Source organism: Sminthopsis crassicaudata, chromosome 2 (genome assembly GCF_048593235.1).
Source record: "Sminthopsis crassicaudata isolate SCR6 chromosome 2, ASM4859323v1, whole genome shotgun sequence".
Classification (NCBI taxonomy): Eukaryota; Metazoa; Chordata; class Mammalia; order Dasyuromorphia; family Dasyuridae; genus Sminthopsis; species Sminthopsis crassicaudata.
In genome coordinates, this window is record NC_133618.1 from 328,415,958 (window position 1) to 328,560,136 (window position 144,179).

Here is a 144,179-nt window from a genome sequence, read left to right on the forward strand (position 1 = left end):
CCTTGGTATTTAAATTGTTTTTTTCTAGCTGCTTGCAGGATTTTCTCCTTTGTGTGGTAATTCTGCAGCTTAGCCACAATATTCCGTGGTGTTCTTTTTTTAGGGTCTATTTCAGAAGGAGTTCGATGAATTCTTTCCACATCTACTTTCCCTTCTGTTTCTATTATCTCTGGACAGTTCTCTTTGATAATTTCCTGTAAAATAGAATCTAGGCTCTTTTTTTGGTCATAGTTTTCTGGAAGTCCAATAATCCGCAGATTATCTCTCCTAGATCTATTTTCCAGGTCTATAGATTTTCCCAGTAAGTATTTGACGTTGTTCTCCAGCTTCTCATTTTTTTTGTTTTGTATGACTGATTCTTGGGTTCTCTGTGAATCATTCATTTCTATTTATTCCATCCTGACTTTTAAGGAGTTATTTTCTTCTTTCACAGTTTTTAGTTCTTTTTGTAAATGCCCAATTTCGTTTTTAAATGAATTATATTGCTCTATTGAATTTTTTTCCATTTCCCTAATTTTTTTTTTGAGAATTATTTTCTTTTTCCAATTCAGAAATTCTATTTTCTTGAGACTTTTTTATCTTTTCCAATTCAGAAATCCTACTTTCCTGTGTTTTTTTAACCTTTTCTAATTCATAAATTTTGTTTCCCTGCATCTCATGTGAATTCTTTATTTTTTCCAACTCCAATTTCAGGACGTTGTTATTTTCTATCATAGCTTCCCTTTCCTTTCCCCATTTTTCTTCAATCTCCCTTAATTTTTTAAGAGTTTCTTCTAGGAGAGAGTTATGTGATGGGGGGCAGGAATCGTTCCCCTTTAGGTTGTTATCTGCTGACTCTCTGCTGTTAACTTCCTCGGGGTTGGATACCCGCTCTTTCTCTGTGTAGAAGGAATCTATAGTTTTTCTGGCTTTTTTGTTCATATTTTAAAAATCTTTTGGGGTCTGTCCCTGGGGTAGGAAATTATTTATTTACTTCTTTACCAGCTTCCTCCCAGACTGGATGGATGCAGCGGCCCCTGCGCCTGAGCTAAGATAGAGCTCTGGGAGAGAGTTCCCCACCCCCTCCCTGGAAGTGCCTCAGAGGTGATTAGCACTGCTGTGCCCCAAGGGCACTGTGTTTTAGAGGCTTCCCTGAGATTTGAGACTGAACAGTAATGGCAGCACAAAGCCTAGTCTATGTGTCCGGGTGGGGCGTGGATGTCTGCAGCAGGTGACGTGAAAACCCCTGTGCTCAAACTGGAAGTGTCTGCCAGAAACCGTGGTCCCTAGTTCAAAGGTTCATCTTCTCTGGGACTTCCTGGAGCTGAGTTCCACTCCCTCCAGCTAAGCTAGGCAGTGTGTGTTGCCTTGGGCCGTATCCACCCACTTGTCAATCTCTTAACTATTCTCAGGTAGTAGCTGAGGCCACGCCCCCTGGTGCCGAGATCTGCTGAGTCACCTCCAGGGTCAGGGGAAAATCTAATCTGAGTTTTAAAATATTTTGGCTTTCTCTTCTGAACTGCTAAATAATTAGCAGAGAAGAGCTAATGGCCTGTGCCAGATTCCTTTACCTCAGTGGCTTCTCTGATCCCAGAGCCCTCCCCAGCGCAATGGGCGCAGTGTGCCACTACCCCACCGTCTGTGCTGGTCTCTCTTCTTCCTCTTCTGGGAACTGACCTTCTCTGTTGAAACTCCAGATTCTCTTCAGCTGGTAAATCGTGCTTCCAGTCCTTGTGGTATCTATCAGTCCTGGGCTAATTCTGAGACTTAATTTATCTAATTGGTTGCGAGGGAGTGAGGACGTTCACTGAGTCGTGTGTTTCTTCTCCGCCATCTTGGCTCCGCCCTTTATCAAAAGTTTAAAAGAAGACAGAAAATTATATTCTTCACCTGGCAATCTGATAATACAGCCAAATTTCCTAGTTTTGTGATTTTTTTTCTAATTTACTCTGAATTGACTAGAACCTAAAAATGCCTCTGTAATACCCCAACAAGATTATTTCCTATCAATTAATGTGCACTTCATCCTTGTAGTTGTCATATCTGGAATTCAGTACCTGATTTCAGTCTTTTTCAACCCAAATTCTACCCCTTCCCATCTCTACTCTCAATTACCTCAATTCCCATGAATGTTTTTCTACTATTTTGACTATGCATGGGCATAGTCATAACTTAAACACGCGTGCACACACACACACACACACACACACACACACACACACACACATATACACATTTTCTCCAGATATTAGAATTCTATTACAGCTTTAAAAATAGCTTTTGTTTCTCTTTCAAGCCTGGAAAAAAAAAAAAAAAAAAAAAAAAAAACTAAGGACACTCCTCCCCTTTTCTATGAATAAACTAAAATTTACTTTTACATAACCTGTCCCATTTACTACCTCATGGAAGACAGGAACAATCGTTAAACTGCATTAGCTTAGTTTTAAGGAATTGTCATGACATAGCTGAAGTGTTTCTATTCAAAAGGCTGCCCTTACCACTGCAGAGACTACTTTTCAATGGAAGGCTTATTTTTAGAAAAGGGCTTTTCTATAAATAAATCCTTACATTTCCTATCACCATTAAGCACTGTAATATGCACATCATATATTTATAAAGCCTGACTCAATCATTTTTACTCTAGTATGAAGCTAAATGAGGCTGCTTGGAATTTATTTTGAATTGTATGGAACTAAAATGCTAATCAAGGCACAATATAATACCATCAAACAAATAAAAAACTTGGACAACATATTTTAACTGCTCACTTAGAAAAGATGAAATGATCTTTTTATCATTTTATTTTTTAAAATGTACTTTAATAAAAAATAAAAATAAATAAAAATATATCATAACATTGGTAATAATAACAATAGTAATAATAATACTAATAATTATATAGAACTTTAAACTTTGCAAAGTACTTTATAAATAATACTATATTTTTTTATACTCACAACAACCCTGACAGGTTATTATTTCCATTTTATAGTTGGGGAACCTGAGATAAATGATTTATCCATAGACATGTAATGTTTCAGGCCAGGTTTGAATGTAGGTCTTCCCAACTATAGACAAGTCCAGCATTCCACGTTTTGTATAGCTACACATGGCCAATGAGATACTCGTTTTCCAGAGGATTAACAAGGCCTTTGGTTTATTTTTTAAAATGCTACAAATGCCCTTTTATTCAGTTCATACCTCCATTTAGGGAAAGATAATATAGGAGAGAGAGATTTTGTCATCATGGGGAGCTGCTTAAATGAGCATCCCCTCTAATAAAGCACATTACATCTGCTGTATGATTTAATATGGTTATCTGTAATACAGAGAGATAAAGTGACTTGGTCACAGTCACACATACCAAGTAATAGTGTCAAATAGTCTCAGAAAAAGGATTTAAATCCAGATCTTCTTGACTCCAAGCCCAATATTTTATATACTAAACCACACTTCCTCCATAAGGCTTGATAATAGAGAGGGAAAAGTCAACCTAACTATGTATTATTATTAATAGTAATAAAAATAATAGGGGTGTTAATATGGGGAATTGAAGAGTGATACTAGTAGAGTTTGAAACTATTGATTAAATTGGTATTTGGAGATTCTAATTATCTTCTTAATCATTGTCTCCTTTTATTACAAAGTACAAAGTAAAATCTTGTAATCAAACAACCATAGAATCATGGAAAACCAAAGCTGAAAGAGAACTTACAAATCATCAAGTTAAATCCCAAAGCATGAATTCCCATATCCCCTTTCATACAGCATAACTAAGTAGCCTTTCAAGATTTTTTAAATAATGACAAGGATCTTATGATTTCAGAAGACAGGCTATCACATTTTCAGTTCTCTTATTAACTGTGCGACTTCAGCTAAGTCACTTTGCTCTAACTCAATGTTTCTTGATGGTAAAAGAGTGAAAATAATAACAACTCTAGTACCTTATTTACAGTAGGAATATGAGGTTCAAATGAGATGATATATGAAAACTATGAAGTTACATAAAGTTCAGTTATTGTGTCAAAATTCCTTTATTTTACATGATCTGTCTATATATATTTTCACAATTTTATACTTGTTACTGATTTTTGAACCTAAAATTTTAATAGTAATTTATTGTCTTCATCACAGGTAATTGAGACTATGAGATTCCTCATAGGTATAAAAAAAAGCCTGGTAACTAGAACTGATAGCAGGAGAGAAGCAGGAGCTGATGCCAACATTTAGATCTGAAGGACACATGGGGAATAAAATGAACACATCAAAAGAAAACATCTTCAGAACTCTCAAAGGATATTAGCCTTCAGAGTCTACTCTAACTTTACTTAAGGGGAATTTATGAAGAATCCTCCAATAGAGAAAAGAATTTGCAGTATTTCCCTTTGAATAAGTATCTTCCTGTATGCCTGTGTATATTTGTAAAAGAATATGCCTTAAATGTTTTGGAGGGGACATGTTATACCAAATTTTTTAGTTATATTACCTTAGTAAATACTTTTGCTACATATAAATTTATATAAGCTATCTGAGATTATTTGATGATAATCAATGGAAAATATACTATAGAAATTTTTGAGAAATGGTCATAGAAAACTAATATCTGATAATCTAATCCAATAATGTGAGTGGGAGTTGTGGGAGTGGATCCAGAGAGAGTACAATATATATTACACCACATTGAGAATATATGTCACATATTATTTGATTATATGAAAAGGTCCCAAGCATGGAACACTATCAATGAAGGAAGATTTTGGGAGGCAGGTAGAGCTGGATCTTGGATGAGTCAAATTAGGAAAACTTCATCAGGGAGAGGAAGAAGGATGTATCTTGAAATGCTAAGAGATAGCATGATGCAAATTTCTCCAACCCTGAGTAAATAAAAAATGTCTGTCTATGGTTTCCTTTTAGAATTTTTTAAAAGCAAAATGCTATATTTCTGGATATGCCCCTCACAGACTAGATGAGAGGAATGTTTAAACAGTTTCACACTAAAACAGCATTCAAATTCAAGAATTACTTACTGGAAAAGAAGATTTTCTCTAGTTAATCTCTAAAGTCAAATCCACAAGACTTTTAATCTTTCTGAGCTAGAGGATGAGATGACACAGCTGTAGATATCTTCCGAAATGCCTCACCATTTCTAACCCTCCACACACAAGTTCCCAAAGATCCTGAACACATTCTTCCTAGGGGTAGAATGCTAGGAAGGTCTGAAGAAAACAGGTCACTAAACGCTTTTATTTTTAAGGGGTTTTTTATTCTCTTGGGAACTGTTTCTCAAACTGGTGTTGAAAGGAAGGGGGCATAGAATCGGATAACCATAACAATATCTATGAACACTCATATTTAGAAGCATTAATGTAGTCAGTCCCAATATCTTCCCTTGTTTAACTTCTCAACATTTATCCATTGATAAATCATAAAACCTCAGTATTAGAAGAGATTTTTAAAAACTAGCTGGTCCAGCATCTACTAAATGAAATTCTATCTATAACTTTGCAGACAAATGATTACCAAGTCTCTGTTTGAGATTCTCCAATGAAAGGAAATCTATTACTTTGGAAAAAAGCCTATTCTATTTAGGACAGTTCTGTTTATTCAGAAGGGCATTCTTTCTAAATCTCTCTTGCACACAGTGTGTTTGTGAGAAAAAAGGGGTTAGGAAGGAAAAGAGAACAAACAGACAAAGATTCAGATCAAGTGCAAATTCAAGTTTTGTTTTGGGTATCACTGGAACAAAAACTAAGAGTAACACATGCTTTGTACTGTCATAAACTCATATTCAAATTCTATTTGACTGCAACATCATATTTGAATTAAGAAAAAAAGCACTTCAATTCTTTTTTTTTTATGTACAATCTGCTATTCCTTTTTTATTTTATTTTTTTTTCATTCATTTTTCCAAATTATCCCCTCCCTCCCTCCACTCCCTCCCCCCGATGACAGGTAATCCCATACATTTTACATGTGTTACAATATATGTGTGTAAATACCATTTTCTTGTTGCACATTAATTATTAGCTTCCGAAGGTATAAGTAACCTGGGTAGATAGATAGTAGTGCTAACAATTTACATTCACTTCCCAGTGTTCCTTCTCTGGGTGTAGTTATTTCTGTCCATCATTGATCAACTGGAAGAAAGCACTTCAATTCTAATACATTTAATAGCTTGACAGCTCTAAGAATATTCTGCTTTATAAACCTCACAGGGACCATACAGTTAAAGCAATTTCCAAAATTTCCAGCATACCATATCCTACTTCTATACAAAACATTTCCCCAATGTTAGGAAGTAAATCCTAATTTTTGCCTTTGAAAGTTATAATCATATTATGATTTATTATCATAGATGCTTAGATATTATGCTTTACTACCTTAATGAGAAAGTAGGGATACATTTGTTGAGAGTATAATAGTTTTGTTTTAAGCCTTCATTTTTTCTTTTTTTTTTTTATTATAGCTTTTTATTTACCAGTAATTTTTCAGCATTGACAACTGCAAAACCTTTTGTTCCAATTTTTCCCCTCCTTTCCCCCACCCCCTCCCCCAGATGGCAGGTTGACCAATACATGTCAAATATGTTAAAGTATAAATTAAATACAATATATGTATACATGTCCAGACAATTATTTTGCTGTACAAAAAAAAATGGACTTTGAAATAGTGTACAATTAGCCTGTGAAGGAAATAAAAAATGCAGGTGGACAAAAATAGAGGGATTGAGAATTCTATGTAGTGCTTCATAGTCATCTCCCAGAGTTCTTTCACTGGGTATAATTGGTTCGATTCATTACTGCTCCATTGGAACTGATTTGGTTCATCTCATTGTTGAAGAGGGCCACATCCATCAGAATTGATCATCATATAGTATTGTTGTTGAAGTATATAATAATCTCTTGGTCCTGCTCATTTCACTCAGCATCAGTTCATGTAAATCTCTCCAGGCCTTTCTGAAATCATCCTGTTGGTCATTTCTTACAGAACAATAATATTCCATAATATTCATATACCACAATTTATTCAGCCATTCTCCAATTGATGAGCATCCACTCAGTGTCCAGTTTCTGGCCATTACAAAGAGGGCTGCCACAAACATTCTTGCATATACAGGTCTCTTTACCTTCTTTAAAATCTCTTTGGGATATAAGCCCAGTAGTAACACTGCTAGATCAAAGGATATGCACAGTTTGATAATTTTTTGAGCGTAGTTCTAAATTGCTCTCCAGAATGGCTGAAGCCTTCATTTTTTTCTTACTGAGTTATTTTGGATAAGCTATTTTTCTCTAAGCTTTTAAGATAAAATAAGCACTTGTACGTTATAATGTGGCAAAAAAAATACATTTGTTCTTAAAAACTGGTAAACATATACAGACCCTCTGATAAGACATCACCAATGAAAATATATTGCACACAATTTTACCATGTAATGATGAAATTTGTGTAATCAATTACTGTCAATATGAAATAAAGAGTACTACCAGCATAGCAAAAAATTAAGGTCTTTAATTACTGCAAAGAAATTGAAATTTAGAGTACCAAGAAGCAGTAAAGTACTGCAGGACCCAAAGGCAGAGGGAGCAGAGTTTAAAGAGAAACAGAGAGGGGTCTCACGCCAGGGATAACTTTGGGAATCTGCTGTATAAGTTGTTTTGCAAAACAACTAAAAGTCTAAAGAGAAGGCTAGAGGAGGCTAGGGAAGAGATGTTATCAAATCAGAAAAGCAGATTCCAGATGAAGCAATGGAAAACTGGTATGGACCTGCCCCAACCATGGGGACACAGGGATGTGTCCAAATAAACTGAAATACTGGAAATTTTAATTATGTAAATTATGTGGATAAATTGGGAAATATTACTACTCCCAAAGGGTAGTATTTTTGTTATCTTTTTGGTTTAGGAACAAGCACAACACAGACAAGTCAAAAGAGAAAATCCCCCATCACTTTTCACCTCACCACTTTTGACGTTGTTTGGAAAATAACCAATATTCTCCAAGGTATCCTTTGGAAATGAATAAAATTTGATATTTATACTGTCATAAATGAAATTAAAACAACTTTGATATATCATATCACATCTCTCATATTAGCTAAGATGACAGGAAAAGATAATAATAAATTTTGGTGGGCATGTAGGAAAACTACTAGAATTGTGAAAATCCCAACATTCTAGAGAGCAATCTGGAATTATCCCCAAAGGGAAATAAAAGTGCATATCCTTTGACTCAACAGTGCCACTACTGGGTCGTATCCCAAAGTAATCAAAAATGAGGGGAAAGGACTCACATGTGCAAAAAGGTTTGCAGCAGCTCTTCTTGTGGTAGCAAAGAAAATTAATAGATGCCCATCAACTGGGGAATAGTTGAATAAGTTGTGGTATATGAAGGTAATGGATTATTATTATTCTATAAAAATTATGAATAAGATGATGTTAGAAACCCTGAAAAGATTTACATGAACTGATGCTGAGCAAAACAAGCAGAGTAGCAATACATTTTATAAAATAACAGCAAGAATGTGTTATGGTCTACTATAAAAGATGTGGTTCTTCTCTGTGGTTCAGTGATCCAAGACAATCCCAATAAACTTTGGATAGAAAATTCCATCTTCACCCAGAAAAAGAACTATGGATATTGAATGCAAATCAACTTGTGCTATGTTCACTTAGTTTTTCTCTCTCTCATAGTTTTTCCCTTTGTTCTGATTTTTCTCTCCCAACATAATTTATAAAGAAATGTGTAATTAAAAAGTTAATATAATGTATAATCAGAAAAAATTTTAAAAAATAGGATCAACTATGATAAACATAGTTCTTCTCAGCAATATAATGATCCAAACAAGTCTAATCTCCCACAGAACAAAGTATGATTGTTGAACTGTATGTCTCAGACTGTAGAGGATTTTTTTTTTTAATGTCAACCTATCAACTCTTATTATAGAACCTAAGCAAATAATTATTTTCTGAAGCTAATTAAATTTTGACTAACCAGTAGGTACTCATGAGACATAGTATTAGAAATTCCAGCCACTTAAAGTTAAATTCAGTCATCTTTGGGGATCCAGACTATTAATTTGAGTGGGAGTCAAGGAAAATAATCCAGAAGCAGAAGTTGAAAGTGGGTTACTCAAGGAAGAAAAAAAAATTACAAACTAGGCTGTGTGTAAAGGTCTAAATAAGTAAACAAAGATGTGGCAAGCTATCTTAAAACTTTTTTCAGTTGTGAGAATACCGTAGAAGTATCAGTTTCTTGGGAGGCTGATGATAACTAAGCATCCAATTCTTCATTCTCCTCTATCTCACTCTCTAATAAAGGTAACACTCTGTAGCAGAGAGAAGCTAGCACTGGAATCAGGAGAGAATTCTTCGCATGGAGCTTGCCAGGGCTGTGTAATAGCCCAGGAGCAAGGGGGACAGGGGCTGGATATAGTTAGAATATTATTCATAAGAAATAGCATGCCTCTGTGGTGAGTAAATAAACCAGAGTTAATTTACAATAAGGAAAGATAGAATAGAGCAATATTGTGAAAGGCTTTCAATGCCAAGTGAAGAGATTATACATAATTCTAGACATGGTATGGAATCATTGAAGTTTACTGAGCTTCAGGATTATCACTTCAGCACCCAATGAAGACTTCCTCAGGTTTTTTTCAGTCCATATAATCTCTCCCTATTCTGATCTGTTATTGCACTAATTCTCTAATCAAACCATGAAGGAATGTCTGTATGGTCTTCTTTACTTGTTTTATAATGTGATTCTTTTCCTCTCCAGTAAGATTATCTCTTCAATATGGGCTCTTTTTAATTTGGGGATATATTCTTTGGGCTCTTTTTAATTTGGGGATATATTCTTCCCCCTTCAACCCAATCTTTTTTTTAGCACAATACTAGTCATACGGGAAAAATTCACCAAATATTTGTGTCATATAGACTCAAAAAACTAAGGATCTGTCTTTGGAAGTTTTTTCAGAAGACAATATAATTCAGTGTGACATGAGGTGGAGAACAATAATGCCTTTAGAAAGCATACAACTAAATGGTGGGCATGAAGCAAAAAGTTAATTTGCCCATTGTTAAACCTGGATAACCTTTCTGGCTATATAAAAGGATTATGAAATTGATGGGGAAGAATCATTAGTAACTATGCCTTAACTAAAAATGAGTCAAACAGTAGCAGGAGAATCAGCTTACTCAATGGGCTAAGGAGAAGGCTGGGTCATGAGATGCTTGGACTCTAAGCTATGTTTGGAAGTCTTGGCCATTTGGAACTCATGCCAGCATCCCAATTGAGTTGATTTATATTGAGACCATTTCCTTAGATCTACTAATGATTAGATCACATGCACCAAAGATAGCATGACAAGAACCTTTAATATCTTACGCTATCTACAAGAGGATGTCACTGGCTTCTTTTTCCACAAATTCCAAAACATTGACTATAAAAATACTAACAGACACATTATAGAGAAATTGTCTTTCTCACAGTAGCCTCAAACTGTAGCCTAAAAGTCTCAAAAATTTAAAAAGAGAGGAAAAGCATCAATTGTGAGTAACCACTGCTGAATTAACAAGAAGATAGAAATACTGTGTGAGCTAAAAAGTCTCATGAAAAATGTATCAAACAAGTAAAATGCTTATAAATCCAACTCAGCATCTGTAACCACAATCCATGGTGTGCCTTCATGGATTCATGCTTTGGGCTATAGTTGTAGAAGTACTTACATAGTTCCCTTATGGCAGTAATAAAATCATAATATTGATTCACCACCTGTTTTGGGCTGGGCCCTTACTCAGAATGCTCTCCTAGTAGTTGAGATTTAATGTTGAAATGAAATGAGACATTTACATATCTTTCAACATTTCACAAATGTAGATTTACTCAGCCATTACAGGAGTGGGGGAGATGCCTTATATAAGCAACTGCCATTTCTAGAAGCATTACTGAGAGTCCTACCAGAAACATGGGAGACAATCTGGGTTCACCTTCTATACTGCCCATCCTCCACTTCAATGATTTCCTTATATTCCAATTTTTCTGTCAATTGTTCTGGTTTTCATTTGACTCAGCACAGTTTTCTGGTAATTTATTCTCAATAATGGTACAAAATAAGACATTTATAGGTCACCCAACAGTTAAGAAAAGATAATTTATTTAGCTGAAGCAGAGGATATTCAATAATAGGCATTAAGAGCCACATAGTTGATTTAATGAGTCACCTATTATAATCAACCAGCTAAGAAACCACAAGAACTCCTCTAGCTCCTCATGTCTGCTTTGTACTCAGGTGATTCCTGAACCAAATAAATCCTAAAGAATGCTTCAATGTCTTTTATAGAAAAACTAGTCCAATATGCATCATCAGAGGGGTTGAAAGATTCCTCCTGCTATATTCCCTAAGGAAATAAAAGGCATTGATTCTACTCAGTCATATGAGGAAAAAAACAACACAACTCAAGAGAAGAGAAGCAAAAGATAGTTCAGAATAAAGAAGAGAAGCCTAAGAGACTTTGAAGTCCAAGGGGAAAAGGCATGGAATTATAAGTAGATTTCAGAGAAGTTGATCTGAAGAGAGTAAATCAGGACCCCAACCCAATTCATACAAATTTGCACATATTTCTGCAATGGGAAATTGTATTGGTCTTTGAGTGGGTGATTTCTGTTTTTCCCCCACAACAATCAGCATTGCTACTCATCCAGTAGGAGACATTCCATCCATCAGTTCCAGTGGAATCAATTTGAGAGCATTTAAAGTTCACTTGAGAGGACAGAAAAAAATACTTTCTAGTCAAACACATAGAGAGGAAACAATTTCATGGAATGTGGGAGTAGAGAAAAGATTGAATATGGACTCAAGAGAGAAATATTCCTAACAGATAGGACTTAATTGGTAGATGGGAGCCAAGTTGGGAGTCAAACTAAAAGGCCTACCCAAACTCCAAAGGGACCTTTGTCACGTATATTTCCTACCTTTGTATCTACTTCACTTGGACACTTGTATGAATTTTTAGATCATTCCAGGTTTATGTGAAGAATTTTTTTGTACTTACTATTCTTAGTATAATATTTCGATAAATATGTTTTTCTTTGAACTAATTGTGTCAATTGATTAAACTATTAAAGAGAAATTTAGCAGTTAGAGTATGTGAACTATAGTTTTAGGAATACAGACCACAAAGTTCTCTGGAATTTGTGAGAGCACCATTACTCTCCTTGAAGATAGTCAAGAGAGGAAGATAAAAATTATGAGAGGCATTAGCAAAAGAACTCTGGGAGATAACTATAAACCACTACATAGAATTCCCAATACCCTATTTTTGTCTGCCTGCATCTTTAATTTCCTTCACAGGCTAATTGTACACTATTTCAAAGTCCAATTCTTTTTGTACAGCAAAATAACTGTTTGGACATGTATACATATATTGTATTTAATTTATACTTTAACATATGTAACATATATTGGTCAGCCTGCCATCTGGGGGAGGGGGCTGGGAGGAAGGAGGGGAAAAATTGAAACAAAAGACTTGGCAATGTAAAATTACCCATGCATATATCTTGTAAATAAAAAGCTATAATTAAAAAAAAAAAAAAAATGTGCAATGATCAACTAGGAAAGACTTGGTTCTTTTTAGTGGTTCAGTGATCCAAAGCAATCCCCGTAGACTGGACAGAAAATGCTATCTGTATCCAGAAAAAGAACTATGTAGACTGAATGTAAATCAACACATGCTATGTTCACTTCCTTTTTTGTGTTTTTAAAAAAAATCTTTCCCGTGGCTTTTCTTTTTTGCTCTTATTTTCCTCTTTCAACTTGATCCATAAAGTAATATGTATTCAAAATAAATAAATTTACTTGTAAAAAGGATTGCTATCTAAATTGTCTAATAAATACATCAAAAAATTAAAAATGCAAGATTAATAAAACTGAAATCTTTTAAAAAAGAAAAAAAAATTGAGAGACTATCACTGTATTAATATTCTTTGCTTAATTATTTCTTTGTTGCAAAAGAAGGCAGAGGGAAAGAATCAGCATTTGCAACAAAAGTAGTAACAAAAATCTAAATCTTCTAAAGAAAAGAAAGCAAGCAAACTTTTAGAAAATAGATTTTCTAATTACCCAAAAGAAACAAGCTTCAAGCTCTCATGAGGGGGCTACAGTGTACACTAATGAAGAGAGTACACACTTGGATAAAATCATAATTTTTTTGAAATATTAATAAAGAAAACTGAAATCCAAGTACTGACATTTTGCTGCTTTATGATATTTGCTGTGCAAATGGAGAATGACATAGGATGTTATCTCCTATCAACCCTTTTTTAATAATTCCCTTAAACGCACTCTGAAACAGGGGTGGAAGAATTACTGATCACACATTCTAATCTCAGCAAGAGTTTAAAATGGAGGTGAATTTAAAATTTACAAACTTCTTCACTGATTGAAAAAGTATTTGTTTTTCCCTTTTTCCCCCCTTTTAATAAAAGATAAACTAATAGCTGTAATGTGTTGAGAGGCTCAGGAGTTAGCTGAGCTATGGAGGCAAACAGCCATATGAAAATGGAAAAATGACAAGCTTGTCACAGTGTTCATCAACTTTAAGCTTAGTAATTGCTTTATATCTGGATCTAGATGACACAGGAGGTTAACAGTGTATTCCTTGCTTCCTAGAGGAGTTCAAATTATATTTCCATTGGGATACAATGGAAATGAAACTGGAAAATGTCATCTCCACACTGAATTTCCCCAGCTATAGGATTGTTATGGTGGATAAACTTTAATTAAGGAAAATTAATTAATTCTAATGAAAACCCCTCCTCGCTGGCTCCTCTTGATAATTCCAGAATTGCTGCTTACGTAAAATTCAATTTTTCTTGTTATTAATTGGCAAAGCTGCTGATAAGTCAATTCATTAAAAGTTTTTTTTGTTTGTTTTTTTTTGTTTTTTTTAAATAAAGGTTTTTATTTCAGGCTTTAATTGACTGTTATTCCAAAGAAGTCCCTGCATAAATCTGGAGGAGTCACCAATTTCAAAGTACAATGAGAGTAAGAAAATAATGAAAAGAAAAATATTAAAGAATTTTGAAAAGGTTGCAAGGAGCCTGGGATTTTCTTACACTTCTTGAAATGAGTTTGTTGTGATTAGATATTCATAGTCAAGCTTATTGGGGAAACCCATACAAATATTGGCTGTATCTTCTGTCCAAAGTATCTCAAATATCTTTGTCCAGATTTTCCATGTGAAGCATATTCAGTCTGTACTTTCTTCAGATTAGGTGCCTAAATCAAACTATGTCATTCATTTCCTTTTTCAGAATTGCTTCATATCTCTTCCCTTTTATGTAAATAATCAACCAGTTTACTCTGACTATTAGCAGGGATTATTTTTAATTTTAGCTTCTTCTTTTTTTTTTTTTTTTTTTTCCTTTTTCTGAGCCTGGGGTTAAGTGACTTGCCCAGGGTCACACAGCTAGGAAGTGTAAAGTGTTAAGTGTTAAGACCAGATTTGAACTCGGGTCCTCCTGAATTCAGGGCAGGTACTCTACCCACTGCACCACCTAGCTGCCCCCATTAATTTTAGCTTCACTCAGTTAATAAACCAATATTTTGTCTATCACACTATAACCCTTCTAGTTCATAAATCATGTGACAAAGGGGATAGCCTTTATTTTTTCCCAGTGTATGTCTTTTGCTTCCCATCATAGTTATCTTTGATTGCAACTGTCATCACTCTCATATTCCATAAACATTCATTTATAACAAATGCCAAGTGGGGGAAATAGGAGGGAAGAACTTCAACAAAACTAGTCTTTACATTAAGCTCATTTAAAAGTATATTCAACATTGCACAGAGTCTTCTCAGCCTCTACAATGAAGAAAGGAGATACACTTTCTCTATTCTTTTCCTAGGTCAAAATCTTATCAGATATCCCTAGATTTTCTTTCCATTGTAAAGTCATAATTAATAGTTGGTAGCTTCTGGCTATTTGAATGAGCACAAGGGCAGTAAAATTGTCTTCTTATCCCCACTTAGTTTGTGCAGCATAGGAATGTTTCCTTGTGGGTCCTGGATATAGAGGGACATTTTATATCATAAATGTCAGGCATAAGCAATCCCCTTGAATCATGCTATGGAATCTGAGAAGATACATATATCTATATATTCATTTAATGTGAACCAGACTTTCTTCCAAAATGACTTCTCCTGGCAGAACTTCCCATTGTGGATTGGTATTATATGCAATATTGATAAGTATTGCATTAGTTCTTGTTAGGATTACTAAGTGAGAACTCGGGTTGTCTGGATAGAGGGGGCAAGCTCATTGGCTGGGGTGGTTCTTCCCAGAAGCCCTGGCATTTGGTCCCTTCGCATTTGAGGGGACTCACTGGCTAGAATTCAAACAGGCCTTGCACAGTTCAGTCAAAAAGCATTTCTTAAGACAGACATTGGCCATGCAACTAACAGAGGAAGAGAGAGTTCCCATGCCCAAGGAGCTGATAATCCATATACCCAAATTGATACAGGACAAACATAAAGAGAGTGTGTTATCAATCCATACCAAGGAAGGAGGTGAGGAAAATCAGGAGCAATGATAATAGTAATAGCCTTGTAATTGTCCAACCTGAATTCTCACCTTGTCACTATCCAGACAACCTCAGTTCTCACTTAGTAATCCTAACAAGTTCTAATGATGAAGATCTGAGAAGGGATCTGTGATTGAGCAGGAGACCTTATTTGACTTTGAAATAGAGGTGTAGGTAGGACTGCAGTTTCTGGAGATTGAGATCTTGACCTTTTTTCCTCTCTTTCTCTCATCTTATCTCCAGGAAAAATGAAAGAATCTGCAGGAATTATTCCTACTCTCTACACTTATCAGTGATTTTAAGAGTGAACAAGAGATTAGAGATTATACTTGTACCTTTGGGTGTGTGTGTGTGTGTGTGTGTGTAGGTTTGACTTTGGGGATTCTGGGGGATCCAGTCTGGTGACACAAACTCTTGAGTCTTCTGTGACTGAAAACGAGTCAATTAGCATAAGTTTGATATGACTTTCTCCATATCTAAGTCTCTCTCCTTCTTGTGTTAGTACAGCGAACTAAATTATTATGATCACATGTTCCTTTTCTTTTTTTTTCCTTATTTATATTTTTAATAAAACATTTTATTGATGTTTCATGTTTTATGAATTTATGAAGTGAAATAAATGCTATTCCATACCAAATCATACTGTTTATTGAGTGGGAATGCGGGAACACAGGAATCAGGAATCCTTGTGACCATCTGTCAAATGAACTAAACACAATCTATATTAAGCTTTATTTTAGAGATTTCCCTGAATAAATATAAGTAGGAGAAGCTAATTTTAAAAAGAAAGAGAATGTTGCATTCCCTCTATACTACTCCCTAAACTTACTTTTTCACTCATGAAGCCATTGTAGTCTTCAGATCAAACACTGTAACTCATAAACCCCAACAAGTGAGCTTTCCATTAACAAATTTCCAACAGACACAATTTGATCTCAGTGAAGATATTTAATAAGATGGTATAAGGAGAACAGTAGTGGGGGGGGGGGGGAATTCCTTTCCTAAATCTGGAACACACTCCACCACTAACATATATAGTTAGGGGGGAGGAGGGAGAGAAAGAACATAGAATGGTGTTGAATCAAGGTCAAGATCAGTATTGTAGGACCTTCAAGTCTTTTTACTTTTACTAAAATTCTGACAATGCTTCCCCATCCCCTGCCCTGGGGAGCAAGAACTCTGTTAAGTCGTCTGCTTTAGGTGCTTAGTGCCATTGCAAAAAATTGTGGGAACCCCTGCTGGTTAGTGTAAGTTCAACATGAAAGAATTCATGAACCTGAATTGTGGCCAAAAAAAAGAGTTTATTGTTGGCACTCCAGGAGTCAGCTTTTGCTAGGAGGCCGACTTCCTCAGGAAGTGGCAAGGTCCTGACAGACAAGTAAAGGTCTAGAAGAGAAATTCTGGCAGAGAGATAAGGAGGGATTAAAACTGAAAAGAGAGGTCCTCACAGGCAGCTATGCCAAGGAGAGGTTCCTTGGCATGGCATGGTTCTGCTTTTAGGCTCCTGCCAAGAAATAAGCCCAAAGTTGTCCTTTAAAAGAGATCTGAGACTGAAATTTCAATTGAATGAAATTACTACCCCCAGGCCTAGATTTCCAGTAGAATGAGACTACTTACTGGGAGTGGTCTTGAGCCAATTTGCAGTTCAACAGAGGTCTATAGAAATATCAAATCAAGATCTCCAGCTAAATGAGACCACTTAAGTTCAAGCTAAGTAGGAATGGTCCTGGACTCAACTCAATAGAAGGTCTAGCTAGTCCCACAAAGATAACAGAATGAAACCACTTTATCTTGATTTCCTTAGGCAGGTCTCTCCAAGAGGAGAGTTTCTCAGAGTTCAAGGAGAGTTTCTCCCCACCAAAGTCAGAACAGTTTTAAGGAGGACACTTTCAGGGTTTCCCCATAATGTTGAAGTGAACTTTTGTGTTCTGCTCCTCTTTGAACCTTAACTCATTTTCCAAAACTAGCTCTGGGTTGGATAGTTATGTGGCACAGTGCCTTCAAATCAGATCCGGATACTTACTAGCTGTGTGAACTCCATCAAGTTACTTAATCCTTTTTGCCTCAGCTCTCATCTATGGTTCAATAGAAAAACCCTTCTAGTGAAGGAAATGGCAAACCACTTCAGTATTTTTGCTCACCCCAAATGGTTTACTCCCCCTTTCATGTAAAGTCTTACAAACACATTACTCTGTCCCTGAAATTCGTTTCTCAGGTGAAAATCACAAAGTGACTGCTACAGTCTCTGAGTTCTTAGCTATCTAAATCCATCTTCCCAATGAAAGGTTATTCTGAGTAGTAACAAAAAATTAACACTCAGAAACAGAAGTGCCATTAAATGTCAGGAAAAAATAAGAGTATTCTGATTACTCTGCTGTTTCTCAAATGGATAGTTAAGCAGAACACCATTATGAGGTTAATTAATGAGGTGAAATAAAGGTTGTAAATTTGTAGGTACTCAGTACTTTTTGGATATATGGACATATTTCAATTTGTTGACAACTCATGTTACAACTCCCTTTGACAAATCAATGATCCTCTGTGCACTCTGTAACCAATCCTAATGTTATAATTTCTATACTAAAATATGTCCAAAACAGATTATTACTTTTGATCAGTTCAATCATTTCATTTTTATTACCTAACAATAATTTACTTTTCTGATTTAAACACATAAGTTGTGGGAATGGATGGAAACCAGGGCCAAGAGGTAAATGATCTGGGCTCTAGGATCTGTAGCATAAATAATTATTTTATCTTCTGGTTACTTAGCTTGTTTACACACACAAAAAGAGAGAATTGTAGCTCATCATCAGGGACTATCAAAAGAGTAAAATTTGGTAATAATAACAATTGAAACTGATATGTATATGGCACTTCAAACAACTGCAAATAAAGTATTGATATCTTTATTTTACTGATAGGGAAACTGAGACACACAAAATATTAAAAGGCCTATCCAAGTTGACAGGACTAAGAAATTGTGGGAGGTAACATTCAAATCTAGATTTTCTCAATTTGATTATAATTCTCTTTCTACTATACCACATTGGGCAGGTAGGCAAGGAAGATTTACTAAGTTGTTACTATTTGTTAATCAATAGTTAATAGTTAATCAATAGTTGATAAACATTTACTAAGTGCCTCTTATGTACTAGGCACTTTGCCAAGCCAAGGGCTAAAAAAAAGGACAGTTTTTGCTTTCAAGGAACTTACAAGGTAATGGAGAAAGAGAAAAAGAAGAGGAAGGGGATACCAGAGGATACCTAGCAAGGAGAAGATGATGTTCTTGGAGTAGAAATCAGCAGAAAAGCTGATGGGAAATGGAGTTTGCTAGCCCTACAAGGAGCTTTGTGTTCTATTTCTCCATCCTCCAATAAGAGGGCAAAAGTAATTGAGGGGGCAGACGGGGTGTTGAATTTGAAAGATGAATCAATTTCCAAGATAATGAGATTTCAAATAATAAACTTTTCCTGAGGGAAGCATGATATTTTTGGAATTAAAATTGAAAGAAGCATCTGATAGGAAATGAAGTGTTATGTGCCATGTACTTTGCTAACACTGAGGAAAGACACTTCTATAAGGAAAAAAAATAGTTCTTTCTCCTAAGTTGTTGTTAATTGTTCTTCATTCTCAAAGATGACCTTGACATCACAAAGATGTGAAGCAAATTTAAATGAGGGAAGACTGTGCAATCTTACTTTCTCCTTTAGGGCCATCTATATCTAGTGGTCAGATATAGATCAGAATGACTGAATAGCAATGGGATACTTGGGTCTTTTTCTTTTCCCTCTTTTATTTTATTTTATTTTTATGTAAAGCAGTTGCGGTTAAGTGTCTTGTCCAGAGGGTTACACAGCTAGTTCAGTTTTGAACTCAGATTCTTTTAACTCCAAGGTCAGTGCTCTATCCACTGTGCCATATCTTTGGTCTTTTTAAGATAAGCTCTTTAACAAGTGTCAGTCAGACTGAGGCAATCCTCCACTGAGTGATTAAAGTCTAGGTAAGAAAAAAATGAGGCAAAAAATGGCTTCAAAAAAACAATCAATCTGGAAGTGAAAGACCCTCAAATTTTCTGGCCAAAACAAGAAATTCTATGTTCACTCTAAGGAAAGCAGAGCTTACATTTTAATGAGAGAAGACAATATTTTAAAAATAAAGGGACATTTTCATAATCCATATCTGAAACCAAAATTCCCTGTACTAGGCTTTATGCTAGGGGCAGAAAGACAGATCTGAGAGTGTCTGTCCTTTAAGTCCTTCCATTCTCTTGTCAGGAAAGCATGTATACCAAAAAAAAAATTACAAGAGAGATAAGGAAGGAAACAAGCATTAAGTAATTGCCTATTTTTATGTGCCAGGCACTGTACTGAGCACTTTACAAATATTATCTCATTTGATAAAAACAATCCTAGGAGGTTATATATTATTATTACCTCCATTTTACAAGTGAGGAAACAATGGCTAAGTAACTTGCCCAGGATCAAACAGTTACTAAGTATCTGAGGCTAAGTTTGAACTCAGGTCTTCCTGGCACAGTTCTCAATGTACAGAGCTACTTATGAATGAAATATCTAATGAAATAAGGAGGTTATTGTCTTGGAGCAGGTGGCATAACATGAGTCTTAAAGGGAGATAGGGTATACAGGATTGGTGAGAGAAAGTATTTCAGGCACAAAGAGCATTTCTTATGTTTCAAAAAAAAGTTGGCAAGAACAACTAAAAAAAGAAAACACATTCAAAATGGCACAGAGGGTATAAAATATTTTGCACATTTATCAATATGTACTCAGGAACTTTATGAATCCAACTATAAAACTTTTTATAGAAGTAAAAACACGTAATTTTCAAGAAACATTAATTTCCTATGGATATCTATCCATATGGGAGGACATGGACAAAAAAATTACCAGAGGATGTATAAGTATGAGTTTGCCCTGAGTTATTGCAGTGTCTATCTACTGTACCACCTTTCTAATGCAATTCATTGGTTATAGACAACAGATTTTTCACATTTACTGTCTGAATGTTTTCATTCACTGCCTTTTGGGTAAAACACAACTCTTCTAATTGCTTTTAAATTGGATGTTCACAATATCTGCAATGGTAACTTTCCTCACCTTTTCCAGCTAGCTTCCTTGACTTTCATGACATAACTTAAATCCCATTCCAGAATTTCTCCACTCAGTGCTCCCTTTGAGATTACCTCAATTTATACTGAGTAGTTATTTTTTGTATTTTTTGTATTTTGTTTATATTTATATTTATATATATGTTTATATTTATATTTATATATATGTTTATATTTATATTTTGTATTTTTTGTATATTATTGTATTTGTACACCTTTAGAATTTGAGCTCCTAGAAAGAAGAAACTGTGAGGTTCTTTTTTGTTTGTTTTGTTATTATTATTATTTTTTTTTTTTTTGCTTTACTATGTAGCCCTAATGCTTAGCACATTGACTAACACTCAGTAAGCCTTTAATTAATGCTTGTTGACTGATTGACTAACTTAAATGTTTTTTCTTTAATATTTCAACCTGTGAAACAAAGAAAAATAAAAGAGAGAAAAAAATGGGAAACCATTCTCATTGCTAATAAAACATTCTCCCACTGGAATGATAATAAAGGACAAATGATTTAGTTTAAACAAAAACACCAAAAAAAATAGTCTGTTTTTGCCCTGTGAGTAATCTGGTGTACAGCATCCTGTCCCTAACACTGGCTATCCCAATAGGGAGGCTATAAAGAAAATACTTTATTTCAAATACATATCTCAATTGAAAATCTACAACTGTGCTAGAGTTGCTAATCAGTCTGAAATGCTAGAGACCATGAGACCATGCAGGTGCATCCACTGGCTCTAACTCAAGCCTCACACCATGTGCCAGCTGAAAAAGCAGGTGGTTTTCCCATAGATCTGCTAGGAAAAAAATGTTAAAAGACAACAGCTGTGAAAAAATGAAGCCATTCTCTAGAGAGTAGCTGCCTTGTGGAGTAAGGAGAATGTGTCTTGGAAATCTGCCCAGATGCAGTTCATTAGTCAGGTGTGAAAGAAAAATTAACTCCTTTGGAACACATACACCAGGGCTTTCTTTTAACCCTCAGTGGTCCTACCCAATTTCTAACGTGAAAAAATGAAGTAAAATCACAGTTCTGGCAATAACAGTGGCTTGTATTTCTATTGTGTTTTTATATTTACATAGTCCCTTCTTTATAGCCAAGCTGTGATATAAATGTTGCAAGAATTGTCCTCTTTTAGAGATGAGAAAATTGAGTCTGAGAAGGGTTGAGTGACTTTCCTATAACACCAACAATTATGGTTTTGAAACTATATTTAAACCTGGTACCAGTGATGAGATATCCAGCATGGTACTTTTTGCTCTCCACAACATTCTCTTCCACTATTGCCACAACAAACAGTAGCTCTAGAACAGGGGTTCTCAAACTACAATCCTGGGGCCAGATGAGGCCTGCTAAGGACGTTTATGCAGCCCTCCAGGTTATGGCAAATGGGTTGAGGGGTGGAGTTGTGAGTTTTTATTTTTAAATAAAATTATGCAGCCCTCCCACAGTCTGAGGGACAGTGAAATGTCTCCCTGTTTAAAAATATTTGAGGACCACTGCGTCTAGGATTTGTACTGAATTTTAAATTACTAAGATTATTCAATATTTACTATATGAAAACCCTTGTTCTTATGCATCTTAAAAGATAGTTGACATATACTGTTGATGAGGTTAGGTGCAGGGCAGAGAAGGAACCCCTTCTGCTTGGCACCAGTCCTTTGTAAAAGAATTCACACGCCAAAAAGTTAGGCTGACAAAAAGAAGTTTATTGTTGGCACTGAGATGTTAGCTTTTGCTAGGAAGACTGACTTCCAAGTAACAAGGTCTTGGCAGAGACAGATTAAGTTTCTAGCAGAGAAATCCTGGCAGAGAAATAAAAAGAGATATGTTAATGATGAAGGTTGTGGTCCCTTTAAGATTAGTCTTTTCAGATTGATTTATTCCTTTCTGATTCCCAGCCCCTCCTAGCTGATCAATTCAAGAAGCTAGGACCTTTGATTCACAAAGCCTGGTCAAAAGCACCCTTTTGAATTCCAATAGGAGATATCCAGGCTCTCACAACTTCCATAGGATCTGAGTCGATTTGGGCTGTCCCAGCCCCCATTCTAGGGCTTATTATGGGGTTTGGAAGTAGAGTCTAGTTAGTAAAGTTGAAGGGCTTGCAGGGGAGCTCTATTTGACTCCCTATACCCCAAATCTGCCACTAGACCTCAATTAAACCCTAATTTCATTTGGGTACCCCAATTCTAAACCTCATCATTAATACTGAGAGGAGGGTGTCTCTTCATAGCAGGCAGGGGCCCTCTAAAGCAGTTAGGCCAAGGAGAGAGAGAGAGAGAGAGAGGTTCCTTGGCATGGCATGGTCCTGCTTTTGGACCTCTAAAAAAAAAAAAAAAAAAAAAAAAAAAGAGCTAAAGTTGCCTTTTAAAAGAGATTTGATACTGAAGTTTCAATTGAATGAGATTGCTGCTCTCAGGCCTAGATTTCCAGTAGAATGAGACCACTTTCTGGGAGTGGTCTTGAGCCAATTTTCAGTTCAACAGAGATTTCAAGTCCAGATCTCCAACTAAATGAGACCACTTAAGTTTGGGCTAAGTAGGAGTGGTCTTAGACTCAACTCAATAAAGGGTCTAGCTAGTACCAATAAGCTAAAAGAATGAAGCCACTTTATCTTGATTCCCTGAGACAAGTCTGTCCCAGAGGAGAGTTTCTCAAGAGTTCCCCCCAAGGTCAGAGGACAGCTTCAGGGTTCCCCCCATCATTGTCCAGGAGATATTTTAACATATCCAAATCCCAATTTTGGATTGTTAGTGAAATATCTTAAAATATTTAATTTGAGTATATTCATACCTACTTCTTCAAAAGAAAACCTGAAGTATGAATTACAGAAAAGATTCTTCTCAAGGCTAATTGATGCGATCATTAGATATGAATTTACACATAGAAATCTTTATTCCTACTGTAAAAAACAAAAGATTTTACCAAGAACTTTACTAATTCACTGATGAATTCTGGAAACATTTTATTTTACATTTTTGAAAGAATAGGTGCTAAGCTAACATTTCCAACTACAAAGACTATCTTTTATTTCTTATCCTGCAACACAAATGCCTCCCCTGATTCCCCATTAATTGAATGGAAATTCAGAGTGCATATCTCCACTCCCCATTACAATCTCACAAATATCTTCTATTCTAATTCTCCATCTTTGATTACATCCTTTTATTATGTGCCAAGCATTGTATCAAATAAACCCTGGGAATGTAAATACAAGTAAAAAGAAAGCCAGTCCTTATCATCAAGGAGCTTACATTCTTATGGGGGTAGATAATCAAGAAAGAACCAGAGAAGGCCAAGAGGACCAAGGTCAGAGAGTTCCTTTTCCCCTTTTCCCCCATAAACCTCCCCCTTGACAATTAATTTGTTTGTTCTGGGTTCCAACCTCTCATTTCTTTGGTTTTACTTCTCTGATTTAAATTTCATTCTTCTATATCAATTCACTTTTCATAACTGTGGAATATTTTCAATATGTAAAATAGAATACAAAGGATAACAAAGAAAACCAAATATATTGAAATAATTACTCAATTTTGTACTTGAAAATTTTTCAATTCCAGGTTAAGAATTCTCATATTCTAGTCAAACCAAATGAGACTTGGTAAAAGTTAAATGAGATATCTGAGGTCGTATAGGTAGGAACAAACAGTTCTAGAATCTGAAATAGGACCTCCATTCTTTATTCTATGCTTTGTCTATTGCCTTAAATACTGCCTAGAAAACTTTGAATTAGAATTCCAAGGATTATTAGATTATTGTTCTAACTATATTTCTGCTTTCTGATCACTTAAATTGTCAATTCCATGTTTCCCCTACCTGCAAAACTGTAATCAGGAATGTTCATCACTGCTTATCTATCACAAAGTTAAAAGAGGCAAGACTTAGGGGACAATAAAAGGCATTAAAATCAAGAAATTTCTATACTGGAAGGAGTAAGATATGTACAAGGGCAAAAACAAAACCACATAAGTTAGATTTGGGTGTGGGAAGATTTCAAAGACATCATTGCTCAGCTAAATATGTCACTTCCTAATTTCCTAGGTCTTTTCAAAGTCAGTCTTCTGTTGAAAAGAGCTTCACACAGGTCAAAAAACAAAACAAAACAAAACTCTAATGTTCAGTGAGGAGTTACTGAAAGGAAATTGCAGTTCATCTTGTTTGTATCATTATTCCAATTGACATGTGCATTTTGGAATTTCAAGAAGCTTTTGATACATTCCTTATTATAAAAAAACATTTGAGAGATGTCGAGAAACCAGACATTTTCTCTTTGCCTAAGGACTATTTTAATTCAGAGTTTAGTGAATCCTAGAGATTCTTTTAACACTAGCAACTAAATTTTCAGAAGAGGACCATGAGAAACAATAACCTCTATGAGTAAGAGTTGCCCAACTGAGAACTGCCTACATATCTTACTTCTATCATTCCTCCCTAACTATCCTCCTTCTCCCCACTAATATTTGGAGTATATTTAGAGCTGCCCAAATGAGAATTGGCTACATATCATCCTGCTACCCTTTCTTTCTAGTTCCCTATCTTCTCCTCTCCAATATTTGATGTACAGGGACTAGATTTCTTCTTCACCATCACACTTAAATGCAAATCACTCAAATTTTCATTGAGTGGCTAACAAAAGGTTCCAGGCCAAGGCCACTTGGTCTTTCTTTCTTTTGGCCTAGATTGCTTCAAAGTAAATGTAAATACCAATTGATTCTGTTTTGGCTAGAAACCCTGAGAATCTCATCCTTCCAAATTCATTATTATTATTATTATTTTGACTAAGTAAATTGGCCATTCTTTTATTTTTTATTTTTTGTAATAGTTTTTATTTACCAGATATATGGATGGGTAATTTTACAACATTGACAATTGCCAAACCTTTTGTTTTAATTTTCCCCTCGGTGCCCCCCCCCCAAGATGGCAGTTTGACCAATACATGTTACATATGTTAAATTATAAATTAAATTATAAATTAAATACAATATATGTATACATGTCCAAACAGTTGTTTTGCTGTCCAAAAATAATTGGACTTTGAAATAGTGAACAATTAGCCTGTGAAGGAAATGTAAAATGCAGGCAGAAAAAATTAGAGGAATTGGGAATTCTATGTAGTGGTCCAGAGTTTTTTTGCTGGATGTAGCTGGTTTAGTTCATTACTGTTCTATTGGAACTGATTTGGTTCATCTCTTTGTTGAAAATGGCCACATCCATCAGAACTGATCATCATATAGTATTGTTGTTGAAGTATACAACGATCTCCTGGTCCTACTCATTTCACTCAGCATCAGTTCATGTAAGTCTCTCCAGGCCTTTCTGAAATCATCCTGTTGGTCATTTCTTATAGAACAATAATATTCCATAATATTCATATGTCACAATTTATTCAGCCAATCTCCAAATGATGGGCATCATTCAGTTTCCAGTTTCTGGCCACTACAAAGAGGGCTGCCACAAACATTCTTGCACATACAGGTCCCTTTCCCTTTAAGATCTCTTTGGGATATAAGTCCAGTAGTAACACTACTGGGTTAAAGGGTATGCACAGTTTGATAACTTTTTGAGCATAGTTCCAAATTGCTCTCAAGAATGGCTAGATGTATTCACAATTCCACCAACAATGTATCAGTGTCCCTGTTTTCCCACATCCCCTCTAACATTCTACATTATCTACATTCTAGCCACTCTGACAGGTGTGTAGTGGTATCTCAGAGTTGTCTTAATTTGCATTTCTCTGATTAATAACGACTTGGAGCATCTTCTCATATGGCTAGAAATAGTTTTAATTTCTTCATCTGAGAATTATCTGTTCATATCCTTTGACCATTTATAAATTGGAGATTGGCTTGATTTCTTATAAATTAGAGTCAATTTTCTATATATTTTGGAAATGAGGCCTTTATCAGAACCTTTGACTGTAAAAATGTTTTCCTAGTTTATTGTTTCCCTTCTAATCTTATCTGCATTAGTTTTGTTTGTACAAAAACTTTTCAACTTGATATAATCAAAGTTTTCTACTTTGTGATCAATAATGATCTCTAGTTCTTCTTTAGACATAAATTCATTTCTCTTCCACAAGTCTGAGAGGTAAACTATCCTATGCTCCTCTAATTTATTTATAATCTCTTTCTTTATGCCTAGGTCATGAATCCATTTTGACCTGACCTTGGTATACAGTGTTAAGTGTGGGTCAATGCCTAGTTTCTGCCATAGTAATTTCCAAATTTCCCAGCAATTTTTGTCAAACATTGAGTTCTTATCCCAAAGGCTAGGGTCCTTGGGTTTGTCAAACACTAGATTATTAAAGTTATTGATTATTTTGTCCTTTGGACTGATCAACTAGTCTTATTTCTTAGCCAATATCAAATGGTTTTCATAACTGCTGCTTTATAATATAATTTTAGATCTGGTACAGCTAGGCCACTTTCATTTGATTTATTTTTCATTAATTCCCTTGAAATTCTTGACTTTTTGTTTTTCCATATAAACTTTGTTGTTATTTTTTCTAGGTCATTAAAATAGTTTTTTGGGAATCTGATTGGTATAGCGCTAAATAAATAGATTAGTTTCAGTAGTATTGTCATTTTTATTATATTTGCTCACCCTATTCAAGAGCATTTAATATTTTTCCAATTGGTTAGATCTGACTTAATTTGCGTGGAAAGTGTTTTGTAATTTTGCTCATATAGTTTCTGATTTTCCCTTGGCAGATAGATTCCTAAATATTTTATACTATTGGTAGTTACTTTAAATGGAATTTCTCTTTGTAACTCTAACTGTTGGATTTTGTTAGTGACATATAAGAATGCTGATGATTTATGTGGGTTTATTTTGTATCCTGCAACTTTGCTAAAGATATGGATTATTTCTAATAGCTTTTTAGTTGAATCTTTGGGGTTCTCTAAGTATACCATCATATCATTAGCAAAGAGTGATAATTTGGTTTCCTCATTACCTGTAAAGGGCTAGAACTGAGCAATGCACTTGGATAATGAAGCACGTGAGACTAATTGCCAATTGGACGGTTCCCTATTAACTTGTTTGAAGGTTAACCCTCCCCAGCTGTTCTGTGCTGACTTGATTGGTGAGACAAAGAGGGGGAAGTGACTTGTGTGGGAGGAGAAAGAGAAACTTGGGTGGTGGAACACACACTCACTCGCACTCATGACCGGGCAGTGGAGGGGATGGTAAGGATCAAGAATAAAGACGTTTAGTGATCCTGACTCCAGCTGATTTCTGGGAAGACAGAGTTCCAGCAATTACCTACTCTAATCCCTTTAATATTTTTCTCCTCTCTTACTGCCAAAGCTAGCATTTCTGATACAATATTGAATAGTAATGGTGATAGTGGACAATCTTGTTTCACCCCTGATCCGAATGGGAATGGTTGTAATCTTTCCCCATTACATATGATGCTTATTGATGGTTTTAAATAGATGCTACTGATTATTTTAAGGAAAAGTCTATTTATTCTTATACTCTCAAGTGTTTTTAATAGAAATGGATGTTGGATTTTATCAAATGCTTTTTCTGCATCTATTGAGATGATCATATGATTTTTGTTAATTTGATTATTAATATGGCCAATTATACTGATAGTTTTCCTAATATTGAACCAGCCCTGCATTCCTGGTATAAATCCTACTTGATCATGATGTATTATCCTGGGGATAATTTTCTGTAGTCTTTTTGCTAATATCTTATTTAAGATTTTAGCATCAATATTAATTGGGGAGATTGGTATAGTTTTCTTTCTCTGTTTTCAACCTACTTGGTTTGGGTACTGATACCCATGTCTGTGTCATAAAAGGAATTTTTCTAATATTCTCTTTTACCTCTTTAATTTCTTTCTTATTTGTTTTGTGGTTTGATTTATCTAATTCTGAGAGTGCAAGGTTGAGGTCTACCACTATTATAGTTTTGTTGTCTATTTCTTCTTGCAACTCTCTCAACTTCCCCTTTAGGAAGTTTTATATATATGTATATTTAGTATTGAAATTACTTCATTTGGTAGGACTCCTTCATTCCCTATTTTTTCATATAGTTTATATAATATTGGAGCTAATTGTTCTTTGTTGGCTCCCCCTTTCTTTTGTTTTTGGAGGAGTGTCTTAATGTCTCTGTTTCTTCTCTCTATTATTGCCTGACCTTGAGGATTAAAAGGTATGCAAGTGGTATGTAAAATCTTATACTGTTCACAAAAGTGTGCAAAATGTTTAGAAGTATATATAGGTCCATTATCTGTTTTTATTTCTTGTGGCACACCCATAATTGCAAATGCTTGGATAAGGAATTCAGTGACCACTCAGGCTGTCTCTTTTGCTGTTAGCACTGCAAAAGTGAATCCTGAAAAGGTATCTACCACCACGTGGATAAAAGACCAAAAGATTTATACTGGGTCACATCCATTTGCCAGATTTCATTGGGTCTCAAACCATGAGGATTCTTCCCTGGAGGGAGTATAGGAGTGTGGAAAGGAAGGCAAACTATACAGCTTTTTACTATGTTCCTAGCTTCCTCTCTTGTTATTCCAATTTGTAAATGTAAAGCTCAAGCAGCCTGATGATATTTAGAATGAGATTCTTGGGCTTCCTGAAATAATGGAGTACTGGCTAACATAGTTAAAAAGCTATCTGCCTTTGAATTTCCATCAAAAATAGGACCTGGAAGTCCACTATGTGAGTGGACATGCAAGATATAAATCTTGCCTGGATGATTTCTAGATTGCTCTTGAAGTTCCTTAAAGAGCTGATAAATATTAGAGACTGCAAATTTTATTTGGGTTGTGGCAATTCTTTGTACCACACCTAATGAATAGGCTGAATCAGTAATTATATTTGTGTCTCCTGGGTAATAAATAAGAGCTAGCATGATTGCAAATAATTCATTCTGCTGAGGGGACTGAAAAGGAGTTCTGACTACTGTCTTTATGGTTAAATCATGAGAGTATACAGCACAAATATTTTCTTTGGAGGCATCTGTAAAGATAGTTGATCTTTAAGAGGAACCTTAGAAACCTTTTCTTCAAAATTCCATCGTGAATTGTGTAGTAGCCGGGTTATCTTTAATGGAGACCCACATGCAAAATTTGGAGCAGTGGCCAATAAAATTTGCCATTCTGGGATAGTTGGGTGCCAAAATATAATGTTCTGTTGTCTCTAGATTTGCAATCGTTCTCTGGGAGGAGATCTCTTGGGGAGCTTCTGGGGAGGCAGCCTTGGCTTTAGTTCTGTATTGTGTCTTTCAAAGTCTTGAATCTTTTCCTGTCAGAATCTCTCCAGCCAGCTTCAGTCTCTAGCTCTCTTTGAATCCAAAGCCTCCAGTAAGCATGAAAGTAGAATCTTGAATCCCTCCTTCCAGAATCCTGGCTCTCTGAATCTCCTCCAGCTTCCCTGAAGTTCTCCCTTTGACTGACTCCAGACTCATTCCTTCCAGGCTGCCCTCTTTCAGACTGTCTTCTTCCAGACTGCCTTCTTCAAGACTGCCTCCTTCCAGACTGCCTTCTTCAAGACTGACTCCTTCCAGATTGCCTTCTAGACTCAATATTGGCTCCTTTTATCCTCCCAGAGAATGGGCTTGTAGGTACTCCCATGGGCTTGTGGGAACTTCTTACAGATCAATGAGCAAGCTCCTTTTAAAGGTGTAAACTCCTTTAAAGGTTTGAACTAAAGGTGTGAGCTAGAGAACTGTTAAGTACCATGCTAAATTAGACAACCAAATTAGCACCTAGTAATCCTAACAGTCCTGGGTAATCCTGATTGTGACCCCTCAGTATTTGAAATGTTTCTTTTTGGATGCTTGCAATACTTTTTCCTTGGTGTGATAGTTCTGAAATTTAGTTTTGATATTCCTTGGGGTTTTTAATTTGGGATTTATTTCAGGAAGTGATTGGTGAATTCTTTCAATGACTATGTTGCCTTCTGATTCTAGGACATCAGGGCCGTTATCTTTTATGATTACATGAAGAATAATGTTTAGGCTCTTCTTTTTTTATCACAACATTTACTCTTGCAAAACTTTTGTTACAAATTTTTCTTCCTCCCTTACCCCTACTTTCCTCCCTAGGAAGCAAGTAATTCAATATTGGTTAAGCATCTGCAGTTCTTCCAAACTTATTTCTATATTTACCATGCTGTACAAGAACAATTAGATCAAAAAGGGGGAAAATTGAGAAAGGAAAAAAAACACACAGACAACAACAAATGAGATTCACATTCAGTCCCCATAGCCTCTTTCTGAATAGAAAAGGCTCTCTCCATCATAGGTGTATTGGAATTGATTGGCCTGAATCATTTCATTGGTGAAAAGAGAGACAAATCCATTAGAGTTGATCATTACATAATCTTTTTATTGCTGTGTACAATGTTCTCTGGGTTCTACTCACTTCACTTAGCATCAGTTCATATAAGTCTCTCTAGACTTTTTGAAATCATCCTGCTGATTGTTCCTTATAGAACAATAAAATTCCATTACAGATTTTTATTTATAAGATATGCATGGGTAATTTTTCAGCATTGACAATTGCAAAACCTTTTGTTCCAATTTTTCCCCTCCTTTCCCCACCCCCTCCCCCAGATGGCAGGTTGATCAATACATGTTAAATATTTTAAAGTATAAGTTAAATACAATATATGTATACATGTCCAAATATTAATTAACATTTTAAAAAAGATTATTAGTATACTAGAGAAGTAATTTGGAAAAGTGCAAAATCACCTATTTATCTAGTTTGTCTCTTTCTTTTTCATCATTATCAATTCTGTCATCTCAGATCTTATTCTGTGATGGTATGTGTGGCATAAAGGTAAAATGCAAGTGTGCCAATAGAGAATTCCCTGTATTATTTCAGAATCATGCTCTGTTTCATCTTGGAACATACATTTTATCACTATATCAAATTTTTCTTCAGTTGGTACTATAAAGTGGCAGGATTATTGAACATTCAAATACCAGCTCTGCAGACTTATTATGCAACTTTACTTTTGTGAGTGATTTCTCCTTTCTAGAACTAATTTTCCTCATATATAAAATGAGGGGGTTGATATGCTTTTCAATTCTAAATTCTTTAAATTTAAATAAAATTCAAAGAGATTCAAAACATCATTTAAGTCGAATTCTTAGTACTTAACATATATTTTCTATGATGTGAGTGATAGGTATCACTATATCCTGTAGAGTTAAAGAAATATAGCCCCGTCAATGGATAGATAGAAAACCCAGAAATGGCTCCTACTTATTAGTGTCTTCTTATTTCTAAGATTTAAGGCAAAGGGATTGATGTGAACTTCTGAAAATCTGCCAGTCACTTTGAAGAAATTTTTTTAGTATAGTCTTTTAAGGCTGAAGATATACATCTTCATATTCAGGAAGGCAATGAATAAGGGGGAAAAAGTGTGAAAAGCAGGTATTCACTCTTCCAGAAAGAATACCAATTTGCATTTCTAAAACATGCTGATCTGCTATTGTATAAGATAGCTATATTTTATTTTCTCTTGATAATATCATGTATATATAAACAAAACTATTCTTTCTATTTGTAGGGAAAGTAGTAGAGTATAAAAGTAGAAAAGGAGGTCTAATTTAGTAGAAAAATCACTAGTTAAGAAGATTTAGATTTGATGACTAATTGAGGATTTAATATTAAATACATACACATGTATAATGTATGTATACATACATATATGTAGGTAAATGTATTTACACATGAGTTATTGTATGAGTATATATGTATGTATGTATATATGTTATATGACCAATTATGATTGTAATGTTTCAACATTAGGAAAAATAATCAATGAATCAATCTCATTAAAAACAAAAACAACCAAAAATTAATTATTTGATCAATAAATGTAGAAATGCTCTTTGTCAAAATAAAATAGTCATTTATAATAAAATTATACCATACCATAGGAGATATTTTAACAGGATAAGAGTATATTTCTAATATCAAAATGTGACGTTGCTTGCAAAGTATATTTTAAATAAATAAAGCATAAATTAAAAGATATATGTAACATTATTTAACATAGGTTTAGATAATGTAAAATAAGACAAGAGAAGAAAATGAAATGCATATATATTGGGAAGGAGGAAGTTGCTTTGCTTTGAAAATGCTAGAAAAGATTATTTAAAATTAGGCTGACTTAGTAACTCATTGTTACCAGACTTCCTTGCCAATCAGCTATCATTAATCAGGGTGGAAGCTCAAACATAGAATTTTCCTTTTGAGGAAAATTAAGAGAAACAATAAGTTAGAAAACAATCAAATAATTCAGTGTTTACTAAACCCAAGAAAATAATTTACTTGGGGAAATAATCCCTAATTGATAAAAAATACTGGGTAACCTTGATTGCTATTCAATCCTATCCAATCAACTGGGGAACAACTAAACCAATTATATGTCGCCATTAAGGAATATTGTTGGGTCATAAGAATTCATAGAAATATGGAAAGACATGAAATAATGCAGAATGAAATCTCAGATAAAATGAACTATGAGGTCCAATGAGAGAAATAATACCTATAAAGCTTCTAACTATGGAAAGAAAAAGGATCCCCCAAGAAGCAAAGCTGAAATGACCAAGCTTGAGAAAATGTATCTCCCTATAGACTTCTTGTTATGATGGCAACATGAAAGGTTATAGAGAAGCATAGCTCTCCTGTAAAAGCCCAATTCAATTCTTGAAAACAGTCCCAGAAGCAATAATGATAAAGAAATCCTAAGAGACTCAAAAGTAAGCTCTTTCACCCAGGCCAAAAATGAAGAAAATGAAAGCTAAGGCAAGGAGTGAGTCAGGGTTATGACATGAAAACCAGTGAAAACTGATAACCCCATCACAAGGCAGCAGAAATAAGAAAAGTAGTATAATACCCAAGCAGGAACATCATAACCCAGGGTCGACTTCAATAATTAAGTTCCTGAAGCCAGGTTCTAGGTATGGAATGTCAGAACAGAAGCATACAAAATCACCTCCATTAATCTACTCTGACATAGCTGTCACCCAAATGCTGGTTTTCATCACTTCACAATTGAAGTACACACATACACACACACACAAACACAAACACATATTTCAGTTTTTAGAAGTTTTGTGTGCCTTAATTCATTTAAAATGAGACAATGTTTTAATCTTCTATTGTTTGTCAGATTGAAGAGTATTTTTTTCAATAAATCTTTAACTGCAAATTGCTGACTTCTAATTCCCTCCCCCTCTCTCCCCCCTCCCCCCTGCCAGAAAATCTAATTTGGCAGAATGACTTCAATTCCAATCCATTTCATTAAAATGAGATTTTACTGAAGCAATGATATGTTTCATCCTCAAATTAGATAGATAACATATCTATATTATATATGATGACCCATGCTCAATTATAAATTTAAATGTTCACTATATATATATATATATATATGTACATACAGAGAGAGAGAGAGAGAGAGAGAGAGAGAGAGAGAGACTACACAGAAACAATAATGTAGTTTTTAAAATAGTAGAAAACAAACACACAAATTCATGGATCTTGTTCTAAAAATCCCTGTTTTATATGAAGATTTTTATGATCCTCTAAGATGTTAGCACCTTCTCTTCCAAATTACCTTTAATTTAACTACTTTGCTTTTATTCATAATTATTTTATGTAAATGTGTAAATGTACTTATTTTTCCTCAGTGAAATTAAAGGTATTTGAGAATAAATTATTTCATTTAATATATTTGCATCTCAAACTCTTTGTACAATTATTTACATAAAGTGCCAAATGGATGCTTGTTAATTAATTGATTTTTAATTGATTAAATGTTGCAGAATTTGTTATATGTCCTTAGTTTTTTGCAACTGTAAAAAAAAAAGTGGCACAAATTGGGATTAGATAGGGTAGGTGTGGGATATATTTGTAAACTAATGTAAAGGCTTCAATAAACTTTTTTTAAAGTCAGCTATATATTTTTTCATTGTTTCTTAAAATGAATTAGATAGCATTCTGTTAATTGGCCTGTATGATTTTAGAGGAAATTGTTTCAAGTTCCAAACAAATTTTAAATGGGGAAGAAAGCAACTCATATACTTCATTTTAAGCAAATCTCTTACTATAAGCATTTACATTTAATATAAATTATAGGTCAGATGGGCTGATTTCTTCTCCTATTTGAAACAATTTCCTCTTACATTATATAGTAATCATGAAATAAAAGTTAAAATACCATTGCAAAGTAAAACAAAGATACATGGGTTTGGAGGGGGTTTTTTTGTTTTGTTTTGTTTTGTTTTTTTCAGCAGAATAATATGAACTCTTAGATAAATAGTATTTTCACCTTTTTTATTATTTGTTTTTTTCTCAAGTTTTTTTTCTTTTTTGATTTGATTTTTCTTATGCACCATGATGAATATGGAAATATGTTTAGAAGAAATGCACATGTTTAACCTATCCCATATTGTTTGCTATCTTGGGGGGAGGGGAGAGAGAGGGAGAAAAATTTGGAACATAAGGTTTTGTAAAGGTGAATATTGTGTATTGTGGAAAATAAATTACTATTAAAAACAAAATCTTCATTCTACCTTGAATAAAATTCTTACTTTAGATCACAAATTTAGAACTAGAGAAAAAAAAAACATTTAACACAATTCATTGGCTTTATAGATGAGAAAAGTAAAGTAGAAATAAGAACACTGAGGCTGAGTCACTTAAGTCATTTGAGTCCAATAGCTTAGAAATTTTAGAGGGCAAATATAAGAAATCCCATCTTTGAGATTCCAAGGTCAATGTTCTATCTACTCATTGTACTACTGAGTTACTTTACCAAAGAAATGGAAATAGTGTCTTATACTGAAGTCCTTGGTGGGATCTAAATCAAAGGCCTTTCTGGATGCAGGTGGCTTTCTCAGTTACAAGTCTATTGGAATTGACCTGAATCACATCATTGTTGAAAAGAGCCAAATTCAACTCTTATGGAGTAATCTTGTTGTTACTCTGCACAGTGTTCCCTTACTTCTGTTAACTTCACTTAGCATCAGTTCATTTAAGTCTTTCCAGACTTCTTTGAAAGTCTTTGAAAGTATGTAATGGAATATTGTTGTTTTATAAAAAATGATAATCAGACTGTTTTCAAATATAACTTATTGAGCCATTCCACAACTGATGAGCCTCCTCTGAATTTCTAGTTCCTTAGCACTACAAAAAGAGCTGCTACAAAAATTTTCAAACATATGGCTCCTTTTCCCTCTTTTATGATCTCTTTGGGATAGAGATCCAGTAGAGATATTGCTGGATAAAAGGGTATGCACAGTTTTATAACCCTTTGGGTAAAGTTGCAAATAGTTGTCCAGAATAGTTAGATCTGTTCACAACTCTATTAACAAAACATTTGTATATAAGTTTTCCTGCATCCCCCCTAACACTTATCTTTATGTTTTCCTGTCATCTTAACTGATCTGAAAGGTATATAGTGATACCACAGAGTTGTTTTAAATTTTATTTCTCTAATCAATAATGATTTAGAGCAATTTTTCATATAACTAGTAATTGCTTTAATTTCTACATCTGAAATTTGTTCTTATCTTTCGATCATTTATCAGTTGAGGAATGACTTATATTCTAATAAATTTGAGTCAATTCTCTACATGTTTTAGAAATGAGGCCTTTATATACTGAATAAAAAAATCTTCCCCAGATTTTTATTTTCCTTCTTATTTTGACTGCATTGGTTTTGTTTGTGCAATTTTTTTTTAAACTTAATTTGATCAAAATCATCCATTATGTATTCCATAATGTTCTTTAATTCTTCTTTGGTCATAAATTCTTCCCTTCTCCACTGATCTAAGAAGTAGACTATCCCTTTTTCTTGTAATTTGCTCATAGTATCACCCTTTATATCTAAATCATGAACCCATTTTGATTTAGTATAAGGTATTAGATTCTAGTCAATACCTAGTTTCTACCATACCATTTTCTAGTTTTCCCAAGCAATTATTGTTGAATAGTGAGTTCTTATATAAGAATCTAAAATCTTTGGGCTTATCAAAAAATTACATTACTATATAGACATTGTTGTGTCTTGTGGAACTAACCTCTTCCATTGATCGACTACTGTAATTCTTAATCAATATCAAATGGTTTTGATATCTGCCACTTTATAATATATTTTAGATCTGGAACAGCTAGGCCACATTAGAATGAAGATTTTAGAATATAATTAAGCCTATCTTCTCCATCATGACAGAAACATGGAAGTTTACTTAGTTATGGAAGTTTACTTAGTTATCTCTTTGTTAGATTAACATTGTTTCATTGACATTTTTCCCATTGACTATTTATATGTGTTTGAGAGCACTACTTGTAATCTCAAAACTAATCTGGGACTCTTAGTATGCTTTCACAAAACTCTTAAGTTGAGTGTTAGTTGATTATGAAATGGAGCCAAGAACAGAAAGGTGCCTGGAGCAGTAATTTGAAGGATAAACTAACTTGACAACAAAGCATTCTAGAAATAAAAAATGTTAGATGCTAATGATGATAGTTTGAGACATTTTGATGACTTAAACATATTACTTTGATTTACCAGAAGTGACACCATCCCTTATTCTTGCTTGATAGGCATGTTTATATTAAAGACTTCAAAGAGGAAAATCCAACTCTAGTTTATTAACTTTTATATATAGTAGCCTGCTTGATTCAATTTACAGAGAGAATTGCTTCAGAGGAAGTCATTGGTCAGTAGATAGTTTACAATAATTTAAGTTTATGAAAAAAGAGAAGTATTGTTAAATAAACATACAGGCAATCAAATTTATTTATTTCTTCCTTTTACTGCTATAAACTCTCTTTTTGGGGATAATAAATGACTCTAATTTCAGGTCAATAATATGTGGCTGAATCTTACATTGTTATCTTAAAAGCATGGTGAATGTAATCACAATATATCAGAGACTTATAAATAATGATAGATTTTAAGTGATAAAAATAAGTTCCATTCATCTATGCCTTTATTCACAGGTCACAGGAACTCTCTGAATATAAATTTGATCTCAGTACCATTTTCTCTTGTGACTATGACAATAAAATTAATTTGCCAAATATTTTATATCAAAACAAAATAATTTATATTGAGATTAGAATAGAGGACTAATACTTCATAATATAATATATCAAGAAGAAGATGTTGTTCTACTGCAAATAAATATATGCTCTAAGTAATTTTCTTCCTTTTAATAAGATATTTTAATTATAGAAATGTTGTTCTTTCCATCACAGATATTTTATGACCAATTCCTTTTGGAGTGAATTTCTAATAATAATTTTAAAATGAGTAAAATATAAAATACAGAAAACTTTCCAGACTATATGTAATCTCTCTCTCTCTCTCTCTCTGTCTCTCTGTCTCTCTCTGTCTCTCTCTCTCTCTCTCTCTCTCTCTCTCTCTCTCTCTCTCTCTCTCTCTCTCTCTCTTTTTTTCCTGAGGCAATTGGGGCTAAGTGACTTCCCAGGATCATATAGCCAGGAAGTGTTAAGTGTCTGAGCAGATTTGAACTCAGGTCCTCCTGACTTCAGGACTAATTCTCTGTCCATTGCGCCACCTAGCTGCTCCATATATGCAGTATTCTCTCATAGAAACAATTACATTTTTGCCATAATGAAGAAAGATGTTTCATTATATCTTCTCCACTATCTCCTTTTGCATTTTCTTCCTATATATATATATATATATATATATATATATATATATATATATATATATATATATATATATATATATATGCATGCACTTATAGATAACATATAGGTATATAAGCAAGTATGTATGCATTCATGAAAAGTGGCAGAATAACTCAAAATCACATCTGTACTAGAGAAATACCCCCAAAAAGTGGGCATGTCTTCTTTTCAGAATTCTTGGAGTACCTGTGGAGAGCAACAGATTTTTCTAAAGTTATTGAATTGTGTCTCCAGCCAATAAATTCTTATCAATGATTAATGCTTCATTATGATTAAGCCTATGTAGTCATTTGGACAGCTAGGTGATATACTGGATAAAGTGCCAGGTCTCAATGAAGAATACTCATCTTTCTGAGTTCAAATCTGGCTTCAGACACTTACTAACTGTGCCACTTAACCTTGTCTGTCTCCATTTTCCCATGTATAAAATGAGCTGAAAAATGAAATTGCAAACCACTCTAGGATCTTTGCCAAGGAAATCTCAAGTAGGATCACAAAAAGTTCAGACATGACTAAAAGTCCCTGAACAATAATAACACATCATTTAATCTCAATACCATTATTAACTAGGTAGTATTAATTTGCTTTTACAATGGCATATCTACTGCAAAAACTTAGCAAGAACAAAAATAATAATAAAAAATTCCAAATATCTTCTTCTTCTAACTTGGTCCTAAGGATAATGGGTTCAAAATTAAATTGCCTGCAATAAACATTCTTCCTTGCACTGATTCATTTCTGGGAGTGGAGGATGAGTAAGTATTTTCTTATCTAGAAGATATAGATCACTTGTCAGGTTATTCTAAGGATAGGATATGTCATACAGATTGCTCTGTAGGGTTGTCTTCTTCCAGAGCTTAAATAATAGATCTCTGGAGGTTCTTATAACCTTTCAAAACTTATGCGGACACTACATAGTAATTCTTACTCTAGTATTTCTTCATTTAAAATTAGTAAGGAATTTTAAAAAGAGAGAAAAGAGGTCTATCCATGTGCAAAGCAGAGATAATATTAAACCAAGGTTTCTCAGCCCGCCCCCCTCTTTTGCAGAAGTTCTGTCCTCTCTCATCATGTTTCATCTCTCATCGTCTCAACATTGTGTTCATCACAGAACAATTTTAAGGAGAAGAGTGAGGCAATTGGGGTTAAGTAACTTATCCAGGATCATACAGTTAGTAAATGTTAAATATATCTGAGACCAGATTTGAACTCAGATCTTTCTGAATTCAGACTTAGTGTTCCTTCTACTGCACCATCTAGTTGCCCTGAGAGAACATGATTTGACTTGTTTATGCACATTAAATTCCATCTCAGTAGACAAAGTTATTCTTCATCATGACACATATAGGAAAGAAAAAAAAACCCAAAACACACATGTTCTGAATTGGTAGAAGGACCTTTCAATTTTTAAAAGGGCAGCTAAGTGGAACAATGGTTAGAGTGCTATCCTTGGAATCAGAAGTACCTGAGTTCAAATCAGATATTTTCTAGTTGTATGATCAAAGGCAAATCACTTAACCCCACTTGCCTTCATTTCCTTATCTACAAAATGAACTGGAGAAGAAAATACCAAATCTCTCCATTATCTTTGCCAAGAAACCATTATATAAAGACATACATAAATATACAGATAGATAACACACACACACATACACACACACACACACACACACATACACACACACACACACTACATATATATTGTACCCCTTCTGCTAGTCATCCTCAATTACCACTCCATTCTTTATTCTCTTCTGAAATATTCTACTCTATTCCTATTCTCCCAATTTCCTAAAGGCAGTGGGAGAGAAACTATATATTTTTGGTTCACCTTTCTTCTTTAGTTCTGAGCAAGCCATTAATTTCTGCCTCATTCTTTGCTCTCTCTTATTGATATCTGAGAAATATTCTTTGTATTATTCTGCCACCTGTAATAATGATTTAATACTGAAGAGATGAGATTCTTTCTTCTGAAATATGAATTCAACTGTTCCACTTATTCTTAAGAATTTACATATTAAGCCCATTAAAATCATTAGTTTTTAGCAAAAAAATTGTATTTTGCTTTTTTGTCATACAGAAAATTTGATATTTTTTAAAAATACAATTAAACAATAGACAATAATATTCCATTCTTATTTATGCTCAATTCTAACTTGTATACTGAAAATAAACATTTAATTCTTTTTTCTTTCATTTTTATATAAAATAATTAACTATGTTGTTTATTCATTTCTCCATTGTATTTGTTCTTTACTTCTGTTTTTCTGTTAAAGTATTAATTCAAATAATTTCCTTTTCCAAAATATTTAGAGATTAGTAGGTTATATTATATTTGAGTGCTTGTTGATCTTTACTATCTAGAATAACATGTTCTAATTTTTTTCTGTTTTCTTAAAACCATAGATTAATTCTGTTATGTTCATTTTTTTTCTACTTAGAATTAGAAATTTAGTTTTCCTCTAGTTTTTAAATTATTTTTTTTTTATTTTGTTAAATATTTTCAAATCGTTTTTTAAAATTTGACTTCCAAATTCTTTCTTTCCCTCCTACAACTTTCTTTTCCCAGAGAAAAGGCAAGGAATTTGATTTTGATCAGAGATGTGACATCATGGCAAACATATTTCCAAGTTAGTCATGTTGCAAAATAAAACACATAAAGATAAAACAAGAAAGATAGATAGTTAAAAATATATGCTTTAATATGCATTCAGAATTTCTCATTTCTCTCTTTGGAGCTAGATAACATTTTTCATCATGAATCCTTTGGAATTGCCTAGAATCATTGTCTTGATTAGAACAACTAAACCTTTCACAGTTGAGCATTATTACAATATTACTGTTAAAGTGTTACCATATTATTGTTACTATGTGTGATATTCTTCTGCTTCTGCTCACTTCACTTTGCATCAGTTAACAAATCTTTCCAGGTTTTTAAAAAAAACTCCTTCTTGCTATTTTTTATAACAATACTGTATTATAATTCCATTTTATATTCCATTAAATCAAATTTTATATTATTAATTAAATAAATATTATTCTATAATATATTAATATTAATAACATCATAAATCTATAATTACATAAATGTATTATATTAAATCATATTCCATTAAAATCATATACTATAATATGTTCAGGCATTACCCAATTGATGGGCATGCCTTTGTTTCCAAGTCTTTGTCACCACAAAAAAGAGATACTATACATTTTTTTGGTACAAATAGGTTTTTCTTTCTTTCTTTCTTTCTTTCTTTCTTTCTTTCTTTCTTTCTTTCTTTCTTTCTTTCTTTCTTTCTTTCTTTCTTTCTTTCTTTCTTTCTTTCTTTCTTTCTTTTTTTCAAATATCTCTGGGATTCAGATCAAGTAGTGGTATTACTGGGTGAAATTGCATTCATTATTTTATAGCCTTTGGGACATAATTCCAAAATGCTCTCCTGTAATATCTGGACTAGCTCTCTGGAAGACTTCAGGATTAACCCGAGTCCTTGTTCTCAGTGGAGGAATTAAGGAGGCAGGACAGCCACCACAAGGCTGGTCAAAGATGGAGTCCAGAGTCTTCTCTTGTGCCTGTGCTGAGAGATGTGGCTGAGAGAGCCTTCTGTTTCTGAGACTTCCTTAAATACCTCTGTATGATTATATCACTACAGCACACTGAGCAGGTGCAGCCATTACATCACCATAAAGAACAATTATCTCATGTAACGAGCTGTCGTCTCTAGAAGCTGCTGGATTCGCTCTCTGGGAAGAGATCTGCTGTGTCTTCTACTCAAATCTCTCCGACAGATTCTTCTTCCTGTAACGAACCGTTGTCTCCAGGCAGTTGCTGTTAACCTCTTGTCCCAAAGAAGTGACTTCCCTTCCTGCAGAGAGCCCCGTCAAGCCTGATGCAATTCAGAGTCCTCTCCTTTGAATCCTGGCTCTGAATCTCCTCCAGCTCTTATCCTTCTCCAGGCCGATCTGCCCTCTGCGCCCAGTGCTGTCTCTTTTTATCCTCCCAGAGAATGGGCGTGGGATAATGCAAGGGCTTCTGGGAAGAACCACCCCAGCCAATGAGCTTGCCCCCTCTATCAAGTCAACCTGAGTTCTCACCTTGTAATTGTCCAGAAAACCTGAATTCTCACCTTGTCACTATCCAGACAACCTCAGTTCTCACTTAGTAATCCTAACATCTCCCCCTTTCTTTTGATTTAGAACATAGGACAGTCATGACCTTGAAACATAAATCCATCAATATGGGAAGTATTACAGATAATTACATAAATGACCTTGAAACATAAATCCATCAATATGGGAAGTATTACAGATAATTACATAAATTACATAAGCATATAGTAACATAGTAACATAACGCATGCTAGAAGTATATAACATAATCAAATAATCATAAATTGAAAATTTATAAATGTCCATAAGTCCATTGTCCATTAGTCTCATCTTGTGTGAGGAAGTCCAATGATTCCTGCTGGTTTTTAAAGTTCTTTAACAGTCTTCTTATTATCCATGCTCTTTCAGTGTCAGATGTTTCTTAGATCTTCTCCTTTATTTTGAGGTCTTTCTCTTTTTCTGTCTCTCTCTGATGGACAAGGCGAATATGACTCGTTGGCACCCATCTGATTCCTTCTCCTGCTGAAGAAATACAAGCAACCCTCTCTCCCAGGCAGTTAACCTATTTAATTACCTTCTATTTACCACTTTCTAAATATCTTCTCATCATCTGGCAATTACATTGGAATTGTTTGCACTGGACACACCCCTATTGGTTTAAAAGGCCTGTATTGTCCCCAAGTGTAATCCATTCTTGCTATCTGATTGCCTTTTGGCTCACTGATTGGGTAATCCCTTTCTGCCATGTGATTGCTTTTCTGCTGGTTGATTAAATCAGAGTCCTGGCCTTCTAAAGGTTCTTTGGGTGTAACATCAGCTGCCATCATGCCCCAAGTCTTTTTTGCCTGGGGCCCTGGACCTGGGCCCCTCATCCCATTTCCCTGAATTATTCTACACTCTGATGCCCAATGGAGTCCTCTGTTGCATTTTGGACATGGGGTTTTAGGTCTTCTCTCACCCTGTCTTCTCACTGTATCTCCATACCTACACTGAGCTCTTAGATGTCCAATTTTTCCACATTGAAAACATCGCCGAGTTTCTCTAGAAGGCCCTTGCCAGGAGGGACCCTGTCTTTCCACATTCATCATTGTCCGGGTGTAAAAAGCATTTGTTCCCACTGTAGCACAGCGTCTTATGATCTCCTCTAAAGGAGCATCTTTGTCTAATCCCCATATAATTCTTTTGCAAATCTCATTGGCATTTTCCTTAGCCAGATGTCTGGTCATTATTTCTGTAGCTGAATTTTCTCCAATAGTTCTTTTGACAGCAGTTTGCAAACGTCCCACAAAATCTGCAAAAGGTTCATTGGGACCTTGCTGTATTTTAGTGAAAGCCTCTCCACGATCTTTCTGTCCAGGAAGGACACCCCAAGCTTTTATTGCAGCCTTAGCAATTTGCTCATATATTGTCATGGTATAATTAATCTGTTCCGAATTCTCTCCATACTGACCTTCACCAGCTAAGTGCTCAAAAGTGAATTGTGTGTTAACTCCTATTTCCAAATTGCATCTGACTTGAATTTTACATAATTCATGAAATTCCGCAAGCCATAATAAATTTTCTCCAGGTTCCAGACATGTCCTTGCTATGGATTTCCAATCATTCGGGGTTAGGACTTCATAAGACAAACCATCTAGTAACATTTTGACATAAGCTGATGTAGCCCCATAAAGGGTACAACCTTTTTTCAAATCCTTAATTTTATTCAAATCTAAAGGTGCATATCTTCTCCTTTTTTTACCTACAGAGTCAGTATTTTCAATCACAGGATATGCATGTATAAAATCACTTATATCCTGTCCTTCTCTCTTAGCTTTAACCAATGCTTTTTCTAATCTTGTCATAGGCTTAGGCTGCTTCACAGGCAATTCTGTTTGTGTTTCTGCCTCTTCCCCTCTTTCTTCCTCCATCTCTGAAGGTGGGGTTGATGTGGGCCTGTCAATAATCTGTTCTCTAGGCAGGGTTGAAGCTTCTTCAAGAGAATCATACCATAATTCCTCATTTAAATCCTCTTGGTCTAGGGAAAGATCTTGATCTTTCCTTTTTTCCTCACACTTCCTCCTCTGTTCATTTTTAGAACTTTTCCTTCTCCTACAACTTGCTTGATAGTTTAAGGCTAATTGAACTATGTTGTAGATATAAAATACTTCTGCAGAAATTGAACGAGGCCCATTTTTTGCTTGAAATTCTTTCATTTCATATCCCACTAGCTTCCATTTATCTACATCTATCTTTTCTTCCTCTAAGAACCAAGGGGATGTACGTCTTAATGCAGCCAAGAGTTTAGCAATCTGTACCCAGGTTACAAGTAAACTCTGCTCCTCAATTATCTTGATTATACTCTCTATAGTACCACTCCTGAATGGAGCTGAGGTTGCTTCTGGGGCTGGGGTTGAGTCGGCTGAGGTCCAGGGATTGAATATAGCTAACATCTGCCCCATTTCAGCTATAAGAGATTCCTGGTTTAGCCCTTAACAAGTTAAGTTCCTTATTTATCTATTAGCACGCTCACTTAATCTTTAACAAAGTTTCCTCGTTACTCACGGTTCTGGGTCAGAGAGACTGAGATCTATATTGGAAGCTTTTCCACTGGAATCAGGACCGTGTCTGTCCCTGTTCGGGCGCCAAAATGCGAAGGTCTGGTCTAGCTCCTCTTGTCAGGATAAGCAAAAGTCCTTGCCCCACGTTGGGCGCCAAATGTAACGAGCTGTCGTCTCTAGAAGCTGCTGGATCGCTCTCTGGGAAGAGATCTGCTGTGTCTTCTACTCAAATCTCTCCGACAGATTCTTCTTCCTGTAACGAACCGTTGTCTCCAGGCAGTTGCTGTTAACTCTTGTCCAAAGAAGTGACTTCCCTTCCTGCAGAGAGCCCCGTCAAGCCTGATGCAATTCAGAGTCCTCTCCTTTGAATCCTGGCTCTGAATCTCCTCCAGCTCTTATCCTTCTCCAGGCCGATCTGCCCTCTGCGCCCAGTGCTGTCTCTTTTTATCCTCCCAGAGAATGGGCGTGGGATAATGCAAGGGCTTCTGGGAAGAACCACCCCAGCCAATGAGCTTGCCCCCTCTATCAAGTCAACCTGAGTTCTCACCTTGTAATTGTCCAGAAAACCTGAATTCTCACCTTGTCACTATCCAGACAACCTCAATTCTCACTTAGTAATCCTAACAATCTCACACTGAGTAGGTGCTTAGCTATAAGCACCACACTGACTTAGCTTCAAGTACACCTTTTCAGGGTTCAGGCCCTCTACATCTTCTTCTTTCTTTTGTTTTAGAACACAGGTGGTTACACTCTCCCTGATTTCTCAGGGAGCTGAAAAACACCAAAAAGAGAGTGATCATGCCCTCCCTGACTTCTCAGGAAAGGAGGTGAAAATACCAAAAAAAGGAGGTGATCACACCCTTTCTGACTTCTCAGGGAGATGAAAACACCAAAAGGAAATGGGAGTCAAACCAGATATTATTAATTGGTTTCCTCTGGGCTGAATTGTGTGTGTGTGTGTGTGTGTGTGTGTGTGTGTGTGTGTGTGTTATTTCTTCTTCCTATGAAGGAAATAAAAAATGCAGAAGGACAAAAATAGATAGATTGAGAATTCTATATAGTATTCACACTCATTTCTTACAAGGTGCTAATTCAGTAGAATTGATAAAGATAATGGTATCTAATTTAGCATGGTGATTAATAGTACTCTAAATTCAGCTTGATTGATGTAATCTTACAACAAATAATGGTTTCTTAGTGATATCATGATTGGTTTATACTCAGTGTAGAGCATATAAGCTGGGAGCCTCAGTCAGATTCAGAGCTAAGGAAGAGAAATTCACTGGAGGCTGAAGCACAAGCCCTTGGACTCAGATTCATTCATCCCATCTCACACCACCTTGGTGGCAGGGCTGTCCTCCTTAGCTTATCTACTGAAAGCAAGACTCCCAAAGGCCTCTAAGAGAGCTAACCAGGCCCCAGGAAAGGAGACAAGACTTTGAAGGAGACAATAAAGGATTTGGACTTTAACCCCTGGCTACTCTTGTGTGAAACGAAGGCTCAGAGACCTCCAGAAAAATGAACTAAGAACATTACAGAAATCCTCTACTAATAAATTTTGCTGTCTATTTTCTTGTGTAATTCATTTAACTTTTCATTAAAAATTTGGATACTGTGCTATTGAGTACATAAAGAATTGATATTTCTTCATTATCTATGGTTCCTTTCAGCGATTTCCTGCTTATCACTTTTGATTAGATCTATTTTTCTTTTACTTTACCTGAGACCATGATGGTACTCCTTCCATATTTTTCTCTAACTGACACATAATAGATTCTGTTCCAACCCCCCTTTATTAAGTCTGTGAGTATCACTCTATTTTAAGTGTGTTTTGTGTAAACAATGTATTGCTGGATTTTGTTTTATTCTATTCTTCTCTCACTTCTGTTTTATAAGTGAATTCATGCCAATTCCATTCTCAGTTATGATTAATAACTGAATTTCCCTCCATCCTGTTTTTTTCATTTCTCTCTTTTTATCCTGTTCCTCCTCCAAAGTCTATTTTGCCTTCTTTTATCTGTCTTCCCTTTTATTCTGCTCTTACCACATCTTTACTTATTTCCTTCCTCTCCTATGATATTGTTGATTAAGATAGATTATCAATTGAATATCTTCTATCTATCTAATATATATGTATATACATATATGTAAATCTCATTTTCTATGTATAAATTTATATATATATATATGTATATATATATATATATATATTATATATTTATATAAATATTCCCTTTTTGAAATAATTTGGATGTTACTGAGGTTCAAATGTGGCCTATCTCACCACCAATATTTTTCCTTTAACCCTAAATGACCTCACCACCACTATTTTTCCTTTCACCCTAAAAGCTCTTCCTTAGGATATAACTCTTCTATGTGAGGTAATTTTCCCCATTCTTACACTTCCCCATTTTTCTGGGACATCCTTTTTCCCCTTTCTATCCATTGTTTTTTATCATGTCAATGTAATCTGTTTATTTCTGCACCATCTTGCTATATAGAAGCTTTCCAATTTCCCTGATAATGATAAAAATGATAGAAAATACATTTATCACTCACCCCCCCTAAGTAAACAGTTTAACTTTATGAAGTCCCTTATGATTTCTTTGATTCTTTCCTTGAGTATTGTGTTTAAAAGTGAAATTTTCTACTCAGCTTTGGTCTTTTCATCAGGAATTCTTGAAAATCCCATATTTCATTAATATTTATTTTTCTTTTAAAAGTTATTTTTGGTTGTAATTCCAGCACTTTTGTTTTCTGGAGGATTGGATTTCAAGCTCATCATTTTAAATGTAAAAACTATGTAATCTTGTGGGATTCTGATTACCAATTCAGAGTATTTTTGTGGTTTCCTTTTTGTTTCTTACTTTCTCTTTGACCTGGGAGCTCTAAAGAAGGTATAATATTCCTGGGAGGTTTTATTTGGGGATCGTTTTCATGACATAAAAGATGGTTCCTTTCAATTTCTATTTTACCTTCTGGTTCAAGGATCTTGGCAGTTTTCCTTAAGAAATTCTTGAAATATGAATTTGAGGATTTTTTATCATGATTTTCAACTAATTCAATTCTGAAATTATCTCTTTATTTGTTTCAATAAAAGCTTTTTATTTGCAAAATATATTGTGTATGCAAAGATAGCTTTTTCATTCACCCTTGCAAAACCTTGTGTTTCTAATTTTTTTTCTCCCTCTCTTCCCCCACCCTCTCCTTTGACAGCAAATGATGTAATATATATTCAACATGTGCAATTCTTCTATAAATATTTCCAAAATTATTATTCTGCACAAGAAAAATCAGATGAAAAAGGCAAATAAATAGAGAAAAAAAGTAAGCAAACAAAAACAAAAAAGTGAAAATATTATGATCCACATTCAATTCCCACAGTCCTCTGGATGCAGATGGCTCTCTCCATCACATCTATTGGACCTGGCATGAATCATCTCATTATTGAAAAGAGCTACCTTTATCAGAATTGATCATTATATAATCTTGTTGTTTGCTGTGTACAATGTTCTCTTGGCCCTGCTCACTTAGCACCAGTTCATGTAAGGCCCTTCACATCTTTTTGAAATCATCCCACTGATCATTGCTTATAAAGCAATAATGTTCCATAACATTCATATGCCATAATTCAGCCATTCCCCAAATGATGGACCTCCATTCAGTTTCCAGTGTCTTGCTGCTATAAAGAAGGCTGCTACAAACATTTTTGAATATCTAGTCTTTTTCCCTTTTTTATAATATCTTTGGGATAGACATTGCTGGATCAAAGGGTATGCACAGTTTGACAGACCTTTGGACATAAATTATCTTCTTTTGATCTCTTTCCCAGGTTAGTTTTATTTCTTATAAACATATTTTGCATATTATTCTTTTTTCATTTTTTAAACTTTGTCTTAACATTTCTTGGTGTTCCATAGTTACTAACTTCCACTTGCCGAATTCTATTTTTTTAAGGAATTATTTTCTTTAGCAAGCTTTTTTAACTCCTTTTTTATTTAGCCAATTTTAATTTTAAGTTGCTATTTTCATCATTATTTTGTGCTTTTCAAAACATATTTCTTTGTTTTCATTTCATTACCTATTTTTTCTATTACTTTTATTTGACTAAAGAAATCATTTTAGCTCTTTAAGAATTTCTTGTTGGCAATACTATAGGATGATCAATTCTGATGGACGAGGCCCTCTCCAGCAATGAGATGAGCCAAATCAGTTCCAATAGAGCAGTAATGAACTGAACCAGCTACACCCAGTGAAAAATCTCTAGGAGTTGACTATGAACCACTACATAGAATTCCCAATTCCTATATTTTTGTCTGCCTACATTTTTGACTTCCTTCAATAACTAATTGTACACTGTTTCAAAGTCTGATTCTCTTTGTACAGCAAAATAACTGTTTGGGCATGTATACATATATTGTATTTAACTTATACTTTAACATATTTAACATGTATTGGTCAACCTGCCATCTGGGGGAAGGGGTGGGGGGAAGAAAGGGAAAAGTTGAAACAAAAGGTTTTGCAATTGGCAATGCTGGAAAATTACCTATGAACAAAATTTTTGTAAACATTTTAAAAATTTAAAAAGACTTCAAAAAAAAAAGAATTTCTTGTTGGGCTTCTATTCAATTCAAATTTTTTTTAATGCTTTGCTTATAGCCATTAAAAAAAAAACAAAAAACTTTATTGTCTTCTAGTTAGTGTCTTGATCTTTCCTCTAACCATAGTAGATTTTTATAATCAGGTTCCTTTTTGTTTCTGTTATTTGCTCTTCTTCCTATCTTACTTATTTATTTGAAACTTAATGATGGCAAGATGGTGGAGAAGCTCCTCTCATACCCTCATTGCCAATTATTAAATTCAGCCTCAAAATAGCCCTTGACTGGCAAAATCCATGAAGATTAGAAGTACGACAACTTACCAGCCGAAGATAATCTGGAAGATCACCAAAAAAGGTTTGTCCTGAGCAAGCAGATCTGTGCAAGCAGGGATAAAACCAGAGGCTACTGTCTGGAGCTGACCAGGGGTGGGGGTGGCCTCTGTGGTTAGAAAAGTTATAGAGATGATTCTGCCATAGGCTGATTGCTTTGCCTTGATTACAAAGCAGTAAACCAGCAGAGAAATTTAAACCTAAGATAGAGGATACTCTAAAAAACACCAGAACCTAACAAGATCTGGCTATACCCACCAAAACTGGAAGTGATTCAGCACAGACCACAACAAAGCTTGCAACTGAATTCTGCAACACAGGCCAAGGCAGTCACAAATCTGTAGAGCAGGGGGGGATGGCCTGGGGCAGCCTCTGTTCTGAACAGTTTGGGGGGTAGGCCTGGGGCAATAGAACTTATGCAGTGTGACTCTGCTCACTGGGCAGAGACACTTCCAGTATGTATGGGGCTATTTGCTAGACAACTGCTAATATACCCACAGCTCCACAGCGGGCTTTAGCTTGGAGTAGTGACACTTTCACTGCTAAACTTCTGGTGGGGAACTTTTTCCCAGAGCACTCCCATACCTTGCCACTCCTTGCAGCCCATTTGCAGGACAGCTCCTGTCCATATATCTATCCCTGCGCTACAGAGGAAGTTGGTAACCTCCTTGCCCTGAAGGCAGATCCTACAGTCTTTAAAAAACTGAGTAAAAATCAAAAGGATTATGAATAGCATCCATACAGAAAGAGAGCAGGTTTTCAATCCCGAGAAGACAAACAGTCTCCAGACAATATCCCAAAGGGGGATGTAATCTGGCCCCCATCACACAAATCTCTCCTAGAAGACACTATTAAAAATCTTAAAAGAGAGCTAGAAGAAAAATGGGGAAATGAAAGAGAAGATATTCAAGAGAGTAACAACTTCCTGAAATATGAATTGGAAAAGGTAAAGAACTCCCAGGAAGTTCAGGGAAACAGAATTTGTGAATTGGAAAAGGTAAAGAACTCCCAGAAAAGTAGAATTTGTGAATTGGAGAAGGTAAAGAACTCCCAAGAAAGTAGGATTTATGCATTGGAAAAAGAAAATGACTCACTAAAAAAAAACAAAACAAACAAAAAAAAAAATAGTGAAATGGAAAACATTCCATAGAGCAGAACAACTCATTTAAAAACTCAATTGGACATATACCAAAAGAAGTTAAAAAAAAAAAAAAAACAACTAATGAAGAAAATAACTCATTTAAAAATCATAACTGAACAAATATAAATGAATGATTCATTGAGACATCAAGAATCAGTCAAGCAAAACCAAAAAAAAGAAAAGAAAAATTAGAAAAAAACGTTACATATCTACTTGGAAAAACAACAGACTTGAGAAATAGATCTAGGAGAGATAATTTGAGGATTATTGGACATCCCAAAAACTATGATGAAAAAAGAGCCTAAATACTATTTTACAGGAAATCATCAAAGAGAACTGCCAGAGGTAATAGAACCAGAAAGGAAAATAGGCATTGAAAGAATTCATCAAACACCTTCTGAAAAAGACCCTAAAATAAAAACTTCAAGGAATATTGTGGCCAAATTTCAGAACTATCAGACTAAGGAAAAAATATTGCAAGCAGCCAGGAAAAAACAATTCAAATACCGAGGTGCCACAATAAGGATCACTCAAGATCTGGCTGCCTCCACAATAAAGGATCGAAGGGACTGGAATCTGATATTCTGAAAGGCAAAAGAACTTCAGAATGCAGCCAAGAATAAACTATCCCCAGCTAAGCTGAGCATTTTCTTCCATGGAAGAAGATGGACATTTAATGAAATAGATGAATTCCATTTGTTCCTAAGGAAAAAAATCAGAACTAAACAAAAAAAAAAAAAAAAAAAAAAAAAAAAAAAAAAATTGATCTCCAACCATAGGACTCAAGAGAAGCAGAAAAAGGTAAAAGAAACTCTTGAGAACTGTATTTCTGTTGTGGATATATATAGAGACCATATGTATAACTTGATTTTACTGTTATAACATAGAAAATGGAAGTAGAAATGGAAAGGGGATAGTGTCAGAAAAAGGAAAAAAAGGAAATAAAAAGAGGGAAACTACATCCCAAGAAGAGGCAAAGGAAACATATTGTATCTGAGGGAATTTAGAGAGGAGGAGGAACATTGTGTGAATCTTACTCTCATAATTGACATATTTGTTTTACAGAAAATCTTCTCTCACCTCATTAAAAAGTGAGAGAGGAAAGGGGAAAAGGAAAAGAGTAATAAGGGAAGGGTACAAGAAAGGGGAAGGATTCAATGGGAGAAGGGAGGGATCCTAAAGAGGGAGAACTATCTGACACAAGTGGGCTCATAAGTTTAATACTGGGAAAGGGAGTGGGAAGTAAAAGAAAAGCATATTGTGGGGATAATAAAATGATAGGAAATGTAGAATTAGTAATTTTAACTGTAAATGTGAATGGGATGAACTCTCCCATAAAGCTGAAGCAGATAGCAGACTGGATCAAAAGTCAGAACCCTACAATATGTTGTTTACAGGAAACACATTTAAAGCAGGGAAATAAATACATACAGAGTAAAGGTAAAAGGCTGGAGCAGAATCTATTGTGCTACAGGTAAAGTCAAAAAAGCAAGGGTAGCCATCCTTTTCTCAGATCAAGCAAAAGCAAAAATTGATCTAATTAAAAGAGATAAGGAAGAAAACTATATCTTGCTAAAGGGTAGCATAGACAATGAAACAATACCAATACTAAATATATATGCACCAAGTGGTATAGCATCTAATTTCCTAAAGGACAAGTTAAGAGAATTGCAAGAAGAAATAGACAGCAAACCTATAATAGTGCACTCTCAGAATTAGATGAATCAAACCACAAAACAAATAAGAAAGAAATTAAGGAGGTAAATAGAATATTAGAAAAAATAGGTATGATAGATCTTTGGAGAAAACTGAATGGTGACAAAAAGGAGTATACTTTCTTCTTAGCAGTTCATGGAACCTATACAAAAATTAACTATATATTAGGACATAAAGACCTCAAAATTAAATGCAGGAAGGCAGAAATAGTAAATGCTTTCTTTTCAGATCACGATGCAATAAAAACTATATTCAACAAAAATTAGGGGTAAATAGACCAAAAAGAAATTGGAAACTATATAATCTCATCTTAAAGAATAATTGGGTGAAACAGCAAATTATTGACAAAATTAATAATTTCACCCAACATAATTAAGGGCCTGGAGAGACTTACATTAACTGATGTTGAGTAAAATGAGCAGGACCAGGAGATCATTATATAGTTCAACCACAATACTATATGATGATCAATTCTGATGGATGTGGCCCTCTTTAACAATGAGATGAACTAAATCAGTTCCAGTAGAGTAGTAATGAACTGAACCAGCTACACCCAGCGAAAGAACTCTCGGAGATGACTATGAACCACTACATAGAATTCCCAATCCCTCTATTTTTGTTTGCCTGCATTTTTTATTTCCTTCACAGGCTAATTATACACTATTTCAAAGTCCAATTCTTTTTACATAGCAAAATAACTGCTTGGACATATATACATATATTGTATTTAACATGTACTTTAACATATTTAACATGTATTCACCAACCTGCCATCAGGGGGAAGGAGTAGGGGGAAGGAGAGGAAAAGTTGGAACAAAAGGTTTTGCAATTGTCAATGCTGAAGAATTACCCATGCATATATCTTGTAAATAAAAAGCTATAATAATAATAATAAAAGAAACTTATTGATGGATTCTGTTCCCATCACAGGATTTGGGAGTGAAAGGGTTCTGTCTCAAAATTCAAACTTTTTTGTACTTTTTTACTAGGAGCTATTTCTGGGATTTGGAAATTTGGGGTGTCTTCTAGATGGTATGATCTGAGGAGAGGTGTGGTTGCTGCTTTTTTGGTATGCACTCTTGTTCCTAAACAAGAAGGACCCTTGAACTTTTGAAATTGATATCAGTCTGCTACTTGTATTTCTTGAATTTGACTACTAGTTTTCTTAGTACATTATGGCTTCATTCATGCGGTTTTCTATAGATTTTCTAGCTGTTCTTTACTGCTTGATTCCAGTGTATCTGGATAATTTTTTATATTATTTCTTAGGGGTATAGAATTTAGAGTTTATTTTGTAGTTTTTATTTGGTAAGTTTTTATTTATATTACTTAATGGAGAAGGGCAAAAGGACTATCATCTTAGATTTTTCAATACATTTGGAGTAGAAAAAATGGAATTATTTAGAAATTGGAATCACTATCTATTCCTTTGTCCATTTCCAATTTGGAGGTCTCAAAAGCTTTGTTCTGTAGTTACCATAATTTGACTCCATATCTTCTCATTTTTATTATTTTCTCTAACTTATATGTGATTTTTTATTTTTTTTCCTGTAATTTAGTATTAATCTTTTTTGCTTTGAGTCAGTATTCTGAATATGTAAAGGCAGCTGATAGTTGAATCTTTACATTTGTAGCCAGTTATTTCTTCTCTTTTACATTCTAAAGTTAATGGCACTTTCTTTACTAAGTTAGTTGTATTCTGAAGCTTCCTTGTACCAAGGAAGTGAAGCTGTGGTTTTGAAGCCTATATTGAGGTAGTACAAACTTTGGGTTATTATAGCGCATCAAAGAGGCATCTGACATAGGTATAGTCTTGGCAGCAGGAATAATCATGCATTTATTTTCTTTCCCCTGTATATATTCTGCTTCATTTTAATTTTGTAACTCATGCGTACCACAAGATAATCTCATCACCAGAATTTCTTTTGCTTTCATATTCAATAGTTTCTTAGCATCCTTAATATCCTCTCCCCTCTTATTGGATAATTGTAAGATAAAAAATTACCTCTTTTATAGAATTTCTGGTTAACTCTTCTCCGACGAGATGATCTACTTGCTGTTTCAATCTAGAGGGCACGTTACTGAGGTCCCTACTTGTTTTCAGGTTCTTTTTTACACAGTATTATCTTTTCCCATTGTCAACACTGAATTTTAAACTCCTTGAGGTCAGCAACTAGTATTCTTTTCTTTTATATATATATGTCCCTAGTGCTTAGCACATAGTTAGCACTTAAGAAATGTTTTTTATCTTACCTTATTAAACAGGTTGAAAGACAAGGATCCCTTCAAAGGGAAACCTCCGGGTTCTCCTTTCAGTGGCCCATAGAGTATACATTCAGAACCACTGATCTGGGTCATATATTCATTCAAAGTCTATTTTGGTATATGCTATGAGATATTGATTTATAGTAAGTTTTTGCAAGCCTACTTTTCAATTTGTTCATAAATTTTTTCCAGTGAGTTCTTACCCCTGAATCTGTGATTAGAGGTATATAAAATGCTAGGCTCCTATGTTTGCCCATTTCTCTATGCCATGTGCCTTTATGCCATATATTTCACTTGTCAACTTCTCAGTTTCTCAACCAGTATCAAATAGTATACATGATTATTTTGTGTTTTCTTTTTTTAGTATATTTTAGATCTTATACTCCTTGCTATAAGACTTTGTACGATACATATTTTTCTTCAGCATTACACAATTAAATGAAGGATGCAGAGAATACAAGCTTGAATAGAATTTATTATTTGTTGACTATAAAATCCATTTGACCTAGTAATACAAAATGCCTTTGTCATAGAGAAAATCCAGTGCAGAGTAGAAATTTGAAAGAGAGACTCTATGAATGATGAGTTCCTTTTCATGCTCCAATTAGTAGATGGCATTGTCTAGGTTGAAACAACACAGGAAAGTCTCTTAGAAGAAAATTTTAACTACTCAAAAAAGCTTGACCCAAATATCCCCCCAAAAAACAACCAAAAATCATCTGGACAAAAACTGTATATTATTCAGATTATGACATGCAGTTAATTGGACATACTATATAACTTATCTACTGTTGTAGGAGGCAAATTTGTATTTTTAATAGTGTTTCCAAGAGAGCATTAGATCCATTAAAATAGATTTTTAGCTTTATGTAGAAAATATGTCACATTCTGCTCCTATTTAATTTTGGGATAAACTCATGTTATTATTCATTTCTACTATTTAAGAGTTACTACTTAGCACTTCCTAGCTGTGTGACCTTGGGCAAGTCACTTAACCCCAGCCTCAAAAAAAAAAAAAAAAAAAGAGTTACTATTATATAAAGAGATACAGTAAAAAGAGATACTGGAAATATATGTTAAGTCTAAAACTAAACAAGAGTAGGATGAGATTGGATTGTCTTCAGGAATATACAAATATCCTTTAATGACTGCAAATTTCTTCTGGAAAAAAAAAAAGATCCATATTTTTAATATCAATCTCTTCTGGTTTTATTACATGACTTTGCATAGAGAATATAGATTCTGAAGAATTAAATTACATATTATTCAGAAGTCAATGAAGATGTACATTATAGGTATGGATAGGCTGAAAATATAACAAATATAAAACTTCAAAAATACAAGTAAGGATGTTTTCAGGTAATTACAGCAGATGGATTGGTCATTAACTTTCAGGAAGTCACAGATAGGAATTGCACAGGATGAATCAGTATCATTGGATCCATTTGAATGTTGAGTTCTTGCCATGTACAGTATCTCCCAATAATCTTTTTAAAAGGAATTAATAATGTATCAATATGAGATTCCTCCTATAGGAATTTTGGTCTCTATTTTTTTTTTACTTTTGATTAATGTTTTGTTTTTATTTTATTTTTAACTTTTTTATTATTCTCTTAATGTTCATACTGCATTCATGTTACTGACTATTAACATAAGTTTTTCAAGTTCTTAGAATAACTTTCTCTCTTCATCCTTTGCAACACATGTTGATGTGTAAGCTTCAGTTATCTTTATGGTAGTCTTTATTTGCAAATGTTTAGAATTAGCACTACAATATGTGATTCCAAGACTCCAATAAAGTAATATTTCTTGTTGCCCCTAGTTGAAGAAGACCAAATATGCCAACTAATTTTTTTGCCTCTCTAAGGAAATGCAAGGAGACATCTTTCTGTTTAGCTTTTGTCTAATTATAATTTCAATTATGATGAAGACAGACTTCCGGCCAAGATGGTGGCATGGAGGCAGACAGCTGCTTGAGCTCCTCGTTTTCTCTCAGAACTTACTTCATGACAAGCCTCAGACTTAATGCTTAACCCAGAAAGAAATCCACAGATAATCACAAAGAGAAGACATCCTTGAAAGTTGCCAGAAAAGCTCTGTGTTTGCTCGGGGGAGGGTCAGTCAGACTAGGTGCAGACTGAGGGCAGGCAAGCCAGAGCAAGACAGGCAGCTCACACAGTTCAGATCAGAGGTGGAGGGGTACGCTCTCTGCCATTTCTGCGAAAAGACTTTTTCCCCAGTGTGGATACTGCGTCTTGGCAGCAAGCCAGGAGCAGCGGAGAGGGTGTAAACACTGGAGGTGAAGATTAAAACCCCTGAAAGCTAGTGTCTCTCAGAACCCGGCCACCCCCAACCCCAACCTGGACTGACTCAGTGTGTTCTCAGAGCCTCAGAGCGCAGACTCAGTACAGTCATTGCTATTCTGTTAGTGGATCTCTGCTGCCCTACCCCCAGTCTGTAGAGGAAGCCCATTAATACCATCCAGCCCTATCCCCCACAAAACAGACCAATTGTTTCTCTTGTCAGTTTGTTTTCTTTGATTCCTACTCTGACAAAATGAACAAAAAATTCAAAAGGGCTCTAACCATTGACAGCTTTTGTATGGAGAGAGAGCAGACTTCAAACACTGAGGAGACTAAAAACAGACTGTCCCCAGATGAATCCCCTAAGAGGGATATGAGCTGCTCCTCAATACAAAAGAATCTCATAGAGGAAATCAAAAAGGCTCTCACAAGAGAGCTGGAAGAGAAATGGGAAAAGGAAAGGGAAGCTTGGCAAGAGAGCCTGGAGAAGTCATCCCATGCATTCAAAGACAGAGTGGATAAAGAAATCAAATCATTGAGAAACAAGATTAGTGAGCTGGAAAAGGTAAACAACTCCAAAGAAAACAGGATTAGTGAGCTGGAAAAACAAAACAGCTCTCTAAAAAATAAAATGGATAAAATGGAAAAAAAAAATTCCATAGAAGATAAAAACTCAATTGGACAATTACAAAGAAATATAAAAAAAAGTGAGTGAAGAAAATACATCATTGAAAATTAGAATCGAACAAGTAGAAATGAATGACTCAAGTAGAAACCAAGAGGTAGTCAAGCAAAACCAGAGGAATGAAACAATTGAAAAGAATGTCAAGTACCTTACTAGAAAGACAACAGACCTGGAAAACAGATCCAGGAGAGACAATTTGAGAATAATCGGACTCCCTGAAAAATGTGAGGAAAAAAAGAGCTTGGACACTATTTTCGAGGAAATTATCAAAGAGAACTTCCCAGACATTCTGGAAACAGAGGGTAAGATAGACATTGAAAAAATTCATCGATCACCTACTGAAAGGGGCCCTAAAATCAAAATGCCAAGAAATATAGTGGCCAAGTTCAAGAACCATCAGACAAAGGAAAAGATATTGGAAGCTGCTAGAAAAAAGCAATTCAGATATGGAGGATCCACAATAAGGATAATCCAGGATCTAGCAGCGTCCACATTAAAAGAATGAAGGGCCTGGAACATGATATTCTGAAAGGCTAAGGAACTTGGTATGCAGCCAAGAATAACTTACCCAGCAAGAATGAGCATCGTTTTCCAGGGAAGAAGATGGACATTTAATGAAATAAATGAATTCCATCTATTTTTGATGAAAAAAACAGACCTACATAAAAGGTTTGATCTTCAAATACAGAACTCAAGAGATTTCTAAAAAGGTAAAAAGAAATCTTGAGAACTATACTTCTGCCAAAAAAATATGTAAAGAACATATGTACAATTTGTCTTAGAAACTAGGGGTGGAAAGGAAATTATATCATAAAAAAGTGTAAAGTGGTGGTACTACATCTCATGAAGAGGCAAAGGTAACCTATTATATCTGAGAGAAAGAAAGGAGGGAGATGAACATAGTGTGTATCAATAGACATATTCTATTGAAACTTCTTCCACTTCATTGAAAAGTGAAAGGGAAGGAGTAAGCTAAGGTGAAGGGAATACAGAAATTTCGAGGAAAAGGGGTAAAATAAGGGGAGGATCTTTAAGGTGGGGGAGGGATCCTAAAAAGGGAGGGCTGTGAAAAGCAAGTGGTGTTCACCAGTTTAATACTGGGTAGGGGGGTAAGAGGGAAGGAAAGGGGAAAAGCATAAGCAGGGGTTAATAGGATGGCAAGCAATATAGAATTAGTCCTTCTAACCATAAATGTGAATGGGGCAAACTGCCTCATAAAGAGGAAGCAGTTAGCAGACTGGATTAAAAGTCAGAATCCTACTATATGTTGTTTACAGGAAACACACCTGAAACAGGATGAGACATTCAAACTAAAAGTAAAAGGGTGGAGCAGAATCTATTATGCTTCAGGCAAAACCAAAAAAGCAGGAGTAGCCATCCTCATCTCAGATCAAGCAAAAACAAAAATTGATCTAATTAAAAGAGATAAGGAAGGGCATTATATCCTGCTAAAGGGAAGCATCAATAGTGAAGCAGTATCAATATTAAACATATATGCATCAAGTGGTGCAGCATCTAAATTCTTAAAAGAGAAATTAAGAGAGCTGCAAGAGGAAATAGATAGCAAAACTATAATAGTGGGAGATCTCAACCTTGCACTTTCAGAATTAGATAAATCAAACCACAAAATAAACAAGAAAGAAGTAAAAGAGGTAAATAGAATACTAGAAAAGTTTGATATGATAGAACTTTGGCGAAAGCTAAATGGAGAAAGAAAGGAATATACTTTCTTCTCAGCAGTTCATGGAACCTATACAAAAATTGATCGTATACTAGGGCATAAAAACCTCAAAATCAAATGCAGTAAGGCAGAAATAGTAAATGCATCCTTTTCAGACCATAATGCAATCAAAATTACATTTAATAAAAAGCCAGGGGAAAATAGACCAAAAAATAATTGGAAACTAAATAATCTTATACTAAAGAATGATTGGGTAAAACAGCAAATCATAGACATAATTAATAACTTCACCCAAGAAAATGACAATAATGAGACATCATACCAAAATGTGTGGGATACAGCCAAAGCAGTAATAAGGGGAAGTTTTATATCTCTAGAGGCCTACTTGCATAAAATAGAGAAAGAGAGGGCCAACGAATTGGGCTTACAACTAAAATTGCCAGAAAAGGAACAAATTAAAAACCCCCAGACAAACACAAAACTTGAAATTCAAAAAATTAAAGGTGAGATTAATAAAATTGAAAGTAAAAAAACTATTGAATTAATTAATAAAACTAAGAGTTGGTTTTATGAAAAAAACCAACAAAATAGACAAACCCTTAGTAAACCTGATTAAAAAAAGGAAAGAGGAAAAAGCAAATTGTTAGTCTTGAAAATGAAAAGGGTGAACTCACCACTAATGAAGAGGAAATTAGAACAATAGTTAGGAGCTACTTTGCTCAACTTTATGCCAATAAATTCAATAACTTAAATGAAATGGAAGAATACCTTCAAAAATATAGCTTGCCCAAATTAACAGAGGAAGAAGTAAGTAGTCTAAATAGTCCCATCTCAGAAAAAGAAATAGAACAAGCTATTAATCAACTCCCAGGAAAAAATCCCAGGGCCAGATGGATTCACATGTGAATTCTACCAAACATTTAAAGAACAATTAGCCCCAATGTTATATACATTATTTGAAAAAATAGGGGATGAAGGAGTCCTACCGAACTCCTTTTATGACACAGACATGGTACTGATACCTAAACCAGGTAGATCAAAAACTGAGAAAGAAAATTATAGACCAATCTCCTTAATGAATATTGATGCTAAAATCTTAAATAAGATATTAGCAAAAAGACTTCAGAAAATCATCCCCAGGATAATACACTATGATCAAGTAGGATTTATTCCAGGAATGCAGGGCTGGTTTAATATTAGGAAAACTATTAATATAATTGACCATATTAATAATCATATTAATAAGAACCATATGATCATCTCAATAGATGCAGAAAAAGCATTTGACAAAATCCAACATCCATTCCTACTAAAAACTCTTGAGAGTATAGGAATAAATGGACTATTCCTTAGAATAATCAGGAGCATATATTTAAGACCTTCAGTAAGCATAATATGCAATAGAAATAAACTGCAACCTTTCCCAGTAAGATCAGGAGTGAAACAAGATTGCCCACTATCACCATTACTATTCAATATAGTACTAGAAACGCTAGCCTCGGCAATAAGAGCCAAGAAAGAGATTCAAGGAATTAGAGAAGGAAATGAGGAAAAGACTCTGCTAAAAAGCTACTAGAAATAATTCAAAATTTCAGCAAAGTGGCAGGATACAAAATAAATCCACATAAATCCTCGGCATTTTTATATATCACTAACAAAATGCAACAGCAAGAGATACAAAGAGAAATTCCATTCCAAATAAATGTTGAGAGTATAAAGTATTTGGGAATCCATCTACCAAAGAAAAGTCAGGAATTATATGAGAAAAATTACAAAACACTTGCCACAAAAATAAAATCAGATTTAAATAATTGGAAAGACATTCAGTGCTCTTGGATAGGCCGAGCAAATATAATAAAGATGACAATACTCCCGAAACTAATCTATTTATTTAGTGCTATACCAATCAGACTTCCAAGAAACTATTTATATAACCTAGAAAAAAATAACAACAGAATTCATATGGAACAACAAAAGGTCGAGAATTTCAAGGGAAGTAATGAAAAAAAAAATTAAATGAAGGTGCTCTAGCTGTACCTGATCTAAAACTATATTATAAAGCAACAGTCACCAAAACCATTTGGTATTGGTTAAGAAATAGACTAGTTGATCAGTGGAATAGGTTAGGTTCACAGGGCAAGATAGTGAATAAAAATAGCAATCTAGTGTTTGACAAACCCAAAGATCCCAAATTTTGGGATAAGAATTCATTATTTGACAAAAATTGTTGGGAAAAGTGGAAATTAGTATGGCAGAAACTAGGCATGGCCCCACATTTAACACCACATACTAAGATTAGATCAAAATGGGTCCAAGATTTAGGCATAAAGAACGAAATCATAAATAAATTGGAGGAACATGGGATGGTTTACCTCTTAGACTTGTGGAGGAGGAAGGAGTTTGTGTCCAAGGGAGAACTAGAGACCATTATTGATCACAAAATAGAAATTTTTGATTACACCAAATTAAAAAGTTTCTGCACAAACAAAACTAATGCAAACAAGATTAGAAGGGAAGTAACAAATTGGGGAAATATTTTTATAGTTAAAGGTTCTGATAAAGACCTCACCTCCAAAATATACAGAGAATTGACTTTAATTTATAAGAAATCAAGTCATTTCTCTAATTGATAAATGGTCAAAGGATATGAACAGACAATTTTCAGATGATGAAATTAAAACTATTTCCACTCATATGAAAGAGTGTTCCAAATCACTATTGATCAGAGAAATGCAAATCAAGACAACTCTGAGGTATCATTACACACCTGTCAGATTGGCTAAGATGACAGAAACAAATAACGATGAATGTTGGAGGGGCTGTGGGAAAACTGGGACACTGATGCATTGTTGGTGGAGTTGTGAAAGAATCCAGCTATTCTGGAGAGCAATTTGGAACTATGCCCAAAAAGTTATCAAAATGTGCATACCCTTTGTCCCAGCCATACTACTATTGGGCTTATATCCCAAGGAAATACTAAAGAAGGGAAAGGGACCTGTATGTGCCAAAATGTTTGTGGCAGCCCTTTTCATAGTGGCTAGAAGCTGGAAGATGAATGGATGTCCATCAGTTGGAGAATGGTTGGGTAAATTATTGTATATGAAGGTTATTGAATATTATTGTTCTGTAAGAAATGACCAACAGGATGAATTTAGAAAGGCTTGGAGAGACTTACATCAACTGATGCTAAGTGAAACGAGCAGAACCAGAAGATCATTATACACTTCAACAATGATACTGTACGAGGATATATGCTGATGGAAGTGGATATCTTCAACATAGAGAAGAGCTAATCCAATTCCAATTGATTAATGATGGACAGAATCAGCTACATCCAGAAAAGGAACACTGGGAAATGACTTTAAACTGTTATTTTTACCTTCTGAATCCAATTCTTCCTGTACAACAAGAAATTCGGTTATACACACATATATTGTATCTAGAATATACTGTAATATATTTAACATGTATAAGACTGCCTGCCATCTGGGGGAGGGGGTTGGGGGAGGAAGGGAAAAAATCTGAATAGAAGTAAGTGAAAGGGATAATGTTGTAAAAAATTACCCATGCATATGTACTGTCAAAAAAAAAAAGTTATAATTATAAAATAAAATAAAAATTAAATTTAAAAAAAAATGTAAAAAAAATTATGATGAAGACAGTATTGTTGAGGTTAAATCCCTCTAATAATATATGTATCTATTTATCATTATTGATCTTACATTTATAAAACCAATAGCCAAAGTATTATTTATAAACACTCACAAATCAGTGTGATTCTTACCATCCTTTGCTTTATCTTTTCATTACTCTGCCATTTTGAGTTAAATCACAATTGGTTCATATAGAAATATGAAATTAGCCCTAATTTTAATGCAGAAATTACTCCTGGGGTACAAGCTGCTGGAGGACAGGGAATATACCTTACTTTTCTTTTCAACCTTCCTAAGGCCTAGTTGCACCATTCTACTCTGATACTAGTACAATACCCCATTTTAGGCAGCATGAAGTAGTAATATTTCAGGTGTTGGGGAACCAGGAAAGAAAAAAAACTTTATCATTCAAGGCAAATGTTGAGTTATCAGTATTTCTATCACAAATTAAGAAGCAAACAGGGATCAGGAAAAAAAAAAAAAAAAAAGACATGCTCCAAAGCTGGAGGCTCTGTTGACAGTGCTGATATATTGAGAGCCAAAGGACAACAAGAAAACATAGGCTAATGTTGTCATAATTTCTACCATCCTCCTCTCACCCAATAGCAGGGGAGGATAGTAGAAATAGGTTTGAACTCATAGAAACTTATATTTTCACTCATTCAATGTCACCATTTTGTCAGGGCCCTTTTATATTTAGGGTTAATCTTTGTTTGTTCTGCTAAACATGCTTTCACTGTGGACAAACCGCCCACCATGAATTTGAGTTTTCTTGTGGAAACAGCTATACTTTTATTACAATAGGGTACTGGCAGAATGTCTTTATGTAGTAGATAATAAAAACATTTTTTGAGTTAATTGATAATTTAAAAAAAAAATTGAGTTTCACCAAAAGGGCAAAATGAACTGCAACAAGTGGCAAATTAATTTCTTTCCAGGTACAGGGAAATAGAGCAAAAGGGATTTTGAAGGGCCAAAGCCCTTTAAATTTCTATTTAGAAGGGCAATGAAGACAACTACCATTTAGGTGATGAAAACCCAGGGGAGAATTCTTTGGAGATCTTATAAAGAAGGCTCATTGTCATTCAATGATCCAGGAGTGAAGAGAACAAACATTTATTAAAGACCTGTTTTAGGTGGCTGTTAGGTGGCACTGTGGACAGAGCACCAACTTGAGAAGTCAAGAAGACTTGAGTTCAAATGTGTCCTCAGACATTAACTAGTTTTGTGGCTCTGGGCATCTCACCTTAACTATGGGAAAAAGAAAGAGAGAAAGGGAAGAAAGGAAGAAAGAAAAAAAGAGAAAGGGGTAGAAGGGAGGAAGAAAGAAAGGAAGGAAGGAACTACTATGTACTTAGCACCATCCATGCTAAGTACTTAACAAATATTATCTTATTTGTTCCTTACAACCCTTTGAGATTCTATTATTCTCATTTTATAAATGAGGAAACTGAAGTTGAAAGATAAATGTTAAGTGACCTGCCTAGGCTGACAATTAGTCAGCTAAGTGGTATAGTGGATAGAGCAAGAAAATCTGAGTTCAAATCTAGCTTTAGAAAATTAAAAACTTTGTGACCTTAGGCAAATGATTTAATTTCTAACTGCTTCACTTTCCTCAACTGCAATATAGGGAAGGTATCTCATAAAATATGAGAATCAAATGAAATAAAATTTGTAAAGTTTCACAGTGTGGTACATTGTAGGTACTTGATAAATATTAATTTTATTCTCTATTCTTAATTTATCTTTTTAGTCATGGAACTTTTTGACAATATATTGAAGCCAATGTACCTCTTTTCTCAGACTGATATTTTTAGATTAGAAAGGACTAAAATGAAGCCAATATAGTATAGTTTAAACCATAGTTTAATAATAAGCTATAAAACTTCATTCTTGAAGAGGGTCATGACATCAGGGTGATAGCATGACATGCAAGTGAATTGGATTTCAGTGAGGGAGGGCTGTGCAAAGTCACCTTACTTTCCCCTCCTGAGCTATCTGGGACCAGTGGCAAGATGTAGATCAGAATGATTGGAGATAATCCTGGATACAATGAGAGACTTTGGACATTTTTAAGCTAAGGTCAACAAGTCTCAGTGTGATTGTATGGCAACCATTTAATGATTAAGGCTAAGTAGCAATTGAAGCAAAGAATCTCTTCTCTCACTAAGTAAAGAAAAAAAAAATCCAAACAAATAAAAAAAAGCTAGGAATGGTAAAACCCTCAGGGTTTCTGGTCAAAGCAGAAATGACTGCTATTTACAGTTCAATTTGAGTCAATCAGAACCCAAATCATATCCAAATGGAATTTAGACAGCAACTGTTAGAGAAATTAATTCAAGAATAATATCCTAACTAGTACATTATGATATATCTCAGTGTATTTTTATACTCATTTAACTATGAATTATATTCTCATTTTATGAGGTATTCTTATCCTCATCAGTTTTGGTGGGAGTGTCCTAAACCTGTAATTTTATTGTCATAGGAATCTCTATTCAAACATATAAGAAACTCTTTTCTATGATAATAATAATAATTATTATTATATTAATGTTATTATTTTTCCTCTATTCTGTTAAACATTTTCCTATTGCATTTTAATCTGGTTCAGACCTTGTAGAAGTCATACTCTAGGCCATTATGTCAACTGGAAATGAGTTTCAATGCCCTCATCACTGAAAAGCTAAATGACTTGCCAAAGATCATAAAACTCAATATGTATCAGAGGTGTAATCCAAATTCAGATTCTCTTGAGTCTGAAATTAATTCTTCATCTTCTATTTATCCCACTGTCCCTTACTCTCATTTTACAGATGAGGAAAGCAAAGCTTAGAGAGGTTCAATACATCACCAATAGTCATATAGCTAGCAAAACTCATAAGCAGGATTTAAAATGAGCACTTTTGAATTCAAGTTGAATATAAATTTCACCATACCCTAAACAATCTGTGTTATTGAAATAACTGATTTTTTTCATTTTTTGATTTCTATTTGAACTGAATGACATAGAGTGGATAGCAAAGAAACATCAAGTTGACATTAAAATTTTATGACTATAGGTTAATTTTTGCTTTTATGTAACTCTATAAGCTAATTCTTTGGGAGTCTGAGTGGTATGACATGACTAAGTAAATTAGTTTACATAGCATTGACATTTTTGTTATATAACTTTAATCTAACCACAGTCAATTAATATTCTCCAATTAATTAGGTCTCTATCTCTGTAAACTGTTTTAGTTGTATTCCTAAAGTTCCTATGTGTGTTTTGGTGGGTAGACTCTCAAGTATTATATGCATTCTATAGTTATAAAATTTCTTCCTATCCTTTCTTATTGGGTTTCATTGGTGTTACAAAGAAATGTTGATGGAAGATGTAGATTCATTTTATATGCTTCAACTTTTTGTTTCATTTTTAGTTAACTCTCCAGACTCCTCAAAATAAAACATCATATACCTAAAAAAGTAATAATTGTGTTTCTTCTTTGCATTTGCTTATTTTTTTCAGGCTTTGTCTTGTCTTATTATTATAACTAGTATTTTGATCACTATATTAAATCATAATGATGGCAATGTAGATCCTCGTTTTACTCCTCCTCTTATCAGAAAGGATTTTAGTTTATAGCTATTACATAAAATGTACTGCATTAGATTCAGCTAGATATTACTATGTTAAAGAGAGGTACATTTTGTAATGGGCCAGAATTCTGGAGAAATTCTTACAACAAGGTCTAAACTCAGTGGAATCGATAAGGCAATGGTTATCTAGTTTAGCATGGTGATTAATAGTTCTCTAGTTCAGTATGATTAAATTAATCTTATGACAAATAATAGTTCCCTAGTGATATAATGATTGGCTTATACTCAGTATGATGAATGGATTTAATTGTAATAGAGTATTTAGGGTCAGAGTCAAAGCTGGGGGGGGGGGGGGACTTAGAGTCAGACTCAGAGAAGACAGAGGACTGAAGCTGGAGCTCAAGGTCTCAGAGCCAAAGAGAGACATTCCATCTTCAACAGCCTTGTGGTGGCTGGCCTGTCCTGCTTTCCCCACTGAGACCAAGGCCAGTCTAAAGGGCCTTCAGAAAGCTAATCCTGACTCCAGGCAAGGAGAGAGACTGTGAAGGAGACAATAAAGACTTTTGGACTTTATCTCTGGGTTTTCTCATGATAATTACTCTGCTGAAATGAAGGCTGGTCCAAAGACCTCCAGAAAGCTAAACCAAAACATTACATTTTGTTGCCTGAAAGTGGAACTAAAGATTTACACTCAGCAGTCCAGACTGACAGGATCCTGAGTTCAGTGGAAAAGTTTCCATGACCCAGAGATTACAGTGAGTACAAAAATAGACAAGAAGGAAACGTTGTTAATGGCTAAATTAGTGTTTCAGCTGTAATGGAACAAATGCTCAGAGAACAGCCTTCTCCACGCCAAGGAAAGTGTGTAGAAAGCATAGTTAAACTAATAAAAAAAAAAAACAAAAAAACAAAAACAAACAAAAAAAAAAAAACCAAGGTTCGATTGTAACTTGGAAGCAGTTCATTGTAACTTGGAAGCAGTTCATTGAACTAACTCTGAAACATTAAAATACACATCTCCTTGATTCTCTAAGGAAGAAGAATTAGAGTGGAAACTAGTAGGAGAGCAAGTAAGTAAATATTACAATGATAATGTTCTGATTCAATCCCTAAAGAAACGTTCTATCTCTATAACAATACAATTGGCTTTAAGGAATTACATAAGTATTAGAACAAGGAAAAAGAAGTAAATGCAGGAGGAAGAGGGTACTGATAAAACAGGTGAAAAGCATAAAGAATTAGACAAGGAAGGAGTTAAGTACAATGCTGGTGAAATTAAAGAATGTGGTGCTTATTTTTTTATTTGAGAGGAAGGAGTGGGAGAAATAGGAGACCTGTAGACTAAATTTTACAACTATAACAGGAGACATTTTCCAGAGATTACTGGACATTTATTAAAAAAAAAAAAATATATATATATATATATATATATATAATATATATATATATATATATATATATATATATATATATATATATATATATATATATATATATATATATATATATATATATATATATATATATATATATAACTGCTTTACTGGTGCTTGGAGTTGCTATGAATAAGCAGAATGATGAATTAAGGATTTAGAAAGCTAAAAGGGATCTAAATAGTCATTTGTACTGGCCCATTATTTTACAAATGAAAAAATTAAGGTTCATAGAAGTTAAATGATTTATCCAAAGTCAAAAGGAAATAAATGATAATGCCAAGATTCAAACTCAGCTTTTCAGACATCAAATCCTATATCCATTCCCCTGAATCAAACTGTCTTACAGATTCTGAGATATGGAGTGATGCAATTTAATTTGGTTCAAAAAACAAGAAACTAAAATAAATGGGATAAAATATTAATTTTTAATATACTGTCTGCAATAAAATAACCACTCATTAGTAGGATATATAGCATTTTAAATTTTTAAATTTTTATTTTTTTTAATTAAAAAAATATTTTTTTATTTTTCCCAGTTCATGTAAACAACATTTTTTGTACATTTTAACAAATTACTTCCTTATTTTTTAATTAAAGCTTTATATTTTCAAAATATATACATGAATAATTTTCAACATTCACCCCTACAAACCACGTGTTCGAATTTTTTCCCCTCCTTTCCCTCCATCCTCCCCCCATCAACAAGTGATCCAATATATGTTTAACATGTGCACTTCCTCTGCTGTGATATTTCCACAAATATCATGCTGAACAAGGAAAACCATATGAAAAAAGAAAAAAAATGAGAAAGAAAACAAAATGCAAGTAAACAACAACAAGAGTGAAAATACTATGTTTTGGTCTTCCTCTCTTGTAACCTCTCACCCAGAGATTACAGGTTATTAGTCTTGCCTAGTTCCCAGGCCTTCAGAAAATCCTTGGCCACTGTCTCATACAGTGGTTCTTTACCAATCTTACCTCATTCATAGGCTTCAGAGATTTTTGGCCTCTCCAAATGGTGGTTTGTCATGTCTAACACAACAGGCACGGAGTTTAAGACTATTCCATGTGTTCATATACAGCACTCTCTTGCACTCTTACTGACCTCCTGCTGTCTGACTCCTGTTGAACTCTCTTGAACTCTTCCTACTTCCTGGTCCATACTGCTAATAGGGTCTATGAGGTCACATGAACACCCAATAAATGAAGAGACATCTCCCATTGATGATGCATTCTCAATATGACCAGAGTTCCCATTCTACAGGTAGTGCCTGCTGGCTACAGAAATTTCATCTGGGTGTCTCAGGCTTCAAGTATTCTTTACTTATCCCAAAAGCTTTTGTCTTTGGGTTTGTCAAACACTAAATTAGTATAATCATTGACTATTTTGCCCTGTGAACCTAGCCTATTCTACTAATTCACTACGCTATTTCTTAACAAGTACCAAATGGTTTTGATGACTTCAGTTTTATAATAATATACTTTTAAGTCTGGTACAGCTAGGCCACTTTCATGTACATTTTGATTCATTCATTCCTTTGAAATTCTTGACCTTTAGTTCTTCCAGATGAACTTTGTTATTTTTTCTAATTCTGTGAAGTAATTTCTTAGGAGTTTAATTGGTATGGCACTGAGTAAAAATATTAAGTTAGGTAGTATTGTCATTTTTATTATATTCCATTGGCCTATCCATGAGTATTTGATATTTTCCCAAGACATTACATCTGTGTGGAAACTGTTTTGTAATTGTGTTAATATAGTTCTTGACTTTTTCTTGGTAAGTGGTCTCACAAATATTTTATACTATCAACAGTTATTTTCTCTTTGTATCTCTTGTTGCTGGATTTTGTTGGCAAAATATAAAAATGCTAATGATTGATGTGGTTTTATTTTCTATCCTTAAACTTTACTAAAGTTGTGAATTGTTTCTTGTACTTTTGTAGTTGATTATCTAGGTTCTCTAAGTATGCCATCTTATCATTTGCAAAGTAATAATTTGGTTTCCTTCTTGCCTATTCGAATTCCTTTGATCTCTTTTTCTTCTCTTATTGCCAAAGCTAACATTTCTAATAGTATTGAATAGTAATGGTGATAGTGGTCAACCTTATTTAACCTTAATTTTATTGGGAATGATTCTAGTTTGTTCCCATTATATCAGATGCTTACTGATAACTTTAAATAGATGCTATTTTAAGGAAAACTTTTTATTCCTCTACTCTCTACTGTTTTTAATAGGTGTTAGATTTTGTTAAATACTTTTTCTGCATCTATTGAGATAATTATATGTTTTTTGTTAGAGTGATTATTGATATAGTCAATTATGCTAATGATTTTCCTAAGATTGAAATAGCCCTGGGTGTTCACGGTATATTATCCTGTAGATAACATGATTTAATTTATTTCCTAATATTTTGTTTAAAATTTTTGCATCAATATTCATTTGGTAAATTGGTCTATAATTTACTTTCTCTGTTTTGACTCCACCTGCTTTAGGTATCAGCATGTCATAAAAATAATTTGGTAGGATTCCTTCTTTTCTTATTTTTCTGAAGACTTTGCATAGTATTGGAATTATTTTCTTTAAGTCTTTGGTAGAATTTGATAGATGAAAATCCATCTGGCCCAGATTTTTTTTTTCTTAGGGAGTTGATTAATAGCTTGTTTAATTTCTTTTTCTAAAATGGAATTATTTAAGTAATTTGTTTCCCCCTTTATTAATGTGGGCTATCTACATTTTTGTAAATATTTGTCTATTTCACTTAGTTTATTGTAGAGGGCCAGAACTCTGGAGAAGTATACTTGAAGCAAGGTTTTAACTCAATGAAACTGATGAAATAATGGTTCTCTAGTTCATATATATCTAGTATGATATAGTGATGTAATCATTCTAGTTTAATATAATGATATAATCACTTTAGTTTGACATAATGATATAATCCTTCTAGATTGGCTTATACTCTGTATACTGTAATGATGTAATTGTGATAAAGTATTTTAAGAACTAGGAACAAAGTCAGACTCAGACTGAGACTGGTTGAGACTAGCAGACTGTCAGACTGCTGAAGGAGACTAGGTCAGATTGAGACTGAGTCAGACTATGACAGACACAGACAGTGAAGGAGACAATAAAGACTTTGGACTCCATTCTTGTCCCTCCTCATGGTGACTATCATGCTGATACCAAAGCCCATCTGAAGGACTTCCAGAAACATTAGCCCAAACATTATGGTTTATCATATTTATTGGCATACAGTTGGGCCAAATAGTTCCTAATTGTTTCTTTATTTTCATATATATTTATGGTGAAAGTTCTCCCTTTTCCTTTTTAATATTAACAATTTGATTTTCCTCTTTCCTTTTTTTAATCAAATGAATTAAAGGTTTATCTATTGTGTCAATTTTTTCATAAAACCAACTCTTTTTTATAGGCATACATATTTATACAATAGTCTTACTGCACAAGAAGAATCAGATCAAAAAGGAAAAAAGATGAGAAAGAAAATAAAATTCAAGTAAACAAGAAAAGAAGTAAAACTGTTATGTTTGATCCACATTCAGTTCCCACAGTCCTCTCTCTAGCTATAGATAGTTGTTATCATCACAAGATTATGGGAACTGGTCTGAATCATCTTATTGTTGACAAGAGCCACATCCATCATAATTGTTCATTGTTTAATCTTGCCGTAGCTATGTACAATGAAATCCTGGTTATGCTCATTTCACTTAGTATCAATTCATGTAATTCTGTCCAGGCCACTCTAAAATCACCCTGCTGATCATTTCTTATAGAACAATAATATCCCATAACATTCATATACCATAACTTGTTTAGGCATTCTCCAACTGATGGGCATTGACTCAATTTCCAGTTTTTCACCACTACAAAAGGGCTGCCACAAATATTTTTGCATATGTGGGTCCCTTTCTCTCCTTTAAGATATCCTTGGGATATAAGCCCAGAAGAAACACTGCTGGTATGCAAAGTATAGACAGTTTAATAGACCTTTAGTTATAGGTCCAAATTACTCTCCAGAATGGTTGGATCCATTCACAATAACACCAACAATATAGTAATGTCCCAGTTTTTCCACATCCCTTCCAACATTCATCATTATCTTTTCTTGTCATCTTAGACAATCTGAGAGGAATGTAGTTGCCTTAATTTGCATTTCTTTTTGATCAATAGCACCTTTGCATAAGACTAGAAATAGTTTCAATTTCTTCATTTTCTGTTTTTTTTTTTTTCCTGTTCAAATCCTTTGACCATTTATCAATTGGAGAAAGCCTTGATTTCTTATAAATATAAGTCAATTCTTTATACATTTTAGCAATGAGATCTTTATAAGAAACCTTGAATGTGAAAATGTTTTCCCAGTTTATTGCTACCCTTTTGATCTTGTCTGCATTAGTTTTGTTTGTATAAAAACTTTTTAACTTAATATAATCCAAATTATCTATTTGGTGATCAATAATGATCTCTAGTTCTTCTTTGGTTACAAATTCTTTCCTTCTTCACAGATCTGAGAGGTAAATTATCCTATGTTCTTCAAATTTGCTTATAATATCTTTGTTTATGTCTAAATCATGAACCCACTTTGACCTTATCTTGGTATATGCTGTTAGGTATGGGTCAATGCCTAGTTCATGCCATACTAGTTTCTAATTTTCCCAGCAGTTTTTATCAAATTGTGTGTTCTTATCCCAAAATCTGGGGTCATTGGGTTTGTCAAACACTAAATTGCTATAGTCATTGACTATTTTGTCCTGTGAATCTAAGCTATTCCACTGATCTACTACTCTATCTTTTAACCAGTACTAAGTGCTTTTGATGACTGCTGCTTTATAATATAGTTTCAGGTCTGGCACAGATAGACCACCTTCCTTGACATTTTGTCATCAATTCCCTTGAAATTCTTGTTCTTCCAGATCAATTTTGTTGTTATTTTTCCTAAGTCATAAAATAGTTTCTTTCGAGTTGATTGGTATGGCACTAGATAAGTAGATTAATGTATGTAGTAATACCATTTTTGTTATATTTGCCTCAGCCTACCCATGAGCACTTGATATTTTTTCACCTGATTAGATTTGACTTTGTGTGAAAAGTGTTTTGTAGTTGTGTTCATATAGTTGCTGATTTTCCCTTAGGAGATAGATTCCCAAATATTTTATGCTATCAACAGTTATTTTAAATGGAATATCTTTTTGTATTTCTTGCTGCCGAACTTTGTTGCCACTATGTAAAAATGCTAATGATATGTGGATTTATTTGGTAACTTGAAACTTTGCTAAATTGTGAATTGTTCCTAGTTGTTATAAAATCAACTCTTAACTTTGTTTATTAATTTCAATTTTTCTTACATTACATTTTTTTACATTCAATTTTATTAATGGCCCCTCTTATTTTCAGAATTTCATATTTGGTATTTACTTGTTCTTTTTCTAGATTTTTTAGTTGCATGCTCAATTCATTGATCTTCTCTTTCTCTATTTTATGCAAGTATCTAGAGATATAAAAATTCCCCTAAGAACTGCTTAAATCCCATAAATTTTTGTATATTGTCTCATTATTGTCATTCTTTTTAATGAAATTATCATTTGTGTCTATGATCTGTTATTTCACCCACTCATTCTTTAGGATTATATTAGTTTCCAATTATTTGTTGTTCTATATTCTACTGGCCTTTTATTGCATGTAATTTTTATTGCATCGTGATCTGAAAAATGATTTTATTTTTTCTGCCTTTATGCATTTATTTTTGAGGATTTTATGTCCTAATACATGGTCAATTTTTGTATAGCTCACATGTACTACAAGAAAAGTATATTCTTTTCTTTCTCTCTTCAGTTTTCTCCAACAGTCTATCTTATCTAACTTTTTTTTAATTCTACTTACGTCTTTTTTTTTCCTTGTAGATCAATTTATCTAGTTCTGAGAGAGCAAAGTTGAGATCCTCCACTAGTATAGTTTTGCTGTTTAATTCTTCTTGCAGCTCTCTTAACTTTTCTAAGAATTTGGATGCTATAGTACTTGGTGCAGGTGCATATATGGTTAGTATTGATATTACTTAATTATCTATAGCAATATACTATAGCAAGGTGTAGTTTCCTTCCCTATCTATTTTAATTTGATCTATTTTTGCTTTTGCTTGATCTGAGCTCAGGATTGCAACCCTGCCTTTTTATACTTCAACTGAAGCATAATTGATTCTGCTCCACCCTTCTATTTATTTACTCTAAATGTATCCTTCTTATAAGCAACATTTACATTTCTTGTAAACAACATATTGTAGGATTATGGATTTTAATCCAAACTGCTATCCACTTCCATTTTTTGGGATAGTTCATCCCCTTCATATTCACAATTAAAATTACTGTATTCCCTACTATCTTGTTTTCTCCTAGTTTATCTTTTCTTTCCCTCTTTCCCCGCCCTTCTTTTTCTGACAATAACCTCTCTCAAACAGCCCTTCCCTTTTACAGCCCTTTCCCCCTTCTTGTACCTGTTCTCTTCACCTTCTGTTCTTTCTTCTATTAGCCTTTCCCTTTCTTTTCTCCTTTCCCTTCCTACTTCCTTACAGGATGAGACAAATTTTTCTGTGAAGCTAAAATGTCTGAAATCTCTTTTTGAGCCAAATCTGATGAAAATAAACTGACACAGTGCTCATCCCCTCCCTTCTTTCCCTTAATTATAATAGGTCTTCTTTGCCTTTTCATGTAATGTAATTTCCCTAATTTTATCTCCATATTCCTCTTTTCCCAGTACAATCTCCTTTCTCCTCATTTTTTTATATTATTATAGTAAAATCAAATTATACCTGCATTCTCTAAGTATACCCATAACAGAGATAGAGTTCTCAAGAGTTCTTTCCTTTTTACCTTTTAATGCTTCTCTTGTGTTATATATTTGGAGATCAGTTTTTTTTTTTTTTTTTTTTTGTTGTTGTTGTTGTTGTTGTTGTTGTTGTTGTTCATCTCTGGTCTTTTCATCACAAATAAATGAAATTCACTTTTATCATTGAAGGTCCATCTTCTTCCATGAAAGGGAATGCTCAATTTTGCTAGAGAGTTGATTCTTGGCTAACATCAAATCCCTTTGCCTTTCAGAATATCAGATTGCAGGCCCTTTGATCCTTTAAAATGGAAGCTGGTTAGGTCCTAAGTAATCCTTACTGTGGGTCCTTGATGTTTGATTTTTTTTTTTCCTGGCTACTTGCAATATTTTCTCCTTGATCTGATAATTCTGAAATTTAGCTATGATGTTCCTTGGGCTTTTCATTCTGGGGTCTCTTTCAGAAGGTGATTGGTGAATTCTTTCAATGATTATATTACCCTCTGGTTCAGGGCATCTGGATGTTTTTTTTTTTTTTTTTGATGATTTCCTCAAAAATGATATCTAAGCTTTACTTCATCATTGTTTTTAGGTAGTCCAATAATTCTTAGATTGTTTCTTGTGGATATAATTTCCAGGTCAATTGTTTTTCCAATTAAGTATTTTATGTTTTCTTCTCTTTCTTTCTTTCTTTCTTTTGGTTTTGTTTGATTGATTCTTGAAGTCCCATTGAGTCATTAATTTTCATTTGTTTCATTCTAATTTTTAGTGACTTTTTTCAATTAACTTTTTTATCTCCTTTTGCATTTGGCCAATTGAACTTTTAAATGAGGTGTTTTGTTCATTGGATTTTTTCCCCCATTTCCCAAAATTTGTTTTTTCAGTGAATTGGTTTCTTTTTCAAATGTACTTTGTATGGAATTATATGTTTTTTCCCCATTTCATCACATCTATTCTGTAAGGAGTTATATGATTTTTCTATTTCACTAAATCTATTTTTAAGGAGTTTTCTTCAGATAATCCCTGTTTCCTTTTCCAAACTCTGCTCTTTGTCCAACTTTGCAAAGTTCTCCTTTCCTTTCCCTATTTTCCTCTCTTTTAAGGTCCCTTTTGAAGAGAATCTTGTGAGATGGGGACCAACTCATATGATTGTATTGGGGCTCCATCTGGAGATAATTTGTCTGTGGGATCCTCAGGGTTTTAAGTCTTCTCTCTTTCTCCATAAAGGCTATCTTTGTTCAGTGTTCTTGTTGTTGTTTTTTTTTTTTTTTTTTTTTGCTCATTTTTTTTTTTTTTTGAAAGGTTGAAGTCTGCTTTTAGGTCAAAGAGGATATTGTTCTAAGTTTCCTCTACAACCCACAGTGGCTTTGTTGCCATTGTCTGATGTTGTTGACTTCCTTCTGGTGCTGGGTGGGTGTGTCCAAGTCCCATGTTTTCTGGGATTCAAAGGCTCACTATTTGATTTTTGTATTTGCATTGGATGTCTTCTGATAATTCACTGACTTCCAACCAGGATAGAGTAGTCAATGATGCTGTATTTTGGCCAATAACTTCCCAGTACTTTCCCCTGCATGTTATCACACTGCCCCAGATCCCTGTGTTGCAGCTGCCCTTGGCTCCCTCCCCCATGCTCTGTTGAAACAGATCTTTTCTGAAGTTTTTTCCAAAATATCTTATGCTGGAAATTTGTTACATTCCAAATATTTATGAATTCTTTCACTCCAAAACCGGTTCATTGGCTTGATCTGATATTGATCTGAGGGACACCAAGAAGAGCTCAGATAAAGTACTGTTTTCTATCTGCTATCTTGTCTCTGCTCTCCCCTCCAATAATGCCCTTTCTCTCACCTCATCTGTCTAAACCTAGTAGTTCCTTTCTATATGTCTATAACCAAAAACAATTTAATCTCATCTTCAAAATGCCTTTCTTCATTAAGTCCTACAATTTTTGCTGACCTTCCTCAACTTCCAGATTAAACTGCATATACTCAATGCTTCCACTTCTTCTCATATCACTCTTTTCTAAATCCCCTTCAACTTAGCTTCTGATCTTATCACTCAACTGAAATTCATCCCCAAATTTATCAGTGATGCCTTAAATGTTATTTCTCTTGACTTTTTCTCAAATGTTATCCTTCTTAATCTCTCTCTTACATTTCCCACTATTATCCATCTTCATCTCCAGAATATTCTCTTCTTTCTGGATTTTTATGACACTGCTTTCTTTGTTTATCTCTCAGTTGTCTAACCATTCCTCACTGTCCTTTGTTGTACCTTCAATCATTTTAGAACCATTAACTATGGGTAAATTTCAAAGTTTTATCCTGAACCTTTTCTTTTCCAGCTATAGTATCTTACTTTATGATCTTATCAGCTCCTACATGTTTAAGGACCATATTTATGCATAATCTTAGAGCCAAAATATGCATTTCATTCCTAAGCTCTAGGACTATATTGCAAACTGCCCATTGGGCATTTTGATTTGGATGTCTTATGATCATTTCAAATTCAAAATGTTTCAAACAAAGTTGGCCAAGTCATTTAATGCTGTTTTCTTTAATTTCCTTATCTGTAAAATGAATTGGAGTAGTAAATGACAAGCCATTCCAATAATTTTGCCAAGAAAACTCCAAATTGGGTCATAGTCAGATATGATTGGGGAGATTATATTGATGTATATATGTGTATATATGTATGAATACCAGATATGAGTTGACCTAGAAGTCCTCTAAAATCCCTTACAACTGTGTTGAAAAGATTGTGATAAAATACACATACTGATACATTTTATGTGTTGTAGAGTTTAATTCATCCACTTACAAAATAATTTAAAATGGATCAAAAAACAAAAGCCACTTACCTATACATATTCTTTAACTTAAGGATATCATTTCTATTTTTATTTCTTTAAAGATATCAAGAAGACCTTGGAAAGGTCACTATTTATAGAAAAAACACCTGCAGAAGGTCTTCTTTTGTAGTGGCAAAGAACTAGAAACAAATTGGATGTCATTAATTGGAGAATAGCTGTGCAAATTGCATTATTATGGCAAATGAAATAACTAATATGAAAAATTCAGAGAACATGAGAAGACTCATGTGTTGACATAAATTATGTAAGAAAAGCCAGAGAATTTTGGAAGAAGGTGAAGGAAACCAATATTGAAAGACTTCAGACTTCTGATCAATGAAGTTAAGTGTCTTTCTGTGTAGAGTAAATGGTGAAGTACACCTCTTATTTCTCAACAGAGAAATAACCTACATGATATTTAATTTTTCCAAAGGAAGGGAGAGTCAGTGGGAAGTGCCAGTGAAATTGATGTTGTTTTTAAAGAGCAACAATAAAACATTCTTTTAAAGTCCCTTACACTTCTGAGGCTGCATAATTAAATTGTCCCATATAGTATGGAACTTTTATCATTTATCTTTTGCCAGCTAATTATTTAATTGGACACAGATTGAATAGGCTTATAATTATGAACTGATTATGATGGGGGTTGAGGTCTCTTTAAGAACCCCCCACCTCCATAGCCGACCTTTGATTTACAAATCCTGATCAGTGGGCTTTCCCCATCCCTCATCAGATCTGAACTAACTTGAGTTTTCCCAACCTCCACAGTTTAAATCCATTGAATTCTATTCAACACTGACCCTGGCTGAAAGCCGCCAGGAGCCTGGGACTCTACTCACAAGCCCATTTGGGTATAAAAGAGCCAAACTGGATCTCTCTCTTTGCAGGAGCCCTTCTCCCCAAACATGGTATCCTTCTGGACTTGTAAGGGTTCCTGCCCGTCCAGCAACCACCTCTGGCCCTGGGAGCTTTCTATCTTTAATTTTCTTCCAAATCCCTACAATAAACCTTTTTTATCAATCTAGGTTTTGGGGCCTGTAAATTCCTTTTACAGGGGACTCTGCACCATCATGTGACTATCATTGCTCTGACCCAAGAGGGGTTCCCCCTTCCCTAACTCTCATCATTTGCATTGAAAAGATAGCAATTACAGAAGAAGAAATTGGTGACATATGGAATACCATCATTAAATTAAATTCAACATCTATTAAGCATCTACTATATAATGAATTGCATTTGAATTATGAAGAAAAAATATATGATCCATGCTCATAAGGATCTTCCATTCAATTTTAAAAGCATACTACATATTCAAACACACATAGGGAGAGACCATGACCATCTGGGAAAAACTGGAAAAGGTCTCATGGAGGAGGTAGCCCATGAGCTGAATCTTGAAAGACATTAAGAATTCTTAGAAGTGCAGGGTGATCATACTGATCACCTGATCAAATTGAAAATCTAATTTACAACTTGCTAATCCTTTTATATGTATAATAAAGTTACATGTTAACTTTTTTTCCTTTTTCCTCTTTTCTATCCCACTCTTCCACCTTAGAGATGGCTACCATTAGACACAAATATGTATGTGTGTGTGTGTGTGTGTGTGTGTGTGTGTGTGTGTGTGTGTGTATAAATCATTTTATATATACTTCTATTTATGAATTCTTTATCTGGGTTTTTTATTTAATTCTGGAGATAATGAGAATCCACTCGAATATACTGAGTAGGGTATCACACAATCAGATCTGTACTTCAGTACACTTTGGTAGCTGAATGGAGGATGGATAATAGTGAGGAGACAAGAGGTTATTATTTACCTTCTATCTAACAAGCACTAGAGATGGGAAAATCATCACATCTTGAAACAGTGCATTCCACCTCCAGAGCACTCTACTTAACAAGCTTTTTTTTCTTCATTGGTCTAATGTAAATATTAATCCATCAATTAATGTTATTATAAAATGTATAATGATATTAATGAAAATATTAAGATCTTTTATATTTATAATGAGCTTTCCTGCATAAGACATTTTTCAGTCACTTTCATTTTTCAGTTAGTTTCCCCCAATAAATTCCTTCTTTAACAGATCAGAATTTTTAATATACTTTTTAATCCTTAAATGATAGATGGTCAAAGGATATGAACAGACTATTTTCAGATGAATAAATTAAAACCATTTATAGTCATATGAAAAAATGCTCTAAATCATTATTGATTATAGCATTGCAAATTAAAACTTAGATTGGCTAAGATGACAGGAAAAGATCATGATAAATGTTGGTGTGGGTGTGGAAAAAAAATGGGACACTCATGCATTGTTGGTGCAGTTGTGAAATTATCCAACCATTCTGCAGAACAATCTGGAACTATGCCCAAAGAGCTAAAAAATTGCATGCCCTTTGATCCAGTAATGCCATTACTGGGACTGTATCCCAAGGAAATCATAAAGGAGGGAAAAATTGCTAAAAATGTTTGTAACAACTCTTTTTGTGGTGGCAAAGAATTGAAAAATTATTAGATTCCCATCAATTGGGGAATTCGTTGAGTAAGTTATGGTATATGATATTAATGGAATATTATTACTCTATAAAAATGATAAGCTGATTTTAGAAAGGTCTGGAAAGATTTGCATGAACTAATGCTAAGCAAAAACAAGCAGAATCAGTAATGCATTATACACAGTAACAACATGATTGTGAAATAATCAACTTGACACACTTGGTTCTTTTCAGAAGTTTGGTGATCCAAGGCAATCCCAATAAACTTTCTCTTTTTTTCCCCAAAAAACTTTCAATGGAAAACATCAACTATATTCAGAGAGACAACAATGTAAATGAATACATTCTATGTTCACTTTTATAAAAATATTTTTTCTTTTATTTCATTTTTCTTTCATGGGTTTTCCCTCATTCTGAGTTTTCTCTCCCCAAATGATTCACAAGGAATTATGTAAAAAAATGAAGGAACACATATAACCAAAACAAAAAAAGTTTAAAAAAAAAAGAAAACAAAATTTCATAATGGATTCTAGACAAAGGCATTGTATGGACTTTTAATGATTTAAGTAAGAAATATACAATTTATAACAAAGGGCAGTATACTTGCCTGAAAAGACAAGAAAAAAAAGACCACTTGTTTTCTTACACTTAAAATATTGTTGCTTCTTCCACAGGTGAATTAGTGTAGCTTTTCCTTTAGCTAATGAAGCATCTGTTTAACCTCCTGTTTTTAAATGACCTCTTTTTTTTGGGAGGTTTCATGGTTGGCAGCTTGCTCAAGTGGAAATAAGAATTTATCTAAAATCAGTATTATATATTTTGAAAGTCATGAAAATCTGTAAAATTATCTGCCTCTCAAAGATGAAATTCCACAACTGCATGTAAAAGCATAAACAATGATAAAAAGAATTGCATGCAGCCACAGCAAATCATTCAACAAGAAAGGTTAAACAAAGGTGTTCATTATCGAAATCTCTTTTGTGTTCTATGTGATGATCAAGGAGCAATTAAAGTGTGAAGAAAATTCCTGCTGTTATTTAGGATCCACTTGTTATTTAGGGAGAGGAAATGTTAAAAACTGGTATATGGTAAGCCTTTAAAAGTACTTGTTGATAAATTAACCACTTCCATTGGTAAGTAATATGCCTAGAGAGTATAACAAGTTAGTTTGTGTGGATCCCATTAATCCTTTAAACTTTGCCTTTCTAAGATTGAGAAAGTTAGCATAAATCATTTGGAACCATACTGCTCACTTTGCCAGATACAGAAATGATTGAGTCTTAAGTCTGTCCTATAGCTGAAATTAGAGATAGACAAGATAGATAGTCATCTAAAGACAACATGTGGGCAGGAGTGACCTGAAAAGTGTACAAGAAAAGATTTTAAAATAATATAATTATTTCTGGGAAATATCTTTTAATTTTGTTCATTTAGAAAGCTATTTTAAAAATAATTATTTCATATCTATAAATTTCCAATGTATAAAAATCCAATATCCTTCCAAAATGTTAATCACATGTGTTACATGTGTAGTCTCAAAACTTACAGTCTAGAACAGCAGGAAGGCTGCTTAATATGTAAACCTTGCCTGCAGCATGCACATGTCCTGTACTGATTCTGTTCTGACTTAAAATAAGACTAGTAAACAAAAGTCAAACCAACTGGGGATTTATTACTGTGTCTTTCCCAGTCATAGAAGCAAGTTTCCCAAATATCTCATCTTTTATAAGCACCTTTGAATACAAGGAGTTATTAATGTGGAGCCATGGAATTATTTAATAGTATTTTATTTTTCCAAAGACATGTAAAGAGTTTTCAACATTCATTTTTGTAAAACCTTATGTTCCAAATTTTTCTTCCTTCCTTATCTCACCTTTCCCCAAGATAGCAAGCAATCTGATATAAATTAAACATATGCAATTCTTTTAAACATATTTCCATATTTGTCTTGTTGCATAAGAAAAACTCAGATCCAAAGGGGGGGGGGAAGAGAAAGAAAAAAAATAAGCAAACAAACAACAACAATAGTCACAAAAGGTTAAAATACCACATTCAGTTTCCAAAGTTCTCTTCAGAGAGTCTCCTGGAAAGCTTGCATTTTGACATGAAGATGTTGTTAGGGCAACAGAGGAAGGGAATAAGCACTTATGTAGCACCTTTTGAATGACTGGCACTATGTTAAGCACTTTACCAATATTTTCATTGATCTTTATGACAATGATTTTGCTGCTATTGTTCAATCGTGTCTGATTCTTCATAAACCTACTTTTTCTTGCCTTAGGTTTTTCTTGGCAAAAATACCATAGTGGTTTGCCATTTCCTTTTCCATCTCATTTCACACAAGAGGAAATTAAGGCAAATAGTTAAGTGACAAATTTGACCTCATATTTTCCTAATCCCAGGCCTAGTACTTTATCCTTTGAGCCACCTAGATAACCTAATTCTGAGAGTTAAATGTTGTTATTATTCTCATTTTACAGTTGAGGACAGTGAGATAAATCAAGGTTAAGTGACACACATAAAGTCACACAGCAGTATACTTTCATTCCCTGGTGCTAGTCAGAGGCATCAAATTTACTGATGAATCTGGTCTTTATCACAACAGAATCCATTTCTTAGTTTTGTCCTTTTATATCATACCAGAGGTTTGCATTTTAGTCCTAATGATGCTCCAATGACAGCTGTGAGCTGTTAGTTTGTAGGTTTGCCTGAGGCCTGCAAAGCACAGTGCCAAGATAGTATGATTAATCCCATACTTGTAAGAACTGAACTTCTGAATTTTAAATAGCATTCTAATGGGGGCAGGGAGCTGAAATTCATTCTTCCTCTCCCCCCACCCATCTTTAATCCTTTACAGTCAGTGCTAAAGAGAATCTGAGGTAGCATTTTTCCTACTGGGTACTGGTAAGAGGAGATAAGTGGAGATTTCTTGACTGGTGAAGTACAATGCAGAATATGTTAGGCATATTCTTAGCACAAACTGCATCCCAGAATTTTTGCATATCATAGGCTCCATATAAATATAATGTGTTTTAAGAATAGGTTGCAGGAGAGACAGAGAAAGAAAGGTCAAACAGATTCCTCCCAGCTATCTTGAAGTCATTTTCTTCATGTCTGTCTCCTCTTTATAAAGGACTTGTATCCCAGCTAGCATCCAAACTTGTGTCCAAACTAGTATTAAAACTTATGAAAGCAACAGTATTCTTAGTCTTCAGACTAGAAAGTGAGCTCACCTCCAAGCAAAAGAACCATGCCATTCCCAAAGTGTTAAGCTGATATTTCAAGCATTGAAAAGTAATAAATATCACTTTTGTGTTTCATTTTAACTTTGCTTTATCAGGACAAGGTTCACCTGAATAAGGCCTTAACTTTTGTTTTCAATTATCTTTTTTAAATTTTTTTTCAATCAACTCAGCTTTTCTAATGGTTTCTATCTTAGAGAATAAGGTAATTTGAAAGTGATTTTTATTTATTTATAAACAGAACAGGGGTCAATATGGAGTAATGATTAGCAAGCCAGAATGAGTCAGAAAAACCTGGGTTCTAACCATTAACTGGTTTAATAGCTTTCTACAACACGCAACTTCTTGGTGACCTAGGCAATTTGCTAAAACTCTTAAGTTGTAGAGCAGGTGCTAATTTGCATTATTTTTTTTCTTTAGCATTGGTGTAGGTGTATAACAATTAAATCATAAGACTGTTTAATAGAATAAAACTTCAGAAATATAATTATAAGGGGGTTGTATACAAGTAACTTTCATCTTCACTTCTTTCTGGAAAATTTGAACCACAAAGCTTTTGCTACCAAAGCATGGACACCAAGATTGTAAATTGAGGAAAAGAATCAAAAGGCTTGGATGAAGCCTTCGATAAAGGTGAGGGCTGTGAGAATAGGGCTTAGACATAATAACCCTGTCATGTAATGTATACTTTGGACATTATATTTGTTTAAGTCTTTACTCCTTCTAATTATCATCCTTCATGTTGAAAGATTAATTTATAAGAAAATCCCCCCCCACTTTCTATACAATGTTAAATTTCTAATGTGTGATAGATCTTAAGGAATACTTAAACTTTTCAGTTAATTTTTGCATGCCTATAATGAAAAATAAAGCACCAGGAGGAGACTACCAGAAATAGAAAATTCTTGTGCTGTTTGACAACAGAACAAATTGTTTCCATGGACTTCTTTGTTCTTTTTTTTTTTTTTTTTTTTTTTTTTCTAGCACCTGTTTTTAGGGAATTGCATGTAGAAACAATGTGTGTTGACAATTTTATGTCCCTGATACATGCCAGTGGTACCTGCTGTCTTTCCTCAGAGTAATAGTCACCATAAAATGTAGAAGAACAGTTGGCATGCTAGTTAGATACTAGTACTGCCTCTAGACAGGGGAGGATCCTAGGCCATTCAAGAGCCTTTGGGATTAACCTAGAGATATTCATCTTCTATGGGATATATCCTTCATGGACTATACCTGATCCAAAACTATTTTATGAAGTCCCTTCCAAATCTGAATGATCCCAAAGTTGATCTCTTCCTTGCTAAGGTCAAACTATCTGAATTAATTGTTTGGAGTTGGGAATTCTCAAGTTTACTGGAAAGAAGCAAAGATAAATATTTAATAGCTTCTCTTGATATTTTGAAATTCATCCCAACTGTGGGGCTGAGTAACTTGCAAGTTGGACAAACCAACACATTTAGGAGTTTCAACATTTCTTTGGTATCAGAATACACTTCAATGATCTCATGATCCAAAGCAGAGATCCCAGGAACATAGTTATCCTTTCTTTTTCTTTCTTTTTCCTGTAATTTAATGGAGATACCTCTCATAGGTCTTCTATAGAACTGCTTTTCAGATAAGTAACATATGCTGCAATCTTGTTGTGGAGCTTTTTGCTGAAGATGATGGAGATCTCACACACAGGTAATGAAAGTCATTGCCTAGACCAATGTAGTACTTTTTCATGATGATTTAGGCTGCCTTTTTCATGGTTTTGATCTAGATGCAATCCATATTGTCTCCAGGGGAGCAGTAAATGGTTGTGAATGTGCTGAATTAATTTCTAAAGACTTACTTATTAGTCAATACTTTCCAAAATTAAATTCATCACTAACAGATTTCCTGTAATAGATTTCTTACCACCATAGAAAAATCACCTTAATTCCTAGCTTACTTAGATCCTTTCTAAACAGCAAAAAACATATTAGTTGTCTTTTTTTTTTTTTTTTTTTTTTTTGCAAATAAATTCTGTGGATGAATAAAAACTCTAGTCTTCTTTTGGCTAAAATTTTGAAGTCTATTTTTTTTTCATCAAAATATCTAAGATTTCAATTTAGATTTCAATTTACATCTTTTCCTTTGCAAAATTATAATTTCTGAACTGATACCTTTGCAGTTTGAAAGGTTACATCATGGATATTTTGTAGCTTTTCCCTATTAGGGGAAATTTTATAAGGAAAAATGGCCAGGTTTTGAAAGAATTCTGCAGAGCTGATTTAGGATCATAAACAGACCTAGTAGAAAGGACATGAGCCCTGTGAAGAATAAAAAAAGACTTGGTGACTACTTCTTTTTATTAGCTGAAGGTCCTAAAAACTGAAAAATGAAGTGCATATTATTTTGGGAAGAGAAACCAAAGAATGAAATATATCAGGTAAGAAAGGGTGATCCAAAATATTCTATAGGTACTAGAAAACTTTGTGTGCAAAGTAACTAACCTCATTTTCTTTTCTTTTTATAAAGTATTTTATTTTCCAAATACATCCAAAGATAGTTTCCAACATTCATCTTTGCAAAACCTTGTTATAACATTTTCTCTCTCTCTTCCTACCTTTCCCCCTCCCCAATACAAGAAGCAATTTGATATAGGCTAAACACATGCAATTCTTCTAAATATACTTCCATATTCATCATGCTGCAAAAAAAAAAATAAATAAATAATAAATCAGAATGGAAAAAAAAACACATGAGAAAGGAAAACAAACAAACAAACAAACAATAACAAAAGGGAAAATACCATGCTTTGATCCACATTCAGTTTCCATAGTTTTCTTTCTGCACGTGGTTGGTACTTTATATGACAAGTCTATTGGAATTGCCTTCAATCACCTCATTCCAACTTTGTTAAAATTCAATTTTAAATTGATTTAAAAGTTTCTTATTGTCTTGACTAAAGGAGGAAATCTCATAGTAAATATATTTGCCATTAGGAAAAGCCAACACATAAATTAAAAAAAAAAAAAAAAAAAAAACTTTCTTAGATAACTTGGATGAAAAAATTAAGACAGTATAGAGAAAATCATAAGATATTTTCAATGCCAGCAGCAAGTAGGGTACAGGATAAAAAATAATGAAGTCAAAAAAGGACAAAGAAAAACCCTAAGAGGAGGATTGGACTTAGCTTGTCCTTTTATTAAGTATTTCTGAATTCCAAATAACTGGTACTTAATCCTTCTAGAATGGGGTGATGTCAAAGAATTTTAGCTTTTTTTTGCAGCCATTCTATTGTTCCCTTTCTGTTTCTGGGTACATTTGGCTCTCTTTATCACAAGACCATTGGAATTGGCCTAAATCATCTCATTGTTGAAAAGAGCAATGTCCAGCAGAATTGATCATTGTATAACCTTGATGTTGCCGTGTTCAAATTGAGCCATCTGTTCATTTCACTTAGCATCAGTTCATATAAGTCTCTCCAGGCCTCTCTGAAATCATTCTTCTGCTCGTTTCTTATAGAACAATAATATTTCATGCCAAAAAATATACAATAACTTATTCAGCCATTTTCCAACTAATAGGCATCTATTTAGTTTCAAGTTTCTTCCCACTACAAAAAGGGCTGCCACCAACATTTTTATACATGTGGGTCCCTTTCCCTTCTTTATGGTCTCTTTAAGATATAAGCCCCATAGTACACTACTGGATCAAAAGATATTTACATTTTGATAGCCCTTTGGACATAATTCTAAATTGCTCTCTCAGAATGGTTGAATCAATTTACAACAATATATCAATATTTCAGTTTTCCCACATCCCCTCCAAGATTGGTCATTATCTTTTCCTGTCATTTTAGCCAATCTAAGAAGTGTATAGTAGTACCTCATAGTTATCTTAATTTGCCTTTTTCTGATCAATGGTGATTTAGAGCATCTTTTCATATGATTAGAAATGGTTTCAATTTTTCCCTTGAAAATTATCTGTTTATATCCTTTGACAATTTGTCAGTTGGAAAATTGCTTGGATTCTTAAAATTTTGAGTCAATTGTCTATATATTTTAAAAATGAGACCTTTATCAGAACTTTTGAATGTAATTTTTTTTCCCAGTTCATTGCTCTCCTTCTAATTTGTCTGAATTGGTTTTGTTTATACAAAAGATTTTTAACTTAGATGGTGGAGATGACACACATTTCTTCCTGACCTTCTTTACAACAATCACAATAATTATAAAAATCAGCCTATGAATTAGTTCTGGAAGGTCAGAACCCACAAATATTGGGAGTGCAACAAATTATCAGCAGAAGATAATTTCAAAGATCACCAAAGAAGGTCTGTTTCACTTGGAAATGGGAGGGAGGCATCCAGGGCAACCAGTACAAACACCAGGGCAGATAGCTCAGAATCCTGGGGCAAATATTTAAGGGACAAAACAGACCAGAAAAGATTTGTTTCAATCAGAAACAGGAGAGAGTCAGTGAAGCACAAACAGCTGACCACAAATGCTGGTGCAGACAAAGTAGAGCCCTGCGGCAGAGCAATCTCAGTGTGGAGGTGTGATCTCCACAGGGCAGAGAGTTTGCAGGAGGAGGAAGCTACTGAAGATCTGTTTCAATTGCAAACGAAGAAAGACATGCGGCTCAGGCAGTTGACCACAAACACCAGTTCAGACAGCTCAGAGCCCGGGAGAGTGCAGTCTCAGGGTGGTGGTGCAGACTCCAACCACAAACACTAGCATAGACAGCACAGAGCCCCAGAGCACTGCTGAGTCCACCTGGCGGACCCAGCATCAGGAGTGAATTAGTAGTGACCTAGTGCAGCTGTGGGTGCTTGGAAAACTTCTACCACCCTAAAGGTAGACATTAGCTTTAAAAAATGAGTAAAAAAGTAAAGAAGACTCTAACAATTGACAGCTTTTAAGGAGAAAGAGAAGAAAAGATTTCAAACCTTGAGGAGAATAAAAGCACATTGTTTCCAGATGAAGCTCCAAAAGGTGATATATCATGATACCCATCACACAAAGCTCTGATAGAAGAACTTTAATAGGATCTTAAAATATATCTAGAAGAAAAATGGGGAAAGGAAATGAAAGCTTTGCAAGAGAGTTTAGAAAAGGCAATACAAAATAGACATAGTTAAATGGAAAACGCATATAATTCATTAAAAGATAGATTTGATAAACTGGAGGGGGGGGGGGAAGAAACTTCCAGAAAAACAGAATTTGTGAAACAGAAAAAGAAAATAACTTCTTAAAAACCAGAATTTGTGAAATGGGAAAACATATTTTATAGAACAAAACATCTCATTCAAAAATTCAATTGCACAAATACAAAAGGAAGTTAAAAAGTAAATGAAGAAAATAACACACTAAAATTGAGAATTGAACAAATATAAATGAATGACTCAATAAGAAAACAAGAATCAGTCAAGCAAAACCAAAAAAAAAAAAAAAAAAAAAAAAAAAGAAAAATAGAAAAAAATGTAAAATACCTAATGAGGAAACAACCGATTTGGAAAATAGATCTAGGAGAGACAATCTAAGGATTATTGGGCTCCCTGAAATATATGATAAAAAAAGAGCCTAGACATTATTTTTTAACTTTTCTAAAATTCTATTCATCTCTTTAACTTTGTTTTTATTTGTTTTATGGTTAGACTTATCTATCTTTAAGAAAGGAAACCCTTGGTAAATTTGATTATAAAAAGAGAAGAAAAAAATCAAATTGTTACTCTTAATAATGCAAAGGGAGGGGGCAGAGCCAAGATGGTGGAGAAGATACACGCGATTCTGTAAACTCCTTTCTTCCCTCAATACCAATTAGATAATTTCAGCCTCAAAAATAGCACTGGACTGATAGAAACCACAGGACTGGAAGCACGACTTACCAGCTGAAGAGAATCTGGAGTTTCAACAGGAAAGGTCATTTCCCAGGGGAGGAAGAAGAGAGGCCAGTGCAGACGGTTGGGTGCTGGCACACTGCCCTGATCGCACTGGGGAGGGTTCTGGGATCAGAGAAGCCACTGAGATAGAGGAATCTGGCACAGGCTGTTAGCTCTTCTCTGCTTATAAAACAACAGTTCAGAGAGAAATTAAGCCACTTTAAAAATTTAAAGCCAGAGACTGGACCTTCCTCGACCCTGGGGGTGACTCAGCAGATCTCGGCACTGTGGGTGTGGCCAACTTACACTGTCCTGGCTTTCACCTGGGAGTAGTTAAGAGATTGAAAAGTGGGCCTACACGGCCCAAGGCAACTCATAGAGCCTTGCTCGGCTGCAGGCTGTGGAACTCAGCCCCAGGAAGTCCCAGAGAAGTGGAACCTTTGAAATAGGGATCACGGTTTCTGGCAGACACTTCCAGTTTGAGCACAGGGGCTTCTCACGTCACCTGCTGCTTACATCCACGCCACACCGGTACGCATAAGCTGGACTTTGTGTCACATTTACGGTTCGGTCTTAAACCTCAGGGAAGCCGCTAGTACACAGCACCCTCACAGCACAATCCTGCTAATCACCTCCAAGGCACTTCCAGGGAGGGGGAGGGGAACTCTCTCTCAGAGCTCTCTCTTTGCTCAGGCACAGGAGGTGCTGCATCCATCCTGTCTGGGAGGAAGCTGGTAAAGAAATAAATAAATAATTTCCTACCCCAGGGACAGATCCCAAAAGATTTTTTAAGTATGAGTAAAAAGCAAAAAAGAACCATTGACTCATTCTACACAGAGAAAGGGCGGGTATCCAACCCCGAGGAAGTTAACAGCAGAGAGTCAGCAGATAACAACCTGATGGGGAACGATTCCTGCCCCCCATCACATAACTCTCTCCTAGAAGAGACTATTAAAAAGCAAAGAGAGTTTGAAGAAAAATGGGGAAAGGAAAGAGAAGCTATGATAGAGAATAACAACGTTCTGAAATTGGAGTTGGAAAAAATAAAGAAGTCACAGGAGATGCAGGGAAACAAAATTTGTGAATTAGAAAAGGTTAAAAAATCACAGGAAAGTAGGATTTATGAATTGGAGAAGATAAAAAAGTCTCAAGAAAATAGGATTTCTGAATTGGAAAAAGAAAATAATTCTCAAAAAAAAATTAGGGAAATGGAAAAAAATTCAATAGAGCAAAATAATTCATTTAAAAATGAAATTGGGCATTTACAAAAAGAACTAAAAACTGTGAATGAAGAAAATAACTCCTTAAAATTCAGGATGGAACAAATAGTAATGAATGGTTCATTGAGAACCCAAGAATCAGTCAAACAAACAAAAAAAAAAAAAAAAATGAAAAGCTGGAGAATAACGTCAAATACTTACTGGGAAAATCTGTAGACCTGGAAAATAGATGTAGGAGAGATAATCTGCAGATCATTGGACTTCCCGAAAACTATGACCAAAAAAAGAGCCTAGATTCTATTTTACAGGAAATGATCAAAGAGAACTGTCCAGAGATAATAGAAACAGAAGGGAAAGTAGATGTGGAAAGAATTCATCGAACTCCTTCTGAAATAGACCCTAAAAAAAGAACACCACGGAACATTGTGGCTAAGCTGCAGAATTTCCACACAAAGGAGAAAATCCTGCAAGCAGCTAGAAAAAAACAATTTAAATACCAAGGTGCCACAATAAGGGTCACACAAGATCTGGCTGCCTTCACATTAAAAGATAGAAGGGCCTGGAACCTGATATTCCAAAAGGCAAAAGAACAAGGATTGCAGCCAAGAATGAACTACCCAGCTAAGTTTAGCATCTTTTTCCATGGAAGAAGATGGTCATTCAATGAAACAGAGGAATTCCATATGTTTCTAAGAAAAAAAAAACAGACTTAAACAAAAAATTTGATCTACATCCACAAGACTGAAGAGAAACAGAAAAAGGTACACAGAACCCTTGAGAACTATATCTCTGTTGTGGGTATATAGAAAGTACACATGGATAATTTGATTTTACTGATATAAAAGAAAAAAAGGGGGGGTGTAGTAAAGGGAAGGGGGTAGTATCAGAAAAAGGAGAAAGAGTGATAAAAAGAGGGAAACTACATCCCAGGAAGTGGCATAGAAAATACACCATATCTGAGGGAATTTAGAGAGGGGGAGAAACATTGTGTAAATCTTACTCTCATCAGGAGAGGCTCAAAGAGTAAATAACTGACATATTTGTTTTTCAGAGAATTTTCTCTCACCTCATTAAAAGGGGGGAGAGGAAAAGGGAAAAGGAAAAGGAGAATAAGGGAAGGAACCTGGAGGGAGGGGGGAGGGATATGAAAAAAAGGGAGGGCTGCATGTCACAAGGGGGGTCTATAAATTAAATATCAGGGAAGGGGTGCAGGGTAGTCAAGGGAAAAAGCATAACCTGGGGATAATATGATGGCAGGAAATACAGAATTAGTAATTTTAACTGTAAATGTGAATGGGATGAACGCTCCCATCAAACGGAGATGGATAGCAGACTAGATCAAAAATCAGAACCCTACAATATGTTGTTTACAGGAAACACACTTAAAGCAGGGAGATACATATAGAGTAAAAGTAAAAGGTTGGAACAGAATCTATTATGCTTCAGGTAAAGCCAAAAAAGCAGGGGTAGCTATCCTTATCTCAGATCAAGCAAAAGCAGAAGTTGATCTAGTTAAAAGAGATAAGGAAGGAAACTATATCCTGCTGAAAGGTAGCATAAATAATGAAGCCATATCAATACTAAACATATATGCACCAAGTGGTATAGTATCTAACTTTCTAAAGGAAAAGTTAAGAGAATTGCAAGAAGAAATAGACAGTAAAACTATAATAGTGGGAGATCTCAACCTTGCACTCTCAGATTTAGACAAATCAAACCACAAAACAAGCAAGAAAGAAATTTTAAAAAGTAAATAGAACATTAGAAAAACTAGGTATGATAAACCTTTGGAGAAAACTGAATGGCAATAGAAAGGAATATATTTTCTTCTCAGCAGTTCATGGATCCTATACAAAAATTGACCATATTAGGACATAAAAATCTCAAAATTAAATGTAGGAAGGCAGAAATAATAAATGCCTTCTTCTTAGATTACAATGCAATAAAAGCTACATTTAGTAAAAAGTTAGGGGTAAATAGACCAAAAAGTAATTGGAAACTGAATAATCTCATCTTAAAGAATGACTGGGTGAAACAACAAATTATAGAAACAATTAACAATTTCACCCAAGATAATGACAATGATGAGACATCATACCAAAATCTGTGGGATGCAGCTAAAACAGTAATAAGGGGAAATTTTATATCTTTAGAGGCTTATTTGAAGAAAATAGAGAAAGAGAAGATTAACGAATCGGGCTTGCAACTTAAAAGGCTAGAAAAAGACCAAATTAAAAACCCCCAACCAAAAATTAAACTCGAAATACAAAAATTAAAAGGAGAAATCAATAATATTGAAAGTAAAAAAACTATTGAATTAATAAATAAAACCAAGAGTTGGTTTTATGAAAAACCCAATAAAATAGATAAACCTTTGGTAAATCTGATCAGATAAAAGAAAGAGGAAAATCAAATTGTTAGTCTTACAAATGAAAAGGGGGATCTTTCCACCAATGAAGAGGAAATTAGAGAAATAATAAGGAGTTACTTTGCCCAACTTTATGCCAATAAATTTGATAACTTAAATGAAATGGATGACTTCCTCCAAAAATATAGGCTTCCTAGATTAACAGAGGAGGAAATAAATTGCTTAAATAGTCCCATTTCAGAAAAAGAAATAGAACAAGCTATTAATCAACTCCCCAGGAAAAAATCCCCAGGACCAGATGGATTTACATGTGAATTCTACCAAACATTTAAAAAACAATTAGCCCCAATGCTATATAAACTATTTGAAAATATAGGGGATGAAGGAGTCCTAACAAACTCCTTTTATGACACAAACATGGTACTGATACCTAAACCAGGTCGATCGAAAACTGAGAAAGAAAATTATAGACCAATTTCCTTAGTGAATATTGATGGTAAAATCTTAAATATGATATTAGCAAAAAGACTTCAGAAAATCATCCCCAGGATAATACACTATGATCAAGTAAGATTCATACCAGGAATGCAGGGCTTGTTTAATATTAGGAAAACTATTAGTATAATTGACCATATTAATAATCAAATTAATAAAAACCATATGATCATCTCAATAGATGCAGAAAAAGCATTTGACAAAATCCAACATCCATTCCTACTAAAAACTCTTGAGAGTATAGGAATAAATGGACTATTCCTTAGATTAATCAGGAGCATATATTTAAGTAAGCATAATATGCAATAGAAATAAACTGCAACCTTTCCCAGTAAGATCAGGAGTGAAACAAGGTTGCCCACTATCACCATTACTATTCAATATAGTACTAGAAACGCTAGCCTAGGCAATAAAAAGAGATTCAAGGAATTAGAGTAGGAAATGAGGAAATCAAACTATCACTCTTTGCAGATGACATGATGCTATACTTAGAGAACCCCAAAGACTCTGCTAAAAAGCTATTAAAAATAATTCAGAATTTTAGCAAAGTGGCAGGATACAAAATAAATCCACATAAATCCTTAGCATTCTTATATATCACCAACAAAATGCAACAGCAAGAGATACAAAGAGAAATTCCATTCCAAACAAATGTTGAGAGTATAAAGTATTTGGGAATCCATCTACCAAAGAATAGTCAGGAATTATATGAGAAAAATTACAAAACACTTGCCACAAAAATAAAATCAGATTTAAATAATTGGAAAGACATTCAGTGCTCTTGGATAGGCCAAGCGAATATAATAAAGATGACAATACTCCCCAAACTAATCTATTTATTTAGTGCTATACCAATCAGACTCCCAAGAAACTATTTTAATGACCTAGAAAAAATAACAACAAAATTCATATGGAAGAATAAAAGGCCAAGAATTGCAAGGGAACTAATGAAAAAAAAAGTCAGAGGAAGGTGGTGTAAGTGTACCTGATCTAAAGCTATATTATATAGCAGCAGTCACCAAAACCATTTGGTACTGGCTAAGAAATAGAACGGTAGATCAGTGGAACAGATTAGATACAAAGGATAAAAAAGGGTACATCTATAGCAATCTAATCTTTGACAAACCCAAAGATACCAATATTAGGGACAAAAATTCATTATTTGGAAAAAAATTTTGGGAAAACTGGAAATTAGTATGGCAGAAATTAGATATGGATCCACACTTAACACCATATACCAAGATAAGATCAAAATGGGTCCATGATTTAGGCATAAAGAATGAGATAATAAATAGATTAGAGAAACAGAAAATAGTCTACCTCTCAGACCTGTGGAGGAGGAAGGAATTTATGACCAGAGGAGAACTAGAGATCATTATTGATCACAAAATAGAAGATTTTGATTACATCAAACTAAAAAGTTTCTGTACAAACAATACTAATGCAAACAAGATTAGAAGGCAAGTAACAAATTGGGAAAATATTTTTAAAAGTAAAGGTTCTGACAAAGGTCTCATTTCCAAAATATATAGAGAACTGACCCTAATTTATAAGAAATCAAACCATTCTCCAATTGATAAATGGTCAAAGGATATGAACAGACAATTCTCAGATGATGAAATTGAAACTATTTCCACTCATATGAAAGAATGTTCCAAATCACTACTGATCAGAAAAATGCAAATTAAGACAACTCTGAGATACCACTACATACCTGTCAGATTAGCTAAGATGACAGGAACAAATAATGATGAATGTTGGAGGGGATGTGGGGAAACTGGGACACTGATACATTGTTGGTGGAGTTGTGAAAGAATCCAGCCATTCTGGAGAGCAATTTGGAACTATGCCCATAAAGTTATCAAACTGTGCATACCCTTTGACCCAGCATTGCTACTGTTGGTATTATATCCCAAAGAAATACTAAAGAGGGGAAAGGGACCTGTATCTGCCAAAATGTTTGTGGCAGCTCTTTTTGTTGTACCTAGAAACTGGAAGTTGAATGAATGCCCATCAATTGGAGAATGGTTGGGTAAATTATGGTATATGAAGCTTATGGAATATTATTGCTCTGTAAGAAATGACCAGCAGGAGGAATACAGAGAGGCTTGGAGAGACTTACATCAACTGATGCTGAGTGAAATGAACAGAACCAGAAGATCGCTGTACCCTTCAATGCTGTATGAAGATGTATTCTGATGGAAGTGGATATCTTCAACATAAAGAAGATCCAACTCACTTCCAGTTGATCAATGATGGACAGAAATAACTACACCCAGAGGAGGAACACTGGGAAGTGAATGTAAATATTTAGCACTACTGTCTATCTACCCAGGTTACTTATACCTTCAGAATCTAATACTTAATGTACAACAAGAAAATGGTATTTACATACATATATTGTATCTAGGTTATACTGTAACACATGTAAAATATATGGGGTTACCTGTCATGGGGGAGAGGGAGTGGAGGGAGGGAGGGGATAATTTGGAAAAAATAATACAAGGGATAATATTATAAAAAAAAAAATAAAAAAATAATGCAAAGGGAGAACTTTCTAGTAATGAAGAGGAAATTAGATCAATAATTAGGAGTTATTTTGCCCAACTTTATGCCAATAAATTTAATAACTTAAATGAAATGGATGAATACCTTCAAAAATATACATTGTCCAGTAAATTAGTTAAATAGTCCCATTTTGGAAAAAATAATAGAACAGGCTATTAATCAACTCTTTAAGAAAAAATCCCCAGGACCAGATAGATTTACATGTGAATTCTACCAAATATTTAAAGAACAATTAACTCCAGTGGTATATAAACTATTTGAAAAAAATAGGAAATGAAGGACTCCTACCAAATTCCTTTTATGGCACAGACATGGTACTGATACCTAAAGATTACAGAAAATCATCCCCAGGATAATACACCATGACCAAATAGGATTTATATCAGGAATGCAGGGCTGATTCAATACTAGGAAAACTATTAACACAATTGACTATATCAATAACAAAATTAACAAAAAAAAAAAATACAATTATGCAGAAAAAGCATTTGATAAAATCCAAAATCCTTTTCTATTAAAAACACTAGAGGACATAGTGATAAATGGACTTTTCCTTAAAATATTCAGTAATATCTATTTAAAACCATCAGCAAGCATCTTATGTAATGGTGATAAACTGGAACCATTCCCAATAAAATCAGGAGTGAAACAAGTTTGCCCACTATCATCATTATTTTTCAGTATTGCGTTTGAAATGCTATGTTTGGAAACAGGAGAAAAAGGGATTAAAGGAATTAGAGTAGGTAATGAGGAAACCAAATTATCACTCTTTGGAGGTGATATGATAATATACTTAGAGAACTCCAGAGATTCTACTAAAAAGCTATTAGAAATAATCCACAACTTAAGCACATTTATAGGATATAAAATAAATCCATATAAATCATCAGTATTTTTGTACATCACTAACAAAATTCAACAGGGAGATATACAAAGAGAAATTACATTTAAAATAATTGTTGTTATTATAAAATATTTGGGAATCTATCTGCCAAGGGAAAGTCAGGAACTATATGAACAAAACTACACAACACTTTCCACACAAATAAAGTCAGATCTAAACAACTGGAAAAATATCAAGTGTTCTTGGATAGGTTGAACAAATATAATAAAGATGACAATACTACCTAAACTAATCTATTTATTTAATGCTATACCAATCAGACTCCAAGAAACTATTTTAATGACCTAGAAAAAATAACAACAAAATTCATATGGAAGAACAAAAGGTCAAGAATTTCAAGGGAACTAATGAAAAAAAAAAAAAAAAAAAAAAGAATCAAGTGAAGGTGGCCTAGCTGTACCTGATCTAAAACTATATTTTAAAGCAGCAGTCCCCCAAACCATTTGGTATTAGCTAAGAAATAAACTAGTTAATCAGTGGAATAGGTTAGATTCACAGGACAAAATCTTCAGTAATTACAGCAATCTAGTGTTTAACAAACCCAAAGACTCCATCTTTTGGGATAAGAATGCACTATTTGATAAAAACTGCTGGGAAAATTGAAAATTAGTATGGCAAAAGCTAAGCATTGACCCAAATGTAACACTGTACACCAAGAAAAGATCAAAATGGGTTCATGATCTAAGCATAAAGAATGAGATTATAAATAAATGAGAACATAGGATAGTTTATTTCTCAAACTTGTGGAGGAGGAAGGAATTTGTGACCAAAAAACCTAGAGATCATTATTGATCACAAAATAGAAAAATTTGATTATATCAAGTCAAAAAACTGCTATCAAAAATGTGTTTATTTTTCATTTGTGTTATAAATGAACAAAAGACTTGAGTCCAGAGTAGAATGAGAGGTTCACTTTAGAAATTGTACAGTGCTTTCAGTGACATAAAAATCTTTACTCCTATAAAATTACTTTTATTCTACATTAAATATTCTGCTAGTTTTAGATAGTTCTGAATCACAGAATAACATAATTTAAGAAGAATGAAAATCAAAAGGATAATAGAAGTACATATGATTTAGTATAAATAAACTGCAAAGTATACAAGGAATTGAGAGGCTTATGGAATGAGAATTAATGATTTCTGATATATGACATATGTGTTCCACTGGCATTCCTGGGTTATCAGCAGAACAAAAATAAGGATCTACTTGGCATGTTGTATAGAATTAATTGTGCAATGTTGTGTAGAATGTAAGACTAAATGTATAATACACACAACATGGACTCAGGAGATGTGAAGGAATTTTTCATAACAATGAAATCATGGATACATCAAATGAAGGTATAGATAAAGAAAAAAGGCTTTTGAGATCACATGAAGGAGAAATTACTTCAAGATGCCAACATGTCTAAAAAGCGCAATGAAGTTTGTAGCATTTGAATTGGACCTATAAGAATAATAAGAGTTAGAGAGGGGTCTCCAAGCAAATCTTCTTCTTTCCATAATACTAACTTTATCTTTCTTTTTCCTTAGGATCACATATTTAGATCTAAAATGGATCTTAATGATCACCAACTGCAAGTAACCCATTTTACAGATAAAGAAACTGGAGCCAAGGGAGGTGAAGTTAATTGCCTGAGGTCACAAGAGTTGAAAATGTCAGAGTTGTGTTTTGAACCTTTTTTCCATTAACTCCATATCAACATTCACTATACCACATTCCCTTACCAATGTGAACACAGTGTGAATCCCTTTCCCAATTTTCATAATTCTAACTTTCCTTCCTTCTATGCCCAAGTCCTAAGTCATTGACAGTCATTTATTAACCACTGACTACATAAAAGACATTGGGACTGCATTCTACCTTCCAGGAGAAACTTTGCTTTGCTTGTAGTTATGGAATTTATTCTAACACATATACACACATACATACACACACACACACCCACACACACACACACACACACATCCAGAAAAATCTTCCTATTTCCTTCCTTATTTATGCACTTGATAATGAAGTTTCTAACACAATGCCAGTTGGGACACACAGTTTAAAAAAATGTATTGCTGTAAAGATACTCACATGCTCAGAGCAGGTCTCAATTTTTGGTGCTTCTAGACTATAATAAAGATGCCGATCATTCAATATTATATGGTAGACAAAATCAGTAGTAAGGCAGTAGAGGGAAGAAAGGAGTTTGGCAAAGGCTGAGAACTCATTGTTATTTTTTGACAAGGTTTCTTTGTACTTGTCTGCAAAGCAAGATTGCATGACAACCCAAACTCATCTCCTTGAACAGAAATGTGTTCCAATTTAAATTTTCCACAGAATAAAACTTAAATTGATTCATTTTTTTCCAAGAGATTTTCTCATTTTAAAGACTTCCAGTAAAGTACAACATTGTTGTGCTGCCTGTTTGGAAAGCAGCCAGAGTATTAGAAATACTGACATCAAGTTAAATTTTTTTTGTGGCATTTTATGTTGGACAAATTATGTACTCTAGTTAGGCAAGAATCACCAAAAGGATTATTCCTCATTTTCTGCATCTCCCTTATCCTTATCTTTAGTATCACATTGATATTTTTTCCAAGCTCAATTTTCTTTCTTTCTGTGCAATTAGATTCATGGAAAGAAAAAAATATATATATAATCTTAATTATATTTACAGAAATGTATATCAAAGGGATATGTGAGCTCTGTAGTATGTATCTATTTGTTTATTCATTCATTAACTTTTTCAAGAGTTGATCAATTTTAACTTTCAGTTGCCAGTTTAAGATAGATTTTTGATGATTTCCAGAACTATTGTTTTAATGAATTGTTGGACGCTGATCGTTATGAAAAACAAGAAAAATTTCCTATAGGAACATAAATCCATATTTATTAATTGGCATTTTAAAGGAATGAATACTAAACAATCAATGAAATAAAGCCAAAAGTTTTTAGTCCACAGTTGTCATTGATCTTATATGTAACTTTAACTTCACATTTGACAACTACATTCCTGTAACCCCTGCTGCTGAGAAGGAACAGAATAATGGATTAGTTTCCAGGTTATTTTATTCTGAAAATCATTTTATCACTTTTATAGAACAATAGTATCCCGTTACATTCATATATCACAATTTGTTTGTTTAGCCATTTCCCATTTGATGGCAATCCCTTCAATTTCCAGTTCTTTGCCACCACAAAGTGAGATGCTATAAATTTTTTTTGTACAGGTGGATTCTTTTCCATTTTTTAGGGTCTCTTTGGGATACAGACATAGAAAGGATATTGCTTGATCAAAGGGTATGCATAGTTTTATATTCCTTCAGGTATTGATTTCCATGATGACTGGATCAGTTCAAAACCCCACCACCAATGCATTGATGTTCCAGTGTTCCCCCAACTTCTCCAATATTTATCAAGAACTGAACCAACTTTATATATAAAAATAATTTCCTAATTAATAAATTGTCAAAGAATATGAATAGATTTCAGAAGAAGTAAAATTATCAAGTCATATAAAAATTCTTTAAACTATTACTGATTAGAGAAATGCTTGTTTTATTATTTGGGGCACAGGTTATATGAAAATATATTTGGCATGATCTTTCCTATATAATTAAAATCAAAGTGCTTGCCTGCTTAAGGAGGCAGTAAGGGAAGTGAGGAGGTGTAACATGCACTCCTGGCAGTTACAATTACTAGTCTGCCCTAGCCCCAACAGAGTACCTTTAACCACTGACCTTTGCAGTGTCAACTCTACCCAGCTCACCTCCTCTGAGGCCTTCAAAGGTTTCTGGCCACAATCTCTTGAATCTATAGTTTAATAACCAGTAGCACACTCAAGAACAGCCACATATAATCTTAAAAGCTTTCATTATACCTACTCACATAATGCCCTGACTTGATGCCCTGACTTGTTGGTTCCCTAGTGAACCTGGTCAGAAGACCCACATGTTCACTACCAAACTCCTTACCTCTCTCGGCTATCCATCAGCTTGGCTCAGCTACCCCAGGTTAGGGAGCCAGGTTGAAGAGATCCATGTTAAAGAGAGCGAGAGAGTTGTCATCCATTATGAAGCTATCTCAATATGGCCAAGGGCAGTCCTAATATCCACAGAGATTACTTCCTGGGGCACTCAATCTCCTGTTGCACTGTGGTGCCGCCCATTTAAAGAGCCCTTACAATTTCCTTCTCTTGTTTTGTGGGAACCACACATCTCGTCAAGCTAAACTTTTAGCGCCAGCTATAGTTCACTTGATCCATGAGATGACAGACTGTTATGCCCAAGGAGGTACAAAGCAGCAGATCAGTAAACAGAAGTATGACAATGAGAACTAGGCTCAACAGTGGCCAAGTGTTCAACCCATTCATTAAAGTCATTCTCAAGGAGATAATAAGCCAAAGAGGTTGGATGCCAATGAGGTAGGATGTCAACACTGAGGTGGGAAGTCAACAAGATAAAACATCATAATTCTAGTTAACAATTAAATATCAGTGAGGTAGGTTGTCACAATTCTAGTTACATTTATCACAATTCTAGACCAATTCTAGCTTATCACAATTCTCTATTGCACTTTTCACAATCCTAGAGCAATTCTAGTTTCACAGGTGCACATAAGCAAAGTCATGTCCAGTAACATTGTCTCAATAACAATGGCAGGTGGGTGCGTTGGTTTTTCACCCACTAATTTAAAAGCATAGTCCTTCAATAGAAAGCATAGGGCAAAGCCTCTCCCCAGGCCACCATATGGCAAGTAGCCATGGGAGGAGCAAGCAGGCCCGTTGTCCATTTACAGTCTTTATATTGCATATCACCCAAAACAGTCCATTTCAGCTGCTACACTGGAACTGTCTGCTGTCTCTGGTGTCATGGTCAGGAGGGGCATTGCTGCCATCAGTGTCTGGAGGGCTGCTGACATCTGGCTGGTCCCTCTGGGCTGTTGTCTGGTCCTTCTCTTGGATCCCCAGGTTACAAATGTCTCTGGTGGGGATGAACTCTGCTGCTGGATCTGCACCTAGGAAGGAATGTACCCGGGGCCCAACTTAGGCCTTTCCAAATGCCATCCAGGCCTTTCCACATCACAGTGGAAACAAAGTTGTTGTCAAAAAGATTAACAAAAAACAGACAAAAGTTAGTCAGTCTGTGACTTAGCTGCACTTTCTGTGTATGCCCGAAATGCATTGCTAAGGTAAAATGCAAAGAATTTAAAAATGTAAAACCAAAATAATTTAAAAGTGTAAAACCAAAATAGATTAAAAATCTAAAACCAAAATAACTTAAAAATATAAAATCAAAATAGTAATGTAAAATCAAAATACTTTAAAGATATAAAATCAAAAGTGTTTAAAAATGTAAAATCAAAATTAAAAAATTGCAAGCAATCACATATATGTATTGCCACATCTTGTGCATATCCCAAAATTCCCTTCTCTTGTTTAGAAGAGAAGATCTTAAGGATATAGTCTATGCAGTAATGACTTTACTAATAGGATTATAAGAAATGCCAATGGAATGGGCAAAGTCAAATTCAATGCAAAAACACCTAAAGGCAAAATATTTATAAGCCAATCCATAAACTGTCTTAAATGCATATGAAATTTCTACAATGGAAAAATGATTGATCACATGTCTAGCTGCTTCTCCAGATTGGAATGAAGCCACAATGTCCATTGGTCTTAAAACATTAAATTTCAAACCATAAGGGTTTTGTCCTATAGGGAGTATAGGAGAGTGAAAGAAAGATAAGCTGCGCAGCCTTCTGCCATGCTCTTAGCTTCCTCTTTAGTTATCACCATTTGCAAATATAAGATTCTAGCAGCCTGATTATAAATGATTTGAAGGTCCACTCTGAAAATTGACGTGTAGGGTATATTTATGAGTACTTTCTCACTCGCTCTCGAAGTTCTTAAAGAGCTGATCCTTTTCAGTGGCCTGCCACTCATACAGTTAATGAAAAAAGAACACTCGGCTATATCCCTGAATTCTTTTGCCTAAAAATCAAAGTTTGAGTTTCTGATACCGAATTGTACTTTAGGAGTGTGAATCAATAAATCTGATATTACTTTTCCTCCTGTCTATTTATTCTAGTGATTAAAACAGCAATTTTCCAAACCATTCTAAATATAAAAACTTTTATAAGTACCCGTAGGGGGGTTGGGAAATCAAGCTCCCCTGTGGAAGTAGAAAATCTACAAGGTAGGAAAAGAGGAGTTTCAACTCTCCAAAGACTATCCTAGCAGTTTTACAAGTATAAAACTCCACTCTCTCTAACTGCAAGGTCTTATCCCTGTAAGGTTTCTTAGAAATTAACCGAACTGTATTTAAAAAATTTTTCTGATTATAGTCAATACACCACAATTCCTTTTTGCCTTGAGTCATAAAGCCTACTCACCAGGAGTTTTAAATGGATTAATGGGCAATGCTGATGATATTATCGCCCTTCCTTTTCCTCCTCCTCCTTCTCCCTTGGCCCACAAAGGCAAGGCTGAGGGAAGAGGAATTGGAAAATTCCCCAAAGGCTGATTTAAAATACAACCCGAGCTTTGCACATAAAAAGAACTAAACCTCTTCTCAAAGGAAGAGTAATCAATAAATTCCTTAAAACAATAATGCACAAGGTAAACCAACAAAACGGTAAGAAGAATTTCTCCAACTGAAGTCCATGTGGTTCATTTATTTCCCTCCTTGCTTCAGCCACTGATTTGTGTAGTAACCTAGCTTTTTCTTCTTTCTCTATCTCAATCTGTAGTTTAACCTGCAATTCTAGCAACTCTTTTTAAATTGTTTGTTGTTCTATTTTTAACTCAATTTCTAGTTGTCGCATTTTATACTCTATACTGTCATACAAACGCATTAACTCTAGGTTGCTCCTTCTCCAAGCTATATTTAATGGGTGTGGGGATAGCCTTCTCAGAGCTTGGTTGCAAGCTTCCTACTACACTTCAGTGGTGATCTCTGTTAAAAGATCTTCCATCTGGCTCTTTAACCTCTTTATATAAGCATTATGTTCAGCTGTATCCTTGAGCCTGATCCTGGAGTTACCTGGGTCCATATTGCCTGCCTTCCCTCCTAAATGGCGTTTCTACCGCATCTTTCAGAATCTTAATTCTGAGTATTAAATATTTTCAAAACCTGATAATTCCTGATGCGTCCATGTTCAGGCACCATTTGTAACATGCACTCCTGGCAGTTACAATTACTAGTCTGCCCTAGCCCCAAAAAGAGTACCTTTAACCATTGATTTTGCAGTGTCATCTCTACCAGGCTCGCCTCCTCTGAGGCCTTCAAAGGTCTCTGGCTACAATCTCTTGAATCAATAGTTTAATAACCAGTAGCATGCTCAAGAACAGCCACATATAATCTTAAAATCCTTTATTATACCTACTCACATAATGCCCTGACTTGATGCCCTGACTTGTCAGTTCCCTAGTGAACACCTGGTCAGAAGACCCACGTGTTCACTACCAAACTCCTTACCTCTCTTGGTTATCCATCAGCTTGGCTCAGCTACCCCAGATTAGGGAGCCAGGTTGAAGAGATCCATGTTAAAGAGAGTGAGAGAGTTGTCACCCATTATGAAGCTATCTCAATATGACCAAGATCCCACCCACAGGGAAGTCCTAATATCCACAGAGATTACTTCCTGGGGTACTCAATCTCCTGTTGCACTGTGGCGCTGCCCATTTAAAGGGTCCTTACAATTCCCTTCTCTTGTTTTGTAGGAACTGCATCCTTACAAGGAGGGACATACTTTTGAACTCAAAGTTTAAAAAAAATGTTTAAAATTATTTTATATGTAATGGGGAAACATTTAACAAAATAAAAATAATTTTAGCAATAATAATGAAAATTATGAGTAGTATAGAAATTATTATTATTGTGTTATAGATGTCTCAGAAATTCATAGTCTCAGAGTGGTAAAGTATTTTCCAAATATCACATAGATAGAGTTTGAAGTATTCATTCACAAATGTCTTCTAATTCCAAGTTTATAATGAATAACTCAAGCTTTATGAATCAATTTATAAATCATTTTATTCATTCACATTTTATTACTCAAAATATTTCCATTATTGATATGTGAACATTTTAAAACAAAAAATTTGTACAAAGTGATACTTACTTCAGTGTACAAAAATTATAAACCATTAAAAAGAATTTTCCACCAGTCTAATAATGAGTACAATCCCTTAAATGAGCAATAATGAGAAGACTAGGGCTTAAGTCATCTGCTACAATTTTCATTCTTTATAAAACACTTCTACTTTTTCATTACATATCCTCCTAATTTTCATTAATATTTTAGGTGGTGGGCTCATCTACTCTCTTTTCTTCTATTGTTCCAGTTTGTTTTGACCCAATTTTCTTCACCACTCAAAACAAGGATTTTCACCATTGACAGCAAAACAGTCACTTGAACACATGCTGAGATGAATCAAGACCCTAGTCTATTTCTCTAAACAAATGTGACAAGAGCTTTGCTCCCCCATCTGAGGCCTTTGATACATCTAGTTGAGTAAGCTCCAGAAATTTTTCCCAGTAGAAATGGAGGCAAAGAAAAAACTAGGATAATCAGCTAAGAAAAAAGAGAAACTACTTAAAAATGAAAGATGTAAAGATTGCTTCTGGAGAAGTAGTCATGTGGAAATTTAGAGTAGAAAATATCAGCTTGTCAAATAAAAAATGTTTTTAAATGAAAACTTTATGGGGGGGGAAATGATAAAGTGAATCTTTTCTATCAAGTTAAATTTTGTGTAGTTTTGTGTGAATGTGGATATCCTAAGACCCTAAAATTATAGCTTATTTGGATATTTTATATTTTTTATAGGTAATGACAAGAAGATATCATCTGTTCACTGGAAACCTTTCAGACCACAGTATGAAAGATGAGGAAAGAAGGAGAGAAGTGATAGAAGAGCAATGAAATTGGAGAGAGAAGGAAAGAGAGACCAAGAGAAAGACACTTAGAGATACAGAGAGATTTTTAGAACCCAAGATATTTCCGTGCCTCTCTACCTCTCAAATATATGTAAAATTTTAAATTCTCTCTTTGACTCATATTTTAGGAATCATGTATTTCATGTTTCTCTTCATTAATTTAATGTTAATTTTATGGAGTTGTATTAGTGAACAACTTTTGAATGTCTAAAATTAGTTTGATATAAAAAACACAAATCAATTCAGATTCATTCAACACTTCAGTATGAAAATTCTTTCCATTTCTTGCTTAAGTTAAAAAAAAAGTCACATGTCAAGCCTGAAAGACTGAAGTCTAAGTTTTTACTCTTTCATTAGATCTGTCCCCTTCACTCTTACCTTCATTTATTGGTGTCTAAGACCTTTTTTGGGGAGATAAGACATATAAACTATATTGTTCTTTGATGCAATTGGAATAGAATATAGCAGGAAAAAAAAAACTTTGGAGGACATTTCATCTGCTGGCTGATTGTCTACAGAAATTTTCAATAGAATTTCTCTTTGTGTCTATTGCTGTTGGACTTTTCTGGATAATATTCAAAAATGCTGCTCATTTCTGTGGATTTTCTGTGAATCGTTTCTAGTAGTTTTTATTTGATTCTCCTGGGTTCTCTAAGTATATTTTCATACATACAAAGAGTGTTAATTTAGTTTCTTCATTATCTACTCTAATTCCTTTAATCTCTTTTTCTTCTGTTATTGCCAAAGCTAACATTTCTAACACAATATTGAATAGTAATGGTCATAGTGAGCAATGATGTTTCTCCCGATCATATTGGGAATAGTTCTTGTTTCTCTCTATTATATATGATGCTTACTGATGATTTGAAGAAAAGTCTATTTATTCATATACTCTAGTGTTTTTAATAGGAATGGGTATTGAATTTTTATCAATCTTCTATTTTTGTTAATTTGATTATTAATATGGTCAATTATATTAATAGTTTTTCTAATATTGAACCAGCCCTGCATTCCTAGTATAAATCCTATTTGGTCATGGTATATTATCCTGGGGGTGATTATCTGTAATCTCTTTGCTAATATTTTATTTAAGATTTTTGCATCAATATTCATTAGGGAGATTGGTTTTTAATTTTCTTTCTCTGTTTTCATCCTACCTGGTTTAGGTATCAGTACCATGTCTGTGTCATAAAAGAAATTTAGTAGGAGTCCTTCATTCACTATTTTTTCAAATAGTTTATATGATATTGGAGTTAATTGTTCTTTAAATGTTTGGTAGAATTCCCATGTAAATCCATTTGGTGCTGGGGATTTTTTCTTAGGGAGTTAATTAATAGTTTGTTCTATGTCTTTTTCAAAAATGGGACTACTTAAGTAATTTATTTCTTCTTTTGTTAATCTGTGCAATCTATATTTTTGTTGGCATTCCTCCATTTCATTTTGATTATCACATTTATTGACATATGATTGGACAAAATAACTCTAAATTATTCCTTTAATTTCCTATTCACTGGCGGAAAGTTCACCCTTTTCTTTTTTGATACTAAAAATGAGATTTTCTTCTTTCCTTTTTCTAATCAAATTAATCAAGGCCAGTGTTTTGGTCACTGCACCACCTAGCTGCCCCTTACCTTTACTCTTAATGTATCATTCTGCTTTAAATGTTTTTTTTGTAAACAACAAATTGTAGGATTCTGGTTTCTTATCCAGTCTGCTATCCACTTTCATTTTATGGAAGAGTTCATCCCATTCACATTCTCAGATAAAATTACTCTCTATTTCCTGCCACCTTCCCCCTATCCTCCTTTTCTCTTCCCTTTCTCCCTTTTTCTTCTCCCAGTATTTTGTTTCTGACAACCCACTCCCTCAAATGGCCCTCCGTTTTTATAGATCTCCCCCTTTCTTATACATTTCCCCTTCTACTTCTGTTTTCCCTTCTATTAGTCTTCCACTTTCCTTTCCCCTTTCCCCTCCAACTTCCCTATAGGGTGAGACAAGCTTCTCTGTGAAGCTAAATGTGTCTAATATTTTCTCTTTGAGCCAAATCTGATGAGAATAAGATTACTCCCCTCCCTTCTTTCCTTCAGTTGTAGTAGATTTTTTTTTTACCTCTTCATGAAATGTAATTTACCCCATTTTAACTACATTGTCATCTTCTTCCAACAGAATTACCTTTCTTCCTGTAGTATATTTTTTATGTATTACAATAAAATGAAATTATACCTGCACTCTCTAAGTGTTCCCATAACAGAGATATACATCTCATGAGTTAAACATGTCATCTTACCATGTAGGAATATAAGCTTTTTAACTTTTAAAATAAAGTTATTTTTACTTTCCTTTCTACCTTTTTATGCTTTGCTTGAGTTCTGTATTTAAAGTTCAAGTTTTCTCTTCAGCTCTGGTCTTTTCATAAGAAATAAATGAAGTTTACCTGTTTTCTTGAATGATTGTCTTTTTCCCTGAAAGGTGATGCTTATTTTTGCTGGATAGTTACTTGTCGGCTGTATTCCAAGTTCCTTTGTCTTTCAGAATATTAGATTTCAGGGCCTCTGATCCTTTAAACTGAAAACTGCTAGATTCTAGGTAATCCTGATTGTGACTCCTCGATATTTGAATTGTTTCCTTCTGGCTACTTGTAATAGTTTCTCCTTCATTTGATATTTCTGAAATTTAGCTTAAATGTTCCTTGGAATTTTTGTTTTGGGATCTCTTTCAGAAGGTGATTGGTGAATTCTTTCAATGGCTATTTTGCCCTCTGATTCTGGGATATCAGGGCAGTTTTCCTTAATGATTTCCTGAAAGATGATGTCTAAGCAACTTTTTCATCATAATTTTCAAGAAGTCCAATAATTCTTAGATTGTCTCTCCTAGATTCTAGATCAGTTGTTTTTCCAACTAAGTATTTTATATTTTCTTCTGTTTTTTCATTTTTTTTGTTTGTTTTGTTTGACTGATTCTTGAAGTCTCATTGAGTCATTCACTTCCATTTCTTAATTCTAATTTTTAGTGCATTATTTTCTTCAATTAGTTTTTTTTTTTTTTGTCTCCTTTTGCATTGGCTAATCGAACTTTCAAATAAAAGATGTTTTGCCCATTTAATTTTTTTTTCCATTTTACAGAATATGTTTTTCAATGAATTGGCTTCTTTTGCAAATCTATTTTGTAAGGAGTTATATATGCTTTTTTCATTTTATCAAATCTATTTTTAAGGAGTTATTTGCTTTTTTCATTTTGTCAAATCTATTTTAAGGAGTTTTCTTTAAAAATTTGTTTTTCCTTTTCCAAACTCTTTTGCCAAGTGCTCATTTCCTTTCCCCATTTTTCTTCTAACTCTCTTTTAAGCTCTCTTTTGAATTCTTTTAAGAGAACCTCTTGAAATGGGGACCAATTCATATCATCTTTTGAGGCTTCATTTAGTGATGATTTATCTTTAGGATCATCAAGGATTTAGGTCTGTTCTTCTCTTTCTCCATAAAAGCTATCTGTGATCAGAGTTATTTTTCCTTTTTGGCTCATTTTTTAAAAAGTTGAGATCTGCTCTTAAGGCAATGGGGCAACAACCATTTTAGTTTGCTCTGGAGCTGGTGCTGCTGACTGACTTTAAGGTTCTGGGTAAGTGTGGCTACATCCCACATTTTTCTGGACTTTAAAGGCTTACTATTTGCCTTTTGTATTAGCTTTAAGTGTCCCTCAGCTTATCTGCTGAACCACTGGCTTCTAACCAGGACAAATTAGCCAAAGCTGCACTATTTTGAACAAGAGCCTCCCACTGCACTTGTGCTTAGCTGCCTTCTCCCCTGCCTGATTGAAACAGACCTTTTCTGAAGTTCTTCCAAAAGATTTTCTGCTGGAAATTTGTTGTACTATAAATATTTGTTGGTTTTGTCACTCCAAAGCCAGTTCAGAGGTTTGTTCAAATGTTGATCTGAGGGACATAAGCAGGAGCTCAGATGAAGATGTGTCTACTCTCTGCCATCTTCTCTCTGTCTGCCATGTGCAATCCTTTCAAACATATTAACATATTTCCACATTTATCATGTTGCACAAAAAAATCAGGTCAAAAAGGAAAAAAATGAGAGGAAAAAAACATTAACAACAAAAAGGTGAAAATATTACCTTGTGATTTATATTCAGTTCCTATCATCCTTTCTCTGGATGCAGATGAGTCTATCCATGACAAGAATATTGTAATTGGCCTGAATCACATAAATATTGAAAAGAGCCAAGTCCATAAGTTGATCATCACATAATCTTGCTTTTGTTATGTACAATGCTCTTTTGGTTCTATTCACTTTACTTAGCATCAGTTCATGTAAATATCTTCAGGCAAATCTGTAAGCATCCCAATCATATCTTATGAAATTATAATATTACATTACATTCAGGTACCATAACTATTTCAGTCATTCCTCAAGTAATTGGCATCAACTGTCCTCCCTTCTATTATCCTCTCTCTTTCCTTCTCCCTTTCTCTTTCTATCCTTCTATAGGATGAAAAAAAGTTTCTATACCATAATGTTTGTATGATATTCTCTCTTTGAGTTTAATCTGATGAGATAATAGTTCAAGCAATGTACATGTTCCTTTCTTCTTTCCCTCAATTGAAATATATCTTTTTGTTATGGGCCAGAACTCTATACTTAAAACTTACAAGGTGTTAAGTCAGTGGAATAGATAAGACAATAGTTATTTAATTTAGTATGTTGATTAATAGTTCTCTAGTTCAATACATATACTTAGTACTTAATATAGTTCTACAAGATTCACATCTATGATAATGTAATTATAATAGAGCATGTAAACTATGACAAACTCAGCCAGGGTGGGAGTGAGAGACAGATTCATTTCATCATCAACTTTTGGGGTAGCTGGAGGCTGAAGCACAAGCCCTTGGAATCAGAGAGATTCATTCCATTTTCATCAGCCTCCTAATGGCTGGCCTGTCCTCCTGCTCCCTACCCCTTGAGACCAAGGCTTGTCTGAAAGGCTCTCAAGAAACCTAGTTGGGCCCCAAGCAAGGAAACTAGATTGTGAAGGAGATAATAAAGGATTTGGATTTTAACATCTGGCTATTCACATGGTGATTACTCTACTGAAAGGAAGGCTGTTCCATAGACCTCCAGAAACCCAACCAAAACATTACATCTTTTTTGCCTCTTTCTGGGATATAATTTACCCCATTTTACCTCCTTTTCCTTTTTCCAGTATAAGCTCTTTTCCATCCCTAGTTTCTTCTTTATATTATACATTAAAGTCAACTTTTACTTATACCTTCTAAATATACTCCTGACAAAGATACAGTTCTGAAAAGTTACATGTATCATCTTCTCGTGTAGGGATATAAATATTTTAACCTAATCTAAACATGAAGTAAATAAGAAGTTAAGGAAATGAATAGAACTTTTAGAAAGTTAAGCATAATAGACCACTAGAGAAAGTTGAATGAAAATGAAACATATATACCTTTTTCTCTGGCATCTTTATAAAAACTGACCTTTTATTAGGGTATAAAAATCTTACGTGAAAATACTGAAAAACAGAAATATTAAATACACCCTTTTCAGACCACAATGCAATAAAATAGCAAACTACATATGACTGTTTATATATAGGGTAAAAACTAATTGAAGGACAGCAAGAAGGTGTAATCGATTGAGAACTGACCTTGGAGTCAGAATAACCTGAGTTCAAATCTGGCTTAAAACATTTAATAGCTGTGTAATCCCAATTTGCTCCATTCACCAAAAAAAGGGTAATGGAAAATAAATAATAATAATAATAATAATAATAATAATAATAATAATAATATAAAAAGTAAATCAAAGAACAAATCATAAAGGCAATTTAAATTACATTAAAATAATACTAATAATGGAAAACATACCAAAATCTATGGAATGTAGCCAAAGCACTACATTAAAAAGAACTTTTTTATATCTAAATGTGTACATTAGCAATATAAAAAAACATATCAATGAAATGCATGCAACTAAAAAATAACTTTAACAAATTTAAAAGCCCCAATTAAATACCCAAATAGAAATTCTGAAAATCAAAGAAAAGATGAATAAAAGTAAAATTAAAATATACATGTATATATGTATATATGTAGAGAGCCAGTATTGATTAAATCCATGAATAGGAAGAGTCTAGTCCAGGTAATACAAGACCTGCTCTCTGTAAGGGATGAACAATTCAAAGTATTGGCTCACCATCTTCTTAATAATAAAAAAAACATACTCCAGACAAATTTAGTATAATTTTGATGAAAAATGCCTGCGACAGGAACAAAGATATCACAGTTATGGTTTTTATGACTCTGTCTTGGTAGATATATTGGTATGATAATTTCTGCTATTTACTACTGTATTTCAAGTACGTTAGTATTGATGAACATTAAAACTATTTACAATTCTGTTGGTACTGATAATCATCACAACTATGCTATTTACAATTTGGTGTTGATAAGTACCTTGGTAATGATAATTAAGGTAGATACTGAAATGTCAAAGTATGTGCATTACCACTGGACAATATATGATATCACCTGAAGGTAGCTAGTAATGATGTAACACTAGCCTAAAAGGTATATAACGCCTGACTCTCAGATTAATAAATAGAGATTGTAAAGCCTATCTTCAGCCTGGCCTCAAATGAACTCTTAATATTCAGGCTGCCACAAACATTTATATTAGAGGTGTATCTTATATTCATCTTAATTTGCAGTTCTCTAATCAAGAGTGATTTAGAGTACCTTTTCATAAGACTTGAAATAGTTTCAATTTCTTCATCTGAAAATTGTTCACATTCTTTGACCATTTATTAATTGGAGAAAGGCTTCAATTCTTATAAATTTGAGTCAGTTCTCTATATATTTTAGAAATGAGTCCTTGGGCGGAGCCAAGATGGCGGAGAAGATACACGCGGCTGTGTAAGCTCCTTTCTTCCCTCACAACCAACCAGATATAACCAGCCTCAGAAATAGCGCTGGACTGATAGAATCCACAAGGACTGGAAGCACGACTTACCAGCTGAAGAGAATCTGGAGTTTCAACAGGAAAGGTCAGTTCCCAGGGGAGGAAGAAGAGAGGCCAGCACAGACGGCTGGGTGCTAGCATACTGCGCCGATCGAGCTGGGAAGGGCTCTGGGATCAGAGAAGCCACTGAGATAAAGGAATCTGGCACAGGCTGTTAGCTCTTCTCTGCTTATAATACAGCAGTTCAGAAGAGAAATCTAAGCAACTTTAAAATTTAAAACCAGATGGGATCTTCCCGGATCCCGGGGGTGACTCAGCAGATCTCGGCACTGGTGGGTGTGGCTGACATAGGCAATCCAGGCTTTCACCTGGGGGTAGTTAAGAGATTGAAAAGTGGGCGGGGTGGTAACTCATAGTGCCTGACTTGGCTTGCTGGAGGCTGTGGAATGGAAGTCCCAGAGAAGCGGAACCTTTGAACTAGGGACTGCGGTTTCTGGCACACACTTCCAGTTTGAGCGCAGGGGCTTTTCATGTCACCTGCTGCAGACATCCACGCCCCACCGGGACGCATAGGCTAGGCTTTGAGTCGCCTTTACTGTTCAGTCTCAACCTCAGGGAAGCTGCTAAAACAATCGGTCTCAAAGCACAGTAGTGCTAGTCACCTCTGAGGCACTTCCAGGGAGGGAGTGGGAAAATCTCTCCCAGACCCCAAAAGATTTTTTAAGTATGAGCAAAATGCCCAAAAAAACTATAGATTCCTTCTACACAGAGAGAGAGTGGGTATCCAACCCCGAGGAAGTTAACAGCAGAGAGTCAGCAGATAACAACCTAAAGGGGAATGATTCCTGCCCCCCATCACATAACTCTCTCCTTGAAGAGACTATTAAAAAGGTAAGAGAGTTTGAAGAAAAATGGGGAAAGGAAAGAGAAGCTATGAAATTGGAGTTGGAAAAAATAAAGAATTCACAGGAGATGCAGGGAAACAAAATTAGTGAATTAGAAAAGGTAAAAAAATCACAGGAAGGTAGGATTTCTGAATTGGAGAAGATAAAAAAGTCTCAAGAAAATAGGATTTCTGAATTGGAGAAGATAAAAAAGTCCCAAGAAAATAGGATTTCTGAATTGGAAAAAGAAAATGATTCTCAAAAAAAAAATTAGGGAAATGGAAAAAAAATTCAATAGAGCAAAATAATTAAAAACTGTGAAAGAAGAAAATAACTCCTTAAAAGTCAGGATGGAACAAATAGAAATGAATGATTCACAGAGAACCCAAGAATCAGTCAAACAAAACAAAAAAATGGGAAGTTGGAGAACAATGTCAAATACTTACTGGGAAAATCTGTAGACCTGGAAAATAGATCTAGGAGAGATAATCTGCAGATCATTGGACTTCCCGAAAACTGTGACCAAAAAAAGAGCCTAGATTCTATTTTACAGGAAATGATCAAAGAGAACTGTCCAGAGATAATAGAAACAGAAGGGAAAGTAGATGTGGAAAGAATTCATCGAACTCCTTCTGAAATAGACCCTAAAAAAAGAACACCACGGAACATTGTGGCTAAGCTGCAGAATTTCCACACAAAGGAGAAAATCCTGCAAGCAGCTAGAAAAAAACAATTTAAATACCAAGGTGCCACAATAAGGGTCACCCAAGATCTGGCTGCCTCCACATTAAAAGATATAAGTGCCTGGAACCTGATATTCTGAAAGGCAAAAGATCAAGGATTGCAACCAAGCATAAACTACCCAGCTAAGTTTAGCATCTTTTTCCATGGAAGAAGATGGTCATTCAATGAAATAGAGGAATTCCATATGTTTCTAAGAAAAAAAACCAGACTTAAACAAAAATTTGATCTACATCCACAAGACTGAAGAGAAACAGTAAAAAGGTACACAGAATCCTTGAGAACTATATCTATGTTGTGGGTATATAGAAAGTACACATGGATAATATGATTTTACTGATATAACAGAAAAAAAAAGGAGGGGGTGTAGTAAAGGGAAGGGGGTAGTATCAGAAAAAGGGAGGGTGTGATAAAAAGAGGGAAACTACATCCCAGGAAGAGACATAGAAAATACACCTTATCTGAGGGAATTTAGAGAGGGGGAGAATCATTGTGTAAATCTTACTCTCATCAGAAGAGGCTCAAGGAGTAAATAATTGTCATATTTGTTTTTCAGAGATTTCTCTCTCACCTCATTAAAAGGGGGGAGAAGAAAAGGGAAAAGGAAAAGGAGAATAAGGGAAGGGACGTGGAGGGAGGGGGTAGGGATACGAAAAAAAAAAAAGGGAGGGCTGCGCGTCACAAGGGGGGTCTATAAATTAAATATCGGGGAAGGGGTTCAGGGGGGTCAAGGGAAAAAGCATAATCTGGGGATAATATGATGGCAGGAAATACAGAATTAGTAATTTTAACTGTAAATGTGAATGGGATGAACGATCCCATCAAACGGAGACGGATAGCAGGTTGGATCAAAAATCAGAACCCTACAATATGTTGTCTGCAGGAAACACACTTAAAGCAGGGAGATACATATAGAATAACGGTAAAAGGTTGGAGCAGAATCTATTATGCTTCAGGTAAAGCCAAAAAAGTAGGGGTAGCTATCCTTATCTCAGATCAAGCAAAAGCAGAAGTTGATCTAATTAAAAGAGATAAGGAAGGAAACTATATCCTGCTGAAAGGTAGCATAAATAATGAAGCCATATCGATACTAAACATATATGCACCAAGTGGTATAGCATCTAACTTTCTAAAGGAAAAGTTAAGAGAGTTGCAAGAAGAAATAGACAGTAAAACTATAATAGTGGGAGATCTCAACCTTGCACTCTCAGATTTAGACAAATCAAACCACAAAACAAGCAAGAAAGAAATTTTAAAAAGTAAATAGAACATTAGAAAAACTAGGTATGATAGACCTTTGGAGAAAACTGAATGGCAATACAAAGGAATATACTTTCTTCTCAGCAGTTCATGGATCCTATACAAAAATTGACCATATATTAGGACATAAAGATCTCAAAATTAAATGTAGGAAGGCAGAAATAATAAATGCCTTCTTCTCAGACCACAATGCAATAAAAGCTACATTCAGTAAAAAGTTAGGGATAAATAGACCAAAAAGTAATTGGAAACTGAATAATCTCATCTTAAAGAATGACTGGGTGAAAGAGCAAATTATAAAAACAATTAATAATTTCACCCAAGATAATGACAATGATGAGACATCATACCAAAATCTGTGGGATGCAGCTAAAGCAGTAATAAGGGGAAATTTTATATCTTTAGAGGCTTATTTGAAGAAAATTGAGAAAGAGAAGATTAACGAATCGGGCTTACAACTTAAAAGGCTAGACAAAGACCAAATTAAAAAACCCCAACCAAAAATTAAACTTGAAATACAAAAATTAAAAGGAGAAATCAATAATATTGAAAGTAAAAAAAACTATTGAATTAATAAATAAAACCAAGAGTTGTTTTATGTAAAACCCAATAAAATAGATAAACCTTTGGTAAATCTGATCAGAAAAAAGAAAGAGGAAAATCAAGTTGTTAGTGTTACAAATGAAAAGGGGGATCTTTCCACCAATGAAGAGGAAATTAGAGAAATAATAAGGAGTTACTTTGCCCAACTTTATGCCAATAAATTTGATAACTTAAGTGAAATGGATGACTTCCTCCAAAAATATAGGCTTCCTAGATTAACAGAGGAGGAAATAAATTGCTTAAATAGTCCCATTTCAGAAAAAGAAATAGAACAAGCTTTAATCAACTCCCCAGGAAAAAATCCCCAGGACCAGATGGATTTACATGTGAATTCTACCAAACATTTAAAAAACAATTAGCCCCAATGCTATATAAACTATTTGAAAATATAGGGGATGAAGGAGTCCTACCAAACTCCTTTTATGACACAGACATGGTACTGATATCTAAAACAGATCGATCAAAAACTGAGAAAGAAAATTATAGACCAATTTCCTTGATGAATATTGATGGTAAAATCTTAAATAAGATATTAGCAAAAAGATTTCAAAAAATCATCCCCAGGATAATACACTATGATCAAGTAGGATTCATACCAGGAATGCAGGGCTGGTTTAATATTAGGAAAACTATTAGTATAATTGACCATATTAATAATCAAATTAATAAAAACCATATGATCATCTCAATAGATGCAGAAAAAGCATTTGACAAAATCCAACATCCATTCCTACTAAAAACTCTTGAGAGTATAGGAATAAATGGATTATTCTTTAGAATAATCAGGAGCATATATTTAAGACCGTCAGTAAGCATAATATGCAATAGAAATAAACTGCAACCTTTCCCAGTAAGATCAGGAGTGAAACAAGGTTGCCCACTATCATCATTACTATTCAATATAGTACGAGAAATGCTAGCCTCGGCAATAAGAGCCGAGAAAGAGATTCAAGGAATTAGAGTAGGAAATGAGGAAATCAAACTATCACTCTTTGCAGAAAACATGATGGTATACTTAGAAAACTCCAAAGACTCTGCTAAAAAGCTATGAGAAATAATTCAGAATTTTAGCAGAGTGGCAGGATACAAAATAAATCCACATAAATCCTTAGCATTCTTATATATCACCAACAAAATGCAACAGCAAGAGATACAAAGAGAAATTCCATTCCAAACAAATGTTGAGAGTATAAAGTATTTGGGAATCCATCTACCAAAGAATAGTCAGGAATTATATGAGAAAAATTACAAAACACTTGCCACAAAAATAAAATCAGATTTAAATAATTGGAAAGACATTCAGTGCTCTTGGATAGGCCAAGCGAATATAATAAAGATGACAATACTCCCCAAACTAACCTATTTATTTAGTGCTATACCAATCAGACTCCCAAGAAACCATTTTAATGACCTAGAAAAAATAACAACAAAATTCATATGGAAGAATAAAAGGTCGAGAATTACAAGGGAACTAATGAAAAAAAAGTCAGAGGAAGGTGGTCTAAGTGTACCTGATCTAAAGCTATATTATATAGCAGCAGTCACCAAAACCATTTGGTACTGGCTAAGAAATAGAACGGTAGATCAGTGGAACAGATTAGATACAAAGGACAAAAAAGGGTACATCTATAGCAATCTAATCTTTGACAAATCCAAAGATACCAACATTAGGGACAAAAATTCATTATTCAAAAAAAAAAACTGTTGGGAAAACTGGAAATTAGTATGGCAGAAACTAGATATGGATCCACACTAAACACCATATACCAAGATAAGATCAAAATGGGTCCATCATTTAGGCATAAAGAATGAGATCATAAATAGATTAGAGGAACAGAGAATAGTCTACCTCTCAGACCTGTGGAGGAGGAAGGAATTTATGACCAGAGGAGAACTAGAGATCATTATTGATCACAAAATAGAAGATTTTGATTACATCAAACTAAAAAGTTTCTGCACAAACAATACTAATGCAAACAAGATTAGAAGGGAAATAACAAATTGGGAAAACATTTTTACAGTTAAAGGTTCTGATAAAGACCTTATCTCCAAAATATTCAGAGAATTGACTTTAATTTATAAGAAACCGAACCATTCTCCAATTGATAAATGGTCAAGGGATATGAACAGACAATTCTCAGATGATGAAATTGAAACTATTTCCACTCATATGAAAGAGTGTTCCAAATCACTACTGATCAGAGAGATGCAAATTAAGACAACTTTGAGATACCACTACACACCTGTCAGATTAGCTAAGATGACAGGAACAAATAATGATGAATGTTGGAGGGGATGTGGGAAAACTGGGACACTGATACATTGTTGGTGGAGTTGTGAAAGAATCCAGCCATTCTGGAGAGCAATTTGGAACTATGCCCAAAAAGTTATCGGGCTGTGCATGCCCTTTGACCCAGCATTGCTGTTATTGGGATTATATCCCAAGGAAATACTGAAGAAGGGAAAGGGACCTCTATGCGCCAAAATGTTTGTGGCAGCTCTCTTTGTTGTAGCTAGAAACTGAAAGTTTAATGGATGTCCATCAATTGCAGAATGGTTGGGTAAATTGTGGTATATGAAGGTTATGGAATATTATTGCTCTGTAAGAAATGACCAATAGGAGGAATACAGAGAGGCTTGGAGAGACTTACATCAACTGATGCTGAATGAAATCAATAGAACCAGAAGATTGTTGTACACTTCAATGTTGTATGAAGATGTTTTCTTATGGAAGTGGATATCTTCAACATAAAGACGATCCAACTCACTTCCAGTTGATCAATGATGGACAGAAATAACTACACCCAGAGAAGGAACACTGGGAAGTGAATGTAAATTGTTAGCACTACTATCTGTCTACCCAGGTTATGTATACCTTAAGAATCTAATACTAAATGTGCAACAAGAAAATGGTATTTACATACATATATTGTATCTAGGTTATACTGTAACACATGTAAAATATATGGGATAGCCTGTCATCAAGGGGAGGGAATAGAGGGAGCGAGGGGATAATTTGGAAAAATGAATACAAGGGATAATATTATAAAAAAATTACTCATGCATATATACTGTGAAAAAAATTATAAATTAAAAAAAAAAAAAAGAAATTGTCGATCTTTTGTTCTTCCATATGAATTTTGTTGTTATTTTTTCTGGGTCATTAAAATAGTTTCGTAGGAGTCTGATTGGTATAGCACTAAATAAATAGATTAGTTTAGGGAGTATTGTCATTTTTATTATATTCACTCGGCCTAATCAAAAGCACATAATATTTTTCCAATTGTTTAGATCTGACTTTATTTGTGTGAAAAGTGCTTTGTAGTTTTCCTCATATAGTTCTTGACTTTCCTTTGGCTGATAGATTCCCAATTATTTTATGCTATCGACAGCTATTTTAAATGGAATTTCTCTTTGTTGGTGTTGGATTTTGTTGGTGATGTATAAAAATGCTGAGGATTTATGTGGATTTATTTTGTATCCAGCAAATTTGCTAAAGTTGTGAATTAGTTCTAATAACTTTTCATTAGAATCTCTGAGGTTCTCTAAGTATACCATCATATCATATGCAAAGAGAGATAGTTTGATTTCCTCATTTCCTACTCTAATTCCTTGAATCTCTTTCTCAACTCTGGTTGCAGAGGCTAGCATTTCTTTTTTTTTTTTTTAATTAATAATTTTTATTATGTATATTTTTTATAATATTATCCCTTTTATTCATTTTCCAAATTATCCCCCCCTCCCTCTATTCCCTCCCCCCGATGACAGGTAATCCCATACATTTTACATGTGTTACAATATAACCTAGATACAATACATGTGTGTGAATATCATTTTCTTGTTGCACAATAAACATTAGATTCCGAAGGTACATGTAACCTGGGCAGACAGATATTAGTGCTAACAATTTACATTCACTTCCCAGTGTTTCTTCTCTGGGTGTAGCTACCTCTGTCCATCATTGATCAACTGGAAGTGAGTGGGCTTTTCTTTATGTTGAAGATTTCCACTTCCATCAGAATACATCCTCATACAGTATTGTTGTTGAAGTGTATAGTGATCTTCTGGTTCTGCTCATTTCACTCAGCATCAGTTGATGTAAGTCTCTCCAGGCCATTCTTTATTCCTCCTGCTGGTCATTTCTTACAGAGCAATAATATTCCATAACCTTCATATACCATAATTTACCCAACCATTCTCCAACTGATGGACATCCATTCATCTTCCAGTTTCTAGCTACAACAAAAAGAGCTGCCACAAACATTTTGGCACATATATGTCTCTTTCCACTCTTTAGTATTTCTTTGGGATATAAGCCCAGTAGTAGCACTGCTGGGTCAAAGGCTATGCACAGTTTGATAGCTTTTTTGGGCATAGTTCCAAATTGCTCTCCAGAATGGCTGGATTCTTTTGCAACTCCACCAACAATGCATTAGTGTCCCACTTTCCCCACATCCCCTCCAACATTCATCATTATTTGTTCTTGTCATCTTAGCCAATTTGACAGGTGTGTAGTGGTATCTCAGAGTTGTCTTAATTTGCATTTCTCTGATCAGTAGTGATTTGGAACACTCTTTCATGTGAATGAATATAGTTTCAATTTCTTCATCTGAGAATTGTCTGTTCATATGCTTTGACCATTTATCAATTGGAGAATGGTTCGGTTTCTTATAAATTAGGGTCAGTTCTCTATATATTTTGGAAATGAGACCTTTGTCAGAACCTTTGTTTTTAAAAATATTTTCCCAATTTGTTACTTCCCTTCTAATCTTGTTTGCATTAGTATTATTTGTACAGAAACTTTTTAGTTTGATGTAATCAAAATCTTCTATTTTGTGATCAATAATGATCTCTAGTTCTCCTGTAGTCATAAGTTCCTTCCTCCTCCACAAGTCTGTGAGGTAGACTATCCTCTGTTCCTCTAATCTATTTATTATCTCCCTCTTTATGCCTAAATGATGGACCCATTTTGATCTTATCTTGGTATATGGTGTTTAGTGTGGATCCATATCTAGTTTCTGCCATACTAATTTCCAGTTTTCCCAACAGTTTTTTCCAAATAATGAATTTTTATCCCTAATGTTGGTATCTTTGGGTTTGTCAAAGATTAGGTTGCTATATATGTACCCTTTTTTGTCCTTTGTATCTAATCTGTTCCACTGATCTACCGGTCTATTTCTTAGCCAATACCAAATGGTTTTGGTGACTGCTGCTATATAATATAGCTTTAGATCAGGTACACTTAGACCACCTTCCTCTGACTTTTTTTTCATTAGTTCCCTTGTAATTCTCAACCTTTTATTCTTCCATATGAATTTTGTTGTTATTTTTTCTAGGTCATTGAAATAGTTTCTTGGGAGTCTGATTGGTATAGCACTAAATAAATATATTAGTTTGGGGAGTATTGTCATCTTTATTATATTCGCTCAGCCTATCCAAGAGCACTGAATGTCTTTCCAATTATTTAAATCTGATTTTATTTTTGTGGCAAGTGTTTTGTAATTTTTCTCATATAATTCCTGGCTTTTCTTTGGTAGATGGATTCCCAAATACTTTATACTCTCAACATTTGTTTGGAATGGAATTTCTCTTTGTATCTCTTGCTGTTGCATTTTGTTGGTGATATATAAAAATGCTGAGGATTTATGTGGATTTATTTTGTATCCTGCCACTTTGCTGAAATTTTGAATTATTTCTAGTAGCTTTTTAGCAGAGTCTTTGGGGTTCGTCTGCAAAAAGTGATAGTTTGATTTCCTCATTTCCTACTCTAATTCCTTGAATCTCTTTCTTGGCTCTTATTGCCGAGGCTAGCGTTTCTAGTACTATATTGAATAGTAATGGTGATAGTGGGCAACCTTGTTTCACTCCTGATCTTACTGGGAAAGGTTGTAGTTTATTTCTATTGCATATTATGCTTACTGACGGTCTTAAATATATGCTCCTGATTATTCTAAGGAATAGTCCATTTAGTCCTATACTCTCAAGAGTTTTTAGTAGGAATGGATGTTGGATTTTGTCAAATGCTTTTTCTGCATCTATTGAGATGATCATATTGTTCTTATTAATTTGATTATTAATATGGTCAATTATATTAATAGTTTTCCTAATATTAAACCAGCCCTATATTCCTGGAATAAATCCTACTTGATCATAGTGTATTATCCTGGAGATGATTTTCTGAAGTCTTTTTGCTAATATCTTATTTAAGATTTTAGCATCAATATTCATTAAGGAGATTGGTCTATAATTTTCTTTCTCAGTTTTCGATCGACCTGGTTTAGGTATCAGTACCATGTCTGTGTCATAAAAGGAGTTTGGTAGGACTCCTTCATCCCCTATTTTTTCAAATAATTTATATAACATTGGGGCTAATTGTTTTTTAAATGTTTGGTAGAATTCACATGTAAATCCATCTGGCCCTGGGAATTTTTTCCTGGGGAGTTGATTAATAGCTTGTTCTATTTCCTTTTCTGAAATGGGACTATTTAAGCAATTTATCTCCTCCTCTGTTAATCTAGGGAGCCTATATTTTTGGAGGAAGTCATCCATTTCACTTAAGTTATCAAATTTATTGGCATAAAGTTGGGCAAAGTAACTCCTTATTATTTCTCTAATTTTCTCTTCATTGGTGGAAAGATCCCCCTTTTCATTTGTAACACTAACAATTTGATTTTCCTCTTTCTTTTTTCTGATCAAATTTACCAACGGTTTATCTATTTTATTGGCTTTTTCATAAAACCAACTTTTGGTTTTATTTATTAATTCATTAGTTTTTTTACTTTCAATATTATTGATTTCTCCTTTTAATTTTTGTATTTCAAGTTTAATTTTTGGTTGGGGGTTTATAATTTGGTCTTTTTCTAGCCTTTTTAGTTGTAAGTTCAATTCGTTAATCTTCTCTTTCTCTATTTTCTTCAAATAAGCCTCTAAAGATATAAAATTTCCCCTTATTACTGCTTTAGCTGCATCCCACAGATTTTGGTATGATGTCTCATCATTGTCATTATCTTGGGTGAAATTATTAATTGTTTCTATAATTTGGTCTTTCACCCAGTCATTCTTTAAGATGAGATTATTCAGTTTCCAATTACTTTTTGGTCTATTTATCCCTAACTTTTTACTGAATGTAGCTTTTATTGCATTGTGATCTGAGAAGAAGGCATTTATTATTTCTGCCTTCCTACATTTAATTTTGAGATCTTTATGTCCTAATATATGGTCAATTTTTGTATAGGATCCATGAACTGCTGAGAAGAAAGTATATTCCTTTGTATTGCCATTCAGTTTTCTCCAAAGGTCTATCATACCTAGTTTTTCTAATGTTCTATTTACTTTTTAAAATTTCTTTCTTGCTTGTTTTGTGGTTTGATTTGTCTAAATCTGAGAGTGCAAGGTTGAGATCTCCCACTATTATAGTTTTACTGTCTATTTCTTCTTGCAACTCTCTTAACTTTTCCTTTAGAAAGTTAGATGCTATACCACTTGGTGCATATATGTTTAGTATTGATATGGCTTCATTATTTATGCTACCTTTCAGCAGGATATAGTTTCCTTCCTTATCTTTTTTAACGAGATCTACTTCTGCTTTTGTTTGATCTGAGATAAGGATAGCTACCCCTGCTTTTTTGGCTTTACCTGAAGCATAATAGGCTCTGTTCCAACCTTTTACCTTTACTCTGTATGTATCTCCCTGCTTTAAGTGTGTTTCCTGCAGACAACATATTGTAGGGTTCTGATTTTTGATCCAATCTGCTATCCGTCTCTGTTTGATGGGATCGTTCATCCCATTCACATTTACAGTTAAAATTACTAATTCTGTATTTCCTGCCATCATATTATCCCCAGATTATGTTTTTTCCCCTGACCCCCCCCTGATCCCCCTCCCCGATATTTAATTTACAGACCCCCCTTGTGACGCGCAACCCTTCCCTTTTTTTTTTAGTATCCCTCCCCCCTCCCTCCACGTCCCTTCACTTATTCTCCTTTTCCTTTTCCTTTTTCCTCTCCCCCCTTTTAATGAGGTGAGAGAAAATTCTCTGAAAAACAAATATGTTAATTATTTACTCTTTGAGCCTCTCCTGATGAGAGTAAGATTCACACAATGATTCTCCCCCTCACTAAATTCCCTCAGATATGGTGTATTTTCTATGCCTCTTCATGGGATGTAGTTTCCCTCTTTTTATCATTCCTTCCCCTTTTTCTGAAACGACCTCCTTCTCTTTACTACCCCCCCTTTTTTTCTTTTATATCAGTAAAATCAAATTATCTTTGAGTACTTTTTGTATACCCACAACAGAGTTACAGTTCTCAAGGGTTCTGTGTACCTTTTTCTGTTTCTCTTCAGTCTTGTGGATGTAGATCAAATTTTTTGTTTAAGTCTGGTTTTTTTCTTAGAAACATATAGAATTCCTCTATTTCATTGAATGGCCATCTTCTTCCATGGAAAAAGATGCTAAACTTAGCTGGGTAGTTCATTCTTGGTTGCAGTCCTTGATCTTTTGCCTTACAGAATATCAGCTTCCAGGCCCTTCTATCTTTTAATGTGGAGGCAGCCAGATCTTGAGTGACCCTTATTGTTGCACCTTGGTATTTAAATTGTTTTTTTCTAGCTGCTTGCAGGATTTTCTTCTTTGTGTGATAATTCTGAAGCTTAGCCACAATATTCCGTGGTGTTCTTTTTTTAGGGTCTATTTCAGAAGGAGTTCTATGAATTCTTTCCACATCTACTTTCCCTTCTGTTTCTATTATCTCTGGACAGTTCTCTTTGATAATTTCCTGTAAAATAGAATCTAGGCTCTTTTTTTGGTCACAGTTTTCGGGAAGTCCATTAATCCGCAGATTATCTCTCCTAGATCTATTTTCCAGGTCTATAGATTTTCCCAGTAAGTATTTGACGTTGTTCTCCAGCTTCTCATTTTTTTGTTTTGTTTGACTGATTCTTGGGTTCTCTGTGAATCATTCATTTCTATTTGTTCCATCCTGACTTTTAAGGAGTTATTTTCTTCTTTCACAGTTTTTAGTTCTTTTTGTAAATGCCCAATTTCATTTTTAAATGAATTATTTTGCTCTATTGAATTTTTTTCCATTTCCCTAATTTTTTTTTTTTGAGAATTATTTTCTTTTTCCAATTCAGAAATTCTATTTTCTTGAGACTTTTTTATCTTTTCCAATTCAGAAATCCTACTTCCCTGTGATTTTTTAACCTTTTCTAATTCACAAATTTTGTTTCCCTGCATCTCCTGTGAATTCTTTATTTTTTCCAACTCCAATTTCAGGACGTTGTTATTTTCTATCATAACTTCCCTTTCCTTTCCCCATTTTTCTTCAAGCTTTCTTAACTTTTTAATAGTCTCATCTAGGAGAGAGTTATGTGATGGGGGGCAGGAATCGTTCCCCTTTAGGTTGTTATCTGCTGTCTCTCTGCTGTTAACTTCCTCGGGGTTGGATACCTGCTCTTTCTCTGTGTAGAAGGAATCTATGTTTTTTCTGGCTTTTTTGTTCATATTTAAAAATTCTTTTGGGGTCTGTCCCTGGGATAGGAAATTATTTATTTACTTCTTTACCAGCTTCCTCCCAGACCGGATGGATGCAGCGGCTCTTGTGCCTGAGCTAAGATAGAGCTCTGGGAGAGAGTTCCCCATCCCCTCCCTGGAAGTGCCTCAGAGGTGACTAGCACTGCTGTGCCCGAGGGCGCTGTGTTTTAGTGGATTCCCTGAGGTTGAGATTGAACAGTAAATACGTCACAAAGCCTAGCCTATGAGTCCCGGTGGGGCGTGGATGTCTGCAGCAGGTGACGTGAGAAGCCCCTGTGCTCAAACTGGAAGTGTCTGCCAGAAACCGTGATCCCTAGTTCAAAGGTTCTGCTTCTCTGGTACTTCTGGATCTGAGTTCCACTCCCTCCAGCTAAGCTAGGCAATGTGTGTTGCCTTGGGCCGTATCCACCCACTTGTCAATCTCTTAACTATACTCAGGTGTTAGCTGAGGCCACACCCCCTGGTGCCAAGATCTGCTGAGTCACCCCCAGGGTCCTGGAAAATCTAATCTATCTGAGTTTTTTTAAAGTATTTTAGCTTTCTCCTCTGAACTGCTATATTATAAGCAGAGAAGAGCTAACAGCCTGTGCCAGATTCCTTTATCTCAGTGGCTTCTCTGATCCCAGAGCCCTTCCCAGCTCGATCGGCACAGTATGCTAGCACCCAGCCGTCTGTGCTGGCCTCTCTTCTTCCTCCCCTGGGAACTGACCTTTTCTGTTGAAACTCCAGATTCTCTTCAGCTGGTAAGTCGTGCTTCCAGTCCTTGTGGTATCTATCAGTCCAGGGCTATTTGTGAGGCTGATTTATCTAATTGGTTGTGAGGGAGTGAGGACGTTCACAGAGTCGGGTGTTTCTTCTCCGCCATCTTGGCTCTGCCCCTCTCCTGATTATTCTAAGGAATAATCCATTTATTCCTATACTGTCAAGAGTTTTTAGTAGGAATGGATGTTGTATTGTGTCCAATGCTTTTTCTGCATCTATTGAGAAGATCATATGGTTTTTGTTAATTTGATTGTTAATATGGTCAATTATACTAATAGTTTTCCTAATATAAAACCAGCCCTGCATTACTGGTATAAATCCTACTTAATCATAGTGTATTATCCTGGGGATGATTTTCTGAAATCTTTTTGCTAATATCTTATTTAAGATTTTAGCATCAATATTCATTAAGGAAATTGGTCTACAGTTTTCTTTCTCCGTTTTCGATCTACCTGGTTTAGGTATCACTACCATGTCTGTGTAATAAAAGGAGTTTGCTAGGACTCCTTCATCCTCTATTTTTTCAAATAGTTTATATAATATTGGGGCTAATTGTTCTTTAAATGTTTGGCAGAATTCACATGTAAATCCATTTGGTCCTGGGGAATTTTCTTGGGGAGTTGATTAATAGCTTGTTCTATTTCTTTTTCTGAAATGGGACTATTTAAGCAATTTACTTCCTCCTCTGTTAATCTAGGAAACCTATATTTTCAGAGTTTAGGGAGTATTGTCATCTTTATTATATTTGCTCGGCCTTCATTTCACTTAAGTTATCAGATTTATTGGCATAAAGTTGGGCAAAGTAACTCCTTATCATTGCTCTAATTTCTTCTTTATTTGTAAAAAGATCCCCCTTATCATTTTTTTTTTCTCCTTAGTACTGCTTTTATTGTATTACACAAATTTTGGTATTTTGTATCACTATTGTCATTATCTTTAGCTAAATTATTGTTTCTATGATTTGTTCTTTGGCCCACCCATTTTTATAATAAAATTATTTAATTTCAAATTAATTAAAATTTTATACTTCAAATGCCCTTTATTGAATGAAATTTTGGTTGGAAAAAGATACATTTTAATTTTTCTTCATTTATTCGTGTGAGATTTTTTTTCATATGACATAATGAACTTTTGTGAAGGTGATATGTATAGCTAAGAAATATTCTCCTTTCTATTCCCATTCAGTATTCTTTTTTTAAAATTTTATTTATTTATTTATTTATTTAAAATTTTTTTAAAATTAATTTTATAATTATAACATTTTTTGACAGTAAATATACATAGGTAATTTTTTTTACAACATTATCCCTTGTACCCCCTTCTGTTCCAAATTTTTTCCCTCCTTCCCTCCACCCCCTCCCCTAGATGGCAGGCATTGCCATACATATTAAATATCATATAGTATATCCTAGATACAATATATATGTGCCGAATAGAATTTTGTTGTTGATGTTGCAAAGGAAGAATTGTATTCGGGAGGTAAAAATGATCTGGGAAGAAAAAAAAATTCTCACAGTTTACACTCATTTCCCAGTGTTCCTTTTTTGGGTGTAGCTGATTCTGTCCATCATTGATCAATTGGAATTGGATTAGCTCTTCTCTATGTTGAAGATATCCACTTCCATCAGAATACATCTTCATACAGCATTGAAGTGTACAGCGATCTTCTGGTTCTGCTCATTTTACTCAGCATCAATTGATGTAAGTCTCTCCAAGCCTCTCTGTATTCCTCCTGTTGGTCATTTCTTACAGAACAATAATATTCCATAACATTCATATACCATAATTTACCCAACCATTCTCCAATTGATGGACATCCATTCATTTTCCAGTTTCTAGCCACTACAAAAAGGGCTGCCACAAACATTTTGGCACATACAGGTCCCTTTCCCTTCTTTAGTATTTCCTTGGGATATAAGCCCAGTAGTAGCACTGCTGGGTTAAAGGGTATGCTCATTTTGATAACTTTTTGGTCATAATTCCAGATTGCTCTCCAGAATGTTTGGATTCTTTCACAACTCCACCAACAATGCATCAGTGTTCCAGTTTTCCCACAGCCCCTCCAACATTCATCATTATTTGTTCCTGTCATCTTAGCCAATCTGACAGGTGTGTAATGATATCTCAGAGTTGTTTTAATTTGCATTTCTGATCAATAGTGTTTTGGAACACTCTTTATATGAGTGGAAATAGTTTTAATTTCATCATCTAAAAATTGTCTGTTCATATCCTTTGACCATTTATCAATTGGAGAATGGCTTGATTTCTTATAAATTAAAGTCAATTCTCTGTATATTTTGGAGATAAGGTCTTTATCAGAACCTTTAACTGTAAAAATGTTTTCCCAATTTGTTATTTCCCTTCTAATCTTGTTTGCATTAGTACTGTTTGTGCAGAAACTTTTTAGTTTGATGTAATCAAAATTTTCTATTTTGTGATCAATAATGATCTCTAGTTCTCCTCTGGTCATAAATTCCTTCCTCCTCCACAAGTCTGAGAGGTAAACTATTCTATGTTCCTCTAATTTATTTATGATCTCGTTCTTTATGCCTAAATCTTGGACCCATTTTGATCTTATCTTAGTATGTGATGTTAAATGTGGGTCCATGCCTATTTTCTGCCATCCCCCTTTTCATTTTTAAGACTAACAATTTGATTTTCCTCTTTCTCATCAGATTTACCAAAGGTTTATCTATTTTATTGGCTTTTTCATAAAACCAACTCTTAGTTTTATTTATTAATTCAATAGTTTTTTTAACTTTCAATATTATTGATTTCTCCTTTTAATTTTAGAATTTCAAGTTTAGTATTTGGTTGGGGGTTTTAAATTTGGTCTTTTTCTGTCTTTTTAAGTTGTGAGCCTAATTCTTTGATCTTCTCTTTCTCCATTTTATTCAAGTAAGCCTCTAAAGATATAAAATTTCCCCTTATTACCACTTTAGCTTCATCTCTCAAATGTTGGTATGCTGTCTGATCATTGTCATTATCTTGGGTGAAATTATTAATTGTTTCTATAATTTGCTGTTTCACCCAATCATTCTTTAAGATGAGATTATTTAGTTTCCAATTACTTTTTGGTCTATTTACCCCTAACTTCTTATTGAATGTAGTTTTTATTGCATTGTGATCTGAGAAGAAGGCATTTACTATTTCTGCCTTCCTGCATTTAATTTTGAGATCTTTATGTCCTAATATATGGTCAATTTTTGTATAGGATCCATGAACTGCTGAGAAGAAAGTATACTCCTTTCTATCACCATTCAATTTTCTCCAAATATCTATCATACCTATTTTTTTCTATTGTTCTATTTACCTCCTTAATTTCTTTCTTGTTGGTTTTGTGGTTTGATTTATCTAGTTCTGAGAGAGCAAGGTTGAGATCTCCCACTATTATAATTTTGCTGTCTATTTCTTCTTGCAACTCTCTTAACTTCTCTTTTAGTAAGTTAGATGCTATACCACTTAGTGCATATATGTTTAGTATTGATATGGCTTCATTGTCTATGCTGCCCTTTAGCAGGATATAGTTTCCTTCCTTATCTCTTTTAATTAGATCAACTTCTGCTTTTGCTTGATCTGAGGTAAGGATGGCCACCCCTGCTTTTTTGACTTCACTTGAAGCATAATAGATTCTGCTGCAGTCTTTTACCTTTACTCTGTAAGTAGCTCCCTGCTTTAAATGTGTTTCCTGTAAGCAGCATATTGTAGTGTTCTGAATTTTGATCCAGTCTTCTCTCTGCCTCCACTTAATGGGAAAGTTCATCCCATTCACATTTACAGTTACAATTACTAACTCTGTATTTCCTGCCATCATATTATCCCCAGATTATGCTTTTTTTCCCTTGTCCCTCCTGAACGCCTTCTCCAGTATTAAACTTATGGGCCCCACTTGTGTCACACAGCCCTCCCTTTTTAGTATCCCTCCCCCCTTCTTTTAAATCCTTTCCCCTTTCTTGTATCTTTCCCTTATTACTCTTTTCCTTTTCCCTTTTCCTCTCCCCCCTTTTAATGAGGTGTGAGAGAATTCTCTGAAAAATAAATATGTCAATTATTAACTCTTTGAGTTTACTCTGAGGAGAGTAAGATTCACACAATGTTCCACCCCTCTCTAAATTCCCTCAGATATGGTAAATTTTCTTTGCCTCTTCCTGGAATGTAGTTTCCCTCTTTTTATCTCCCCTTTTCCCATTTTCTGATACTATCCCCTTTCCTGTCTACTTTCCTTTATATATATATATATATATATATATATATATATATATATATATATATATATATATATATATATATATATCAGTAAAATCAAATTATACATGTAGATTTTCTGTGTATCCACAATAGAAATAAAGTTCTCAAGAATTCCTTTTACCTTTTTCTACTTCTCTTGTGTTTTGTGGTTGGAGATCAATTTTTTTTGTTTAGATCTGGTTTTTTTCTTAGAAATAAATGGAATTCCTCTGTTTCATTAAATGTCCATCTTCTTCCATTGAAGAAAATGCTAAACTTAGCTGGGTAGTTTATTCTTGGCCACATTCCAAGTTCTTTTGCCTTTCAGAATATCAGATTCCAGTCCCTTTGATCCTTCAATGTGGATGCAGCCAGATCTTGAGTGACCCTTATTGTGGCACTTTGATATTTGAATTGTTTTATAGTTCTGCAGCTTAGCCACAATATTCTGTGGAGTTTTTTGTTTTTGTTTTTTTTTAATGGTCTTTTTTGGATATTAGCAGCTGATTGGCAAATTGCCCCGGCACACAGACTGGAAGTATCTCTGCCCTGGGAAACACAGTCACTGTTGAGGGAGTTTTGCTGCTGTGGAAGTTCCACTACCTTAGGCCAAGCCCCCCATTGTGAGATTAGAGTCTGCCCCAGGCTGTGTCCTCCCACTGCCTTGCAGGTTCTTAATTGCCCCAAGGAAAAACCCCTGACAGCAGAAGGTATGCAGTGATTTGTGCTGACTCACTTCCAGTTTGAGGTAGCTATAGGCAGTGTCTGGTGTTTTGTTTTTGTTTTTTTGTTTTAATGGCTCAATTTCTCTGTTCTTCTGCCCTTTTGCAAGCAGAAGAGCTATCAGCCTATGCCAGAATCCTCTGTCTCGGTAGCTTTTCTAACCCCATAGGCCTCCCTAGCCCAATCAGCACAATAAGCCAGCTTTTAGTCTATCATTGTCTGTGCTGGTCTTTTTTTTTTTTTTTTTTTTTTTTTTCCCCCACGCTTCATTATAGACCTTTTCTGAAGAAGTTCCAGATTCTCTTCAGCTGGTAAGTTGTTGTGTTTCTAATCTTCGTGATTTTTTTTTACCAGTCCAGTGTTATTTTTGAGGCTGAATTATATAGTTGGTATTGAGGGTAAGAAAGAGCTTAGAAATTTGCATGTATCTTCTCCACCATCTTGGCTCTGCCCCACCAAGTGGTTTTGATGACTTTATAATATAGTTTTAGATCTGTACCATCTAGGCCAACTTCATTTGCTTTCTCTTCATTAATTTATTTGAAATTCTTGACCATTTGTTCTTCCAGATGATTTTTGTTGTTATTTTTTTCTAGTTAAATAAAATAGTTTCTTGGGAGTTTGATTGGTGTTAAGTGACTTGCCCAGTGTCACACAGCTAATAAGTGTGTCTGAAGTTGGATTTGAACTCAGGTCCTACTGATTTCAAGACCAGTGCTCTATCCATTGTGCCATCTAGCTGTCCCCAGAAGTTTGATTGGTATAGCACTAAATAAATAGATTAGTTTAGGTATAAAGGGCTGAAACTCTTGAGTTAATAAACTGAGGTCAGACAATTGAGCATTTGAGGTTAATTACTAGTTGGACAATATAGGTATATGCTTGGAAAATGGCCCTTCCCATTATCCTGTGCTGGCCCAATCATTTGGTATATACAGAGAATTGTGGGAGGGACTGGGGATGGAGTGAGACTAACCAGAGTCATTTCTTGGCAGGAAATGAAGAGGTGATGTTGTGGAGATCCTATGGGGCCATTCCCTTCACTTCTATTACTAAAGACCAAGAATAAAGACTAAGGACTTTTGCTTATCCTGACTCCAGCTGATTCTAAGTTATCCATGGTCATCACATTTAGGGAGTATTTTCATCTTTATTATATTTGATTAGCCTATCCAAGAGCACCAGATATTTTTCCAATTGCTTAGTTCTGACTTTATTTATGTGGAAAGTTTTGTAATTTTGCTTATACAATTCCTGACTTGCCTTAGTAGATAGATTCCTAAATATTTTACGTTATTGATGATTATTTTAATTTTTCTCTTTGTATCTCTTGCTGCTTAATTTTGTTAGTGATGTATAAAATGCTGATGATTTATTTGGATTTATTTTGTATCCTATAATTTTGCTAAAGTTGTGGAATATTTCTAATAGTTTTTTTAGTTGATTCTCTAGGGTTTTCTAAGTATAACATCATATCATCTGCAAAGAGTGATAATTTGGTTTCCTCATTACCTACTCTAATTCCTTTAATCTCATTTTCTTATTACCAAAGATAGCATTTCTAACACAATATTGAATAGTACTCATGATAATGGGAAACCTTGTTTCACCCCTAATCTTATTGGGAATGGTTCTAGTTTATCCCTATTATATATGATGCTTGCTGATGGTTTTAAATAAATACTACTGACTATTTAAAGGAAAAAAGTTCATTTTTCCTATACTTTCTAGTGTTTTTAATAGGAATGGCTGTTGGATTATTAAATGCTTTTTATTCATCTATTGAGACGATCATATGGATTTTGTTAATTTGGTTATTGATAAAGTCAATTATGCTAATAGTTTTTATAATATTGAACCAGCCCTCATTCCAGGTATAAATCCTTTTTGGTCATGGTGCATTATCCTGGGCATGATTTTCTGTAATCTCTTTGCTAATATTTTATTTAAGATTTTTACATCAATATTTCTTAGGGAGATTGATCTATAATTTTCTTTTTCTATTTTTGTCCTACCTGATTTAGGTATCAGTACCATGTCTGTGTCATAAAAGGAATTTGGTCAGAGTCCTTCATTCCCTATTTTTTCAAATAGTTTATATAGTACTGGAGTTAATTGTTCTTTAAATGTTTGATAGAATTCACTTGTATAACCATCTGGTCCTGGGGATTTTTTCTTAGGGAAAAATGCTCAGTTTAGCAGGTTATTCTTGGCTGCATTCCAAGTTTCTTTGCCTTTCAGAATATCAGATTCCAGTCTCTTTGATCTTTTAAAGTGAAAACTGCTACATTCTGGGTAATCCTTATTGTGGATCCTCGGTATTTGAATTTTTTTTTTTTTTTTTTTTGTTTTGTTTTTCTGGCTGCTTGCAATATTTTTTTCTTTGGTCCAATAGATCTGAAATCTAGCCACTTTATTCCTTGGAGTTTTAATTTTGGGGTGCCTTTCAGAAGGTGTTAGTGAATTCTTTCAATGGCTATTTTATCTTTTGATTCTATGACATCAAAGCCATTCTCTTTGATGATTTCCTGAAAAATAATATCTAGACTCTTTTTTTTATCATAGTTTTCAGTAAGTCCAATAATCCTTAAATTGTCTCTCCTAGATCTATTTTCCAGGTCAGTTGTTTTCCCAAGTAGGTATTTTATATTTTCTTTTCTTTTCTTTTCTCTTTTTTTCATTGTTTTGGTATTGCTTGACTGATTCTTGATACCTCAATGAATCATTAATTTCCATTTGTTCAGTTCTGATTTTTAGTTAACTTTTTTTCATTTTTTTTTACTTCTTTCTGTATTTGTCCAATTGAATTTTTAAATGAATTGTTTTGTTCTGTGGGTTTTTTTTTTCCATTTCAAAAATTCTTTTTTTAAGGAGTTATTTTCTTTTTCTATTTCACATATTCTTTTTTTCAGGGATTTTTTTTCTATTTCACAAATTCTTTTTTTTCAAGAAGTTCCTTTTTTCAATTTGTCAACTCTACTTTTTAAGGAGTTATATGCTTACATTTCATTAATTCTATTTTGTAATTTTGAATTTTGTTAAGATAATTTTGTGTTTTCTTTTCCAAAACCTCTTGTAAAGTTTTCATTTCCTTTACCCTTTTTCTTCTAGCTCTTTTTCAAGGTTTGTTTTTTTTTTTTATAATTTCTTCTAAGAGAACACTGTGTGATGGGGACCAAGTTATACCACCCTTTGGGGCTTCATTTGGAGATAATCTGCTTTTATTCTCCTCAGGGTTTGAAAACTGTTCTTCTCTTTCACCATTAAAAAAAAAAGCTATCTATGGTCAGAATTGTTTTTTTTTTTCTTTTTTACTCCTTTTTTAAAAAGTTGATATTTGTTTTTAGTGCAAGGGAGATAGTCCAAGCTTCCTCTATAAGCAGCAGCAACTGCACTGACTGATTTCAGATGCTGGGTGAATATGGCCAGGTCTTGTGGAATTCTAACATTTCAGGGTTCTCTATTTACCTTTTGTGTTTGTATTGGATGTTTCATAATTTCTCTGCTGATCTACTGATTTGCATTTAGGGTAGATTAGCCAACACTGCTGTAGATTTCTCCCCCATAGATTCTCCAACACATGTAGCCCACACTGCCCCAGTCTGTGCTGCCTGCATTCATTGTCTGTTCTGGAACTGCTTGCACTTGGCCCACCTCCCTGCATGCCAGACTGAAACAGACCTTTTCTATAGAGCTTCAAAATTATCTTCTGACGGTAATTTGTTTCACTCCCAATATTTGTGGATTCTGCCAGTCCAGAATTAATTCAGAGGCTGGATTTGCTGATTAGTCTGAGGGTCATGGGAGAAGGTCAGGAAGAAATATGTGGATTCTCTGCCATCTGCTCATTTGATTTTTAGCAAGATAAAACCTTTTCTGGTTATAAAAGATGAAGAGTGAATAAACCAAAAAAAAGAAGACATTTAAAACAATCATTAGGAGTTATTTTTGTTCAATTACATTTCAAAGTAAAAATGAATGTTTATTTGCAAAACTATAAATTTCCCAATTAATTATTATTATCTCTTTTGGTATATAGACCTAGTAGTGGCATTGCTAAGTTAAAGGGTATTTATGATCTTGTGGCCTTTTGGATGTAGTTTCAAATTGTTCTACAGAATGGTTGAATCAGTTCACAATACTTCCAAAAATGCATTTAAGTCTAATTTTTCCCACATTCCCTCCAACATTTGTCATTTTCCTTTTCTGTTCTATTAACCAATCTAATAAGTATGAAATAGTACCTAAGAATTATTTTAATTTACATTTCTTCAATTGGTAAGGAATTAGAGTAATTTTTAATATGACTGTAGATAGTTTTGATTATTTCATTTGAAAATTCTTTATATCTTTTGATCATTTCTCAGTTGGAGAATGGTTCTCATTTTGATAAATTTTACTCAGGTATCTATATGCTTAGGAAACGAGGCCTCTATCAGAAACTTAATTTTTCACAATTACTATTGCTGCTTGTGCTTTCATAATGCAAACATGCTTAAAATGACAAATAGAACCTATATAAAACTAACAAAAAGCATTATCTGTAAGGGGAAAAAACTTAAAGTCTTACCAATAACATCATGAGTGATGCAAATATGTCCAGTGTCATCATTATTTTGTTAGCTATAACAAGAAGATAAGAAATTGAATGAATAAAAACAGAAAGAAATTGAATGAATAAAAACAGTCTGTAAAGAAACAAAATTGTTATTGTAGATGTTGCTATAGAGAATGAACTAAAATACTAGATGAAAAAATTAGCAACTACAAGATATAAAATAAATCCAGATAAATCATCAGCATTTTTATATGCTACAAACAAAACTCTAGAGAAGAGATATATTACTTAAAATCACTGCAGAAATGTAAAATACTTGCCAGTTTACAGACAATAGGAACATGATTACAAGAAACTTTTCATACAAGTAAAGACAGATCTTTTGATCTTCTGATCACAAGACCATAGAAACTGGTCTGAATCATCTGATGAGATGATAACAAGATGTTAAAGAAAGCCATGTACATCAGAATTTATCATCATATAATATTGCTGTTGCCATGAACAATGATCTCCTAGTTCTGCTCATTTCATTTATCGTCAGTTCATGGAAGTCACTCCAGGCTTCTTTGAAATCATCCTGCTTATCATCCTGGGTAATGCTGATTATGGCTCCTCAATATTTGAATTGGTTCTTTCTGATTGCATACAGTATTTTCTTCTTGATCTGATGATTCTGAAATTTAGCTATAATATTCCTTGGAATTTTCATTCTGGGGTCTTTTCAGGAGGTGATCAGTGAATCAGAGCTCTTTTTTCCTTCTTTGCTTTTTTTTAAAGGTTGAGGTCAGGACAAAGGGCAGATTTCCCCAAGATTCCTCTACAGGTTACAGCAGCTTCATGTGTCTTGGGGCTGGTGTTTCTGGCTTCCTTCCTATGCTGGGTGTAACCCAATACCAAGTTATGCTGGGGTTCAGCAGCTCAGTATTTGCCTTCTGTAGTTTTGTGGGATAACACACAGCTAGTCTGCTGATCCACTGGCTTCTTAATCAGTACAGAATAACATATGTTGCAGTATTTTTGTTATAAATTTCCCACTAGATTCTCCCAGTATGCAGAAACCTCTCCACCTTAGGTCTCCCTGACCTTCACTGTGGTGTTGATTGGAGGAAATCCAAGAAGAGCTCAGACAAAGATAATTTTTAAAAATCAAAGCTATTAACAATCTCATTAAAATTGCTCCAAATCACTATTAGTTAAAGAAATGTAAATTAATACAACTATGGGATACTATCTCATAACTGTCAAATTGCCTAAAATCAGAAAAGGAAAATGACAATTGTGCAAAGGGAATGTTGAAAGATTAGTACACTAATACAATATTAGTTAATTGAGACTGGTCTAATGATACAGAACTTTGCTCAAAGAGATAAAAAATTGTGCATAAGATTTGTCCCAGAAATACCATTATTATATGTTTGCATTGAGGAGACCAAAGAAAAGGAGAAAAGATCTATATGTACAAAATATTTATAGAAGTTCTTTTTGTTGTGGAAAGCAATTAGAAATGATTCCATTAATTGGGGAATGGATAGATAGGTTGCAGTATATAATTGTAATGCAATACTGTTATACTATAAAATGACAAGTAGGATGTCTTTAGGGAAAACAAGATTTTTATGAACTGAAGTAAAGTTAGCATAACTAAGAAAACATTGTGCCCATTATCAGCAATATTGTAGTAATGATGAACCATAAAAGACTTAACTACCCTGATGAGAAAAACGAGCCACAATTATTCCAAAAGACAAATGACATAAAATCCTATCCACTTCCAGAGAGAAAATTATGGATTTTCTTAGAGGATTCACTTTCTTTTTCTTTTTGGGAAGATTTCTAATTTGGAAATATTTTACATTACTTTACATGTATAAGTGATATTATATTGCTTGCCTCCTCAATGGATAGTAGAAACATATAAAGGAGACACAATATTTAGAACTCAAAATATTTTTAAAATAATGTTTAAAATATTAAATAATACTTGTGAAATGAAAGGGAAAACAGTTGCCCAAGGCACTGAAGAATTAAAAGATTTTGCCAGAATCATACACTGAATATGTGTCAGAGGACAGACTTAATGTATTCCTGACCATTAGGCCAACTTTATATATATTATTTTATGCTGCCTCACTAAAGTAATATAGAATCAAAATATATTACTAAAATATGGTCTAAGAAAAAATGGAAACTGGTTTTCCCAAAATAAATTAATTTTTTACAGTATTAATTAAGTGGTAGATCAGGTGAATGCTGTTTACCTAGATTTAGAGAAACATGGTCATTTATATAATTCAATTCATGTGGAAGAGATGGAGAAAAGAAGATTGGAATTCAGAACTAAAGGAATAAAATGAATTTTCTATGCAAGCTTACCACCATGACTCCAGTGGAAGATTTCAATTTTTCTTTTTTGTCTCACTCTGTTTAATGTCTTGACCAATAAAATAGGATGCTCTTAAAATTTGCAAATGAAATAGAAATGGGAGATATAAATAAGATAATATACAGCATGGCAGTCAAAATTCAAAGAATTTTTAATATACCAGAGTATTGAACTACATATAAGACATGTCATTTCCTAGAGATGAATAAAAATGTTTATATTGGATTCAAACATAAATTTCATATAAATAATACAAGATGAACAAAGATTGTCTATATATGATATCTATATTATGCTCCCAAATTTAATGACAACAAAATTATGTCAATAAAAACAATTAAAGTAATGTTGGGATTCATTAAGAGGAAACATTCAGCATAAGAAGGTAAGGAGATAACATTTGTCAACAAGTTCATATCACAGAGCTCGGAAAATAGGGGAAAGTAGATAGATGAGAGAGAGAAAGAGAGAAATAGATAGATAGACAGATAAGATAAGAGATATCAATATTTAGAGACATAGATATATTTAGAGATATATAAAAATACAACTAAATATCTTTAAATATTTGTTGTAATAATTACAATGTTTAGGTAAAATGAAGTTCCTTCTCTTTTGGAACTTATAAAACCTGTTTGCTAGACTTTGCAGCTTGGTTTATATAACCTGAAAAGCCTTCAATTTTTAACCTCAACTATTTTATGGGTTATTATAAAAGAAAAATATTGGACTTTCTTCTTAATTCCATGGGGAAAAAACAATTATCTAAAAACACAAATTACCAAGAGACAGATTTTGATTTCATCAAAGGAAGAAATTCCTGAAAGAGCCATCCCAAAATGGATTTAGATGATTCTCTATTACCAGAGGTATTTAAGCAGTGAATCAAATTGTAGGAAATAATTGTAGAAGAAATTCTTACAGAGATTGAACTAAATAGTGTCTATTTTTGTTATTCTATGATTTTAGATGTTAGCTTAACAATTATTTTAGTTGCTACAGAGGTGCATTTAAAGGAAGAAAGAGAGAATCTGCAATCTGCTAGCACATCATAGTTCCACATCTATCTTGTTTAGTTATGGATTTTTCCAGTCCTGTGTGATATACTCTTTTTGTATCTAAGCATGTTTGTCAATAGCTAAGAGACTCTATCAGCTAGTTGCTATTCTTGTGTACCAACAATACCCTTAGTTTCATAGAGGAAGGACTTTATTTATAGATGCCCCAATAATAAATTATAAAATTCATGTGAGCCAAAGCTAGATTACACAAACCAATTGTTAAATTTTTCAATGTTAACTTTATCCAAAGAGTACAATTAAAACTGCCCAGTAATTTTCCCTTGAAAAATGGTCCTGTTAATGCCATTTATGGGTAATTTATTTTTGCTCCTATTGATTCCTTTTTCTTCTTAAAAAGCCATATTAAACAACAGCCAGTAAGGCTTCCACAGTTTGTAACATCTGGTTATGATTGCAGGCAATTGCTCTATTCTTTATTACCAAAGGCTGCTTATACTACCACTGAGAGTACCTTCATTAGCCGCCTACTGCTCTCTTTTCAGTCAGTACCTGGGGAATGGCAGGCAAAAAAGATAAGAAAATATCTGCAGGCAAAGCCATGGTTATTGGCAATAAATTACTTATGTCATTTAGCCACAGATTTTGCTCGCTAGTAAAGTGGGAGGGAACATACACTGTTCCACTATCTATTATTTGGGATAGCCATGTCTCTCCATTTTTGGTGATTTAAGTTATTCATTTTGTAAAAGTCAACTAGCATGCATTCTTTTTATCTGAAAATTTTTAAAACATAAACCTTCACCAACAATAGAAACAAATTTTAGACCCATAGGGAAAAGCAGTTGAGTATAAAGAGATTTTATGATCTGCAGTTTTCTCTTGAATCTGATTCCTTTAACCCATTCCATGTTTGCAGGTGATACTATTATATCTTTTTTCTTCTAAAATCCTCTGGGTCTCCTGAACTGAGAGCACATCTCCTTTTATGATAAGATAAGGTTAGAGACTGCACTTGTGATTTTATTGATATGGTGAATTCTTAGATGAAAAAATTCTATTTATTATTGTAGTCTGGAATTTAGTTGTAATTTGTACTTCTAGAGTATATCAAGTGGTTTGTGTAAGGTCATATAGTTAATGTATACCACATGTGAGATCTTTATCCATGTGTCCCTGAAAGATGCTAATAATCATTTTTTGGATTATTTTTCTTTTTTAAATAGTGTTTTATTTTCCCCAATTATCTGTAAAGACAATTTTAATATTCCTTTAAAAATTGACTTACAAATGTTCTTCCTTACTCTAATCATTCTCTTTCCTGAGATAGTAAGCAATTTAATATAGGTTTTATATGTACAATCATGCAAAACATATTTTAGTATTAGTTATGTTGTGAAGAAAAGACAGAACCAAAAATGATACATTGATACACACACAGTTACACACACACACATACACACACATATACACACATATACACCTCATACAATAATGAAAATAGTATGTTTCATTCTTTATTTATACTCCATTAGTTCTTTACTTGACTGTGATTAGTACTTTTTATCATGAGTCCTTTGGAAATATTTTGGATCACTGTACTGCTAAAAATGCCTAAGTTATTCACAGTTGATTTTCATAAAATATTGTTGTTACATTGTTCAGTCTTTTCTGGGTTCTGCTCCTTTCATTCTGCATGAGTTTGTGGAAGGCTTTTCCAGGTTTTTCTGAAACCATCTGCCCATCATTTTTTATAGTACAATGCATTCTGTTACTATCATATATTACAATTTTTTTCAGTCATTCCCCAATTGATTGTCATCTCCTCAATTTCCAGTTTTTTACCATCATAAAAATAGTATACATATTTTTGTACAAATAGATCCTTTCCATTTTTAGTGGTATTGCTAAATCAAAGGGAATGCACAGTTTTAATAGCATTTTAGGCTTGGTTTCAAATTGCTCTTCAGAATGGTTGGCCTAGTTCACAACTCTGCCATTAGTGTCCCAATTTTCCTCCATCTATTGCAAGAATTATTGTTTCCCTTTTCTGTAATGTTAGCTAATCTAATATATGTGAAATAGTACCTCAGAGTTGTTTTAATTTTTTTCTCTAATCAATTGAGATTTAGATTACTTTTTCATATGACTGACCATAGTAGCTTTAATTTCTTCATTTGAAAACTTCCTATGTATATCTTTAACCATATCTCAATCGGGGAATGACTTTTATTCTTCTAAGTTTCACTGAGTTTTTAATATATTTGAAAAATAGGGGATAGGTGGAGCAGTGGATAGAGCACCAGCCCTGAATTCAGGAGGACCCGAGTTCAAATCTGGTCTCAGACACTTAACACTTCCTAGCTGTGTGACCCTGGGCAAGTCACTTAACCCCAGCCTCAAAAAAAAAAAAAAATCAAAGAAAAATAAAGAATTTATTGGACATACTTGCAATAAAAATTGATTCCCAGCTTCTAGCTTTCTTTCTAATCTTAGTTACATTGGTTCTGTTTGTGTAAAAACTTAATTTGATGTAATCAAAATAATCTATTTTATATATTTCAATGCTCACTGTTTCATTTGCTTATGAAGTGTCTCCTTCTCTTTTTATTTTTATTTTTTTTTAATTTTTTGTTATTATATATATATATATATCTTATAATATTATCCCTTGTATTCATTTTTCCAAATTACCCCCCCTCCCTTATTCCCTCCCCCCGACGACAGGCAATACCATACATTTTACATGTGTTACAATATAGTCTAAGTACAATACATGTGTGTGAATATCATTTTCTTGTTGCACAATAAACATTAGAATCCGAAGGTACATGCAACCTGGGCAGACAGATATTAGTGCTAACAATTTACATTCCCCTCCCAGTGTTTCTTCTCTGGGTGTATCTACCTCTGTCCATCATTGATCAACTGGAAGTGAGTTGGATCTTCTTTATGTTGAAGATTTCCACTTCCATCAGAATACATCCTCATACAGTATCGTTGTTGAAGTATACAGTGATCTTCTGGTTCTGCTCATTTCACTCAGCATCAGTTGATTTAAGTCTCTCCAACCCTCTCTGTATTCCTCCTGCTGGTCATTTCTTACTGAGCAATAATATTCCATAACTTTCATATACCACAATTTACCCAACCATTCTCCAACTGATGGACATCCATTCATCTTCCAGTTTCTAGCTACAACAAAAAGAGCTGCCACAAACATTTTGGCACATATATGTCTCTTTCCGCTCTTTAGTATTTCTTTGGGATATAATCCCAGTAGTAGCGCTGCTGGGTCAAAGGGTATGCACAGTTTGATAACTTTTTGGGCATAATTCCAGATTGCTCTCCAGAATGGCTGGATTCTTTCACAACTCCACCAGCAATGTATTAGTGTCCCAATTTCCCCACATCCCCTCCAACATTTGTCATTATTTGTTCCTGTCATCTTAGCCAATCTGACTGGTGTGTAGTGGTATCTCAGAGTGGTCTTAATTTGCATTTCTCTGATCAGTAGTGATTTGGAACACTCTTTCATGTGAGTGGATATAGTTTCAATTTCTTCCTCTGAGAATTGTCTGTTCATATCCTTTGACCATTTATCAGTTGGAGAATGGTTTGGTTTCTTATAAATTATGGTCAGTTCTCTATATATTTTGGAAATGAGACCTTTGTCAGAACCTTTGTTTTTAAAAATATTTTCCCAATTTGTTACTTCCTTCTAATCTTGTTTGCATTAGTATTATTTGTACAGAAACTTTTTAGTTTGATGTAATCAAAATCTTCTATTTTGTGATCAATAATGATCTCTAGTTCTCCTCTGGTCATAAATTCCTTCCTCCTCCACAAGTCTGAGAGGTAGATTATCCTCTGTTCCTCTAATCTATTTATTATCTCCCTCTTTATGCCTAAATCATGGACCCATTTTGATCTTATCTTGGTATATGGTGTTAAGTGTGGATCCATATCTAATTTCTGCCATACTAATTTCCAGTTTTCCCAACAGTTTTTTCCGAATAATGAATTTTTATCCCTAATGTTGGAATCTTTGGGTTTGTCAAAGATTAGATTGCTATAGATGTACCCTTTTTTGTCCTTTGTATCTAATCTGTTCCACTGATCTACCGGTCTATTTCTTAGCCAATACCAAATGGTTTTGGTGACTGCTGCTATATAATATAGCTTTAGATCAGGTACACTTAGACCACCTTCCTCTGAGTTTTTTTTCATTAGTTCCCTTGCAATTCTTGACCTTTTATTCTTCCATATGAATTTTGTTGTTATTTTTTCTAGGTCATTAAAATAGTTT